General features: G+C 42.7%; 4 protein-coding genes and 1 pseudogene across 7 annotated transcripts; all 5 read right to left on the bottom strand.

The window, feature by feature from the left end:
* Positions 1 to 30,664: 30,664 nt before the first annotated feature.
* Positions 30,665 to 40,015, bottom strand: LOC106565822 (inter-alpha-trypsin inhibitor heavy chain H3). Its single transcript, XM_014133388.3, has 22 exons — positions 39,824 to 40,015; positions 39,489 to 39,518; positions 39,190 to 39,213; positions 38,620 to 38,774; positions 38,429 to 38,533; positions 38,123 to 38,285; positions 37,912 to 38,022; positions 37,652 to 37,780; positions 37,438 to 37,554; positions 37,120 to 37,288; positions 36,634 to 36,759; positions 36,295 to 36,476; positions 35,893 to 36,078; positions 35,544 to 35,683; positions 35,098 to 35,258; positions 34,917 to 34,943; positions 34,612 to 34,674; positions 34,041 to 34,154; positions 33,600 to 33,801; positions 32,357 to 32,529; positions 31,199 to 31,310; positions 30,665 to 31,070 (listed from the first exon to the last, which is right to left on the bottom strand). Exons 1-22 carry the CDS (start codon positions 39,923 to 39,925, stop codon positions 30,932 to 30,934), a joined length of 2,730 nt encoding a protein of 909 aa, XP_013988863.1. The 5' UTR covers positions 39,926 to 40,015; the 3' UTR covers positions 30,665 to 30,931.
* Positions 40,016 to 47,454: 7,439 nt separating this feature from the next.
* On the bottom strand, positions 47,455 to 49,724 carry LOC145859547 (musculoskeletal embryonic nuclear protein 1-like; annotated as a pseudogene).
* Positions 49,725 to 51,168: 1,444 nt separating this feature from the next.
* LOC106565824 (store-operated calcium entry regulator STIMATE) lies at positions 51,169 to 64,393 on the bottom strand. Its single transcript, XM_014133390.3, has 8 exons — positions 63,194 to 64,393; positions 60,595 to 60,643; positions 60,298 to 60,393; positions 59,364 to 59,485; positions 58,600 to 58,712; positions 58,358 to 58,435; positions 56,753 to 56,902; positions 51,169 to 53,196 (listed from the first exon to the last, which is right to left on the bottom strand). Exons 1-8 carry the CDS (start codon positions 63,507 to 63,509, stop codon positions 53,080 to 53,082), a joined length of 1,041 nt encoding a protein of 346 aa, XP_013988865.2. The 5' UTR covers positions 63,510 to 64,393; the 3' UTR covers positions 51,169 to 53,079.
* Positions 64,394 to 65,032: 639 nt separating this feature from the next.
* Positions 65,033 to 79,096, bottom strand: LOC106565826 (scm-like with four MBT domains protein 1). Of its 3 annotated transcripts, none has more exons than XM_014133392.3 (21): positions 79,010 to 79,096; positions 76,185 to 76,242; positions 75,973 to 76,067; positions 75,624 to 75,867; positions 75,346 to 75,434; positions 74,921 to 75,173; positions 74,685 to 74,782; positions 74,467 to 74,568; positions 73,824 to 73,983; positions 73,633 to 73,715; positions 73,387 to 73,513; positions 73,020 to 73,133; positions 72,806 to 72,848; positions 72,611 to 72,678; positions 72,373 to 72,512; positions 70,836 to 70,945; positions 70,484 to 70,659; positions 68,470 to 68,648; positions 68,174 to 68,395; positions 67,543 to 67,671; positions 65,033 to 66,144 (listed from the first exon to the last, which is right to left on the bottom strand). In XM_014133392.3, the coding sequence occupies exons 2-21, from the start codon at positions 76,207 to 76,209 to the stop codon at positions 66,004 to 66,006; spliced, it is 2,598 nt and encodes an 865-aa protein (XP_013988867.2). In that variant the 5' UTR covers positions 76,210 to 76,242; positions 79,010 to 79,096; the 3' UTR covers positions 65,033 to 66,003. The 3 variants fall into 3 exon arrangements, with proteins under 3 accessions (XP_013988867.2, XP_045547740.2, XP_045547739.2); XM_045691784.2 differs by having other exon boundaries at positions 68,470 to 68,600; XM_045691783.2 differs by lacking the exon at positions 79,010 to 79,096 and adding an exon at positions 76,406 to 76,460.
* Positions 79,097 to 82,218: 3,122 nt separating this feature from the next.
* LOC106565827 (protein kinase C delta type) lies at positions 82,219 to 126,952 on the bottom strand. Of its 2 annotated transcripts, XM_045691778.2 has the most exons (19): positions 126,703 to 126,952; positions 126,333 to 126,550; positions 94,026 to 94,158; positions 93,656 to 93,733; positions 92,956 to 93,225; positions 90,270 to 90,438; positions 89,578 to 89,609; positions 89,307 to 89,392; positions 88,229 to 88,358; positions 87,711 to 87,811; positions 87,505 to 87,598; positions 87,215 to 87,339; positions 85,346 to 85,519; positions 84,976 to 85,067; positions 84,746 to 84,808; positions 84,492 to 84,630; positions 84,141 to 84,329; positions 83,569 to 83,697; positions 82,219 to 83,401 (listed from the first exon to the last, which is right to left on the bottom strand). In XM_045691778.2, exons 3-19 carry the CDS (start codon positions 94,132 to 94,134, stop codon positions 83,243 to 83,245), a joined length of 2,139 nt encoding a protein of 712 aa, XP_045547734.1. In that variant the 5' UTR covers positions 94,135 to 94,158; positions 126,333 to 126,550; positions 126,703 to 126,952; the 3' UTR covers positions 82,219 to 83,242. The 2 variants fall into 2 exon arrangements, with proteins under 2 accessions (XP_045547734.1, XP_013988869.1); XM_014133394.3 differs by lacking the exon at positions 93,656 to 93,733 and having other exon boundaries at positions 126,703 to 126,947.
* Between the last annotated feature and the right edge of the window lie 10,993 nt (positions 126,953 to 137,945).

The raw sequence follows: 137,945 nt of genomic DNA, 5'->3' as shown, positions 1-137,945 counted from the left end.
TTTTGTACCTGTTTCCTCCAGCATCTTCACAAGGTGCTTTGCTGTTGTTCTGGGATTGATTTGCACTTTTTGCACCAAAATACGTTCATCTCTAGGAGACAGAACGCATCTCCTTCTTGAGCGGTATGACGGCTGCCTGGTCCCATGGTGTTTATACTTGCGTACTATTGTTTGTACAGATGAACGTGGTACCTTCAGGCATTTGGAAATTGCTCCTAAGGATGAACCAGACTTGTATAGGTCTACAAATGTTTTCCTTAGGTCTTGGCTGATTTATTTAGATTTTCCCATGATGTCAAGCAAAGAAGCACAGAGTTTGAAGGTAGGCCTTGAAATACATCAACAGGTACACCTCCAATTGACTCAAATTATGTCAATTAGCATAACAGAAGCTTCCAAAGCCATGACATCATTTTCTGGAATTTTCCAAGCTGTGTAAAGGCACAGTCAACTTAGTGCATGTAAACTTCTGACCCACTGGAATTGTGATACAGTGAATTATAAGTGAAAGTTTCTGTCTGTAAACAATGTTGGAAAAATGACTTATGTCATGCACAAAGTAGATGTCCTAACCGACTTGCCAAAACTATAGTTTGTTAATAAGAAATTTGTGGAGTGGTTGAAAAACAAGTTTTAATGACTCCAACCTAAGTGTATGTAAACTTCTGACTTCAACCGTACATATGAGGTGGGTAAAACATTATGTAAACAGTATGCAAACAGTATGCAAACAGTATGCATTCAACTGTAACTCAGCCACTCAGGAACTCTGTCTTCTTGGTAAGCAACTCCAGTGTAGATTTGGCCTTGTGATTTAGTTTTTTTTACTGCTGCAATGTGAATTCCTCTCCCAGTGTCTGGTGAAAAGCAGACTGAACCAGGTTTTCTCCAAGATTTGGCATGTGCTTAGCTCTATTCGGTTTATTTTTCATCCTGAAAAACTCACCAGTCCTTAACCATTAAAAGCAGACCCGTAACACGATGCAGTCATCACTATGCTTAAAAATATGAAGAGTGGTACTCAGTAATGATTTGTATTGGATTTGCCGCAAACATAACACTTTGTATTCAGGACAAAACATGAATTGCTTTCCTACTTTTTTGTAGTATTACTTTAGCGCCGTGATGCAAGCTGGATGCATGTTTTGGAATATTTTTATTCTCTTCAGTCTTTTCACTCCAATTAGGTTAGTCTTGTGGAGTATCTACAATGTTGTTGAGCCATCCTCAGTTTTCTGCTATCACAGCCATTAAACTCTGTAACTGTTTTAAAGTCACCATTGACCTCATGGTGAAATCCATGAGCGGTTTCTTTCCACTCCAGCAACTGAGTTAGGAAGAACACCTGCCTGTATCTTTGTAGTGACAGGATGTATTGATACACCATCCAAAGTGTAATTAATAACTTCACCATGCTCAAATGGGCATTGGAAAACCTCTCTGGTCTTTGTGGTTGAATCTTTGTTTGAAATGTATGTGGATACCTGCTCGTTGAACATCTCATTCCATAGTCAAGGGCATGAATATGGAGTTGGTCCCCCCTTTGCTGCTATAACAGCTTCCACTCTTCCGGGAAAGCTTTCCACTAGATCAGGGGTACTCAAGTACAATTTGAGAAGGTCTGGTCATAGATTTCCTAGGTGGCAAAGGTCCAGATGGATAATGTAATTTATCGGCGTAGTAACAAACCCCCACCTCGCAACCCATTCAACTCCAAACTGTTCACCCCCTCTTGTTGGCAGAGAGAAAATGTTGTAGTTTTAAAGCTAATTTCCTGCAATTCTACACATTTTGCATGGGGCAGAGATTTTTATTTGTTGGTTTGGAGCTAATTTCCTGGAATTCTATGCATTCTTCCATGTATTATGTGTGTTAATATTTTTTTAAATATTGTTTTAATAAAAATAAAAAGTTTAGACCTGTGGTCCGTATTGACCCCGTTCTGGGTCCGTGGTACGCCTGTTGAGCATTAGTGAGGTCAGGCACTGATGTTGGGGGATTAGGCCTGGCTCGCAGCCGGCATTCCAGTTCATCCCAAAGGTGTTCGATGGGGTTGAGGTCAGGGCTCTGTCAAGGCCATTCAAGTTCTTCCACATCGATCTCAACAAACTATTTCTGTATAGACCTCGCTTTGTGCACGGGACATTGTCATGCTGAAACAGGAAAGGGCCTTCCCCAAACGGTTGCCACAAAGTTGGAAGCACAGAATCATCTAGAATGTCATTGTATGCTGTAGAGTTAAGATTTCCCCTCACTGGAACAAAGAGTGCAATGGTGGCGAGCTTTACACCACTCCAGCCAATGCTTGGCATTGTGCATGGTGATCTTAGGCTTATGTGTAGCTGATCGGCCATGGAAACCCATTTCATGAAGCTCCCGACAAACAGTTCTTGTGCTGATGTTGCTTCCAGAGGCAGTTTGGAACTCGGTAGTGAGTACTGCAACCGAAGGCAGACGATTTTTACGTGCTACGCGCTTCAGCACTTGACGGTCTCATTCTGTGAGCTTGTGTGAGCTACCACTTCAGTGGCTGACACATTGTTGCTCCTAGACGTTTTCACTTCACAATAACAGCACTTACAGTAGACTGTGGCAGCTCCAACAGGGCAGACATTTAACCAACTGACTTGTTGGAAAGGTGGCATCCTATGAAAGTGCCACGTTGAAAGTCACTGAGCTCTTCAGTAAGTGTCACGTTCTGACCAGTAAGGGGTTATTTGTTATTGTAGTTTGGTCAGGACGTAGCAGGGGGGTATTTGTTTTATGTGGTTCGGGGTGTGTTAGTATATGTGTTTATGTAGAGGGGTGTTTGTTTAGAGAATTCCGGGGTTTTTGGTTATGTTCTATGTTTCGTATTCTAGGATCTATCTATGTTGTTGTACTGCTGTGTGTTAGCCTGCAACAATGTTCGTTCGATCGTTTTCTTGTTTTTTTTGTTACGTGTTCAAATAAAGTTAAGATGAGCACTCAACCCGCTGCGCCTTGGTCCATTACGTACAACGACCGATACAGTAAGGCCATTCTACTGCTAATGTTTGTCTATTTAGATTGTATAGCTGTGTGCTCAATTTTATACACCTGTCAGCAATGGGTGTGGCTAAAATAGCCGAACCCACTAATTTGAAGGGGTGTCCACATACTTTTGTATATATAGTGTAATTATATATGTGGGGTACAGAGATGAGGTAGTTGTTAATAAATCAAGTTTAACACCATTATTACAGACAGAGTGAGTGCATGCAACTTATTTTTACTCCTGAACAATTTAGGTTTGCCATGACAAAGGGGTTGAATACTTATTTACTCAAGACATTTTAGATTTTTATTTGTTATTAATTTGTAAACATTTCTAAAAACATACAGCACCAGTCAAAAGTTTGGACACACCTACTCATTCAAGGGTTTTTCTTTATTGTAGAATAATAGTGAAGACATCCAAACTACGAAATAACACATGCAGAATCATGTAGTAATCAAAAAAGTGTTAAACAAATCAAAATATATTTTATATTTGAGATTCTTCAAAGTAGCCATCCGTTGCATTGATGACAGCTCTTGGTATTCTCTTAACCAGCTTCATGAGAAATTCACCTGGAATGCATTTCAATTAACAGGTGTACCTTGTTAAAAGTGAATTTGTGGAAATGTATTCCTTCTTAATGCATTTGAGCCAATCAGTTGTGTTGTGACAAGGTAGGGTTGGTATACAGAAGATAGCCCTATTTGGTAAAAGAACAAGTCCATAATATGGCAAGAACAGCTCAAATAAGCAAAGAGAAACAACAGTCCATCATTACTTTAAGACATGAAGGTCAGTCAATGTAGGAAATTTCAAGAACTTTGAAAGTGTTCAGAGGAGACTGCATGAATCAGGCCTTCATGATCAAATTGCTGCAAAGAAACCACTACTAAAGGACACCAATAAGAAGAAGAGACTTGCTAGGGCCAAGAAACACAAGCAATGGACATTAGACCGGTGGAAATCTGTCCTTTGGTCTGATGAGTCCACATTTGAGACCGTTCCAACCGCCGTGTCTTTGTGAGACGCAGAGTAGGTGAACGGATGATCTCCTCATGTGTGGTTCCCACCGTGAAGCATGGAGGAGGAGGTGTGATGTTGTGGGGGTGCTTTGCTGGTGACACTGTCAGTGATTTATTTAGAATTCAAGGCACACTTAACCAGCATGGCTACCACAGCATTCTGCAGTGATACCCCATCCCTTCTGGTTTATGCTTAGTGGGACTATCATTGGTTTTTCAACAGGACAATGACCTGTCGGGCTCCCGAGTGGCACAGCAGTCTTAGTCACTGCATCTCAGTGCTAGACGTGTCACTACAGACACTCTGGTTCGAATCCAGGCTGTATCACAACCGGTCTTGATTGGGAGTCCCATAGGCCATCATTGTAAATAAGAATTTGTTCTTAACTGACTTGCCTAGTTAAATAAAGGTTCAATAAAATAAAACAAATAAATAAAAAATAACCCAACACACCTCCAGGCTGTGTAAGGGCTATTTAACCAAGAAGGAAAGTGATGGAGTGCTGCATCAGATGACCTGGCCTCCACAATCACCCAACTTCAACCCAATTGAGATGGTTTGGGATGAGTTGAACTGCAGAGTGAAGGAAAAGCAGCCAACAAGTGCTCAGCATTTGTGGGAACTCCTTCAAGACTGTTGGAAAAGCATTCCAGGTGAAGCTGGTTGAGAGAATGCCAAGAGTGTGCAAAGCTATCATCAAGGCGAAAGGTGGATACTTTGAAAATCTAAAATATATTTTCATTTGTTTAACACTTTTTTGGTTATTACATGATTCCATGTGTTATTTCATAGTTTTGATGTCTTCACAATTATTCTACAATGTAGAAAATAGTACAAATAAAGAGAAAGCCTTGAATGAGTAGGTGTGTCCAAACTTTTTAATTCCACTTTGACATCGTGGGTTATTGTGTGTAGGCCAGTGACAAAAAATATAATTTGAATCCATTTTAAATTCAGGCTGCAACACAACAAAATGTGGAAAAAGTCAAGGGGCGTTTATTCTTTCTGAAGACACTGTATAAACACACGCACATACAAAGACACAAAGACATACACACAAATGCTCTCACACAGCATCACATTGTAGTCCATACTCTACAAAGTATGAGAATGTACTTGGTCGTATAAATAAAAGTTAGTCAAGTCAACTGTGCAAATAAAGGATAATGATATGGTTCATTACTCTCTTTTTCCTTTAAATGCAACACCTTACTTGTCTGATTTTGACAATCCAGTTCTGTTAAACTTCAAAGGATATTTAGAAAGGCAGCTATTTCCAAGCAAAAAAATTAAAAAGATCATGTACCCTTCTCTCCCTTTCCCTGGCTCTCTTAACCTATATCCCTCCAATTCACTCCATCCTCCTATGCTCTCTCTCCTGTCCCCTCCTTCTCGACTTCCTTGGTCTCTCTATCCTTCCCTCCTTCATCTAGTTCTCTCTTCTGTCTTCCTAGAAGTAGATGAGTGATAATAGCTTGGCAGCAGCCTACACAAGCCATTAGTCTTTCCATCGGTCTCGCCTCATTTCCCTCAGTCCCACCACAGACTATTGTGCCCAGTTAAAATTCCGGCATTTGTTTTCCCTCAAAATTAGGTTACTTCTGCAAATTTACACTAATTTACTTAACTTACTCAAACCTCTGGTGCTCGCCATTCAAAAGCCCGTCTGTTTGTTTAACATGCAACCTGAACTCAGGAACTTTCACCCCCCAACCCCCTCAACACTGATCTCTAGTAGCTCATGTGGGGGATACCTATTCCTGATTGGCCAAGGATTGAAATCATAAGGGGTTGATATGGTGAGAAATGTTTTTGATTTGTCAGACAGCAAAAAGCTAAATATTAGGATGTTTTTTTCTCCATTACTCAATATTCTAGACAATGTCAATATGCAGTGGTATAAAGTACTTAATTAAAAATACTTTAAAGTACTACTGGAGGTATCTTTAGTTTACTTTACTATATATGTTTTTGCCAACTTTTGCTTTTACTCCATTACATTCTTAAAGTGAAGAGTGTACTTTTTACATTTTCCTTGACACCCAAAAGTACTTTTTGTGCTTAGCAGGACAGGAAAATGGTCCAATTCACACACTTTTTAAGAGAACATCCTTGATCATCCCTACTGCCTCTGATCTGGCGGACTCACTAAAGTGGAAAATGGTCCAATTCACACACTTTCAAGAGGACATCCTTGATCATCCCTACTGCCTCTGATCTGGCAGACTCACTAAACACAAATGTTTGGTTTGTAAATGAGTGTCTAAGTGTTGGAGTGTGCCCCTTGCTATCCGTAAATACATTATAAAAAACAAGAAAACCTGGTTTGCTTAATATAAGGAATGTGAAATGATTTATACTTTTAATTTTGATAGTTAAAAACATTTAAAACCAAATACATGCAGAGTTTTACTCAAGTAGTATTTTACTGGGTGACTTTCACTTTTACTTGATTCATTTTCTATTAAGGTATGTTTCTTTACTCAAGCATGACATTTCGATACTTTTTCCACCGTTGTCAATATGTATACCACACTGTAATGGAAAACTGTAAATTATAAGGTCATTTGGGGTATTATGAACAGTAAAATACTCTGAAACGTTTTACTGCAGCGTACTGTAAATTATAGGGCATTGTGGGAAAATGTTGTGGTCGGGGAAAGAATTGCTGTATTTCGAATGGTACTGTAATTCCACCCCACAGAATACAGTACTGTCGTACCGTATCTTTGGAGCGCCAAACACCTTTTGACCACTAGTGGGTGTATGGTATAGTTGTTTCTGGCTCCTTAACATGTTTTGAGGCGTGCCTTGTAAGAGGTTATATTTGTATTTCAAAATAACAAGAATTTCATTCCTTGATTACATTGAGACACAATAACCCATAATGTCAATTATGTTTTTTAAGACATTTTGTGAAATGAAAAGATAAAATGTCTTGAGTCAATAAGTATTCAAACCCATTCTGTGCGCAATAATAGTGTTTTACCTTATTTTTTTAATGACTACTTCATCTCTGTACCCCACACATACAGTTATCTGTAAGTTCCTTCAGTCAAGCAGTGCATTTCAAACACAGACTCAACCACAAAGACCAGATAGGTTTTCCAATGCCACGCAAAGAAGGGGAACTATTGGTAGATGGGTCAAAATTTTTTAAAGCAGGCATTGAGTATCCTTTTGAGCATGGTGAAGTTATTAATTACACCTTGGATGGTATATCAATACACCCAGTCACTACAAATATACAGTTGTTCTTCCTAATCCAGAGAGGAAGGAAACCACTCAGGGATTTCACCATGAGGCCAATTGTGACTTTAAAACAGTTACTGTCAAACCCTGATCTGTTTCACCCGTCTTGTGCTTTTCCCCATTATCCCCTGTGTATTTATACCTGCGTTTTCTGTTTGTCTGTTGCCAGTTTGTCCTGTTTTGTCTGTTTGGTCTTACCAGCGTGTTTCCCATTTCTCTAGTTCTTGTTTTCTAGCCTTCCCAGTTCCAACCTTTCTGCCTACCCTGAGCCTGCCTGCCGTTCTGTACCTTTTTGACTCTGCCTTGGATTACGAACCTCTGCCTGCCCTCAACCTGCCCCTTTGTTATAATAAATATTATGAACCATCCGCCTACTGTGTCTGCATCTGGGTCATATCCTGAGTCTTGATAGTTCGAACTGGCCCCAACCTATCTCCATAGTGCAGCGTCAATGCTTCCAGGGGTTTGCTAATTTCTACAGCAACTTCATCCAGGGCTACAGTAGCCTGGCATCCCCCCTCTCTGCACTCACCTCACCCAAGGCTCCGTTCACGTGGCCGGCTAACCGGTTGTTTGTTCCAGATTCCTCTAACCTCACCCGCCATCCCGGCTCCCACCGGTCCCTGGCTTTCCTCTTACAACGGTTTTGATGACCCACCATGGTTCATGACATCTCCACATTCATCGCCGTCTGCACTGTGTGTGCACAGAGTAAGACTCCGTGGCAAGCTACGGCAGGCCTCCTTCAACCACTCCCTGATCCCATATATCCCTGAACTTTGTCACTGGTCTCCCTCCGTCCGATGGCAACAGCACCATCCTTACAGTAGTGGATAGGTTTTCCAAAGCCACCCATTTCATTCCCCTTCCCAAGTTACCCTCAACCAAGGAGACGGCCCAGCTCATGGTACAGCACATCTTCTGGATCCATGGACTACCGGTCGACACGGTTTCCGAAGGTGGTCCTCAGTACTGGTCCCGATTCTGGAAGGTGTTCTGCACCCTCATTGGGTCATCGGCCAGCCTGTCCTCCGGGTTTCATCCCCAATCTATTGGCCAGTCGGAGCAAGCCAATCAGGACCTGGAGACGACTCTTCGTTGCCTCGTCTCTGCCAACCCAACCACCTGGAGCCAGAAACTCGTGTGTGTGGAGTACGCCCGCCACCCTTCCCTGCTCGGCCACTGGTCTCTCACCCTTCAAGTGTTCCTTGGATTACCAGCCTCCACTCTTCCCTGAGCAAGAGGAAGAAGTCAGCATACCCTCGACCCAGATGTTCGTCCGTCGCTGTCGGCTTACCTGGAAGAGAGCCCGGTCCGCTCCCCGGACCACCTCCAGGTATCGGCGACAGGCGGACAACCACAGGACCCCGGCTCCCGCTATCATTTCGGGCAGAGGGTATGGCTCTCCACTCAGGATCTGCCCCTCTGGGTGGAGTCCCGTAAACTGTCCCCCCGCTTTATTGGCCCATTCCCCATCTCTAAAATCCTGAGCCCCACTGCTGTTCGTCTTCTCTTGCCCCGCATCCTCCGTATACATCCCACTTTCCATGTGTCTAGGATTAAACCTTTGACTCACAGCCCTTTGTCTCCTGTTTCCAAGCCCACCCCTCCCGCCTGTCTCATCGACGGCCGTCCGGCATACACGGTGAGACGCCTCCTGAACTTTCAACCTTGGGGCAGGGGATTCCAGTACCTGGTTGACTGGGAGGGTTATGGCCCGGAGGAGAGGTGCTGAGTCCCCGCTAGGAACATCCTGGACCCAGCCCCCATCGGTGAGTTCTGCCGCCAACACCCCGGTCAACCAGGTATATTCCCGGGTGGGACGCCAGGTGGCACGCCTAGGGGGGTACTGTCACACCCTGATCTGTTTCACCTGTCTTCTGCTCGTCTCCACCCCCCACCAGGTGTCTCCTATTTTCCCCCATTATCCCCTGTGTATTTATACCTGCGTTTTCTGTTTGTCTGATGCCAGTTTGTCTTGTTTTGTCAGGTCTTATCAGCGTGTTTCCCATTTCTCCATTTTTCTAGTTCTTGTTTTCTAGTCTTCCCGGTTCCAACCTTTCTGCCTGCCCTGACCCTAAGCCTGCCTGCCGTTCTGTTCCTTTTTGACTCTGCCTGTCCTTGACCTGCCCTTTGCCTGCCACTTTGTTATAATAAATATTCTGAGAACCGAACCATCTGCATCTGGGTCATATTCTGAGTTGTGATAGTTACAGAGTTTAATGGCTGTGATAGCAGAGAACTGAGGATGGATGTAGTTACTCAACAATACTAACCTCCAATGACATATTTAAAAGAAGGAAGATGATACAGAATAAAAAGTAAAACATTAAAAAATATGGCAAAGAAATTAACTTTATGCCCTGAATACAAAGCGTTATGTTTGGGGCAAATCCAACACAACACATCAATGAGTACCACGGTCATCGACAAGGACTAGAGAGTTTTTTAGGATAAAAAGAAACGGAATTGAGCTAAGCACAGGCAAAATTCTAGAGGAAAACCAGGTTCAGTCTGCCTTCCAACAGACACTGGAAGACAAATGTACCTTTCAGCAGGAAATTAACCTGAAACACAAGGCCCCAAAAAATATAAATGTAATCAATTTTGAATTCAGGCTGTAACACAACAAAATGTGGAATAAGTCAAAGTGTCACGTCCTGACCAGTATAAGGGTTATTTGTTATTGTAGTTTGGTCAGGACGTGGCAGAGGGTATTTGTTTTATGTTTTATGTGTTTTTGTAGAAGGGTATTTGATTTATGTATTCCGGGGTTTTTGGGCACTGTTCCTTGTTAATGTATTTCTATGTTTAGTCTAGTTAGTTGTATTTCTATGTTTAGGTTAATGGGGGGTTGGACTCTCAATTGGAGGCAGGTGCTTTCTCGTTGCCTCTGATTGAGAGTCCTATATATGGGTATGTGTTTGGTTTAGTGTTTGTGGGAGATTGTCTCTTGTTTTGCGTGTGTGAGCCTTACAAGACTGTTTGGTTGTTCGTGAGTTCTTCGTCGTTTGTTATTTTGGTGTTTTCTTGGTTTCAATAAATATCAAGATGAGCATCCACATTCCTGCTGCGTTTTGGTCCTCCATTCCAGACGACAACCGTGACACAAAGAGTGTGAATACTTTCTGAAGGCACTGTACATGTTGTGCCTGTGTAGAGAAGGCTTAATGAGATTGGGTGTAGATTCCCAGTGGACCATGGGCCTAAGAGTGAGGTGTGTTGTATGCAGCTACGGGAGGAAGATGTCAACAGAGACAATCTTTTCACTCTGACCCTTGACATCAGTACTTCCGGGTCACATAGTAGTAGACATTACTAAGGTTATTTAGAGCTAAGGTTATTCACATGACTCCAGACAGATCTTATTCTACAAATCGCCATCGCCCACCCCCGTTCCCTGTCGGACCCTCCTCGTCATATTTAAACCTTACACCCCCACCAACTATCTCCAAACACCACCCACTCCAACCCCAGTGATGTCACATCCTGTCATGTCAGCTTAATGACACATACTGGGCCCATCCCTGCATGACTGTTTGATCTCAGTCAGAGTATTAGAGAGGGTCGTGTCTCTAGCTCATGGGGTCAGTGATGACTACAGCTGGTGCAGAAGTTTGGAAAACAGCACATCCCTTCTAAGGCCGCGCATGACTAAAACTCATTAGCACCACAACTTGCTGGGAGAAATCACCAACACTGACACCTTGGTTATTAGCTTACTGTGGTTTCATGACGGAAGCCATTTGCCATACTGTACCCATGAGAGGAGGTTTATATTCATTGATCACTGGAGCTAGAACAAGATATTATACCAAAACATGTACTAACTACGCAATTATAAACCAATTGATATGTCCCAGCACATTAGTACAGTGAAATGTTACAATGTTGTTACAGTGTAATTCCAAAGGTATAAGCACACATAAGCAATGTAAAGGCAGATATGTCGCTGAATTCACACAGAGACACAGTGTTTTGTCTGGGCTGTCTGCGCCCATTAGGCCAAACTCAGGGGTGAACAGAGGTCACGGTGAGGTCACCAGGGGGTTCCCACAGTTAGAGTATCCCAATCCCATCACTTCCCAAACTACAACAGGAAGGAACGAGAGTTCAGGGACAATCATTACATAGTGCTCTTCTGGTCTCTTCACTCTGATTTGTAGCAGTGTGAGAATCTATACCCTGTGGTCCCCTCACTGAGAGACGCTTTGATGTCACTGCTCCACTCATTACCTGCTACAGTGATATCCTTTTCCCATTTCTCTCCTTTTATTCTCTTTAATTCATCCTCTATTTCAGCCCCCTGGTCGCCCTCTGCTCTGCTCTGTATCTCCTCCATCCCTCTCTCAATGTCGTTGGAGTGGTGGAGCTCCCCTCCATTAGAAAGAATATTACAGTTTACACCGTTTCATTTGCATCACCCTGCCACACCTCTCACTGATCATCCCTCCTTCCCCTGCCTCACTATGTAGATAGAGTATATCCACACTCCACAGTTCAGTATTGCTGCAATCACGCCACACATTCCATCGTATCCACCTGTGAAGGAGAGCTCCCTGAAGCATACTGAATCAGTGCAGGAAAGCACAAATACGCATGTCAAGCCTCATTCAACACCGCAACACACTTTTCCTCTACTGTCAGAGCTGTGATTGGAGGCCCACTGAAACCTCCATAAGCTCTGCCTAACAGAACATGGGGATGCTCCATTCCAGAGAGAAAGCGAGAGAGAGGAGTAATAGAAAGCTGTGTGTACGCACATGCACGTGTGGCAAGGATGGAGTGGAAGTGACAGCTTGAATAAAGTGCATGAAAGTGTGCTTGTCTCCTTCCAGACAGATTTGTGAATGTTCCTTTCTCCCTTTTCCTCCTCCCAAAAGCCAGATAAGGCACAATACCAGTGGCCATAATGGCTGACGATTATTCTGGAGCTTTCATCACTTCTTCTGTGTCTTCCTGTCTCCATTGCTGTCCAGTCTGACTCAAGTGGAGCAGACTTAGCGGGAGAGGTGTGATGAGGTTGAGACCATTGTGAGAATGTGTGTGAGAGACAGACAGGACAAACAAACTGGGTCAAAGAGAGTAAATGTGTGTATGTGCACATATTTAGGGGGCAGTGAGGATGGGTGTGTTTCAACATAGATTTTATTTCAGGGTGCCAGTCTTCATTTGCGTAATTTTATTCCCGTTGAGCAACAAAGAGGAGTGAGGAAGGTGAGAGATATGGAAACAAAGTGATGAGGGAATAATGGTGGCCCTGAAGGTCCATTTGAGGAGCTACATTTTCATGAATCACTGTTTAATATGGGGCAATCCAAGTTCCAGAAATCATTTCGCACAGTTCTTAGGTGGTAAACCCCTCCGACAACTGCTTTGACAATCCAGATGTACTGTAGATAGCAACTATCATAAAAAACTATACCATTCACTATCTTAGTTGCCTCTCCAAATGCCAGTGGTAAGACACAGAAAATGGTAGACAGACTGGAATGATTAAACATAACACTCCACAACTAGGGCTGACGACTACTAGTGTACCTGTAAGGGCTTATGGGAAGGCAGGCGTACAGGCGGAGATGGGCAGGTATAGGGAGAGACTAGGGTCTGATGGGATGGCAGGTGTATAGATGGGCAGGTATAGGGAGAGAGTAGGGTCTGATGGGATGGCAGGTGTATAGATGGGCAGGTGTAGGGAGAGACTAGGGTCTGATGGGATGGCAGGTGTATAGATGGGCAGGTGTAGGGAGAGACTAGGGTCTGATGGGATGTCAGGTGAATAGATGGGCAGGTGTAGGGAGAGGTGTATAGATGGGCAGGTCTAGGGAGAGACTAGGGTCTGATGGGATGTCAGGTGTATAGATGGGCAGGTGTAGGGAGAGAGTAGGGTCTGATGGGATGGCAGGTGTATAGATGGGCAGGTGTAGGGAGAGACTAGGGTCTGATGGGATGGCAGGTGTATAGATGGGCAGGTGTAGGGAGAGAGTAGGGTCTGATGGGATGGCAGGTGTATAGATGGGCAGGTGTAGGGAGAGAGTAGGGTCTGATGGGATGGCAGGTGTATAGATGGGCAGGTGTAGGGAGAGACTAGGGTCTGATGGGACAGCGGGTGTATAGATGGGCAGGTGTAGGGAGAGAGTAGGGTCTGATGGGATGGCAGGTGTATAGATGGGCAGGTGTAGGGAGAGAGTAGGGTCTGATGGGATGGCAGGTGTATAGATGGGCAGGTGTAGGGAGAGAGTAGGGTCTGATGGGATGGCAGGTGTATAGATGGGCAGGTGTAGGGAGAGAGTAGGGTCTGATGGGACAGCGGGTGTATAGATGGGCAGGTCTAGGGAGAGACTAGGGTCTGATGGGATGGCAGGTGTATAGATGGGCAGGTGTAGGGAGAGACTAGGGTCTGATGGGATGTCAGGTGTATAGATGGGCAGGTGTAGGGAGAGACGAGGGTCTGATGGGATGGCAGGTGTATAGATGGGCAGGTGTAGGGAGAGACTAGGGTCTGATGGGATGGCAGGTGTATAGATGGGCAGGTGTACGGAGAGAGTAGGGTCTGATGGGATGGCAGGTGTATAGATGGGCAGGTGTAGGGAGAGACTAGGGTCTGATGGGATGGCAGGTGTATAGATGGGCAGGTGTAGGGAGAGAGTAGGGTCTGATGGGATGGCAGGTGTATAGATGGGCAGGTGTAGGGAGAGAGTAGGGTCTGATGGGATGGCAGGTGTATAGATGGGCAGGTGTAGGGAGAGAGTAGGGTCTGATGGGATGGCAGGTGTATAGATGGGCAGGTGTAGGGAGAGACTAGGGTCTGATGGGATGTCAGGTGTATAGATGGGCAGGTGTAGGGAGAGAGTAGGGTCTGATGGGATGGCAGGTGTATAGATGGGCAGGGGTAGGAGCGGATAGGGAGGTGGTTAGCTGGGACTGCGGGTGGATGATGGATGATGGATGGTGTTGATACAGGAGCGTGCGCCCTGCTTTATCTGGGCAGCAGAAGGCAGGTCTGTCTGTGTGATGGGTGATCTGTCAGCTCTTTGTTTATGGGGCACGGCCCATCTCACATCTCACAGCCCTCAGTCTGCTCCTGGATCTCTCAAATATGGCTACGTACTATCTCTCTACCTCAACGTCTCTAACACCCTGTCTCTCTACCACTGCCTCTCTACCTCGCTGTCTCTCTACCTCTCTGTCTCTCTACCACACTACCCCTCTGCCTCTCTACCTCTCTGTCACTCTACCTCTCTATCTCTCTTCCTCTACCTCTTTAATTCTCTGTCTGTCTCTCTACATCTCTATCTCTCTTCCTCTACCTCTCTGTCTCTGTCTCTACCTCCTCATTTACTGCTCATTCATTTTGTATTTTCCTCCTCAACCTCAATTCTAAAAAATTATATTTGATGGGTGTTTGAAAGGTAGTTCTTGAGTCGTTTGAACATCACAATCATCAGCACTTAGCTGTTCTAATAATATGCAGGTGTGTAGGCCATTTTGTGCATTTAAATGGCCAATTAGACCAACTGTTGTAAATGGAATTAGGATCTTAAGGATATTTCAGTCCATAGAGGGAGGAATAGAGAGAGAGAGATAGAGAGAGAGCGAAAGAGAGAAAGAGAGAGAGAGAGAGAGAGAGAGAGAGAAAGAAAGAAAGAGGAAGATGGAATAGGAGAGATTAATTTACGAGCATAACCCAACCATATCCCCATGCGTTGTTCACTTCTAATTAACGAGTCGTTGGTTTATCAGGCTCCGGCTGGTGATTGCTGTTTTTAATCATTTCTCAGCTTCTTCTATCACTTTTTCGCGCTCTTATCATCTAACCGCCCTCCTCCCATCCCTCCCTCTTTTCCAACCCCTCTTTGTTTTAACTTTGCTTGATTTCCTCATGTTCTGGTTGTAGTGTGATGTTCTCAAGCTGTGACAGTCTTGGTATTCAGTCTGTAAAGCCACTAACATGTCTGATCCTTCTCCGGGGTCTGTGTCAGTGCAGGGCGTTCATGTAATGTAGGGTCTTGTATGTAGTCTTACGATACTTAAAATATACATAATGATATCTGAACTGTTTATACTGTATGTACAGTAACAATTTTAAGCAACAGAAGTACCTATTATATGGGTCAGTAGAATGATGTGGGTCTAGCTGTACACTGTAACTGGGATCATTAACTAGGTTTATCCTTACACGCTACACTGTACCACAAACCAAATAAAGTCAGTTCTCTCATTGATGCAGGTCAACATAAGTTGCACACATTCAGGCCTTTTCTCCTGACTCATCCAGAATTAGACCTAATGTCCTCTATATAGCACCAGAATCTTTTGCCTTTGTTAGCGTGATTGATTTGGACCCCTGAAATGTGCCTGTCACATTGATCGATCTGCCTACCTGATGGAAGGTTTATCCCTGCGCCTGCTGCCATCGTGATGAATGGCGGTTGACGTGCTGACAGAGCTGCAGTTATGGCTTCTTTAATTTACCCTCCGCACCGCGCTGGCAGAGACTCATAACAAGGTGACATGTCACTGTAATGGTCACGCTCAGTCACCCCATGTTGGAGGGCTGGGGGTGAGGGAGGGTGGAGAGAGATGGGGTGGGGGGCACTGATTCAATGTTTCCTGTCCTCCATGTGGTCAAGGTGTTATTGAGAGGCTGGGTGTTATCTCTGTCTCTCTGGGCCTAGTGGGGAGCGTTAGCCCCCAGTCTCATGGAGCGGAGAGGCTGGCTGTTCTGTTCTGTAGGCCACGTCCTCCAGGTTGGGTTATAACTCATCTCCAGCGGCTGGGGAGAGAGTCTTATCTCATGCCTTCTCTCCCTCTACTCGCTCTGTCTCAGAGAGGGAAGACATTTCTTTGTGCCCGGGTGTGTGTGTGTGTGTGTATAGTTGGGTTTAAGGTGAGTGAATAAGGGTGTCTGTTTGGCGTGTCTCTGGGAATGTATGTGTGTGTAGGTGTATGTGGATTGCATTTGAGTAGAAATGCATCCTCCTTATATGTGCTTATATGTGTAAAGGTGTGTGCATCGTGTGTGTTGTTGACTGTATGTACACTACGTGTCAATTCGAGAGTGTGTGCACGTCTATTTACAGAGGTGTCATCTTCTAAGGCAGCGTTTCCCAAACTAGGGGTCGCGCTTAGTTCGTAGAACTGGGGTTACATCAGTAACCTCCGGTAGCAGCTAGATGAGGTTGTAGTAAACAGAGCGGTTTCTTTCCACAAATGTAGCTCTATGTTTTGAACAGTTTAAGCTACAAAATATTATGACACCATCACTGAAAGATTAGACTCTCAGGAACAAGTATGTGTCTTCTGCTTCCCTTTGCAATGTCCACAAGCCACGCAGGACTCATTAGAACAGATTGGACAAGACCAGGCACATACCATACTTCAAACCATACTTTCTTCATATTCAAATACTGTAAAAAAGTACTCTCAGACTGATTTGTAATAGATTTTGAGTCACGGGCCAAAGAAGTTTGGGAACCCCTGTTCTAAGGTCTTATGTAATTGTCTAGAGTCATTTGATCACATGAAGGATATTGTTACAGTCTCATCAGAGTCTCCATACCACCCGCCCTTATGCCCTCTCCCCTCATTCTGATCCCTGCATGTCACCTCTCTCTGTCATCTCAGCCTATCAATCAAAAATTGATTCATTCTGGAGTCGAGGCCGATCAAAGACAGAATTCCTAGGAGGAGAGCAGATAAGGCCTATCTCATTAATACGTGCTTTACCATTGGAGAGGTCCAAACAGCTCACCACACCCTGCCAGCCTCACTTTGATATCTAGCTATCCATCCATTTCATTCTGTCAAAGAGAGAGAGAGAGAGAGAGTAGAGGGCTACAGCAGATTGTCATACCATACACAAAAACACACATGGAGACTGGCACATACAAACAAATGCAAATGAAAATGGAGGTTCTGGTAAAAAAGCAGCATTACACCCCTCCTTTAAAAAATCTGTCACGCTGTAGACTGCGGGAAAAATGATATTGGAACAGTTTGGATGTTGTGCGTAAATTGCATAGATTTGGAGTCTGCATACATGCAACCTCTCCTACCCAGCTGTATAATCAATATGCTTACAGGCTGGGCTGAAGAACAAATGTCACTAAGGCGATTTGTGTTGATATACTGTAGATACTACTGTGCTGTAGTGCACTCTTGGAAAAAAGGATTCTAAGGGTTCTAAAAAGGGTATTTTTGTTTCCACCTAGAACCCTTTTGGGATCCATGTAGAACCCTCTGTGGAAAGGATCTGTGGTGTAAAGTACTTAAGTAAAAATACTTTAAATTACTACTTAAGCCGTTTTTTGGGGTATCTGTACTTTACTATTTATATTTTTGAGAACTTGTACTTCACTACATTCCTAAAGAAAACGTTGTACTTTCTACTCCATACATTTTCCCTAACAACCCAAAGTACTTGTTACATTTTGAATGCTTGGCAGGACAGGAAAATTGTAAAATTCACGCACTTATCAAGAGAACACGTGGTCATCCCTACTGCTATGGTCTGGTGGACTCACTAAACACAAATGCATCTTTTGTAAATTAATGTGTGAGAGTTGGAGTGTGCCCCTGGCTATCCGTGCATTTTTAAAACAAGAAAATGGTGTTGTCTGCTTTGCTTAATATAAGGAATTTGAAATGATTTATACTTTTACTTCTACTTTTGATACTTAAGTACATTTTAGCAATTACATTTACTTTCGATACTTAAGTATATTTAAAACCAAATACTTTTAGATTTTTACTCAAGTAGTATTTTACTGGGTGACTCACTTTTACTTGAGTAACTTTCTATGAAGGTATCTTTACTTTTACTAAAGTATGACAATTGGGTACTTTTTCCACCACTGGAAAGGGTCGTACATGAAACCCAAAATGGTTCTACCTGGAACCAAAAGAGTTCTGCCCCTGAGCAAGGCAGTTAACCCACTGTTCCCCGGGTGCCGATGACATGGATGTTGATTAAGACAGCCCCCCGCACCTCTCTGATTCAGAGGGGTTGGGATATTTCATTTATTTATTGAACCTTCATTTAACTAGGCAAGTCAGTTAAGAACAAATTCTTATTTACAATGACGGCCTATCCCGGACCAATTGTGTGCCGCCCTATGAGACTCGCAATCACAGTCGGTTTCTACCTGGAACCAAAAGGGTTATTCAAAGGGTTCTCCTATGGGGACAGCCAAAGAACCCTTTTATGTTCTATATAGCACTTTTTTCCCAAGAGTGTACAGTATACAAGATATTAAAACATGAAGGTGATATATTGAGAGGAGGATCAATAGGAGGAGAGTAAGGGTTAAGAGGGTTTAGCGGGTAGCTAGAAAAGAGTGATGGACAAAAGACAGAGAAGAAATGAATTAGGCTGATCGACAGGGAGACAGGAGAAATTAGAAAAAGGGAAATGGGAAGGAGAGAAAGAATGAGGCATTATTTTGTGTACTCTGCTTGGTTTTCTGTAAGAGTAGCTCAGAGAGATAAGGCTAAAAGGTCCTTCAGCCTGTTTCTGAACAATCCCTTCTGTGTGTTCTCTCTCTCTCTCTCTCTCTCTCTCTCTCTCTCTCTCTCTCTCTCTCTCTCTCTCTCTCTCTCTCTCTCTCTCTCCATGGCTGTGTATAGCCTCTCTCTCTCTCTGTCCCTCTCTCTCTCTCCCTGTGCCCCCCTCTCTCTCCCCCCCTGTCCCTGTCCCCCCCTGTTTCTCTCACACACACCAACCTACAGCAAACACACCAATACCCATTGAAATAACATGGAATTTATTGATATTCAGGAGAAATATTCTAACCTTCTCTACAGGGCTAAAATAACATATTCACTCGGCGGTTCAACCTCTATTCCCTAATCGTTAAAAGCAGAGCATTAAGACAAACACAAACCAAGCAGGATTTAGAAGAACAAAAACTAAAAAACACAAGCGAGAAACCTTCATCTCTCTGGCTCCTGTCATGAAAAGACTTCCTTTAAAAGGAGGAAAGGGGGAGCGTCAAAGGCTCAGGTCACAATGTTTACAAAGAACACTTTTAATCCAATCACAGCTTCTCCCTACTTTTATTTCTCTTTTCATGGGCTTAAAATGAAATGAAACGTAATAAAAAAACTAGTTAATTCATACTTAAATATTTTGCTCAGTTTTAAAGCAAAGGGATTGCTTGAAAGAAATAAGTAACTTTAGAAAAGAGAATTACTTTCCATGGGCTTTAAAAATGATTTATTTCATTTCATTATAATTTTCCTATGCAAATCCATCAAACAACAAAAAATGTATAAAAACATAAAACATCCAAGCACAATATTGCAATGTGGTTCCAAAAGCAATGACAAAAACTCTACCTACCCCAAGAAGATAGTGTGCTACTGAATTGAGACACAGCAGGCTACCAGCATGAAGAACACCGGCTCTTTCCATGTCATAGACTGACCAGGTGAATCCAGGTGAAAGCTATGATCCCTTATTGATGTCACTTGTTAAATCCACTTCAACCAGTGTAGATAAAGGGGAGGAGACAGGTTAAATAATTATTTTTAAGCCTTGAGATAGTTGAGACATGGATTGTGTATTTGTACAACTCAGAGAGTGAATGAGCAAGACAAAATATTTCAGTTCCTTTAAACAGGGTATGGTAGTAGGTTCCAGGCGCACCGGTTTGTGTTAAAAACTGCAACGCTGCTGGGTTTTTCACGCTCAACAGTTTCCTGTGTGTATCAAGAATGATCCACCACCCAAAGGACATCCAGCTAACTTGACACAACTGTGGGAAGCATTGGAGTCAACATGGGCCAGCATCCCTGTGGAACGCCTTCAACATCTTGTAAAGTACATGCCTTGACGAATTGAGGTGGTGGGGGGTGGTGTAACTCAATATTAGGAAGGTGTTCCTAATGTTTGGTATACTCAGTGTATATCTACAGTAATGAGTGACTGGATTTAACACAACTATAACTAAAGCATCTGCTGACAGTTCGTCATGCACTCAAAACTGAGAAAATGAACACAGATACAGTTCACTTCTCCCGCTTTCTCTCTCTCTCCCTCCTCTATCTCTGACCTGTGGTTGTGAGTTGTGCGCCTGAGGGTTTGAATAACTGTCTGGTGCCAGGCTGCTCAGCCCTGGGGGCTTGTGGGAGATGAAGCAGAGGTCAGTGAATGAGGTAGGGGCAGGGGAAGGAGGGAGAGAGGAGACGTGGGTGGTCATGCTGTCTGTGTGGCTGGAGGGATTGAGGGATGGAGGGATGGAGAGAGAGGGATAGAGGGATGGAGGGATGGCAAGATGAGGGGATAGAGGGATGGAGGGATAGAGGGATGGAGAAATGGAGGGATGGAGGGATGGAGGGATGGCAAGATGAGGGGACAGAGGGATGGAGGGATAGAAGGATGGAGAGAAGGAGGGATGGAGGGATGGCAAGATGAGGGGATAGAAGGATGGAGGGATAGAGGGATGAGAGATGGAGGGATGGAAGGATGAAGAGATGGAGGGATGGAGGGATGGAGAGATGGAGGGATGGAGAGATGGAGGGATGGAGAGATGGCACGATGAGGGGATAGAGGGATGGAGGGATAGAGGGATGGAGAGATGGAGGGATGGAGGGATGGCAAGATGAGGGGATAGAGGGATGGAGGGATAGAGGGATGGAGGGATGGAGGGAGGAGGTGGAGAGATATAAACTATTGAGCACAGTGGGTCCACTAGACCTCCACCTGACCTTGATCATGTGATCAGCATTTTCTTCACAAAAGAGCAAAAGACCCAAAAACAAAATGAATAGGCAAGATAGCATAGATAGCAAACTAATTGCAAAGAAAAACAAATAATTGCCTTGATAGCATCAAATTAAACATTATTATGTTCTCATGTTATTGAGCCTCTGTGCTTTAAAAATATCTAATAAAAGATTTCACTAAAATAAACTGAACTCTCATGTCACAATGTCAGTATGCCCTGAGCCATGTTCACTGTCTAGCTGTGAGACCTTGCCCTCCATACACTCACTGTAACTGTTGAGACCCACAGGCAGATGAAAGGGAAGTCACCCCACTGGGATGAACTCCTTGTGGGTTTGAGAGGGCTGGCGGCTGCCTCCCTGGGTGGCTCACCCTGAACCAAGGGTCTGGTTGTGATTTTGTGTTGTGGACTGTAAGCCATGGCAGTCTCCTTTTTCCCCCAGGATGCCTTGGGTAATGTGGCCAGGGTGAGGAGGGGGTCAGAGGGGCTCCAGTCGGCAGTGTCCTGAGGGGGAATCTGCTGTGGGATGGAGATGGGGTGGGGGGTGGAGGGGATCCCTCAGGACCAGTACCCCTCCCAAATCAAAACAAACAAACTCAGCAACCCTCTGATCTAATCTAGCCAGGCTAAACTCTATTCACAACACTCATCACCAGGCACACTGAAGCATCCCAACCAAACTCAGCAAAGGGACTGTCTTTTTGTTGTGGGTTAAAAAAGGGTCCTGACCACTGGGGTATACAGGATTGTATTATTGTCTTATAAACCCTTAGGTTAATTTCTCCCTGCTACATCTCTGCCACCTGGACAGGTAGGGCCATACCATACTCATCATCTAAGACAAGTAGACATCCCTTTGTTAGAGTGGGACAGATGCACTGGGGAGATCACATGTTACTGACAGACTGATAAACAGTGCACACACCCATATACATGTACAGTACATCTACATAGATGTGCACGTAAACAGTCAAGCTTACACAAAAAGGAAGGGGGGTGTCAAACTTACCGTAAGTTTGGTGGGATAATGTTAGCTTTAGTTTTGACCCAGCTTTTGAGATAAAAAGCTGGGTCATGTTGTTTTTGCAAAATAGAATGCAGATTATTCTGTGATGTCAGGATTAGACATTAAACACCTATTCTTTCCTTTCATATATATAGGATTGACTGAGTGAAACATCTACATCTGCATAGATGTGAATTTGAAGACTCAAGCTTACCCAAAAAGGGTGTCAAACTTACAGTACATTTGACACCCCCCTTCCCTTTTTGTGTAAGCTTGAGTGTTCACGTGCACGTCTATGCAGATGTAGATGTACTGTACATGTATATGGGTGAGTGCACCGTTCAGCATTCTTCACAACTTTGAACCACAACCCCAGGGTGAGTTGTATGAGGATTTTCTGTGAATTTCTGTCTTCAACATACTTTCAAGGTTTTATTTTGACATGGTTCAGACTTCAGACTAAGCCTTTAACAGGGTAACTGTTAACCCAACACAATGCTAAACATCTTCACTTCCTGTAGCTGAGTATTGTCCAATCACAGTGCAGTATGTCAGCTGACCTCAGAGTAGATGAGGTCAAGCTAAGGTTATTCAACCATTCCAAAACAAAAACAGATGGAGAGCCCTGAACTACTCAATATCTACTGTCAGTTTCATATCTTTAGGGCCATGTTGTCCATCTCATATGGGGTGGTGAGATAATGTTAACTTTAGTTTTAGATAAAAAGATGGGTCATGTTTTTGCAAAATAGAATGCGGATTATTCTGTGGTGTGATATGAGTCAGGATTAGACATTAAACACCTATTCTTTCCTTTTATATATATAGGATTGACTGAGTGAAACAAGTAAATAAACAATGAGACACACACACTAGCTCAGAGTCAGAGGTAGTGACCTATTCTGTACTGATAGGTCCCGTGGGTACAAATAAGCAGCTCATTGGTTCTCTAACTCCAAATGGGGACTAAAAGAGATCAAAATAAAATCAAATCAAACACCACACACTCATCCGTCTGTCTGCCTGCCTGGCCCCAACATCATCTATGCACCCATGTCGTCCGTCTGTCTGCCCTCCCTTTTACTTACGTTCTATCTATATTTGCTTTTTTGTTTGCTTATTTTCTGCCTTATCACTTATCACTCTCTCTCTCACTCTCTTTTTCTCTCCATCTTCATTATCTCCTATTATACCCAGATGAGATGTAATTGTGATTTAACAGAGGTGTGACAGTGAGGACACAAGACCTTCGTCATGAGGAAAAAAACGAATAAGATAAGCAATAGATGGAAATATGTACAGCACGTTATCAGCGATGTTAATTGTTTCCGCATGAGGATAATGGAGAGAGGGAGGAACCTGAGAATTTCCTCCATGTTCCCCTGGTCTGTTCATGACTCCAGAGGTCAACAGCAGGTTACACTTTTCACCTCCTCAGTCTGAATGGAGACACTTAATACCCCTCCACCTCCATGAAACCATTACTGTATCCCTTAAACCAAACAACACAGATCTACTCTGAACCACAACACTTCACGACACCAAACTACACAGATCTACTCTGAACCACAACACTTCATGACTCCAAACTACACAGATCTACTCTGAACTACAACACTTCACGACACCAAACTACACAGATCTACAACACTTCACGACTCCAAACTACACAGATCTACTCTGAACCACAACACTTCACGACTCCAAACTACACAGATCTACTCTGAACCACAACACTTCACGACACCAAACAACACAGATCTATTCTGAACCACAACACTTCACGACACCAAACTACACAGATCTACTCTGAACCACAACACTTCATGACACCAAACTACACAGATCTACTCTGAACCACAACACTTCACGACTCCTAACTACACAGATCTACTCTGAACAACAACACTTCATGACACCAAACTACACAGATCTACAACACTTCACGACTCCAAACTACACAGATCTACTCTGAACCACAACACTTCACGACTCCAAACTACACAGATCTACTCTGAACCACAACACTTCACGACACCAAACAACACAGATCTATTCTGAACCACAACACTTCACGACACCAAACTACACAGATCTACTCTGAACCACAACACTTCATGACACCAAACTACACAGATCTACTCTGAACCACAACACTTCACGACTCCTAACTACACAGATCTACTCTGAACAACAACACTTCATGACACCAAACTACACAGATCTACTCTGAACCACAACACTTCACGACTCCTAACTACACAGATCTACTCTGAACAACAACACTTCACAACACCAAACTACACAGATCTACAACACTTCATGACACCAAACTACACAGATCTACTCTGAACCACAACACTTCACGACACCAAACAACACAGATCTACTCTGAACCACAACACTTCATGACACCAGACTACACAGATCTACTCTGAACCACAACACTTCATGACACCAGACTACACAGATCTACTCTGAACCACAACACTTCACGACACCAAACAACACAGATCTACTCTGAACCACAACACTTCATGACACCAGACTACACAGATCTACTCTGAACCACAACACTTCACGACACCAAACAACACAGATCTACAACACTTCACGACACCAAACAACACAGATCTACAACACTTCACGACACCAAACTACACAGATCTACTTTGAACCACAACACTTCATGACACCAAACTACACAGATCTACAACATTTCACGACTCCAAACTACACAGATCTACTCTGAACCAGAACACTTCACGACACCAAACTACACAACACAATAGTACAAGGCAATGTTACAATGCTTCACCCCCACTGTGCCAGGGTCTGTGAGGAGACTAGTGAGGAGGCTGTAGTCTACTGCAGGGTGATAAGCAGTGGGCACCAGGCCCGCGTGGGGGCGATGTCAGCGCCGGTCAGGTGTGTCCAAACAGCGCAGACAGGCAGGCGGGCGGGCTGGCGTCAGCAGCCACATGCGTGTCTCGGCACACAACACGCCAAGGGCCCGCATACTGCAGTTCCCACACACGTGTGCACAAAGAGCACTCAGTCCCAGCATCACGCACCAGCGGCAACAGCAATGTGAAAAATTCAAACAGGGACAAAGGTACACCACGGGGGAAGGGGTGTGGGTGGGGGGGGTGAGTCCTGAGAGGTGAGGAAGGGTGAGGAAGTGGGTCAGGCAGGGCCCGGGGTTGAGCGAGGTAGAGGCCAGGGACAAGGGGAATGAGACATGAGTGACATGAACGAGCTTTTCTGTGAAAGTTAACACACTTTGGATTTTACTGTAACGTAGTTTCATTTACTGTAATATTGAATTCCTACTAGGTAAAACTAAGTCAAAGTCCAAATGTTGATGTTTAAAATTCAAACCACCAGAACAGCCGCCACGGCAAATTGTCACAACCTCTAGGATATTACCATAAACATGATCCATATACCCAAAAATATCCTTATGATATATTAATGAATGCGTTTAAACCCACAGTCATTTCCATGGAATAAGATCCTTGAATTCCCCTACTATTTTAAAGTCAAGTTTAACCATGGAAACAACATGGTAATTTTTCTCAATCTCATAAATCCAGTACTCATCAAACAGACTGCATGAATATTATTTTAAGTCTTGGAGAGTCAAATATTTTTTTTAATAGGTTTCATGTGTCCAGCATTGGAGTTTAGTAGTCCAAGGCCCGAGTTGCTGATACGTTTACACTGAAAGAGATTATAGTAACGGGATAATGACTGAAGACCTGACAGCCACAGCTCACAGACACAGTATTGTCACAGGTCTCTGCTGCCCTCCTGTGGCTAATAACGGCAAATACACTCTGCCTCAGGGCTGAGCTATCATGGCTACAAGGCTTGGAAAAGTCTTTAGGGACTTAATTATCAAGACTATAGGATGGAGTTGCTCCATTGATCTTTGATCGACCTAGGAAGATGGACAAAGAGACAGCTACGTTTCGATTGTTTTTAACTTTTTACCCCTTTTTCTCCCCAATTGGTAGTTATTGTCTTGTCCCATCGCTGCAACTCCCCTACAGACTTGGGAGAGGCGAAGGTCGAGAGCCATGCATCCTCCGAAACATGACCCTGCCAAGCTGCACTGCTTCTTGACACACTGGTCGCTTAATCCGGAAGCCAGCCGCACCAATGTGTTGGAGGAAACCGTCCAGATTGTGCCCGAAGTCAGCTTGCAGGTGCCCGAAGTCAGCCTGCAGACGCCCGAAGTCAGCCTGCAGGCGCCCGAAGTCAGCCTGCAGGCGCCCGAAGTCAGCCTGCAGGCGCCCGAAGTCAGCCTGCAGGCGCCCGAAGTCAGCATGCAGGCACATGAAGTCAGCTTGCAGGCGCCTGGTCCACCACAAGGAGTCGAAAGTGCGCAATGGGACAAGGAAATCCTGGTCGGCCAAACCCTCTCCTGACCCGGACGCCGCTGGACGAATTGTGCGCCGCCTCATGGGTCTCCCAGTCACGGCTGGCTGTGACATAGCCTAGCATCAAACCCGGGTCTGTAGTGACGTCTCAAGCACTGCAATGCAGTGCCTTAGGCCGCTGCGCCACTCTGGAGGACAGAGAGAGAGAGAGAGAGAGAGAAACATTCAGCTGAACCACGCTTAGACATGCGTGGAAGTTGAAGTTGCACACACATATACATTCTGGACTCAGCTCTCTGACTACAGTGGGCTGGAGCTGCCTCCCGAACAATCCCCAACACCCCCCACATCTGGTGTGAATTAATGCCTCCCCCTCCAAGACACACACATAACGCCAAAGACCCACTTATACCTCCAAGACACACACATAACCCCAAAGACCCACTTAAGAAAATCCCTCTCAACTCCTGAACTTCCGACATGACTTGGGTCAGCGCTCCTGCCCTGAACTCATTAGGAAACACACCACAGCTATGTTGTCAGAGTCGGGGAGACAAAGCACACAGTTACAGTAAAGTGAGTGCACACAGGCACACACGCATACACACTTACACACACACACGCATGCACACACACACCACACACACACACACACACACACACACACACACACAGGCAGACATACATTATGTTCCAGCCCTCCTCCCTCCAAGGGGTGGTTGCTCAGGCTGTATCTGTCACTATCCTTGTGTCAAAGGTGTGGTTTCTAAATGACTGTAGAGAACCTGCTGTATTTAAACAAAAACACTGTCTGGCTTATTAGCTCAGTCACTCTTCAAATTGCCTTTTAATAGAGACGCTTTATGTGATTCTGTTGGGAAGTGACCTCATATCTGGATGAAGTAACTGGCATGATCTGCGCCTTGTTAAACTGGGCAGAGCAAGGCTGAGGTCAGGTCTGGGCAAAGCCCCTACCTCAAGTAGCCTGACGACTCACACTAAATTCTTCTGCTGCTCTGTCATTCACTACATACTTTTGTCTGATGAGACTGCCATCATTTAAGTAGTTTATGGTGACGAGGGGTCATTGCTAGAAGGGATTCAGTTTTTGTCAGAATTGACTTCTTGAAACAGGCTTAGGAGAATGTTTCAAATCAAATCCAATTGTATTTGTCATATGCGCTGAATACAACAGGTGTAGACCTTACAGTGAAATGCTTACATACAAGCCCTTAACCAACAATGCAGTTTTAAGAAAAATAAGTGTTAAGTAAAAAATAAGTAAAAAATGTAAAATAAAAGTAACAAATAATTAAAGAGCAGCAATAAAATAACAATAGCGAGGCTTTATACATGGGGTACCGGTACAGAGTCAATGTCCGGGGGCACTGGTTAGTCAAGGTAATTGAGGTAATATGTACATGTAGGTAGAGTTAAAGTGATTTACGCAGCAGGTTTAAACTTATGCAGCAGGTCAGGAGAATAAACGTGGCAGATTTATATAATTAGGTTAGGAAAAGGGTTAGGGTTAGCTAAAATGCACAAAAACAAAACAAAAAAAATCGACTTTTGACATCAGCTAGATCACATCTAGACATGACCGTGACCACCGTGTCGAGGGGCTGTTGTACAAAAGTACAAAGTCATCAGTGATTGGATCTTCTCTAACCAATAAAAGGCTTTGACGAATTTTCAAACTGTCACTTTACCCACTTATGTTCTGACAACTGCAAAATTATCAGTTTCTCTGATTTTACTATTTATAGGTACGTGTTTGGGTAAAATTAAAATTGTTGTTTTATTCTATAAACTACTGACAACATTTCTCCCAACTTCCAAAGAAAAATATTGTCATTTGGAGCATTTATTTGCAGAAATTGACTGGTCAAAATAACAAAAAAGATCTAGTGTTGTCAGACCTTGAATAAACAACACAATACTTTTAACTTAGGAAGAGTTCAGGAATCAATATTTTATAGAATAACCCTGATTTTCAATCACAGCTTTCATGCGTCTTGGCATGCTCTCCACCAGCCTTTCACATTGATGTTGGGTGACTTTCAAGCAGCTCGGCTTTGTTTGATGGCTTGTGACCGTCCATCTTCCTCTTGATCACATTCCAGAGGTTTTCAATGGGGTTCAGGTCTGGAGATTGGGCTGGCCATGACAGGGTCTTGATCTGGTGGTCCTCCATCCACACAAGACGAGAAGTAGGCCAATGTCATAGGCCTATCTTTAACCAATCATATTTCTCAAATCATTTCGGGCTAAATTCCCAATAGTGTGCAACTGCAGCCCGCAATTCGGGGTGTTCGCGCATGTGCTGCAGGTACACCCCCCCCCCCCCCGAGCACCCCATTGGTTCCCGCATTCTTCATGAGCTGAGCTGGTTGCAGACAAGGATCAGTTAGGGGGAATCTGATTTTTCCATACGCACAAAAAGCTTATAACACTAAAATGTTGTGCACAAATTTGTTTACATCCCTGTTAGTAAGCATATCTCCTTTGCCAAGATAATCCATCCACCTGACAGGTGTGGCATATCAAGAAGCTGACGAAACCTCATGATCATTACATAGGTGCACCTTGTGCCTGGGACAATAAAAGGCTATGTCATGCAGTTTTGTCACAACACAATGCCACAGAGGTCTCAAGTTTTGAGGCAGTGTGCAATTACATGCTGACTGCAGGAATGTCGACCAGAGCTGTTGCCAGAGAATTAAATGTTAATTTCTCTAACATAAGCCGCCTCCAATATCATTTTACAGAATTCTGCAGTACGTCCAACCGGCCTCACAACCGCATGGCGTTGTGTCGGCGAATGGTTTGCTGATGTCAACGTTGTGAACGGAGTGACCCATGGTGGAGGTCGGGTTATGATATGGCCAGGCATAAGCTACGGACAACGAACACAATTACACTTTAGCGATGGCAATTTGAATGCACTGAGATACCGTGATGAGATCCTGAGGCCCATGTTTCAGCCTCATAATGCATGGCCCCATGTCGCAAGGATCTGTACACAATTCCTGGAAGCTAAAAATGTACCAGTTCTTCCATGGCCTGCATACTCACCAGACATGTCACGCATTGAGCATGTTTGGGATGCTCTGGATCGATGTGTACAACAGCGTGTTCCAGTTACCGCCAATATCCAGCAACATCGCATAGCCATTGAAAAGGAGTGGGACAACATTCCACAGGCCACAATCAACAGCCTGATTAACTATGTGAAGGAGATGTGTCACGCTGCATGAGGCAAATGGTGGTCACACCAGATACTGACTGGTTTTCTGATCCACGACCCTACCTTTTTTTAAGGTATCTGTGTCCAACAGAGCCATAGATTAGGGCCTAATTAATTTATTTCAATTGACTGATTTCCTTATCTGAACTGTAACTCGGTAAAATCGTTGAAATTGTTGCATTTATATTTTTGCTCAGTATACATAACATATATTTTCCAACTGTCCTGTTATCTGGTTTTAATCTCCATTCTAGATTTCCCTTCTAGCCAATCAGAAATGAGTATTCAACAATGCTGTGGTATGAAGTTTGTTAACACCATCTGTTCTAATTTGCTCACAAAATAGTAATTCAAGAAGATCTAAATGTATACTCCCAAGAAACTGATTGAGATCAAATGATTGGCATGTAAACACTGTTTGGACATTTCACTAGTCAAACGTGAAGAATTATCATTCAGGATTGACAGTGATGATGCCATAGCCTATTCTGAAATTAGGTGTGCCTAACTGGTTGTTTGAGGGTATAAAAAATGTGTGTGTGGGCATAGGCAGACGTTTCAATTGGAAGATGCATTTTATGTATATTCTATAATGATATTCAGTAGGCTACATCTGTCGATACAAACTTTGAGTGGGTGGAGGGTGCGGCAAAATGTTTTTATGTAGGCTACACTTTCCCGTAAAATCCTCCTGTTTCCCCCATTTGGGTATTTTAAATGTGGTCAGCCTAAACCCATTGGTTTCTGGACCAATCAGACGGCCCTGAATGTGTTCACATTTGGTGAAGGTTTGGGAGGTACTCAGATCCAGACTCTTGTGGAGAAGAAACTAACGTCTGTGGGCGTGGAGTAGCGTTTGGCCGGAGCAAGGAGGCTGGATAGCCAGGCAATACGTCAAGCACCACAAAGTGTTGATTTTTTATCTCTCTGTATATGTTTCTCTCTCCCTTCATCTTTCCCTCTCAGGGGCCATTCAAAATGGGATTAAATGCACACGTTAGGTGGAAGTGGGCCCATTTATTTCAACAGGTTTTTGTCATCACTATCCCATATCAATATGAAAACATTGAATGTATTTGACAGCAGTTCTCTATCCTGCCACTTATCTTTTAATCAAATGTACTTCGGTCTGATTTTATCTTACATTATCTATGAATTATTCTCATGTCATGATGGTATGTCTATAGCCCATACAGTGTGTTGAATCCATGTGAAACGTGTGACTGATGTATGTACTGTTTGAGGAGGTTGACTGCTAGTGTAACAGGCTCAGACGGTCTTGAAGAGTCCAGACATGATGTAATCTGTGTGGTTTCCATCGATGAGGCCGTTGCCGTTGCTATGGATGAACCAGCAAGGGACGTTCTCTCCATTCTTCACATCCCAGCGGAAGTCCCTTTGCCAGCCCCTGCAGAAAAAAAAGCAGGGAGGAGAGACAATGATGAGATAAGTGTGTGTGTGTGTGTGTGTGTGTGTGTGTGTGTGTGTGTGTGTGTGTGTGTGTGTATATGTGTGTGTGAGAAGATATCACAGTACCTTGTCACTGTAAGCTCCTGCCCCTTCACTAGCATGGTGGCATCTGGTTTCTCTGGGTCCTCCCCTGGGCGCATGTCTCTCACCTCAAACTGCACCCCATGGTAAAACTGACCTGTTTGGGGATAATACAATAATACATTTTTCCAAATATACTGCAGTAAAACTCCAGCCAGCAACGCAGATTTCATCTGGCCCTGCCAATGACAGGTTATCCTTTGGAGCCCCCTGGTGATACCTAGTAGGCCATGGACGCTGGGGGAGAGGAGGTGGCTGTCCTACCTAGTAGGCCATGGACGCTGGGGGAGAGGAGGTGGCTTTCCTACCTAGCAGACCATGGAGGCTGGGGGAGAGGAGGTGGCTTTCCTACCTAGTAGGCCATGGACGCTGGGGGAGAGGAGGTGGCTTTCCTACCTAGTAGGCCATGGACGCTGGGGGAGAGGAGGTGGCTTTCCTACCTAGCAGGCCATGGACGCTGGGGGAGAGGAGGTGGTTTTCCTACCTAGCAGGCCTTGGAGGCTGGGGGAGAGGAGGTGGCTTTCCTACCTAGCAGGCCATGGAGGCTGGGGAAGAGGAGGTGGCTTTCCTACCTAGCAGGCCGTGGACGCTGGGGGAGAGGAGGTGGCTTTCCTACCTAGCAGGCCATGGAGGCTGGGGGAGAGGAGGTGGCTTTCCTACCTAGCAGACCATGGAGGCTGGGGAGAGGAGGTGGCTTTCCTACCTAGCAGGCCTTGGACGCTGGGGGAGAGGAGGTGGCTTTCCTACCTAGCAGACCATGGAGGCTGGGGGAGAGGAGGTGGCTTTCCTACCTAGCAGGCCTTGGAGGCTGGGGGAGAGGAGGTGGCTTTCCTACCTAGTAGGCCATGGACGCTGGGGGAGAGGAGGTGGCTTTCCTACCTAGCAGGCCATGGAGGCTGGGGGAGAGGAGGTGGCTTTCCTACCTAGCAGGCCATGGAGGCTGGGGGAGAGGAGGTGGCTTTCCTACCTAGTAGGCCATGGACGCTGGGGGAGAGGAGGTGGCTTTCCTACCTAGCAGGCCATGGAGGCTGGGGGAGAGGAGGTGGCTTTCCTACCTAGTAGGCCATGGACGCTGGGGGAGAGGAGGTGGCTTTCCTACCTAGCAGGCCATGGACGCTGGGGAAGAGGAGGTGGCTTTCCTACCTAGCAGACCATGGACGCTGGGAGAGAGGAGGTGGCTGTCCAGGGTATAGAAGCCCAGATAGTCCTGGTGGTAGGGGTGCTGTTTCCACACCTTGTGTAGGATGACCACAAACCGGACCGAGTCCCTGAGGGTGACAGTCAAGCTGCGGTCTTTGGTCACCTGCAGGTCTAAACTGTAGGAGGGGAGAGAGATGGAGGTAGTTTAACCAGGAGGACAGTGAGATAGGATGAAACATCAGATTCCCTTACAACCTTCTGTGGTAGTAGGAGTAGCAAGGGAGGTTGCATTAAATCCAGAAACTCTGGTCTCTCTATATGCAGTGTATAAATAGGAGTTATATGGAAGCCTGAACAGTAAAATGGGAATAGGTGGGTCGTTCCAAAAATTCGGTGCCAAAGAAAACTTCAGATGTCACCTAATTTTTACATCCTGCCATAAAGAGCACATGTTCTACTTCATAAAACAACACTTTTTCCCATGTCAAGAGGGAATAAAAAATGACTATACAACCAAATAAAGTAACAGGGTTGACAAATTCTTAAATCAGCCATAAATCAACTTGTGAAGGGGGAATGGAAGCTTGTTGCATGCAACAGGGAGTGGCAATTGAATGCAAGCTTCACAATTTATTTTATTGTTAAAACATTTGTAGCCTGTCTATCTATGGGTAGCAGGGTTGATGGGTAATGCTCGACCCGCTCAGTTTTCAACCAGAAAATGGCCAAAAAGAGTAGAACCAGATCACCTGACTTTGCACTATGATTTGACTGTTAGATGTTCAATATTTATTTGGAAAAAAATATTTATAAAGGAATAGTTTCACCATATTAAACTGAGAGTTCAGTTCACATAACAGGGTTGACCTTAAAATGAGGGACAGATGTAAATGAATCACTAAACACATGAAATAAATTATCATATTCAGATGACTTTGTCAAAGCAACAAAATAACTAGGCCTTTGCAATGATGAAATGTTGGGGTTACGTGGGTTAAAATCTTCCCTAGAAGTAGTGGGGGCACGGAGGGACATGTCATAATGCAGACTTTTACCTCTTTAGCAAGTCTTTCTTCATATTAAAAACAGATTTATTGAATTCTCGATGTCGTCTATATTCAAGGCCAATTCATTTAATAATATAACAGGCTTTTCAAATTCAATATTGGTGCAGAATTTATACTTTCTACTCAAATGGACGCAAAAGGCACTCTTCTTGGAACGACCCAGGTAAGTGTGGACTTACTTGGCTCCCTTGAGAGAGGCGGTGTCGGACCAGAGGAGTTTGGCCTGCTTGCCATCCTGGGACACAGTGATGTCATGAGTGGTCACCTCTAGTCTCACCCCCAGCCCCTGGTGAACAATGCCAAAGCGACCAAAGTAGGTGTTCACTTTGCCATCAGGGGCCACCTTCTTGTCCCCAATGGTCTGGCCGTTGACCAAAATACCTGCAAGACAAATTGAGGCAAGCTGTTGGTGTTATGTTTGAATGGTTCATAGTGTAGTTTTGATATTTGTTATCTATTTTATGAAACAAGTGTCATGGTTTGGTTTCATGCCTTGTAACATTCAAAGACACATTACTGTCAAAGGTTGGTCAATTTCAAATAATGAATCATTTCTACAGCTATAACTATGTACTTTAATAAAGTATAATTTCTGTAGTCATTGAGTGGTTAATATTTACCTGCCAGCTGGTCTCTCACTAGGTTGAAGATGGTACCAGGCCTATCGTCTATGTTGAAGCACAGTGCATCCTCCTGCTCTGGCAACTCAATCATGAAATGAGGGTCTCCATCCACTGCAGAGTCAACAACAGATTGTTCCAGTTGTAAAATTTGATTTGGTTGAGGTGAAGCCCATTCAAACTTTTGGATCACTCTCTGTGGTCCTAATGTGGCATGACAGCATGGTGGACATTGCAAATACTAAATACGGATCAGTTAGTCTTGAAGACACTGTTGTTTTTTTCCTTTATTTTGGCAGTTAACTATATATCCATTTGTTTTAAATTGGATGTTTACTGTTTTGTTTTTTGTTATTTATTTTTTGGTTAAAAGAAGCACAGAAAAGAATACTAAATAGAAATATGCAAGAAGCCTGTGAAAGCAACCTATTTTTGAGACAGTCGCACCAGATAGAAAATCCCGAAGTAACCCATGTCTGACACAAGGTCACTCTGAATGAAGGGGGACTCACCAAAGTATGTGGGACTGCTCGGCACCCTATAGGATGTCTCTGAATGAAGGGGGACTCACCAAAGTATGTGGGACTGCTCGGCATCATATAGGAGTTGCCTACCATCTGGGGTACAACAGGACCTGAAAATCACACCAAAGATGTCAGATGGCAAGTAAAGTTCACATACAAAGTGGTCAAATGTATTTTGTAGATTTCCTCTGAACATAACAAGGTGTATATTACCATCCAATACTGTTAGTTTCTAACCACAAATCATTTGGTATCAGCTTGCCATGTCATAAATTCAGGTGATCCAGTATAATGACTTAGAAATCCATTCAGATGAAAAATCCAGTCCTGTCCATTCATGGCATATTCTTACCCAATCTCTGGGCTTTCTGCCTTTCATCTGTCAAACAGCAGGAGGAAAAAACTGTCAGAAACACACCTTTGACAATCCATACATGGATTTCTATAACCACTAAGATAAACATGTCAGATAAGACACGCTAGATGTACTGGTTGTCTCCCCCTCTCCCCTCCCATCCCACTGGGTCTCATACCCTCGGTCAGCTTGTCGGCAATGAGGGGTTCCTCTTGCTCCTCATCAGTCTCAGGTTTGGTGACCACCATGGAGGTAAGAGGGGTGACGAAGCTGTACTGCAGGGACATCTCCAGAGCCTGGGCAGTGGCATTCCCCTTCTCCTCCGCAGTTCCAGTCTCTCTGACAGAAAACCATAGGATGAATGTTGTTCTTGCATTAGGTTTGGGTTAGAGGTTAGGTTTGGTTTAACTTGGGTTAGGTTTGGTTTAACTTACACTGTTGGGCAGAAAATAATGGAATATTTACAAATGTAGTTACTTTAATATAACCATCGCCATTCATTAGATCCCAACTCTAAGATCTCAACCACCAATGTGTCTTAGGCATTTGGATTATTCTAAGCCACCATTTTGTTCAGGAGTTTTCACCAGACATCAGTAATAGCAGTTAACTGATCACACTGACTTCATGCTCAACAGTTGTTGGATGGTGAGGTAGGCCCAAAGACGCTCAGTGAAGTCCCCAAAGATGTACTCCTGCTCAGGGTACAGTATGTCCCACTCCTGGGCACTAGCCTGGCCTTTGACAATAAAGTCCTCCTCAGGCTAAAAAGAGTGTGAGGGAGTGAGAAAGAGAAAGATGGTATTAGATACATAGAGGAGTGAGAGACAAGCATTAGTTGGGTTAAGCATTGTACTGTACTGAACATCATAATGAGTGCACAATGCCCTTCAGGTGCAAAGACTGATGAAGATCTGTCTTTCTAAGCTCAGTATCAGGGTGGCATGTTGTGTTGTGCCTGTCTGTTCCTCACCCCCTTTGCAAACACCTCCACCAGGAAGTTATCCAAGCTATTATCAGTGAGCCGGCCAGCTACCACGATCTCTGAGCCGTTGAACAGCTGCTTGTAGTGGCTGGTGGTCAGAGAGTTCACCAGGTTGTCAGGGTAATGCAGGTCCACCTCGGAGAGAAGGGGGCTGGCTACTTCCTTATAGAAACCCTAGGACACAAAGATACACATTACCTAATCATTTATCTTAAATGATTTTCTACAGTGCATTATCACTAATGCCAATATGCAGTATCTATGTATGACCTACCAATGACCTGTATAGTTTCACCCATCCTGTGATGCTCCCTATCAGTGATATAGTCAAACCAGAAAACCACTGAAAAGTGACTATTGTGAGATTTGGGACACAGCCCTGGTCCAAACCTGAAGCTGGACAGTGGCGTCAGAGCCCTCGTAGATCCTCCGGGCCAGTCCCTGGTTCTGTCTAGACATCACATCCAGAAAGGAGTAGTCCACATCATTCCCAAAGCCCAGACAGAACAGAGACATGTTCCCACCCATAGCATCACGGACATTCTTCTGAATCTGTGGTGTAGAAGACACTCCTGTACACAAACACACATGGCTGGACCAGTAAACAAATGTACCATGACCTTACTGGCTTGATCTAATATAAAATAATACATCAGATGGCTACTTCAATGTTAAAATGGTAACCCAACCAAATAAGGGAGATCAGAAAGGAAGGAAACCTGATAGCACCTGAGTTTGGCATTCCATCTGTCAGTAAGATAATCATAGACACACTCCTCTCTGTGGACTTCTTGGCTTGTTTGTCTTTCATCATTATGTCCACAGCTTTCATCAGAGCACCATTTATATCAGTGTCTAAAGGAGAACAGGACAGAAAATCCATCCAGGTGTTTAAAAAATAAACATTAGATATAATAATTTTGTAAGTTCCCTCATAAATGCACCTCACTCAGTTTTAGCATACAGCTTGCCCAAGTGTTGTACTGCCATAGTTTCACTACTATACTCAGGGCGTCAAAGACGTGGATTTCGATAAAGGCAGCCCCCCGCACCTCTCTGATTCAGAGGGGTTGGGTTAAATGCGGAAGACACATTTCAGTTGAATGCATTCAGTTGTACAACTGACTGGCTGACAAAATGAATGATGACACAAACCTCATAAATGATTTCTCCCATTATGTGTCACTACATTCCCATTAAATACATATGACTCACATCCATTGTCCTGTATTGTTTGGACAAATCCTTTGGCTTCAGACACATTTTCCGTGGTGGCCTTGGTCAAAGATTCCTTCCATGTTGAGATAACGTGGTCAAATGTGACAATTCCAAAGTAGTCGTCCTCATGCAGGTCATTCAGGATAGTCAGCATAGCTTCCCTTGTCTATGAGAGATCACAGGCTCTCAGGTCAATCTGAACATCAACTACTATTACAGCTCTCTCTCTCTCAACCTCTTGCTCAACCTCTCGCTCTCATATTTTCTCTCTCCCCAGCTCTTTCTTTCAGACACACTATTTCCCTCCGTTCTTACCTGATGCATTTTGTTTCCAGACATTGACCCACTCCTGTCAATGACGAACACTACATTCTTTGGAACTCTGGGTAAGTCCGGAGGAGCAAAGAAGTGCACAAAGTACCCATTCACTATCTGAAAAAGACATGCTGAACATCATTAAGACATGAACACCGTGAATTGATGGAATTGACCCCAATACTGATCCTGTATCATATTCAACACAGCTGACCTGGATGTCACCAAGGGCCTCAGCTCGGTTCACGTCATATTTGATCAAGAAATCCCCGTCAATCAGGGTGCCGTCACAACCTGGGCACTTTCTCTGCTGGTCCATTGTTGGGCAGAATGAGATGTGTGCCTGAGGGAGGGAAACACAATTTAATACAATTAAACACAAAACAACACATTTCAACACAGCATAATTGTATTTATCTCTTTGGGAGATATGCTCCATATGCATTTGTTCCATAGAACAGAACTGCATTATACCTTTTTGTCAGTGACTGTTTTCTCCACCAGAGGGAGAAGCTCGTTGGAGATGAATGTTCCATAGGCATCCAGGAAGGCAATGCCCTGGGGTTCATAGATATCTGCCACAATCTGTCAGAGACATGGACTGGATTGATGAGACACAGGACTGAGGAGTCAAGATGATGACAAAAGTGCTGTTTTGGGGTATAGGGTGTAAACATCTATAGACCTCAAAGTGCTGGACCAGCTGCTTGGGTTTGACCCGGGTCATGATCTCATACTGGCCAAGTTTACGCTGAAGCAACTCCTCGTATGTCAGAATGAAGGTGACGTTACTATTGGCTGCGATGTTCACAGACACTGAAAACTTCTCCATCTTCCTTCCTGATGCCCTAGAGTACACAGAGAAACACAGGTACAGTATGAGGACAATCACATTTTAAACAAAACACAGGCTGTGGTAAAAGAGTATAGAAGTGCTTGGTGTAATGGAAACATCATGTTTGTTCCCTCCTCATTGCCCTGGTCCACTCACTTGACCAGTCCTGCAGTCTGCCCTGTGGAAACAGCTTTCTCATACTGCTTCTTGGCTTTCTCCTTCTCCTTCACCTCACCCGTGTACGTCTGACCCTGTATCTCCCTGAGATACAAAAACAGTTATTCAAACAAACACACATATGCATTCACACACACACACTTCTACATATGCCATGATTGCTGACTGACATGCTGAAGTTGGTGATGAAGGCAGTCTTGGGCAGATCCACCTCAAAGAACACTTCCTGAGAGGAGTTGGCCTTGTTCAGAGCACTGGAGGTTATGACCGTGTGAGCGAAACGAGACGCCACCTTACAGGCCACCTTTACACTGTACACCTCCACCTTAGAGAGGGAGAGATGGAGGAAAAGAGAGAGGAAGAGAGAGGCAGAGAGGAAGGAAGAGAAAGAGGGATAGAGATACATGTACATACATAGGAAAAAAGAGAGAGAAACAGCAACAGAAGTGTTTTGAAATGTGTGTTTGTGTGAGTAATGAGTATCCAATATACCTGCAAAAAGCTCACACATTTTCTCAAAACATATTTTCCGGATACAGCTCAATAGTGTGGAGTAGGCTGCATTGACTACAGGATTACTTCAAAAACAAATGATTACAGCTGTACTCTTGTGAAAGAGTGCATCTGGTTCAGTGGTTCCATTTAAAAAGTCCATGAAGGCATGGATTCCTAATGATGGAGATGGCGATAGCTTGTCATTATCCTCACAAAGATAATATAAATATAGTGTATTTCCTTACCTCCATATTATCTGTACTTCTTTTCTGTAAAAAAATGTATAGATTCAGACACAGTATTATTAATTACATTTTTTACAGAGTACGGTATTTAGTACTTGAACATGTTTTACTTTTCAAGTGGCGGAAATCAATACTGTTATCTATACTCAAAAGGTTAGAGTGTTTTTTCTCTGGGGAAAATGTAAATTCACCACAGGGAGGGTGTTCAAGAGAAGAAGTCTGACGGATTCTGTGACAGACTCCTGTTTTCATTTGTGTCTGACAGTACAGTTTGTATCAATGCTGAACTACCACAGTACCTTTAGTAGCCTTGTAGCACCATCAGAGCCCTGCGATACAAATCACAGGAGAAGTTTAATTTTAGGATCGGAATGTCATCCAAACTAATTTAAAATTCACAGTCAAATTCATTGTAATCCATATACATAGATATTAACATGACTATAAATCAATTAATGTACACACACACACACACACACACACACACACACACACACACACACCGGAGCAAAAGCAGAACAGAGACGATTCAAAGTAGATATATATAGGCAATCTAGAGTAACACTAGATTATAGCAGGAGCGGCCAGATGTGGTCACAGGAGAGTAGATACTATAGTAACCATGGAGAGTCACCTGTGGTGTGGAGTCTTCTCGTGAGATGACCAGAGCTCCATGCGACAGAGCCGGGACAAAGACAACGCCCCAGAGCAGCAGCACAGTCCACACTCCAGACATGACCAAGATGCAGCTAAACACTGACTTCACTGCTTAGAAAACGACAAGCCTTTCCTACCCTACTGCTCAACTCACAGGAGTGACAGACTATGTGTCTGCTTTATACTGGATTAACAACCAGCAGACCCAACCCATTTTTTACTTTTCAAGTGGCGGAAATCGATATTGTTGTCATTACTCAAACACAGAGTTGGGTAACAGTGGCAGAACAAATTTCTCAAATATTTACTCAATCATGTCCTCAAAGGTTAGATAGCTATTCTGGGAAAAAAGTTAATTTCAAAATATTCATCAGATATCAATCAGATTCACCACAGGGAGGGTGTTCAAGAGAAGAAGTCTGACAGATTCTGTCACAGATTCCTGTTATGATGTGTCTGACAACACAGTTTGGGTCAATGCTGAACTTCCACAGAACCTTTAGTAGCCTTGGAGCACCATCAGAGCACTGCGATATGAAGCACAGGAGATAAGTTACATTTTAGGATCAGAAAGTCATCTAAACTAATTTAAAATTCCCAGTCAAATTCATTGTAATGCATATACAGTTGAAGTCAGAAGTTTACATACACCTTAGCCAAATACATTTAAACTCAGTTTTTCACAATTCCTGACATTTAATCTGAGTAAATATTTCCTGTTTTAGGTCAGTTAGGATCACCACTTTATTTTAAGAATGTGAAATATCAGAATAATAGTAGAGACAATTATTTATTTCAGCGTTTATTTCTTTCATCACATTCCCAGTGGGTCAGAAGTTTACATACACTCAATTAGTATTTCGTAGCATTGCCTTTAAATTGTTTAACTTGGGTCAGACGTTTCAGGTAGCCTTCCACAAGCTTCCCACAATAAGTTAGGTGAATTTTGGCCCATTCCTCCTGACAGAGCAGGTGTAACTGAGTCAGGTTTGTAGGCCTCCTTGCTCGCACATGCTTTTTCAGTTCTGCCCACAAATGTTCTATAGGATTGAAGTCAGGGCTTTGTGATGGCCACTCCAATGCCTTGAGCCATTTTGCCACAACTTTGAAAGTATGCTTGGGGTCATTGTCCACTTGGAAGACCCATTTGCAACCAAGCTTTAACTACCTGACTGATGTCTTGAGATGTTGCTTCAATATATCCACATCATTTTCCTACCTCATGATGCCATCTATTTTGTGAAGTGCACCAGTCCCTCCTGCAGCAAAGCACCCCCACAAAATGATGCTGCCACCCCTGTGCTTCACAGTTGGGATGGTGTTCTTCGGCTTGCAAGCCTCCCCCTTTTTCCTCCAAACATAACGATGGTCATTACGGCCAAACAGTTCTATTTTTGTTTCATCAGACCAGAGGACATTTCTCCAAAAAGTACGATATTTGTCCCCATGTGCAGTTGCAAACTGTAGTCTGGCTTTTTTATGGCTGTTTTGGAGAAGTGGCATCTTCCTTGCTGAGCGGTCTTTCAGGTTATGTCGATATAGGACTCGTTTTACTGTGGATATAGATACTTGTGTACCTGTTTCCTCCAGCATCTTCACAAGGTCCTTTGCTGTTGTTCTGGGATTGATTTGCACTTTTCGGACCAAAGTACGTTCATCTCTAAGAGACAGAACACGTCTCCGACCTGAGCGGTATGACGGCTACGTGGTCCCATGGTGTTTATACCTGCGTAGTATTGTTTATACAGATGAATTTGGTACCTTCATGCGTTTGGAAATTGCTCCCAAGGATGAACCAGACTTGTGGAGGTCTACAATTGTTTTTCTGAGGTCTTGGCTGATTTCTTTAGATTTTCCCATGATGTCAAGCAAAGAGGCACTGAGTTTGAAGGTAAGCCTTGAAATACATCCACAGGCACACCTCCAATTGACTCAAATGATGTCAATTAACCCATCAGAAGCTTCTAAAGCCATGACATAATTTTTGGGAATTTTCCAAGCTGTTTAAACGCACAGTCAACTTAGTGTAAACTTCTGACCCACTGGAATTGTGATACAGTGAGTTACAAGTGAAATAATCTGTCTAAACAGTTGTTGGAAAAATGACATGTCATGCACAAAGTAGATGTCCTAATTGACTTGCCAAAACTATAGTTTGTTAACAAGAAATTTGTGGAGTGGTTGAAAAACTAGTTTTAATGACTCCAACCTAAGTGTATGTAAACTTCTGACTTCAACTGTAAGTAAATATCAGAGTTAGATATATTACCTCAAATAACTGGTGCCCCCGCACCAGTACCCCCCTGTATATAGTCTCACTATTGTTATTTTCCTGCTGCTCTTAAATTACATACATACATACATACATACATACATACATACATACATACATACATACATACATACATACATACATACATACATACATACATACATACATACATACATACATACATACACACACACACACACACATATACATATATTTTTTTAAATATACATTAGAGTGTCTGGTTTGAGTAACAGACGCCTCACAAGTCCTCAACTGGCAGCTTCATTAAAATGTCCCTGCAAAACACCAGTCTCAACGTCAACAGTGAAGAGGCAACTCCGGGATTTTTCGATTTTAGATCTCCCCAACATGACGTCTAGTCTGTATCGCAACGCGTATTTTTCTGGGCGCAGTGCTCAGATTATTGCAAAGTGTGATTTCCCAGTAAGGTTATTTTTAAATCTGGCAAGTTGATTGCGTTCAAGAGATGTAAATCTATAATTCTTTAAATGACAATATAATATTTTACCAATGTTTTCTAATTTTAATTATTTAATTTGTGGTGTTGACTTGACTGCCGGTTATTGGAGGGAAACGATTTCCTCAACATCAATGCCATAGTAAAACGCTGTTTTTGGATATAAATATGAACTTGATAGAACTAAAAATGCATGCATTGTCTAACATTATGTCCTAGGAGTGTCATCTGATGGAGATTGTAAAAGGTTAGTGCATCATTTTAGCTGGTTTTATGGTTTTGGTGACCCTGTCTTTGAATTGACAAAACATTACACACAACTCTTGTAAATGTACTGTCCTAACATACTCTAAATGTATGCTTTCGCCGTAAAACCTTTTTGAAATCGTAAAACGTGGTTAGATTAAGGAGATGTTTATCTTTCAAAGGGTGTAAAATAGTTGTATGTTTGAAAAATTTGAATTTTGACATTTATTTGGATTCAAATTTGCCGCTCTTGAAATGCACCTGCTGTTGATGGAGTGCACCACGGGTGGGACGCTAGCGTCCCACCTAGCCCATAGAGGATAAAGGTTAAAAAAAATCATAGTTTTGATGTCTTCGCTATTGTTCTACAATGTAGAAAATAGTAAAAATAAAGAAGAACCCTTGAATGAGTAGGTGTCCAAACTTGACAGGTACTGTATATAATGTATTTATAAAAAAAATTGCCTGTTATTTTGGCATTTATGTGTCATGTATCAGTTTGCAAACAATAAAGCTGCATACAAACTTGGTCTCTTTTTTGCTTTAAGTAAAGCAGCTCCAAAATGCAGGTGTTTCAGCCTATCTCAGTGCTTTCTGTGGTGGTGGGGTAGCCAGCGGAAAATACAGAGCGTAGGGGTTGATAATGTTCTCCAGTTGCGCTGTGATTGGCTCAGTGTTCTTTCACTCATGGGGACACTACGTCACCACAAAATCTACGGGTAAAGCTAGAAAATTCAAGCCCCTTTAGTGCTGCCATAGAGTTACATTAGAAGTGCCCATCCAAGAAGGCTCAAGGTCATTTGCCACAGAGAAAACAACGTCAAATCACATATCTACAGTAGCTTTTATTGGACTGATCATGTCAACATACTTTAAAAATCAGCTAGCAGTCGTCATCATGAATGAAGTTGACAATCTACTGGCAAATCCATTTCATATGAAGAGAAATAATGAAGAGAAATTATAGATAAACGTATCGGTGCTCATCGGAAATTGGATATAAACATTACACAAGTTGGAAATCCCAAATTCAACAATGAGGGGTTTGGAAGAAATCAGTGGCATTGCAAAGCAATCACTAGCCTGCTATTCAGTGGAGTGGGTGTGTTGTCCACATCTGGGTTCAAGGGTCTCTTTTCCAAGCTTAAAAGGATAAACATTTAACATTGGCCATGCTGTCAATCCAGCATGACTTCTGCCGCATTCAAAACAACTGGAAACTCGGAACTGGGAAATCTCAGACTTCAGTGAGTTCAAGACATGGAACTTAAAGAAAAAAAACGAGCTCCGACTGGGAAAATAAGTTTTGAACGGTCATCCAACTCAGATTTGCAAGTCGGGAACTCGGGCCTCTTTGTAGAGCTGCGACCTGAAGATCACTGACGCCATCATGATTCAACCTTGTTTTTTCCCCCCCCGAGTTCCCAGTTGTCTTGAAAGCACCAGAAATCTAGAGAATGCCAGACTTGAATGAGAAAGTTTGATGACAAAATTTGGCCACGAATGACCACTGCGCCACCTTCCTGTTCGAGTGAGCACAGCACAACAAGATGAGTCCAAAAATGTCTTGTATCCTGCTGCATAAATGATGTAATATGCCAGGGAGATATGTACACTGTAGCTAAGAATGTAACATTAAGTGTATGTTGTGTAGTAAGCTGTTAGTAGCCCATGTGCCTCACCCTAATAATTTGGTCCCTTTTCCCCTTATGCCATAGTTTGTACATCTCAATTGTCAGTAGAAACCACATTTGTTTAAGCAAGTCAGCCATATCTGCTATGTTTTTTTAATTTGTAGTAAATGAGGCTGAATTTACTGTTTTGCTGCCAGACAAGGCTCCGCTGATAGCCAGGTGTAGCAGTGGTAAGGTGTTGGGACTCTGCTGTTAGGACAGATTTATGTAGACCCTCACAGTTTGTGGACATCATGTGTCACTGTTATAGTGCAATTCATTTATTGTTTAGTGTTATGGCTTTGCTGGCATGCATCAAATCCCACCAAGATTTACATGCTAAAATTGCCACTGAGTACAGAGGCAGGGTAAATTCAAAACGAAATAGCTTTTATTGCCTATAAGGTTCCAACCTAAATGATCTCTTCAAGAACAAAACTTAAATGTTCAGCAAATAAAACTTGAAACCAGACCTAACGGCTCTCTCAGTCCTCTCCTCCCGTGAAGGGAAACCAGCAGCTGATAAGTGTGGTGCCTGAGTGAGTAGCCAGCAACACCCTTAACAAGCCTATTTAAGTCAGCCGTGCCTGTTCATCTTCAAGCATTGGGCGCTTTCCCAGCTGACTACATGGCTTGCGAGGGTGTGGACATTAAGTGGCCGCCCCTCACGGCGCCACATTCCATTCTCACGAGGGAAGCCGTCAGGTGACCAACGGTGGCCCACCCATCCCAAGGCTTCAAGCTGATGGCCGCGTTCCATGCTGACCCCCTCGCTTGTAGTGCTGGTCGTGGTAGGAGGACTGGCCCCTGACATCCCAACACAGGCATAAAATTTAGTTAGCATTATGCTAACTCAACAGGGTCCAGTTTTAAATCAAAATCAAATAAAATCTTATGTCACATACGCCAAATACAACAGGTGTAGACATTACAGTGAAATGCTTACAAGCCCTTACCCAACAATGAAGTTAAGAATCAATTCAACAAAAAAAGTATGAAATAAAAGTAACAAATAATTAAAGAGCAGCAGTAAAATAACAATAGTAGCGAGGCTATATACAGGGGGTACTGGTACAGAGTAGATGTGCGGGGGCACCGGTTAGTCAAGGTAATATTTACATGTAGGTAGAGTTATTAAAGTGACTATGCATAGATAATAGAGAGTAGCGTAAAGGAGGGGGGGGCAATGCAAATAGTCTGGGTAGCCATTTGATTAGATGTTCAGGAGTCTTATGGCTTGGGGGTAGAAGCTGTTTAGAAGCCTCTTGGACCTAGACTTGGCGCTCCGGTACCGCTTGCCATGCGGTAGCAGAGAGAACAGTCTATGACTAGGGTGGCTAGAGTCTTGGACAATTTTTAGGGCCTTCCTCTGACACTGCCTGGTATAGAGGTCCTGGATGGCAGGAAGCTTGGCCCCGGTCATGTACTGGGCCGTACGCACGACCCTCTGTAGTGCCTTGCGGTCGGAGGCCGAGCAGTTGCCATACCAGGCAGTGATGCAACCCGTCAGGATGCTCTCGATGGTGCAGCTGTAGAACCTTTTGAGGATCTGAGGACCCATGCCAAATCTTTTCAGTCTCCTTAGTGGGAATAGGTTTTGTTGTGCCCTCTTCACAACTGTCTTGGTGTGCTTGGACCATGTTAGTTTGTTGGTGATGTGGTCACCAAGGAACTTGAAGCTCTCAACCTGCTCCACTACAGCCCCATCGATGAGAATGGGGGTGTGCTCGGTCCGCATTTTCCTGTAGTCCACAATCATCTCCTTTGTCTTGATCACGTTGAGGGAGAGGTTGTTGTCCTGGCACCACATGGTCAGGTGTCGGTGATTGGGCCTACCATTGTTGTGTCATCGGCAAACTTAATGATGGTGTTGGAGTCGTGCCTGGCCGTGAGGTCATGAGTGAACAGGGAGTACAGGAGGGGACTGTGCACGCACCACAGAGGGGCCCCCGTGTTGAGAATCAGCGTGGCGGATGTGTTGTTACCTACCCTTACCACCTGGGGGCGGCCAGTCAGGACATCCAGGAACCAGTTGCAGAGGGAGGTGTTTAGTCCCAGGGTCATTAGCTTAGTGATGTGTTGAGGGCACTATGGTGTTGAACGCTGAGCTATAGTCTATGAATAGCATTCTCACATAGGTGTTCCTTTTGTCCAGGTGTGAAAGGGTAGAGTGGATTGCATCATCTGTGGATCTGTTGGGGCGGTATGCCCGGTTTCCTAAAGGCATCTTAAGGTTAAATTCATGGTTAGAACCATAGGACTCTATGGCTCCAACGATGAACTTAGCCTTAAGATGCTTTTGGGAAACAGGGCCCAGGATTCTCTCTTCATAAACATCAAAGGAAAAAACATCTCAGTTCCCATCTGGTTCAGCTCACTGATTATCTAAACACTTGATTCTTCTTCAGTAGTAAAAATATACTCCACAACATTGTTTCCAATAAGTTAAACGTTCAATGTTTCTATGATTCTTCTAGGTTTCTTTCTGTGTCACAGTTCACAGTTCGTGGAAGCTTTCTCCAAAGGCAAGAGGGTAAGAAAGCGAGAGCCGAGCCACAGCAAAAGATGTTCAGACTCTAGTGGTCGCCAACAAACTCCCAACCCATAGAATTAGTGTAAAGAAGTTAGGAGCTGTCTTGTTTTGTGAAAATGGTAGGGAATGTCTAAAATAGCATTGTCTACATACGCATTATACTTCAGTGTGCTGCTGTCCCAATTTCAAAATGTCCTATTTCCATGCTAAAATAAAAACTAAGAAAATGCCATGTTTTGTATAAGGGTAAATTGAGGCACACACACACACATTCACACAACAGATATCAGACCATTCAATAACAGTAAGGTTTGGCTTCTTTGGTGCCATTTGTCCAGGCTACCATCTGTCCTGTCATGGCTCCAGTGCAGCGATGATAGCCACTACTCCTCCACCCTGGCTGGCTCTACTTGCCAAAGATGCTGGCTCCTGGGGCTTTAGGCTTCTCCAGTACAGTCTCTCCTCAAGACTTCACCCCACTGAACACAGAGGGAGCCACCTTCCCCATACGCTTCGAGATTGGACAGAGACAAGGCCATGAGCGAAGATAGTGGGGCGTGCCAAGCACTACTACACACAAACACAAAGATGAGCAATATTCACACTGTAGACAAACTGAAGAGTATATAATCTTTAGAAGAAGTGCTGCCGTTGTGTCGTCTTTTTCCTTCTTCCTAGTTCTCTAATCGAACATTCTTCCTCTACCCTGGGGACAAAAAAAAAAAAAAAAAAATGTAAAATGACAGGGACAGTAACGCTAGGCTAGTTTCTGACAACTTAGCCTCCTGCCTGACTGCACAAGATTCAGTCTCTGTAGGAGTGGAAACTATTTGTAACTCACTCAGTATGCACTCTCCCGAGCTGGGCTTGGGTCGAATACACACCAGAGTTCAGCGATAACATTGTAGAAAGTGAACCGAGCTCACGTCACTTGACTGTGTGACTTTACTTTCCCTGATATGCTCCCTGCACTAATGCCTACAACTGACTAATATCAAAAGGGTATATGCGGTCAACAATTAATATGGCAGTGATAATTACTTGTATGACACACTCCCACAAAAAAAGTTAGGCAAGTGACATTAGGCTACTATAGATTCTGAGTCTGAATGCTGCTACTCACCACACTCTATCATGACCTCATAGGTCTTACTCTTGGGCTCGCCCTTCAGCCCGTTTACTGCGGGCTCCTTTCAGGTCCTCCTCCATCACAGGACACTTCTTTACCTCACCGGGCTATGGAGGGCTGGAGAAAGAATGGGGGTTAAAGACAGGGTAATCTAGAAAAAAGAAACGCACACCTATAAAGGCGAGGTGCTGGCTAGCGGAGTAGAACACTAGAAAATAAAGGAAAGCCGCACACTCTAAGATCTCAGATGCAAAAAATTTAATAACCAACGTTTCGACAGCGGAGCTGTCTTCATCAGGGTATCATCACAAACACTGCGAGATGAGTCATTTATATAGTGTCAAGAGACACACAGGTGTTTGTAATCATGGCCAAGTATGGCCTAATATCATTGGTTAACTCAAATATATATAAAAAAAATGACATACAAAGAACATACAAAAAGACAAACAAATGGATAGCATACGATCATAGCATTTGTAGTCTAAAATGTATCTAACAAACAATTACAATGGCAAAATCACAATTATCACAAGAATGGCTTCAGATCAAAGTCTATGTTGAGACCGAAGGGAGCAAGGGTCTTTAAATTAAAGATCCAGGCAGCCTCTCGTTTTAACAATAAATTATCAAGGTCACCCCCTCTCCTCGGGAGGGTGACATGTTCGATGCCAATATAACACAGAGACGAAATCGGATGGTTTGCTTCCAAAAAGTGGGCCGCAACTGGGTAAGTTAAGTTTTTGCACCTAATGGTGCTACGGTGCTCTGAGATACGTACTTTTAATTCACGCTTTGTTTTACCCACATAATTTTTACCACAAGGACAAGTTATAAGATAAATAACTGCCTTAGTGGAACACGTAATAACACCTTTAATTGGGATAGATTTCCCTGTTTGGGGGTGTTTGAAGGATCTACATTTATAAGTGCCATTGCATTGAGCACAGCCATTACACTTGTAATTTCCATCCAGTATGGGTGCAAATAGACGTTGTTCAGGAATATCTTGGGGTGGTAAATCAGAGTGTACCAATAGGTCTCTGAGATTTCTGCCCCGCGAGAATACGATCAGGGGAAGATCAGAAAACACATTAACGAGACTATCATCATATTTCAGAATGTGCCAATGTTTGTGAACGATTCCTTTAATTTGTTCAGAGCACTTTGAATAGCGGGTAGTGAGAACGCAAGAATGCGTCTTTTTGCGAGACTGACCTTGAAAAAGGTCATGTCTCGTTTTGTTTTGAATTTTCTCAATGGCAATGTTAATCTGATCATTGTTGTACCCCCTCTCCTTGAACTTATCCTGAGTCTCAGCCATATTTTAAAGACAAGGTAAAATCTCACATCTTTCTGGATTTCCCTCATCATAACTCTCCCTCTGATTTGTCTCTCAATCTTCCTATTTTAAAGTAAATATAGCGCAATCCTTTACATAGGAAATAATATATGTAGATTTACCTGTCACATCAAGAACTGGACAACAAATAGTTGATTATAGGTCAGGACAGTCGGATACAAGGACGTTTGCTTACCTGAGACATTGTATTTGGGTTTTCGTGTCTTAACCCCAGAGTTCTGGTCAGTGGAGCTGTGTCTGGATTGCTCCACTCGGTCCAGTCCATTATATTTATACCCTCAGATCCTCAGGGAGATAATCTCTGTTATAGACCCTGGGATTGAGTCAGTGGACCCCCACCCTCTCTCTCTGTCCATTGTCAATGTGTATTATTAGACTGACATGAGGGATTGTGCCGCTGGAACAGGTCTTCCCTCATTTAGGATGTGGTTGCAACGAACTGCTGAGTGAGAGACAACTCAGAGCCCTTACAACATCCCACAAGCAGTGATTTAAAAGTACACTGGAAGCTACACCGCTCCCCGGCAGTCTAGTGGTTAAGATTAACTGCTTTCACCCCAGCAGCCCGGGTTTGATTCCTGGTCAGGGAATGTCCTTTTAGGCCTCTGAATGCATGTCAACTTGCAGAACACGTCAGCTGATGAACACCTTCCCCATGTTACTACTAACCCCAAAATAGCTCTACTCCCTACTGCCCAATCAAGAGTTCACCTCTCCCATCAAATTAAACCTGAGGTCAAAATATTTTCCTGAAGGGATTACCTAAATGTTTAGGGATTTTGCAAACATAACACTTGCAGTCATATAACTTTGACATAATGGTTCAGAATAAGACTTGACTCAGAGGGGCCAGACCATACAAACTGTATCACAGGGAGACTAGTGAATCAGCCTTTCTGTTTGAGGCCATTGCTTGCCTGCCAGCATGTCTGTGTGTGTAGTTAATAAGTGAGTAAGGAGTCAAAAGATGTTTGAGAGCCAGGCTTATCCATCAATAACAATTGTCCTCGAGTCAGTGTGTATGCTTCAAAAGATAGACTTGTGTGTATAATTACGGGATCTATTTGCAGCAGTGGAGGCTGGTGGGAGGAGTTATAGGAGCACAGGCTCATTGTAATGGCTGGAATGGAGTAAACATTGTTTCCATGTTTGATATCGTTCCATTTATTCCAGCAATTACAATGAGCCTGTCCTCCTATAGCGCTTCCTAACAGCCTCCTCTGATTTACAGGTACTGCGCCATTATTCTCAGTCAGTGAACTCTATGGGGAGAAATGGGTCCTCACTTCCCTAAAAGCCTCACTGCACCTGTTACTTAACTGTTTACTGACAGCCCACTCCATCAATGTGGAAATGGCACCCTGGTGGCAGTCTAGAGTATAACAGAGACCTGTGATCTCAAACTCTCCCCCTACATTCCAGGAGCCTTCTTAACACTAGCATTTTTACCCTGACAGCTCCCTGGGGGTCTAGTGGTTAAGATTTGGTGCGCTCTGGGTTTGATTCCTGGCCAGGGAATTCACTTTTTAAACCCTCCCACAATGCAGTACAACCCTAGTAAAAGGACAATCCAGAAAGCTCTGTCTATTCAGACATGGTCTTAAAAAAAACACCAAAAAAACCTGCTATTTCAGTGTTTTACTAACTTTATTGCAAAAGCAAAAATAATGGTAATGTAAGTCCTTAATTTGTCAGTCATTTTAATGATCTAGTTATTTTTTCAAAGTACTAAAAGCCCTCTCTTTTGAGCAGAGGGCAACCAGAAGTGTTTTATGATGCTGTATCACCCATTTACCAAACCCTACTGTCATGTATTCCTAAGTATCAGCCAACAACACAATCATTGTCAAACCGTTCAACATCTTCAGCACTATGGTCATCACATTTACTTTATCCCCACTTCTTACTTTGAACAGGAGCATTAAGACAAACACACTCATACAAACATACCTGCACTGTACTGCAGGCTGACCTAGAGTCACTCAAACATACCTTCACTGTACTGCAGGCTGACTCAAACTAGGTCTGTGCTTCTGTCAAACCAACTGAATGCTACTGCAAGTCTTAAGCTCTGGGGCACAAAATGAACACTCACAAACACGGTAAGTTCACATAGGCACATTGTCGAAAACAAAGAATGAACACAAAGAACATCCATAGACCAGTGATAACTGGGAATTGTGCAAGAGCGGAGAGTTTTTTCCCATTGGTTGTGAGGACACACCCTCAGGTCCCATATCTACTCCGTCTCTGAATGAAAAACACTTAGTAGGCTGGGGATCATCATGGTTCTGGCCCAAAATAACTTACTGTAAAAAACAAACAGGACACACCAAAGACAATAAATAAGTAATGAAAGAGATCCCAGTTAACTGTCATACGCAGAGACAGGGAGAGAAGGAGACAGGGAGAGAAGGCTCCAAGCCAGGCCTATAGACCTAAACGGTCACTGGGTGGGCTTGAAATGAGGGTTTCGGTCCCTTGGGTCCGGGTTGGGTGGTGCATGGTGGAGACACACATGCCCAAGCTGCACCGTCCTGACCCGTCCTCCCTCTGCAGTCATGTAGAAGTGGAAACAGTTAGAAACGTGACTGCTGTGGTTATTATAAAACACTGCATCTTCACAGAGCAAAGCCTTCATTGGGGCATCAAGCCACACCTCCCACATTCCCTTAGCCATGCATGAATGGAAAAGTCCACACAGACAGACACACACTCCTCCACCAACTCCTATAACAGGCCATAGCAGTCAGCCTAGCTGAGGAGACAGACAGACATTTCTTATATGGAATCTAGATGAGGAATACAATCACTTTTTGATTCGGAAGAGTATCAGATGTATTAAAATGACAAAGGTTTACTTAAAGGCAGGGGGGGGGACGCTGAGTTCAATACCAGGTGCCTGTTCTCTCTGTCTACATCCAACCAAGGTCACCGGCTAAACCACAGAAAAAGTAACACCCATTCACAGTTTAACCTGATGCAGTAATATCATTCTGGACTTCTGAAGAGTCAGTGTGGAACAGAATTAGGAATTAGAATAGTCATTTAATAGGATCTTTAGGGTGCTAGCAATTACACTGCATCACCAACTCAAACACACCCAAACCCTCCTATTACAGACTAGTGTTAAACGTTTTCCCAACACCCATATCAAGATTCATTTCCCCAACGAGTGTCACTGAAACACCAGTGACAGATCTATGGTGAAATCTCCTTTAGACATGGTATGTAGTTAGCTGCAGTAAAATCCTTTCCATGGGTTTCTATCCCAGTGCAGAGGCTGCAGGAGTCCCATGTGGATGTGTAGTAATGGCAGTCCAATAGGCTCCATGGTCTGCAGTCTTCCATGATCCCACCTCCCTACATAGGCCCCCTACTCACTCCACAAAGAGACCAATGCCAGCCTGCTGTTAGAGGAATCAAGTACAGGTTGCCAGCAGCCTCCAGTCAGGGCAGCAGGCCCTGGAGGAGGAGAGAGTGGGGATGTGAGTAGACACAGGAGTGGGTCAGACCAGGTCAGACTGGGTAGGCCCAGGTCAAACAGGGATCCCCATACGGTGCTTCTTCTTCTTCTTGACCGTCTTGAGGCCAGTGAGTCTGCGCACATCCTCCTCCTCTGAGTCATCCATCTCATCGTCAGCCGAGAACAGGATCTGAGAGAGAGAAAGAGTTTGGAAATGAGACCAAAGGAAGCCACACACCTGGATGGATGACACTCAAAGCAACCCTGAGTTATGGGTTAAATTAGTTGAATCCCAGAGCTTAAATGCTCACGGACACCAGCAAATTTCCTGTGTCAGCAGAAACATATAATTCGCCCTCCATCTGCCTCTGTGGGGTGGAAGGATGGCGATGGGTCTGGTTGCTTAAAAACTGTTGGGGATAGGGGGCAGTATTTGCACGGCCATATAAAAAACATACCCGATTTAATCTGGTTACTACTCCTGCCCAGTAACTAGAATATGCATATAATTAGTAGATTTGGATAGAAAACACTCTAAAGTTTCTAAAACTGTTTGAATGGTGTCTGTGAGTATAACAGAACTCATATGGCAGGCCAAAACCTGAGAAGATTCCATGCAGGAAGTGGAAATCTGATTTGTGGAATCACCTTCAACACTTTGCCTATGAAACACACCGTGAGTTAGGATTCATTTAGCACTTCCTAAGGCTTCCACTAGATGTCAACAGTCTTTACAAAGTGGTTTGAGTCTTCTCCGGTAGAAACTGACCGAAAGAGAGTCTTGGAAAGTTGGTCATAGAGGGAGGGCCATTACTACTATGACGCGGGCGCCCATGGGTACCCTTTCATTCCGAAACGTTTAGTAAGACAATGCAATCGTCCGCCTTGAATATTATTGAAGCACTGGTTGAAAAAGGCCCTAAAGATTTATGTTATACAACGTTTGACATGTTTGAACGAACGTAAATATATATTTTTTGCACATTCGTGACGACAAGTCCAACGCGCCTCGTACATTATGAGTAGCCTTCGTAACGCGCTAACAAGAAGGAACTATTGGGACATAAATTATTAACTTTTTCGAACAAAACTACATTTGTTGTGGACCTGGGATTCCTGGAAGTGCCTTCTGATGAAGATAATCAAAGGTAAGGGAATATTTACAAAAGTATATTTGATTTTAGATGGTTCCAAGATGGCGCTAACCTGTATCGCCTAGCCTATTTTTCTGAGCATACCACCTCGTTTATTGCAAAGTGTGATTTCCCAGTAAAGTTCTTTTTAGATCTGGCAATGCGGTTGCATTCACGAGATGTTAATCTATAATTCTTTGAATGACAATATTACATTTTAACAATGTTTTCGCATAGTAATTTTGTAAATTGTAGCGCTGATTCACCGGAAGCATTTGAGGGAAAATATTTTCTGAATGTCACGCTCCGATTTAAAATGCTGTTTTTATATATAAATATGAACTTTATCGAACAAAAAATGCATGTATTGTGTAACATGATGTCCTAGGAGTGTCATCTGATGAAGATTGTCAAAGGTTAGTGCTGCATTTAGCTGTGTTTTGGGTATTTGTGATGCATGCTAGTTGCTTTGAAAATGGCAGTGTGATTTTTTTGGCAGGGTACTCTCCTAACATAATCTAATGTTTTGCTTTTGCTGTAAAGCCTATTTGAAATCGGACAACGTGGTTCGATTCAGGAGAGGTGTATCTATAAAATGGTGTAAAATAGTCATATGTTTGAGAAATTGAAGTTATAGCATTTATGAGGTATTTGTATTTCGCACGACGCGATTCCACTGGCTGTCAGGTTCCCAGACAGGTTACGATAAGAAAGTGCTCACCCTGGTGGCAGTCTGTTATACTACATCTCTCAGAAAGGCTCCTCTCTTTTTTCACACCTTCCATGTAATTGGGTCATCTTTTGATCAGTGACTGTACAGTCTAGTGTGTATAAAAAGTGTGTTCCCTGACCGGGAATCGAACCTGGGATGGGGTGGTGAGAGCAGCGAATCCTAATCACTAGACCACCAGGGAGATGTGGTGGCAGGAATACATATGCCCCGGACTATTTGATAGAGGGGAGGAGTCTTTTAGAGTGGTATTTGGGTGTAGTATTGAAGCTTGCCATCAAGGTTTTTTTTACATTGTAAGCCTCTTTTACTGAAGCAAAAACTAGCTCCAACTCATCAAAATAAAACAAGCCTGTGATGACATAGCTATATGCCCCCTTTTATAATGAGAGAGCGATAAGATCACGGCTCTGAATATTTATTTCAGCTTGAGGCAGATTACTAAAGCCATACATGCTCCATGTTAACCTGTACAGCAGTGTTTCTTTAGTAGTGGGTTTGGAGATAGTTCCTGTGACTGGAGGAAGTGCTCACAGTCTGGTACACTACACCCAGATGTCTATGAGAAACTACTCCCCTGTCACATGCCACAAATTCCATATAATGGTAATTCCATAGGACATGCATTCCTGATATTAGACATGATGGTCTAGTGGTTAGGATTTGGTGCTCTCACCGCCATGCCTGGGTTTGATTCCCGGTCAGGGAACACACTTTCAATAACTCCTAGAATCCACTGTCACAAAACATGGTGCTTTGGGTGATCCATGAGTAACTGTGGAAACCAATTACTTAGCTATCACAATCAGCTCAACATTTGATTCTAAAGCAACTCACTACTTCCATTTATGATGAGAAATGTGGTGCTTTGGAATCAGAAGGAAAAAAAAAAACACTCCTTATAAATGATGTTTGTTTTTAGAGTTTCTGGTGAATAAGAAATCCCCCTGCTCAAGGCAGACTTAAATGACTTCATGCATGATATTTGAGTGAGGTGGTTGTCTCTGGTCTTTGGAGCAGATCACAGGGCCAGGTCCATCTGGTTTACAGGTCTGTAAAGTGACTGGCCTTGGGCACAGGGTGGAGTGATTCACAGCCCAGAGACAGGCTTCTGTTGGTGCTGGGCAAGTTTGTCTACACAGCCAGGGGAGGATGTAAGTTAGCCTAGTGGCTACGTCAGCCTGAGGCAATGGGAGGAGAGAGAGGCCACACAGGGCTTGGACGAGGTGGACGAGGCTCAGAATCAAATCTTAGGACTTAGTGTATTCCTCCTAAGGATTTTTCAGAGCTTTCCCAAAAAACAGCTTTTCCAGTGATTTAGGTGTGTAATGTACACCGAGTGTACAAAACATTAAGAACACCTGCTTTTTCCATGAGACACTGACCACGTGAAAGCTATGATCTCTTATTGATCCACTTCAATCACTGTAGGTGAAGTGGAGGAGACAGGTTAATGAAGGATTTTTAATAAACCAATTAGGCACATTTGGGCAGACTTGATACAACATTTTTTACAGAAATGCAACGGTTCATTGGATCAGTCTAACACTACGCAAATACACTGCTGTCATCTAGTGGCTAAAATCTACATTTTGCCTAAACTGGAATAATACATTGTGGCCTTTCTCTTGCATTTTAAAGATAGAAATAAAAAAACCGCATGTTTTTGTCTTTGAATTATCTTTTACCAGATCTAGTGTGTTATATTCTTTTACATTAATTTCACATTTCCACAAACTTCAAAGTGTTTCCTTTCAAATGGTATCAAGAATATGCATATCGTTGCTTCAAGTCCTGAGCTACAGGCAGTTAGATTTGTTAAGCATTCTTTTATTAAGCATTCTGTGTCTATGACTTTATAAATGGCCGTGTCCATGTCTTACCTCAGACTCTGAGTCGTCGTGGGAGAGTGCCCGCCTGTAGCGCACCTTACTGTTGCCCCTCACGTCCTCCCCCACCTCCCGCTCCTCCAGCTTGGCTTTTGTCCGCCCCTTCTTCATCAGGAAGTTATCTACCACCCAAAACATCAGGGCCTGAGGAAAACATACAGTACACAGCTCAGTGAGCAAGTACAACAGACACACATGACAGTTTGAAGATCACACACAAGCCTAAATGGCTGAAATCTGCAGACATAAACATCACATCAAATGCACTTAGTTGAAGCAATTACATTTCAAAAGGGATGCAAATATCGGTCAATTTTGCTGCCGATTAACTGACCGTCATTAACCGGTCAACAAACGGTAAAAAAAATGTCCAAACAGTAAAATGATGTGACCAACAGAAAATACTATTAGAGATCTGTATATAATGACCAGATGCTTATGTTTCTGTCCTAACAATGGGAGTTGAACCAAGGCGGGAAAGCAGGCGACAAGCTTAGGCCCAAAATAAGACCATGGAAACCTATTGGGTTTATTTTGGACAGATTTTGGCGAGAGTGAAACCTCTCGCTTTGCCATATCCTCTCTGGTACCTTGCATTCATACAAGGACCAGACATTTTTCATTAAGAGCTGAATGGAAACATGCAACAATAGCAAGCCTATCATATTATAGTTCAAAAGGCTATAGACTACTTTGAACATACAAGTCCTGTATTGAAGCATCTAATCAAACGTCCTTTTCAAACATTTGCCAAAATGCAATATGCGGAAAACACCATTCTAAACCTAATTTGAGCAGTTGTGACAGATTAAAATCTCAGAAATTTAGAAAGAGGGGGAATGTAATAGCAACAACTATGATGGGTTGCTAATATGGATTGTGCCTATGGCTTCTGAACAACGAAATAAAGTTGATATGAATTAGAACAGGAGAGAAATGCTGGTTAATGGCATGAGGGAAAAAAATTGCCTCCATGTTTCTACAGATCAATTTTCGTAAGGCTACTTTGAAGCAAGGTAAGACATGCCTCATTATTTGAAGTAAAAGTATCAGGTTTGAAACAATTATACTGCCTCGAGCTCACATTGCAAAGTGGTGGGTGACAAACTATCAGTCAACGGTAGGCAGGCTATAGTATAGAGTATACACCTGAACGGCGTACGGGAGGAGCGCTTTAATTACAAGTTGATGTTGAGAAATAAAAATAGCTCCTTTTAAATCGTGGCCACCAAAATGTTGAACACACGATTGCACTTGTTGCAATTGTTAAATTGTTGCGCAATGACTGGGCTTCCAAAAGCAGGCTTCACTCTAGTAGCCTACAGACTTTTTAAGGGGCTACTCTCACGCTGTCTGACAGGTGGAAGGCTATTCCACTCCTCAAACTAGGCTCTGTATGCTGTACGTGTATGATAAATAATATACATGACGAAAATACAAACGTGCCAATTTAATTCCAAAATTAAGAAAATGACCTTAAAGACTGATAAGCATGACCAGGCAGATGTATTTTCAGCAGCTAACCGATTAACGGTTAAGATCACTAAATGTATTTTCAATTGAGCCCTGCCTCACGGAGGTACTGCACACTTAACTTACGTTAACGAAGAACGGGACGATGAGCATGACGATGGCCAGCTCCAACTGAGGGTTGTTTATGGGGTTCAGGAGAGCCAGCTGTGACACACGGTAAGTAAACAGTACACAAACACACCAGAGTTAAAACGATAGAAACAGTTTACAGTACTGTTAGTACTCATACACTTTCCACAGTCATAATATAACTGAACTGACACAACGGTCACGTGGTCAGGAACCTACCCATTATGCCCCCTACTCACCTTCTTCCACTGGGGGATGAGTAGGACCAGGATGATGAGGACCTTCTCAAACATCATGATGAGGATGTAGAGCGCGCACTGGCCTGCCCATGCAGTACACTGCACTGGTTCTCCTGTGCACACACACACACAAAGCAAAGATGAACTCGTGACCTATGGACTAGACACACAATCCAATAGACAGAAACAAACGAGCAAAACAGACAAATCCCAACCCACAGAAATACCCAGACAGACGGCAGTTAACTGGAACTCTATATTCCACGTTAAGTTGCAATCTGCAGTTGCTACATCCATTTTTTGGACTTCTAAATGATAAATCCAGTGAATCTTCAAAAACAAATTCTAAATGCCTCATAAGCTTGGTTTAATGGTCATCATACCCCATCAGAACCCAATATATAAGCTTGTTTTACTCCAATGTCTGTAAACAATATAAGTGTGAACAAACATGCATGCCTCGAAACATGGTTAAAACCATAATGTTTGCTATGGTCAGTCCTTGCATCCAAAGCTATGTCTATGAATTTGAGAGAGGTTACATTTCTCCAGGTCCACTGCGTATTACCCCTTTAAATCAAAGCACCGGGGAAATGTTTCCATAAACTCTGCCTTTGGGTAAACAATTTAACAGTGATCGACTATGTTTGATGTGGATGACATTGCAGTAGTGCCCTAGGCAGCCACTCCCCTCTTCTGGACACCATGCGTACTACAGGGTGAAATGATCCCTCATCCACACTGACAAACACACACACTCGCACCATATTCTCCGAAGCGTAGAGCGTCCCACTGCCTCCACTCTACGATAGCACTGATGGCCCTCACCCCGGCATAGATCAGCAGCATTCCAAGAGACGCATCCAGGAGGAAGTTAATGAGGTAACTGAGGAAGAGAGGAGACATCATGCACTTCAAGGTTGAAGTGGACACAATTTTATAGAGACTATACTGAACAGAAATATAAATGCAACATGCAACAATTTCAACAATTTTACTGAGTTAAATTTCATAGAAGGAAATCAGTCAATTCAATAGGCCCTAATCTATGGATTTCACATGAATGGGCAGGGGCGCAGACATGGATGGGCCTATGCCCACCCAACCAATCAGAATTAGTTTTAAAGGGCTTTATTACAGACAGAAATACTCCTCAGCCCCCCTCCCCTCAGAAGATCCCGCGCGCAGGTGAAGAAGCCAGATGTGGAAGTCCTGGGCTGGTGTGGTTACATGTGGTCTGCGATTGTGAGGCCGGTTGGATGTACTGCCAAATTCTCTAAAACAATGTTGGAGGTGGCTTATGGTAGAGAAATGAACATTAAATTCTCTGGAACAGCTATACAGCTCTGTTGGACATTCCTGCAGTCAGCATGCCAATTGCATGCTCCCTTAAAATCTGTGGCATTGTGTTGTGTGACAAAACTCATGCTGTTAAATCAGCTTGTTGATATGCCACTACTATCAGGTGGGTGGATTATCTTGGCAAAGGAGAAATACTCACTAACAGGGATGTAAGCAAATTTGTGCACGCAATTTGTGCGTATGGAACATTTCTGGGATGTTTTATTTCAGCTCATGAAACATGGGACCAACACTTTACATATTGCATTTATATTTACTACATACACAAAAATACAGAGGCACAAAGACAGACAGACATAATGTCTGACAGACACACTCATACAGAGACACACTCACAGTGAGCAGGGGTCCTCCTCTGTGAGGTCAGACAGGTAGACGTTGGCAAAGTGAATGAATAGCATACCAATGGCCTGTTTGGAGGTGTCCAGGAACCTGGTAGAGTTGCCGGGCACAGGAGGGCCTTTTAAGAACTCTTGAGAATTCAAGTTCTTTCAATAGCTCAACATAACATTAGAAAAATTCACAATTTGTCTTGTGTTTATCTTAGTTGCGTTTCTTGGTTAATTGCAATATTGAAGAGGATAAGCTTGACTACTGTGGTTGGAAGTGGGAGTGAGACGGCTGCCATCTTACCAGATCCTCCAGGGCCTTCTCTCATGCTTGGGCTCCCTGAAGCGCTTCACTGTAGACAGGACACAGAGAGTCACATATAGGACTGCCGCTCTCACACACCCACAACAGCAGTGGGATGAATTTGTATCTCTCTCTGGGGCAAATCCAATCATTCTATTAATGTAAATTAATTAAGGACAGCTCCAGTCTGAACTGAAATCGGCTTTACACTTCCACCATCAAGTTTAGTATGTAGGGCAACATCTCAGCACGAAGTATAACGGGGCTATTTCTATGAATATGGCCAGTGTGATGGAAACGCAATTCAGTTTCCCCTTTAGCACCATAGCCTAACACCTAACTAATGGACTTCAGCAAACAATGTTTTATAGGCTATATTCCCTTAACAAGTCAGCTATTGAGATGCCATGTTTACACAAGGTGAGACCATAGAGGAAGGGTGGATGGTAAGAGGAAGTGGCAGATTTTAGGATGTACATTACATACTAAAATGTCACTGCTTGTTACTAATGTGCCGATCATGATATTATCCACTAAATCTCCCTTGTTCTGTGAGCAGAAGAAATACTTTGGTTGTATCTTATGAGCTGAAAAAAATGTGGTGCATTTGGCACTGTAATCAACCCATTGATAGATCAGAGGACCTGCTAACAGTACGCGACACCAGGCAGGCATTGTCATATTACATGTCACACTGTCTTGGTCACATTTGAACATTATCACCGAGCGTACCAACCTGGGGATGAGAATGATAATAAGGTAGGTGCTTATAGTTGTCCTATTCCACAGTATATTAAGAGTGCATTGATTGGAAATTTGATTTTTGCCTATCTGAACTCTCCCTGAGACATCCTCGGAGAGTGGGGTCACGGCCTGGGTCTGCTAACAGCTACCCTTGAGCAATAAGGGTTCAATGCCTTACTCAAGGGCATTGACAGATTTTTCACATTCTTGGCTCTGTGATTCGAACCAGCAACCTTTCGGTTACTGGCCCAATGCTCTAACCGCTAGGCTACCTGACCCCTGCACTGTAGATTGGTGTGTGTTCAAACACAATAGCCTACATGAAAGACAAACTGCCCGTCTCAGTGACTCCTACTCTGGAGGTTAGGCCCCTGCGGACAAGGCGCAAGCCCTTTCTACTAAAGTCTAGGTCTACACTATTATTATTCCTCACTGTGAGTGATGCAAGAGTGTGTATTCTCTGAACACAATGTAATGGCTGACAAATAATGTTTTGGCTGTTCCAGACAATAGTCAGCTTGTTTCCATGCCTGCCCTCTTCTAACCTCCATGACACATGATTGATTGTTGGGAGAGAAAAAAAGTGGTTTAATGATTTATGACTCCACTAATCTACTGGACATACCCTAATCCTCAATTTGGGTTTAAGATATGACACCTCTAGACTCTTGTTACATCTGGAGTATTTCTCTTGTCTTATCCGGTGTCCTGTGTGAATTTAAATATGCTCTCTCTAATTCTCTCTTTCTTTCTCTCGGAGGACCTGAGCCCTAGGACCATGCCTCAGGACTACCTGGCATGATGACTCCTTGCTGTCCCCAGTCCACCTGGCCGTGCTGCTGCTCCAGTTTCAACTGTTCTGCCTGCGGCTATGGAACCCTGACCTGTTCACCGGACGTGCTTGTTGCACCCTCGACAACTACTATGATTATTATTATTTGACCATGCTGGTCATTTATGAACATTTTAACATCTTGACCATGTTCTGTTATAATATCCACCCGGCACAGCCAGAAGAGGACTGGCCACTCCTCATAGCCTGGTTCCTCTCTAGGTTTCTTCCTAGGTTTTTGGCCTTTCTAGGGAGTTTTTCCTGGGGAGTTTTTCCTAGCCACCGTGCTACTTTCACATGCATTGCTTGCTGTTTGGGGTTTTAGGCTGGGTTTCTGTACAGCACTTTGAGATATCAGCTGATGTACGAAGGGCTATATAAATACATTTGATTTGATTTAGACAACAATACCCTAATGTGTGTTAAATACTTTGTGTGCGTGGATGCATGTGCATGTGCATGTGTCGGTGTAAAGTATGTGTATCTATGTCACCTGTCAAAAGGGGAGCTAGTTTTCCTAGTGTATTGCCCAAGCAAATGTTTACAGGGGAATTCGCATATGGATATGCTGTGACTTCAGACTTCCTCAGACTTGTTGTGTTGTGTTGAGTGTGTAACTACTGACACACCCTGCATGTAGGCTGTGGGCTGGGCTGTGTGAATGTGATGATTCAGGCCCAGTCAATTCCCACTGAGAAAGCTGCCTCAGGCGTCATCACTGCTCTGAGAGCTGAAAATGCCTCACCTCTTGCTGTTGTTGCTGTGAGACTCCTCTCTACCAGGGCAACACTGCTGACTCAGTGGTCAAAGAGGTACTCAATGAGGTCAAATTACATGGCCAAAAATGAACACTATGGGGATGGGACAACACATTTCACACTGTATAATCCAGTATTTTGAGACCGTGTATAAACACTACACAGTGAAATTCAATTTTACAGTAGGCCTAACTGCACAGAACAAACGACCATAAATTAGCACATTTTCCACAGTCAGAGTGGGCATCTGGTTGGCTGTACTCACACATCAGCGTACTGAAGGCCACCATCGCTAGAAGGCCTTGCAGGAAGATGCCGAAAGAGTCCATCAAGTCACCATTCTCGCAGCCACGGGTGTCCGCATTTGGTGTGGAGCGAGCAGACACTGGCGTGTTGGAAGAAGGCATAGCTGACAGAACCACTCCCGGGACAGCCACGTCCCCGGGTTGGGAAAGAAGACTCATCCCACTAACCGCCATAGTAGACCAGTTTAAAGGTTTATTGGCGGATGGCATATACCGTAAATAAGCAATAAAGTCAATGTAAATGTCTCCTCCCCACAGAACGGGCTTCTTCGTCATCCAGTTGTTGTTAAATGGCAATCGATTAGTTATGCAGGAGTTATTGGCAAAAAAGAGGTTATCTTCCTTTTAACTACGGAGCCATATCTTCACGTTTCATGTGGCCAGCTTTAGCAAATATATCCCCGTTTTTGATAATCCATTGTATCACCAAATAGCCACAAAAGAACGACATACCATGCATGTCATACTCATTTAACTAACATATTCTTGGTTTACTAAGAAATTAAAATCCAAGCTGTAGCTAGCTTAAATCAGCTATCGATAGCTAACGAACATAACTAGCTACACAGCAGGCAATCATGGACAACGCATATAACAAGTAAATGCATGTGACGACGCAATGTTTACTAACGGAAACATTAGCAACAAAGTTGCAAAATGAGTCATCCCAAGGCATGTTCTGACTTCATGTCATTTTAGCAGAGCTCCTAAACATTTTAGCGGTGCGCGAGAGGGTTAGCAAATTAAGCTAGCTTCACCTAGTTATGTACCACTTAAATATATATATATTTTTTAAGTGTAAGCAAGCTACTTGAGTAAACACCACTGTTTTACCCTGTGACCAATTAAATTATATAAAAACATCGCGTCAGGGACAAACCACCAGCCAACAAGAACAAGTGATGCTAACGGTACCGGTAGCTTAGCTAGTTAATCTGGTTCAAGTACTTGCAATGGATCCCTTGTGCATGTATGAAAGGCATGATATTGCTATTCTCACGATTTCGGATTTGCTACTTTTTCATTTGAAAAATCTGTTTTGCACAAAACATGGGAACGACCAATAATGTTCTCAATGATCAGAGTACATAGCTACCACTGGAATTTCCAGCTGCATCCTTTCTGTGCAAAACGTTTCCTAAACGAAAGAAAATAGAACAAAACGGGGCGGGACTTACCTTAATTTGTCCAATAGAAACTCTCGTTTTCGTTGCAAAACGCAACTGTTTGGACTAATGAATACGCACAGACTGCCCACTCATGTTGACATTACGTAAAGGTTAATGTGGTCGACGTGACACAACGGTATCATGGGAAGTGTAGCTTGGAAAGATTTTGAACCGTGTTGAACTCATAGAGCTCGCCAGCTTCAAGTCCAAAAGCCCGGAAATGATTTACCTCTGGTTCGTTCAGCCATTCGCATGGGGAAAATGAAATGAATGGGGAAAGAATAGGGTTTTGGGATAAACGCCGACACTTTTGTCTGAGGTTTAACACAGACTTAGGAAGTCTTATATGTTTTGTTCTATATGAGATAATATCAGTCAGTTAACATGACCTTTATGAATTATGAAGTCTTTGTGTTTTTTAATTATTACGCACATGCCTCAAAATACACAGAAAGTGACGTTAGCTGATTATCTCGTAGAACAAAACCTATAAGACCTAAGTCTGTGTTTTCCACACACCTTATTTTCGACATTTATCCAAAAACCCTACAAAAACGACATTTTCCCATAGGTTTTGTCCAATGAACCATGGCAGAGTTAGTGCCTACAAAAAGAGGCCATTACTATTGCTCTCTATTGGGATGAGATTCAGGCTTTAATTCCACATTCTCTTAAAATAGCAATCATATTCAACAAACATATAGACAAAATCAAATGAATAAATTCCACAGTTTTATCTCCTGTAAGAGTAATAGATCTCAATGGCAGAGACAGGTAAATTAGGGGAAATAAAACACAAACACAGCAAAGACAGCTAGAATGGCTCCCGGAAATAAAGCACACAAAGTAGTCCACCAATGGTTGTAGTTAAAAGGGAAAACTATACAAATATATAAAGGGTCACAAAGGGTCCCAATATTTGGTTTATACTTATTTGAATTTTGCTCCAAAAACACCTACACCTTAATGCTTTACTACAGGCCCTAGATAATGTCTTCAATATGATTAGATGTTAAAATCCCTCTCTGAGAAGACGAAAAGGCTGTCAAACAGTGGGGATTGCTCTTTCTGTGGGGTTTCCAATCTCAAATGTATGTCTACATTTTGAAATAAGACCTTTGCACAGATACTTTCAAAGCAAATATGTTTAGTAGAAAATCAGGCTATAACCACCCTATTGCACTAGAATAACTTTTAAATATGTACACTATATACAAAGTCACCCTGCTATGTACACTTTACATACCGTGATATAGTACATGGTTTATTTGTCTTTGTGCTTAAATCCTTGCATTGTCAACGCTTGTCAAGTTGATTAAATGAAACCAGGAGTCATTTTGATATTGTGGGTGAGATAAACCTGAACATGAATATCCATGTTAAGGTGTCTTTACCTAGAATACAATGAGGCAGAACCCTTTCTGACCATTACACAGTAAAAAACTGGAAAAAATGAAAGTCTTGGTCCATCTGATGTCCATGCATGACTGCTGCTGTTGTACTGGGTGCAGGGTCCAAAGGATGTCCAGCTGGAAATCAGTTATTTGAGTCATTTAATGTTACTGACTGTATGTAATGTTTATTTCATTCAGAACCCTCAGCTATGTGGCAAATTTCTGGTAGAATTCCAGTTTGACTCTTTCGATATGGTGACACAGCTTTATGGCTGGTCCCAGTTTCAGGTCCATACACTCCTGCAGTGTGGGCAGGTTGAGCAGAAGCAGAGCCTGTCCATCAATCTCCTGAAAACACAAGCACGGCCATGGGGTTAGACAACAATAGTCATGGATTTAGGCCACACTGTACACCAGTGCTTGACTTGGGATGGAAGAAGTGCAGGAGCTGTCTTTTTCCAAGTCGGTCCATTAGACTACGTTCACCGAAATTCACAAATTACATTATACTATAGAGACCTCTGATTATTCACCGTTAATGGTTTATACACATTTTCCATGACTTCTCCATGACTTTTAACCACATGTGTATTACTATTATTAAAGCCTACATGAAAAATTAAGCATTATTGACACTGGAAAGCTGCTGTGTCTGATCCCATGTAGATCTACCACCTCCTGCCGTTGTGCCCTTGATCAAGGCACTTAGACCCCACATAGAACTGCACTGTTAGTCACATGTGGTCAACCCTCCATCTGGAGAGCTCCTGGGTGTGCAGGCTTGGCTTTTTCAACATTACAACCAAATACTTTTGTCTTTATAAAATTATTCCCTCATTCAATAAATCAGGGATCAAATGGATAAGGTAGGCTACTTCAAAACAAGGTATCTAACTAGACATGTTTATATATAAGGCTCAAATATTCATGTTTTGGAGGAGATCTATGCACAGCAAGTTATTTGTCAATTAGGCTTTTATTAAAATATTTTTTAAGTTGTCGCAATTACATGGCTACTATTTAATAGAGGAGAATCACAGCTTTCCAACTACGCAGATTTATTTAGGCTCTACAGTGCCGGTGGAAAGGAAACAACAACATGAATGCTTAGTTAGCTATAGTTAACTAGCGAGATAACTGCTACAAGTTATGTTTTGAATTCTAATTAGTCTGTCTGTCATTATTTTCTACCTGCTGCTGAAATGTCACGCTCTCTCCTCGGGCAACGGCCCACTTGCACTGGCACACACAAAGCACCACAGACATGCACTGAAGGGTCATTCCGATAATGGCTGATGTGTCGTTTTTTAATTGATTGATCATATTTTAAAAAGTGTGCTTTCATGAATTACATAAACAACAATTATGAAACTAATTTCCATGACTTTACAAACCTTTTTTTTCAATCTGCGTAATCTTGAACAGCCTACTGTCACTCACAGATTCACAGACTAGCGACAAATAAACTTGAACAAAGAGTGATCAAGAAATGAATGCTCACTCTCCATTGCTATTCAATGAAGATTAAGCCTTCATTCCGCTTTGATCAACCTTTTTGCCTTGGTGTGTGAATCTGGGCCAGCGATAGGCTACTTTGTTTTTCTAACGGTGCCGGTACGCAATTCCCCCAAAATTAGAAGTGCCGGTACGGCATTCCAGACAGATCCGGCCCAAGACAAGCACTGCTTGTTAAACAGTCAAGATAATGATTCTGTGTGTGTGTGTATGTGTGTGTGTGATTATTACCTGATCCAGGAAGATGCGTGCCAGGGGAGCACAGTCGGTGGTCCTGATGAAACACACCACATCAGTCACACTCCACTCCAGGGGACTGGTGTCCAAACACAGTTTCTGGGGAGCCTCACCTCTCGAGCTCTGTAGAACACAGAGATGCAGTTAATTAATTCATCATACTATATATAGAGACGGGTTGGCTGACAAAGTCACATAAAGCAATGCGCACACTTCAATGGGGCAGAAGGTTGTGTGATGTGATTCTGGGTGGCCAGCAATAATGACAAGAAGCTGCCATGTGGGGAATCGTAGGTGGCTCGTTTCAGCTAGTTTGATCTTGTTTTTGATACCATGCCTTGTTTTGAGGTGTTTTGACTGATGTCTATGCTAATATGGCTAAAACTTGCTAGCTAGCTAACCAACAACTGTAAGAATGTATTTGAGGGACAACAAGTGCTCTCATTGTGCAAATGTATTTATGTTTTCAATAAACATTGGAAACAAAATATAGTTAGCATGTTATCAACAATCTAAGCCAAACGGTCAGTTTTGCCCCATAGTTGCGCACGCATCGGTTTTGTTGCTAAACACCTAACCGTCTATTCACAGTGAACAAACAAAAAGTCAAGGCACAGTAGTCTACCTTTGGTGAAGGTGGGTGGTTCTCATCATCAGAGTAAGATGGGGAGCGAGGTTTCCTGCGTTTTCGGGTTGGTCTGGGCGTTGCAGGAGGAGAGGGGGATGGGGTGGGTGGTTGAGACTTCCCAATGGAATATTCTGAATCGTCCTGATCATCCTGGAGCTCAGAGCCAGTATCGTCACTCAGAGAGTTCTCATCATCCAGATCCTCCTCATCTCCACTGCCCTGTGTTAGAGAAAGGGATGGTTCAGTTGAAAGATATCTGGATGTGAGTGTGTGTGTGCGAGTGTGTCTGTTACCTGTGGTGAACCGGCAGGTGTGTTGTCTAGTGAGGCTGAGGAGCGTCTCTTCTTATGGACAAATAGTTGCTTTCTCCTCTTCCTCCTTCTACCTCTTCTCTTCACCCCTCCTTCTAGGTTAGAATGCCCCCCTGGTGGGCGGCCCACTCGTTTACATTTCTTCTTACCATAGTAATAAGCTGCAGAGAACACATCAATACTCCAATCTCAGTCCTCCTGAGCATTATGCATCCAATGCTTTATCATCGACATACACAGCGCATTTGGAAAGTATTCAGACCCATTGACTTTTTACACATTTTGTTGCGTTACTGCCTTATTCTAAAACATAATAAATCGTTTTTTCCCCCACATAAATCTACACACAATACCCTATAATGACAAAGCAAAAACAGTTTAGACATTTTTGCAAATTTATTTAAAAAAAAAAAAACGGAAATATCACATTTACATAAATATTCAGAACCTCTACTCAGTGCTTTGTTGAAGCACCTTTTGCAGCGATTACATCCTCGATTCTTCTTGGGTATGACGCGACAAGCTTGGCACACCTGTATTTGGGGAGTTTTTCCCATTCTTCTCTGCAGATCCTCTCAAGCTCCGTCAGGTTGGATGGGGAGCGTCGCTGCACAGCTATTTTCAGGTCTCTCCAGAGTTGTTCAAGTCCGGGCTCTGGCTGGGCCACTCAAGGACATTTAGAGACTTGTCCCGAAGCCATTCCGGCGTGGTCTTGGCTGTGTGCTTAGGGCTGTTGTCCTGTTGGAAGGTGAACCTTCACCCAAGTCTGAAGTCCTGAGTGCTCTGGCAGAGTTTTTCATCAAGGATCTCTCTGTACTTTGCTCTGTTCATCTTTCCCTCGATTCTGACTAGTCTCCCAGTCCTTGCCGCTGAAAAACATCCCCACAGCATGATGCTGCCACCACCATGCTTCACCGTAGGGATGGTGCCAGGTTTCCTCCAGACGTGACGCTTGGCATTCAGGCCAAAGCGTTCAATCTTGGTTTCATCAGACCAGAGAATCTTGTTTCTCATAGTCTGAGTGTCCTTTAGGTGCCTCTTGGCAAACTACAAGTGGGCTGTCATGGGTCTTTTACTGAGGAGTGTCTTCTGTCTGGCCACTAAAGGCCTGATTGGTGGAGTGCTGCAGAGATGGTTGTCCTTCTGGAAGGTTCTCCTATCTCCACAGAGGAACGCTGGCACTCTGTCAGAGTGACCATCGGGTTCTTGGTTACCTCCCTGACCATGGCCCTTCTCCTCTGATTGTTCAGTTGGCCGGGTGGCCTGAGTCTTGGTGGTTCCAAACTTCTTCCATTTAAGAATGATGGAGGCCACTGTCTTGTTGGGGATGTTCAATGCTGCAGCAGGTTTTTGGTACCCTTCCCCATATCTGTGCCTCGACACAATCCTGTCTCAGAGCTTTACAGACAATTCCTTCAACCTCATGGCTTGGTTTTTTCTCTGACATGCACTGTCAACTGTGGGACTAAATATAGACAGGTGTGTGCCTTTCCAAATCATGTCCAATCAATTGAATTTACAACAGGTGGACTCCAATCAAGTTGTAGAAACATCTCAAGGATGATCAATGGAAACAGGATGCACCAGAGCTCAATTTAGAGTCTCATAGCAAAGGGTCAGAATATTTATGTAAATAAGGTATGTCTGTTTTTTATTTGTAATACTTTTTTTTTTTACTGTTAAAAACCTGTTTTCACTTTGTCATTACGGAGTATTGTGTGTAGACTGATACATTTTAATCAATTTTAGAATAAGGCTGTAACGTAACAAAATTTGGAAAAAGTCAAGGGGTCTGAACACTTTCCAAATGCACTGTAGGTGCATAACGAAATACACATAAAACAGACACTGTGTCCCCTATTTGTTGATCCCCCCCCCCCCCCCCCACTTACATATCAGCATTGAGTGCCTCTTTATCTCCATAACACCTGATTTCTGAACACCAGGTTTTACTCATATGTATTTGATTTGGAGCAATTGAGTAGGTCACACATACTGTATTTGGTCTTGGTGAGCACAGAGCAGTTCTCTGAGCAGCGCTCCAGAACCATGCGAGGTCCAAACAGGTTTGGGCAACACTCCAGCTTGATGCAGGTCTTCCTACAGAATTCCGCCACACAATCTGCTGTACGCACTATCTCCACCGTAGCCCGGTAACTCTTTCCCTTGTACCTGCCGGTCAAGAACAGATCCTCAGGTTAGCAATGCTAGAACAGCTTAGCCAATCCCAATACACACTTCAATCATCAACTCAACCACAAACATGAGCAGAAAAGTTTAGATTGAATCTATGTAGAATGTGCATTTGGTGATTTTAATGACGTTATGATAGAGCATGCGTTCCTCACTTGGCTTTGAGCGTCTCTCCATGGCCGTGCCAGCGGTCCTCCTGGTCCAGCTGCAGCTCCCTGAGCACCCGGCTGGGCTTGTAGGCTGAGTTGATCAGCAGAGTCAACACCTGGACAGGACACAGGGAGATGGAGAGAGACATAAAGGGCTTAGCATGGATTCTGTTCCCAGTCTATGTGGGAAGTCAGGAGTGATCTCTGGGATAGCAACATTTCGCCCTATTACCAACTGGAGATTTGAGTAGTTTAGTTGACTTTTTAGTACAGTGTAATACAGTTATTACATCATAGTGACCGTATTACCACCACACAGGGGGTGACGAGTCATGACCACAGTCAAATTACCTGTGACCGTTGGTCGCTTATGGGTAGCCTACCCAACTTGCTAACGGCCCTCACTAATGGCCTGGTACTCAGCGCTCTATAGTCCCTCTAATTAGTTTCTAAACACTTTATAATTGAATTTGAATAATCTGAATGATGAGGACAAATGGTGATGGGAGTTAGAGGTCCTGTTCTGAAATGGACACGGTGAAGCCCTGGACCCAATATGCATCATTACATTTTTAAAACACATTCCGAACTGACCTAAAGACAACGATCAGAAAAGCCAATTATTTTGCTACTTTATTAACCGGCGCTGGGGAGAAAGGGAGAGAGAGAGGCACAGAGCAAGCAGCTCTAACTACTATGGAGCAAGGGAGGGGCTGTGCGGTGTGTGAGGGGAGCTGGTACAGAGGGAGAAAGAGACAGCAACCACACGTGCTAGCAGACTAACTTTTTGCTAGTTATTTATCACCCATCCGATTGCATAGTAGCCTATCTGCCTTGACTGCATCAAACGGAGAGAAGCAAGCTAACTAGGCTAATTGAGGCTAGCCATAACGCTACTGCGCTTCTCACCGTCCTACAGTTAGCCTACAAATAACAACAACTCCATTCAGATTAGAAATAGCAGCCTACTTGTTGGCTTTTGGTCGTTGTAGCCTTTCCTTCTCATTTCACTTTTAATTCTGTCATTTTAATTCCATCTTCCACTGATTAGATATCTCCCAACTTGCTTGATACACAAGCAGAGCAGCAATACAATTCTCTCTCTCTCTCTCTGCGGGAAGCGCAGGGATTAGAGCGCATGCCTTTTTTGCCAACTTTTTCCAAATCATCAATATAGAGTCGTTTCATGCCCATATGTTTTTATATGTATGGTTTATATACCTATCACAGCTAAAGTTACCAATTAACTCTAAATTAAGTGTAGTCTATAGGACCTGTTTCAAATGATCACTTTTACGCTCAACACAACAGCCACTCCTTTTGACTTTTTAAAATGTAGGCCTAGATGTTCCAAATGCCCGCATCAGCAGCTTGTAAGTGTGGAATCCGGGAGATGCTTAAGGTGTTTATGTTAATTAACGGTCAATTAACGTAAGAACAACAGGCATTTGCATGACAGTTACCGGCAGACAAAATGTCATGACTACCACAGCCCTAACATAATGTAGTATGTTTGTTCCAATCCCACCCAGGTGCTCCTCACCTCTTTGAGAACCAGGACACAGTTGCCAGGGCCAACACACTGGGGCAGCTCAGCGATGCGGCCCTTGTTCAGGTAGGGGCCAGAGAAGCAGCGGTGGTTGAAGAAAATCTTGGGACAGCAGTACTTTCCGTTCCCCTGTCCTGTACACAAACACATCACACACAACGTAAGAGCTGTGCCTCACGTCAGAAACCCTAATAATGTATTTCTCCGGAATGTCTACATGAGAAACACTCACCAGTCTCTGATTGGCTGGCCATCTGCAGCCTGAGTGTGTCAGGTGTTGTGGATTTGGGTGGTGCTCGGCTATAGGGACAAAGATACAGGTTAGGGGTCAAAGTGCATGGGACTGGAGTGTTAACCAATCAAAAGTGGACAAACAACCCATTACCAGCCAATGATAGATTCCTTCCTTTCCCATAGGCCTACTTACTGTTTCTCAGGCTGCACCACAGCAATCCTCCTCTGCTTTTCAACTGTAAGACAATGTATACTCACCATTAATAAAACTCTACTGAAACTATACAGAGTACTATCAAATACGGTGACTGCAATGGTTAAAACTTCCATGCATATTGTGGCATGCTAGTGGCTCCCCTTCAAATTAGAGAGAGGGACATAAAGTTATCTTATTTTGGGACAACCACCTTTGGGTTTGATGGGGTACAGCAGGGGGTAACCGTTGGTCTCACACCAGCTGACAGGGAAGATATCCAACGAGTCCACATGAGCTATCAGCTCTGGTATAGCCTGTTTCAGCCCTAGACACAAAGAGACTTATTTAGGCCTACAGAACTAATTCATTATCTAATATTAATACCATCAGTGTGCACAAACCCACACTCAAATGGTCCCAGGCTAAGATTGAAAAACGCAGGGCCCAGATAGGATTATTTCATTTTATTTATTGAACCTTTATTTAACTAGGCAAGTCAGTTAAAAACAAATTCTTATTTACAATGACGGCCTAACCCGGACAACGCTGGGCCAAGATGCGTAGCTACAGGTTCTCACCTTCCAGGCCAAGCCAAATATGTTGCCCTTTGACCTTGGTTACCGTTGCCACGTGAATGTGCTCAGGTGAGAGTGGGTTGACCGCCTCCAACTTCATGGCCTCTTTAAAGCTGTGATCAGACTGTTCCTGAGAGGTAGACAGGGATACATCAGGAGAGACGGATTATTCATGTTCCCTGTTCACCCATGTTATACACTCATGTTATATAACATGCATTGCTCTATGTAAGACAGAGCTTGACTCACTGTGGGGAAGCAGTGTTGTGGTGCTGCCTCGGCCTCACACTGTTTCAGGTAGTCTGCCCAGTCAAAGTCCTGCCCCTGGTACCCTACACAACCGGAGAGAGAGACGACAATACAATTAGATAAATCCTAAAAAAGAATAACTGAGCACATTTTTAAAAGCAGCTCTGTAAATGTTACTAGTGTTTCATCACCTGGAGGGGGGCTGAGCGGGAGGCCGTTCTTAAGGCTCCACTGGGCAGGAAAGATCCCAGGACTGTCCCTGTGACACAGGAAGGACCCACCGACCTCTGCCCCCGAATCATCACCACGGAGACTGTCCATCTTTACTAGGAAGCACTCGTCACTGAACACCTGAAGAGGAGAGGTAAGGTATCACATCACACTCCCCTCTGGGCACAGACATCAAATCAACTTCTATTCCACGTTAGTTTAACCAGTGTGTGCCCAGTGGGTCATGTCTGCTCTATGCAGTATTTACCCTACCCTTGTTCCATAAGCATATCACACCCAAAGCTAGCCTCACATACACTACCATACTGTATCTTAATGACTTCAATTTCTACTTGGTGGGTAGGCTCCCAGAGTTTACATGGGTACTATGTCAGGATTTATCTTAGCAAATCTCTACTCTCCTAGCCCTGAGGTGACCACTGATCTGACTGGACTGAATATGCAACAACAATATAGCTGAAACTGTTGGGTGGGCTGGAGTGCCTTCACTACTGTACTGCCATCATCCAACCCAGTCATATTAATCATGTCTGGTCCGAGAAGAACGTATACCGACAATTCTAGGAGCCGGAGGTGAGACTGGGCCAGTAAAGAGGTTGTCACCTTGGTAACGGTGGCAGGACTGATGCAGAAAGGGGAAGCAGGGTCAACAGCCTCCAGTTTCATCCCCTCAGTGAAGCAGTGGGCAGCAATGGCAGGCCGGTCCTGAAGCAGACACACACACACACACACACACACACACACACAGTGATGGCTCATTCGATCAATATTGCACTGGTATTCCACAGATGCTAGTACATACTGCTTGGTAGTGCCTTTACCTTATAGAAGTCTTCAGAGAGGGCCTTATCATGAGGCTGATTACTGATCCTCTGTCTGACCTCCTCCCACTCCTCCTCCGTGTGCAGGTGGACCAGGGCTGAAACAAGCAACCACACACACAAATGATCATATTAAACAGTAAAAAAACAACCTCAGATTTATTCATGAATCATATTTAGCTTTTTGCATCTTGAAACTGAATTCACCCAGGATCTTTCTGAAAAGAGCAGTTTACCTGAAGGAGGCCTGAGGGTGCAGCCGTGCTCTTTGGCCCAGCCAGGTGGGTGGAGGTGGGGGTGCAGGTAGTAGAGCCAGAGGGTGGACTGTGTATCAGGGAGTCTCTCTGTGCCTGCTAGGCGTAGTCTCAGCCTGCCACCCATGTTCTCCTCCACCTCAGCGCTCCACGCCACCCCAGGGTCAACACTGTCCTGCAGCTCCACACTGCAGCCTGGAGACAGCAGGTCCACCGGGTCCTTACCACGCTGGGGCTATAGACACACACACATGAGCACATACGCGTAAGCGCATGGGCACACACACAAGTAAGGACATGCTGGATTACACTCAGCAATACCCTTACTGATACAAAGTGAGTTCAAAAACCTTGCTTATCTGGCATACATTCCCAGTTGTTCCAGTTTATAACTGAGCCCCTCTCACCCCTTCCAGCAGGTTGGCAGGTGCACTGCACTTCTCAGCTAGGGCTTTCTCCAGGACGCCCTCCCAGTCTGGTTGCTTCTCTCTCACACCTGAGGGGGGCGATGGAGAGACATGGTTACGGAATATAAAAACAAGCTTGGGAAATGTCTTTGAAAAACTCAGGTCTAGATTTCATTGTAATAACCCCGTAATAACCCTCATACAACTAGTTGGGCGTGGAAGAGATAATTCACAACAGCCATCCCAGTGAGTTCCCTCCCCAGCCCTAGCTCCCTCACCCTCGGGGGGTCTCATGGGTTTGCCCTGCTCCAGGCTCCAGCCCAGGGGGTGGAGGTCAGCCGTCATGATGTCACACCAGAAGTCGGCGCGGCGGTCGTCGTGGTAACCTTCGTATCGCAGGAGGAGCAGCTGGCCACAGGTGGTGATGATGGTGGCCACCCAGTAGGGTTGGTCGGTCTCTGAACGGACACACACCTCCAGCTTCATACCTGGAGTCAGACCCGTCTGCAAGCCCTGGTCCACCTGGAGAGAATGATATATGAAAAGCTCTTATAATGTGAACTATTGGTCAACATTGTATGAGTATTGTGTGTGGTTATTAGGAGTGTAAATAGTCTCAGTACTTACGTGTTTGAAGGCATGGTGGGGCACAGACACTGCCCCGTTCTCCTCCAAATAGTCATCCCAGTTAAAGTCAGACACATCCTGACTAGAGTCTCCATCTGCAACACACACACACAAATACGCACACGCATACACACACGCAGGTTAATTCTGTTATTTGTGTCAAAAAGGCCTCTCCACCAGTAACAAAGCTGCAGGTCCATGTTGTTACTCACCGGACTCCAGAAACTCATGACTCATGTTGGCTCCTACTACCGACCAAGTCTAGAAGCTCTGGGGAAGAAAGGAGAGACAGATTATTATCTAGAAAAGATGGACATCATTCTTTAAATCTGTTTGACAGCCAAAACCAGGAGAGCAAGAAAGCATAGTAGGGTGTTGGTAAAAGTGGCATAGGTGGTCTTAGGGACGTCATTTGAATGTGTCCAGTGCTTACATTTTGTTTTTGGGATGGGGAGGGCGGCTTAGCAAATGGAAGCATAAACAAAGTTTAGTTAGTCTGCGTGAGAGAAGAGTGAAACAGAGAATATTTAGGTACGTGTTTTGAAAATACAAAATGACCTTGCTAATACAAAATGACCTTGCTAATACAAAATGACCTTGCTAATACAAAATGACCTTGCTAAGTTGCTAAAAGTATGAGAGAGGATTTAATCATTTTTTAAATGCTAAATGAGGCCAAAGATATCTCAAACAGACCACAACTTTGAAACAAAGTTGAGCTGTAGGCCGATAGCCACTCTGTGAGAACAAAGCGGATGAACTAACTAAACACAACAAGAGAAATAGCATTTATATACTGGGCATGAGAGAGCATTAGAGATGACAATAGCTGAGAGGTTTGTGTAAAGGATGCGAAGGATAGCTGCTCTGACACTGCTGCTCCATTCAGCAGGGCTGTCAGGCCTGTCTTTGTCATGTCTGATGTCTCTATTAAAGAGGAGACAGCCATCAGACAGGGTCTCCCTGACCACGGCCCGGACACCACGACCCACGTAACCCAGGATGAGCCCTTCACCCACGACCCTGCTACACACACACACACACACACACACACACACACACACACACACACACACACACACACACACACACCACACACACACACACACACACACACACACACACACACACACAGCTATCCAGCTGAGGGCCTCATTGTGCTTGAGGTCACACACGTCTCAAACACTAGAGAGGATGAAAAGAGCAGCAGAGCCATTTAGCTATTGACAAAGAGCCAGCCCTCAGTGTTTGGCTGCCTTATAATAACTGATTATCTCCCCAAGAATATTCTCAAAGTTGTTGATTGAAAGAAAAAGAATGCTTGAAAATGTCAGCAAGTTTTTTTCTCATTATTTCAATATGACATATACACAAGTCTGAATGAAGCTGAGAAGAAGAGAGGAGAGGAGGATGAGAAATAATTTCTTGATGCTGAAATTTCAGGGAATTCACAGGTCATTCTGTTAAACAAACTGTTACTTAATCACCAAAGTGAACAGGAAAACTAACAACTTCCCCATCGTTTAATAGAGGCCTACCCAGTACTCACACACACCACCAGCAGACTGACTGCCTGACTCTCTCTACCAGAATGTACACTGACTCACCCTGAAAGAGAAACTAGAATGCATACACTAACACACGCTGATCTTTACAACCGCCTCCTAGCAGTTATTGGATCATATGATCAGTGCTTAACATGCCATTGACTGAATTAAGTCCTCTGAGTCACACTGAGTGGTCGCTGGGCAGGAAATGCAAGTTAAAGAAATGCATTGATTGGACACACAAGGGTTTGAGAAATGTACTGTAAACGAAAGTGAAGTCTGTTGATGACATGGGTTTATGTCAAGAATAACCTTAGACTAATGGGAGTATTTTCATCAAGTATAACAAGTTTACAACAATATTAGCCTACACGATGTGTTTATGAATCCTTATTGTCAGCAATTAGCTTACACATAGGCTTCTTGTTATTTGAGAGATTGTATTTCAGTGTTGTATGTTGCCATTGTCAAATAGTGGCCAAATGTAACTGGGGTGCCCGAGTGCCCCTCGCACGTCAGAAGACAGTTGTTGCCCCCATAAAGCGCAGTATTGAAACTGTCATTTTGAACTGGATTTTTCGTGTTAATGCCCATAGAAGAGCTTGGCCGGCAGAAGTGGAAATCAAATTTCTATGCAAAAAACACTTCATATTGATATTTCATCGGCAAGTCAAATAAAACAATGTTGCATTTTAGGCTATATGGCACATCAATTGAAACAATGTTGCAGTTTATAGCAAAAGGTCAATTGAAACAATGTTGCTGCGATCACTCAAGTTGCATAACTGGGAAGTTGGAGTTATAGTTGTGAGAAATAGGCAGTTTAGTGCTTAGATTAGCCTACGTGTAAATGGCAATGTTTATAGCATCATTTATCTGTTAGGCATACAACAACAATGAAATAAAATTAAAATGAAATCTAAAGGATTCCTAGGCCTATTTGATTTAAAGTCAAATACACCAGAGTCATCTATTATAAATCTTGCAACCTTTATTATATAAGAGCGATAAATGGATTAAGTTCAGTAACAACATTCTCGGGGAATTCTCGATAGACGCTTTCAATCATTTTCAAGCTATTAACGCAATAGCTTTGCACAGGCACGAGCGCCGATGATCCAACTTTCACACTGGAACGTGCAATAAAGAGAAGAACACAGAATGCAAGAAAGAACATATATTTCATAGCCTCTGTGTTTATTCCATATAGGTCAGTTCTGATGCCAAATGCACCAAGTCGATTGCGGCTGATTCGGCACATGCTAAAAACGTCTGTGACCAAGTCAAGTTACTGGAACGTCATGGCTTGAGCAATAGGCTAGCTACACTGTAGCGAGCAATAAGGGCGCTTGCACTCGACCGAGCCCGAGTCATCTTTTTTAGAGACGGGAAAAAAGACGCAGACAGCATCAAAATGCATTATATCATATTAAGCTCGTAATAAACAAAATATAGTATGTGAGTATTTGGTTACATAATCTGATTCTTACCAGTAAATAGTTTTTCAAGTCGGTTTTAGATGCCGTCTCTTTCCGCCTAGTCGTTCACGACCTCATTCCAATATGGCACAAACTGCCACTGCGCATGTTCTGCCGCCTATATCCACATTCTAAACCCGGGTACATAATATTGTCGGCTTTGACAATGAAAAAATGACTAACATCTTCAAACAATACAAATTGACATCTCCCAAACCAGTATTAACAGACGCCAAGAAAAAGAAAAACATGTTTAATTTTTTATTCAGAAATAGCCTATTTCAGAGGAGGCAAATAATATTAATATTCTTTAACGTTGATTGAGACAGAAGCTTTAGCCTACGTTTGGCTAATTTCCCTATGGATTCAACACTTTGTTTAATCGTTGAACTAGAATATGGATCGCATGTATAACCGACTCACTTTTGTTGAATGGCATTTTTTTAATAGAAAAAAAACTGTGAAGGTGATATTGACTTTTGCCTGGAAAAAGAAACGCATCGAGTTGTTTACATTTGCATCATTGTTCCGCACATAAATACATATACAGATGAAGAAACTGAAGGATATAATGGAAGAACATAGCAGGCTTTTTTTTCCAAAATCAGAAAATCTAAGATTTGATGGGGGGTGTCGGGGACTGTGTGATAAGGTGTTTGTGAAATGTTTGGGTGTGGAGCTTTTAGAAATATGCTTTCATAGCAATATGCTTCCAATTTCACGACGGACCAAATGTGTTTCTCGTTTTGACTAGGCTATATTAAAAGGAGCCCCGTTTGATAAAGGCATGTTCTCACGACGACGATGTAGACTAGGCTAAAGCTTAATTCATCCTCACAAAAGACCAATCCATTTGGTAGATGAATAGAAAACATTTCTGAGATGTCCGTCACACAGTCGTTGCGAAAGGAAATGGTACAACTACAATTCAATAAATGTGGCATAAGGAGAATTCATTCAATATGCTTGAATGAATGGCACGAATGGCTTGAAGATTAAAACTATTTCTAGCCTAACTTCTTTCCAATTTTACAAAGTCGATTTGATCCTTCTTTTAAAAAATTTGTAGTCTAACTACAGACATGATAATAACCTATGAAACAAAGGGGATATAGTGTAATTTTTAAACATAACATGGGCCTTTGTGACTTTATGTTGTAGAAAAAAACGAGTTCATGATAAAGTCTCAGATTTCACTGGTGTCCGAGATGCATAGGATAGAATAACATGCAGTCCTATGCTTACAAAATGCCTTATGGGCTAGTCTTAATTCATGCAAACTTCATGAGCAAGTCCGCCTCAGAAGGCTTGTAATGTTGTCCGACGTCGTAGTTGCATAATAGTGCAGTGAGCCTATATTGTGATGCCAGAGAGAAAGAGAGCGTACTCGGAGTGCGGTGCGCACTGCATGAATGTGGTCGGCCTTGGAGGCTCGGACACAATGAAGAGATGAATAGTAATTGTAGCACCTGGCCGCTAGATGGCAGGGTAGCCAAAGTCCTATTGTAGCCAGTTAATAGGCCAGCCGCCTGTGAAAGTGCCTCTGAGGAGTGAAATTGTGAAAACAAATGATCAAAAAGTGCCTACATGTTTGCAAAATGGGAAAACATCATGCCAGGAAATAAAAACTAAACTAACCCCTGACTAAGCATACAAGGAGAATAGAAGGAAAAACAATTATCAGTAGCCTACAATATTGATATTTTCTGGACAACAATTTAGAGTTAAATATCTGTTTATTTATAATTAGATGTAAAATATGAAGACAGTAAAAAAAAAAAAAAAAAGTATATCCTTGTCACCAAATATTGTAACTATTTAGGGAAATATACAGTGCCTTCAGAAAGTATTTATACCCCTTGACTTATTCCACATGTTGTTGTCTTACAGCCTGAATTGAACATTTATTACATCTTTTTTCTCATCCATCTCCACACAACATAAAATGACAAAGTGAAAATATGTTTTTAGAAATGTTTTCAAATGGATTGAAAATTAAGTACAAAAATGTTCATAAGTATTCACACCCCAGAGTCAATACTTTGTAGAAGAACCTTTGGCAGCGATAACGGCTGTGAGTCTATTTCTGGGTAAGTCTCTATGAACATGCCACACCTGGATTGTACAACATTTCCCCAATATTCCTATTCAGAATTCTTCAAGCTCTGTCAAATTGGTTGTGGATCATTGCTAGACAACCATTTTCAGGTTTTGCAATAGATTTTGCCATAGATTTAAGTCAAAACTGTAACTTGACCACTCCGGAACATTCACTGTCTTCTTGGTAAGCAACCAGTGTCAATGTTGCCTTGTGTTTTAGGTTATTGTCCTGCTGAAAGGTGAATTTATCTTCCAGAGTCTGGTGGAAAGCAGACTGATCCAGGTTTTCCTCTAGGATTTTGCCTGTGCTTAGCTCAATTCCATTTCTATTTTATCCTGAAAAACTCCCCAGTGCTTAACGATTACACATATACCCATAAGATGACGCAGCCACCACAATGCTTGAAAATATGGAGAGTGGTACTCAGAAATGTGTTGTATTGGATTTGCCCCAAACAAGCACTTTGTATTCAGGACAAGAAGTTAATTGCTTTGCCATGTTTTTTGCAGTATTATTTTAGTGCCTGGTTGGAATATTTTTATTCTGTACAGTCTTCCTTCTTTTCCCTTTGTGTATTAGGTAAGTATTGTGGAGTAACTATAATGTTGTTGATCCATCCTCAGTTTTCTCCTATCACAGCCATTAAACTCCGTAACTGTTTTAAAGTCACCATTGGCCTCATGGTGAAATCCCTGAGCGGTTTCCTTTCTGTCTGGCAACTGAGTTAGGAAGGATGCCTGTATCTTTGTAGTGACTGGGTGTATTGATACACCATCCAAAGTGTCATAACTTTACCATGCTCAAAGGAATATTCAGTGTGTGTTTTTGTTTTTTTACCCATCTATGAATAGGTACCCTTCTTTACAAGGTATTGGAAAACCACCCTGGTCTTTGAGGTTGAATCTGTGTTTGAAATTCACTGCTCGACTGAAGGACCTTACAGATAACTGTATGTGTGGGGTACAGAGATGAGGTAATTTCTTTTATGTCTGTGTTAAAAACACTATTATTGCACACAAAGTGAGTCCATGCAACTTGGGACTTGAAAAGCACATGTTTACTCCTGAATTAATTTAAGCTTGCCCTAAGAAAGGGGTTGAATACTTATTGACTCAAGACATAAGCTTTTCATTTTTAATTAATCTGTAAAATGTAAAACAAACAATTCCACTTTGACATAATGGGTTATTGTTTTTGTAGGCCAGTGACCAAAAATCTAAATGTAATCAATTTTAAATTCAGGCTGTAACACCAATATGTGGAAAAAGTCGAGGGGTGTGAATACTTTCTGAAGGCAATGCACATACCATTTTAATATAATGTACAGCATATTATTATTATTTGCTTTTTAAAATACCTACATTCAAGTAAGACCAGACCCAATTTATCCATTCTTTTGCTAAAGGAATCCCCACCAACACACACCCATAACCTTCAAGACAAATGACTGCAGAGTACCATTACATTGACTACCTCCAGTATGATGTCCCACTCCATTTGACACTACCGTAACGCAGATCTGAATCAGAGTAGCTCTGGTTTGTTCCAGAGAGTGGGGAAGCTGCAGTACCATTTACAAATCCTTAGTTTTATATCATGTGGATGGGCAGACAACGGTGAGAGACTATCCATGCCTGTATAAATCTGGGCATCCTCTACTGGTCCTTTAACTTGGGTGTTCTATAATTAGTTTTTTTAATCACCCTTTCAATTGAATTAATTTTACCTTCCATAGGGTACTGAATTCGCACCTGAAAAAGTATAAACGTTCTTTTCATTATAAAACATTTAAAATATACTCGAGATTCATGCTGTCACTCAGACATATTCATTCATGCATGCATTTAGTAGGCAGAGCACACGGGTGTGAGAGAGCCACATTTGACCCCTGACATCTCAGCATGGACAATATTAAACAACTGTCTGAGCTATGGGGGGTGTGTGAATGAGTGTGTTGATGTATGTTGGGGGATAAAGTACAGTACATGGATTGATTCAAGGTTTGATCCCAAGGAAAAGAAAGACACCATTATTGAAGGAACCACCACTGAGATAAATGCAACACTGGTTTCCTCCTCCTCCCTTTCCTATGTGTTTATAATGGTGCGGTTGGAACGAAGAGATGGGGGAATCTTGTTGTGCCTTCATTTGTCCATAATGCGTTCCATCTTGGGGTTGATAAAAGAGAAGCCTGCAAAGGCTGTCTGGTCCATAGAGTCGATTAGGTTCTTGTCCGTGTGGGAGAGGCGGGGCTTCTCACTCAGGAACTCCCGGTCAAAGTTGTTGCAGTCATTGGGGCCTTTCTGTGATTGGCAGAGAAGGGCTGTCAGTTCAACAAGAGACCAATAACACCATTCACAACACAACTCCAAATAAACAATTAATATGGTGTAAACAAATCTGAAAAGAACATTAGTGTGTGAGTTTCACTAGCCACAGTTCCATTAAAAGCCAGAGAACCAGATCGTACCACTTTAGGTTTGAAGGGGGGGTCCACCTGTCTCTTCTCCAGGGCAGGCCAGTTGAGGGTCTTGAAGAAGGAGTGGCTGCGGATGTTGTCCACCACACCTAGCCTGCGACTGGGGTCTCTTTCAAACAGCTAGGGATGGGGAACAGAGACACGCAACAGCTTTGGGACAAGCATCCAGCTTGGGTTTAAGGTGTGTGTTTTTGCGCCTGCATGTGTGCAAGCTTGTGAGTGTTTAGACGGGCAGGGTTGAGAGGGATATAATAGCAAGGTAACAAGGGTGTGGGAACATTGCTTGCATATTTAAGGGAAAATAACCTTTTAATCACAGGCAACATTGTGTCATTCCAATGCCTGTCTTTCTCTGTAAGTCTAGGTGCGGCTGTGTGTGAATGTCTGTGTGCATGGCTAGTGTTGATGAAAGTCAGGTGAAATTGCAAGATTGATTACATTGTTTACTAGTGGACACCAATCTGCCACCCACTGTCACAGACTTACAGGCACACAATGTTGTGAAAATGAGGTCAAGGCTGTGTGGGGAGTTAGTGAGAGAAGAGAATGAGCAGCAGCTGCACCTTCTCCAACAGGTCCTTAGCTTCCTTGGTGATCCAGCGAGGGTAGTGAGGCACGTCCATCCTGATGGACTCAAACAGCTCATCCTCGTCATCACCCTGGAACGGAGACTGGCCAATCAGCATCTCATACACCAGTACCCCAAACGACCACCAGTCCACGGAGAAGGTGTACTTCTGTCCCAGCAGGATCTGAGGATGGACAGACATACACATGGACAATGTTAAGAGTCATCTTCGACAGTCAGGGTCAAAACACAGACTTACAAATACAGGACAGAGTGTGTAAATTGCTTTACAAACAGAATCCTACAATACCCTATCCTGCACAGACACAGTCACACACACACACACCTCTGGTGCGATGTAGTCCGGCGTCCCACAGAAAGTGGTGGCCCGATTATCTCCAAACACGTTCTCCTTGCACATCCCAAAGTCAGCGATCTTAATGTGGCCGTCTCTGTCCAGCATCACATTGTCCAGCTTCAGGTCCCTGTAGCAGGGAAGGGTTGGGAGGGGAGGGTCCATCTACTAAGCGCTAGTACAGGGATGAATAAGGGAAATCAAGTGCAAGGCCAGACGAGACCATTAAAGTTCATTGATCTCACCTGTAAATTATTCCTTTGGAGTGGAGGAACTGCAGTCCAATTATGATCTCTGCTGAGTAGAACCTGGAGGAGAAGAGTGGTAGAGGGCAAATTACTTCTGGGTGCATCATCCCTACGAAAGGCCTACAGTCTGCCCTTAACCTGCTATGAAACTGTCGTGGGTGAGTTCTAAGTAAATAACTACTTCGTTTCTGGTGGATAGTGAGTTAACACTGTAGTCTGTCACTCACGTGGCTCTGTAGAGGTCAAAGCGACCCTTATCCTGTATGTGGAACATCAGGTCTCCTCCATTTAGGTACTCCATCACGAAAAACAGGTGTTCCTGGTAACACACACACACACACACACACACACACACACACACACACACACACACACACACACACACACACACACACACACACACACACACACACACACACACACACACACACACACACACACACACACACACACACACTCCTATCAGTTAAACTACTGTCTAAACACCCAAGTCGAGTGACACATATCAGTCTGATGAACAATTGTTCCAGGAGTGCTGTGTGTGTGGAGGTAGTGATGGATGAAAGATAAAGCTATGGAGAGGGGTAGGGGTCTCACCCTGGTCTGGAAGGTGGAGTAGAGGTGTGTGAGGAAGGGGTTGTCCCAGGCCAGGGCCAGGACTCTCTTCTCCACCATGGTACACTCCACATCATCATCCATCAGAACCACATCTTTCTTTAGGGCCTTCACAGCAAAGTACTGCCCTCGCCCCCTCAGCTCAGCCAGCAGGACCTGGAGCACCACACAGGAGAGGTGATACAGCAGGGCTGCATACTCATGTTGAACATACTAAACTATCAGACCAGAGCTGGCCATTTTGTTAGGTTACAGCCTTATTCTAAAATGTATTCAATTGTTTTCCCCCCCTCATCAATCTACACACATTCCATAATGAATTTAGACATTTTTGCTATTTAATAAGACATAAAAAACGGAAATATCACATTTATATAAGTATTCAGACCCTTTACTCAGTACCTTGTTGATGCACCTTCAGCAGCGATTACAGCCTCGAGTGTTCTTGGGTATGACACTACAAGCTTGATATGGGAGTTTCTCCCATTCTTCTCTGCAGATCCTCTCAAGCTCTGTCAGGATGGATGGGGAGTGTTGACGCACAGCTATTTTCATGTTTCTCCAGAGACGTTCGATGGGGTTCAAGTCCAGGCTGTGGCTGGGCCACTCAAGGACATTCAGAGACTTGTTCCGAAGCCACTCGTGCGTTGTCTTGGCTGTGTGCTTAGGGTCGTTGTCCTGTTGGAAGGTGAACCTTCGCCCCAGTCTGAGGTTCTGCGCGCTCTGGAGCAGATTTTCATCAAAGATCTCTCTGTACTTTGCCCCGTTCATCTTTCCCTCGATCCTGACTAGTCTCCCAGTAACTGCAGCTGAAATAAATTCCCACAAAATGATGCTGCCACACTATGCTTCACCGTAGGGATGGTGCCAGGTTTCCTCCAGACGTGATGCTTGACATTCAGGGCAAATAGTTCAATCTTGGTTTCATCAGACCAGAGAATCTTGTGTCTTTTACTGAGGAGTGGCTTCCGCCTGGCCACTCTACCATAAAGGCCTGATTGGTAGAGTGCTGCAGAGATGGTTGTCCTTCTGGAAGTTTCTCCCATCTCTACAGAGGATCTCTGTAGCTTTTTCAGAGTGAGCATCGGGTTCTTGGTCTTCTCCCTGACCGAGGCCCTTCTCCCCAGATTACTCAGTTTGGCCAGGCGGCCAGCTCTAAGAAGAGTCTCGGTGGTTCCAAACTTCTTCCATTTAAGAAAGAATGAAACCACTGTTTGTGGGGACCTTCAAATGCTGCAGAAACGTTTTGGTACCCTTCCCCAGATCTGTGCCTAGACACAATCCTGTCTCGGAGCTCTACAGACAATTCCTTCGACCTCATGGCTTGGTTTTTGCTCTGACATTCACTGTCAACCGTGTGACCTTACATAGACAGGTGTGTTCCTTCCCAATTCATGTACAATCAATTACATTTACCACAGGTGGACACCAATCAAGTTGTAGAAACATATCAAGGATGATCAATGAAAACAGGATACACCTGAGCTCAATTTTGAGGCTCATAGCAAAGCATCTGAATACTTATGTAAATAAGGTTATGGGGTATTTTGTAAAGATTGATGAGAAAATGTTCTTATGGAATCCATTTTAGAATAAGGCTGTAATGTAACAAAACGTGGAAAAAGTCAAGGGGTCTGAATACTTTCCGGATGCACTGTAGCTATTCCAACAACAGATAACACGGGTCACATACTAACTAAACCACTAAGTTGGCTCTCAGCAGTTGAAGAGTGCCCTGGAACCTGTCAGACAAAGCAGTGTTAGCAAGTGATGTGTTTGAAGGCCATTGAGTCTGTGTGCATGGGAGTCAGGGGCATGAGCATGAGGAACGTAGCAGTGGTTGTACTGTACCTTGCCAAAGCTGCCCTTGCCCAGCACCTTGTGGAACACAAAGCTGTCAATGGTGAGGCGGGTCTTGGGGGTGATGCTGGCTGGGGCAGGGCCCTTACCTCCCTCCCACAGCTTCTCATAGCCTTCTGTTGAACACACACAAAGAGACGGGCATAATGTCAATAGATGCATACACACATAAAGACCCACAAAAAACAATAGAGAACTAAAGACCTACATTGTTAAGGACCAAAATATTGTTTACTGCAGAATAGCATGTGCTCTCAACTGCAGCAGTGACAGCTTCTTACCACTAGGGTCCGCTCCTGGGCTTTTGTTGAAGTCCTGGTAGATTCCAATGTCCGTTGACTCAGAGTTGCTGGATTCAGACCGTCTTGTGGATTTCTGAAGAGGTATAATGCTATTACAATATGGTTATGAATGTGCATTCATGACTCCATAAAATACATGAGTATGTTTGAATGTGGGTATGACCAGGTGTCCCTGGCTTTCTCACTTGGCTAACTTGGTTGAGGGCCTCAGCCAGGAGTTTCTGGTTGATTCCACAGAGATTTCCCACTTTCTTCTCACATTTGTGATGGGAGTTCATGCCACAGTCTGACAGGAGAGAGGAGAGAAGAGTAAGACAGTAGCTGGGAGAAAATGGAGGGAAATAAATAAGAGAGGCAGAGTTCAAATATTGGGTGGATTGAAGATTGTTCTCTCTATCAAACACTATTGTAAATAAATACAACCCATATTTATATATTTTCCCATTTGTACTTTAACTATTTGCTCATCGTAACAACACTGTATATAGACATAATATGACATTTGAAATGTCTTTATTCTTTTGGAACTTTTGTGAGTGTAATGTTAACTGTAAATGTGTTATTGTTTATTTTACTTCTGTTTATTATCTATTTCACTTGCTTTGGCAATGTAAACATATGTTTCCCATGCCAGAATGCACCTTAAATTTAATTGAATTGAGAGAGAGACACACAGAGACAGAGTTGGGGGCCACACACCTACCTTCACACTTGAGGCCCTGCTTGACCATTCCCCAGAGCATACTGCCACAGTGGTCACAGAAGGTAGGGCTCATGTAGTTGTGGATCTTGAAGCGATGTGGCATGTCGATCTTAAAGCGCTCCTTCTGGAACTGTGGATATACAGAGCTCCCGTCATCAATAAGCTAGTCCATAGTACCCATGGGCACTGTCTGTGGGGCCTCACAGCCCTTCTGAACCTCCTCATGGTGCCCCACAGGGAGAAAGAGAGAGGGGACAGGGGCACACACCTACACCGTTAACTTGTGGACTGACTCCACCCTCTCTTCCCTCACAGCACTGACTTGCCAACCACTCCACCTGTACTGTTCCCATACAGGCTGCAGACAGGGAACAAGTTCACCTCTAACCCCTGAAGAGAAGGCCTCTCTATCCTAACTGCCACAGGTGCTATAGAGCTGATCCCACTGCTGCAAATACGATCAGTCTTTCTAGTACTCCCTGGCTGCAACACTGCAACACTAGTCAAAAGTGCTCCACTACTGGTAATAACTGTCCTATGCTGAATCCACAGGCACCATACTGGCTACTTTGGTCCCGTGCTAGCTAAATTACAGCTGAATAAAATGAGAAAAAAGAAGGAACCCGCACACTGCTCCTGATAGTATCACTGCTCTTTAATAAGCTTTACGTATCGGCCTCACAGCCTTCGACAGAGCTCAGATGTGCGAGCGCCTTTTGAATTTTGAGCTAAATTACAGCTGGAATGAAGCACCACTGTTCAGTTTTAAACACAAGCCTATTGATTTGCCTGACACAGTTCTCCTGGTCTCTGATAGCTGTTGATTTGACCTCCCTGAAAGTGTCTCGTCTTGCCTATTGAGGGATGTAGAATAACGTGGTACAGTTCGCACAGCTGCATGACTCCGATGCGATCAGAGAAAACATGGAAAAATGACGACCCTAGTGAACGTATAAATCACTCCATAGAAAACTGATCTTCAAACACCATCTACAGTAGGTTACATGGTGCCAGTTGGCCACACAGTATTATATCCAGGTTTTTTATATGTTTTGGGAGGTGAGGTCATGTTGCTCACCATAGTGTCTCTGCTGTTGGCAGCTGTTCCTGTGCACCTCCCGATGATTTTGTCAATACATTTCTTGTGGATGGCGGCGTTGCATTCTGAGACAGAGATAAAGCCACATTAGGGAAAGCTGCTAGTTAAGATATTCACTTATTGATATGAGAAATGCGTGTATATTTTTGGGAGTAAATTATTGCAGAGTGAACGCTTTGGATGTTTCACTCCAAGCACCAAAACAACTTCCATATAGTGAAACATTTTAACGGCAAGGTCAGAGACTCACGTCTGCACTTGTAGCCTTGCTTGTTGAATCCCCTGTTTAGATAGAAAAACAGGGTGAAGATTCATACAATAAATTACTAATCTTTGTGCACTTTTCCCAAAAGGCATACTGACAGATAGTAAGAATATCTCAATATAAAGTATTGACAGTGACAATAAACAATGGTAGTTTAATAGAATGAGAGGAGAGACACTCATTCATCTTTTGCACAAACTATACCATCCACACACACTAGGGACATTGGTCATTCTTCAACCTGTCACCATAAGGCACCAATAGCAACGTTCTTCTCTGGCAGGAAGGGGGCAGCCCTGCACTAGTAATTGTACTGACATTGTTGGAACATTGCAGCAACACCCTGTGGGTTTTCCCCAGACAGCGACTCACACAGCGACTCACACAGCTCACAGAACAGGCACTGTCAGACAGTTTTACTGTTATTGTTGGACAGACCGCTCCAGTTATGGATCAATTAGAGCTGTTAATTGGTCTACTTAGAGACCCCATGGGAGGCTGGTTTTGGGGTAATCAGTCGACTGTCTCTGTACTGTGGTTAACTGCTAAGCCCAGGCATAATACCGTTGTGTAGCAAAACGACACGCTTGTAAAACAGGTTGAAAGCTCAACGGTCTTTGTCATGGTCAGTGTGGTGGTCACGGTGGTGTTTGGATGGGGTGGTCTGCGTCTCTCACCAGACAAACTCCCGGCAGACAGAGCAGAAGGTGGGCTGTCCGAAGAAGGTGGCTGTGAACTCATGGTTCTTGATGAAGTGGACCTTGGCCTGTTTAATGGCTCCTCTCCTTCGGGTCAGTGTCATCGCTCCGTCCTCCTCTTCACGCCCCTTCACGTTCGACTTAAACGCTGCTCGGGACACATAACAATATTACAATTCATTATTCTATGTACTCAATCATATACCATTGTGTCTGTTATGGGTGATATTTTTAGATATTGTGTTACATTGTGAGTTAAAAATGGTACCTTGGTGGAAATTAAAAGAGTTTGTAACAATAGAAAATGACAAGTAAAACTGAGTCACCCAGTAAAATACTAGTTGAGTAAAAGTCTAAAAGTATTTGGTTTTAAACATACTTAAATGTAATTGCTAAAATATACTTAATATAATTGTACTTTTCTTATATTAAGCAAACCGCACAACTTGTGTTTTTTAAATTTACAGATAGTCAGGGGCACACTCCAACATAATTTACAAACGAAGCATGTGTATTTAGTGAGTGCCAGATCAGAGGCAGTAGGGATGACCAGGGATGTTCTCTTGATAAGTGTGTGAATTGGAGCATTTTCCTGTCCTGCTAAACAGGGAAAATGTATGGAGTAAAAAGTACATTTTTACAGGAATGTAGAAGTAAAAGTAAAAGTTCTCAAAAATATAAAACCGTAAAATACAAATACACAAAAAAAACTAGTTAAGTAATACATAAGTACTTTACACTACTGCAAAACATAATAATGTGCCCTGTATCTACATTGTTATATTCTAAACCCACATAAATGATTGCCCGTCTACACATATCTCAGCATTAGAGATTATACATTTGCTTATTAAAGACATGCTCTGGAACTTTGGCGACTACTAAGTACTTGTTATCCTCCTGCTTTGGGCAGGATGTGTCAATGTGTAGTTCATAAAGTGCATTCGAAAAGTATTATAGCATGTTCTAAAATGTATTAAATTGTTTCCCCCCCCCATCAATCTACACACAATACCCCATAACGATGAAGTAAAAACAGGTTTTTAGAAATGTTTACAAATGTATAAAAAAAGGAGTAAATATTACATTTACATAATTATTCAGACCATTTACTCAGTACTTTATTGAAGCACAAGTCTTCTTGGGTATGACACTACAAACTTGGGACACCTGTAATTCGGGAGTTTTTTCCATTCTTCCTTGCAGATCCTCTCAAGCTCTGTCTGGGATGGGGAGCGTTGCTGCACAGTTATTTTCAGGTCTCTCCCCCTAGCAATTAGAGTTCTAGCCAATGAACTTCAGCCCCTCACCATTTGAGTGACAGCTAGCAAGATGCACACACAGCAGAGTGAGAGAGAGCGCAATGACTTTTGGTGCACATTTGTGACATAAAATATGACATTTTCAGGAGACACTTTTGGCTCGTGAGAGCTACTTTCAGAACTACTGGCTAACAATTATGCAAAAGTACTGGAGAATCTCTTTAAACATCAAATTGGGGAAGATTAAGGAAAAGTCATCTAAAGAATGAGGTCAGGTCACAATTCTTTGACTTTCAGAGTAAACAGTGAGAATGGCCTTCTGCAAAATGTGGCTGCAGCTGATGCAAACCAGAGACAGAAGAGAAAAGCGAGATACTCTGCTCCCAAATGTTTTGCTAACTAATCTTTCAGGGTGGGGCGAGGACACTAAGTACACCAGAGCCAGCTGTTCCCCTTTCAAGTGAGCATGCCAGATATTATGGAGAAACCGTCAGTTCACGCGGGAAAGTTTAGATGGAGTTTAAGGGAGGTGATACGTGAAAGGCGTTTGTTTTGAATAATCTTGTTGTATGTATTGTATTGATATTATGTATTGTATGTTCATGTTCACGGGGCTCCCTTGCAAATGAGACCCTGGTTTCACAAAAGAGAGGGAAAGCCCACTTACACAGACAGGAACCATGACAATTTTTGTCAATAGTGAATGGCCTGAGTAAACAATCTTATTTATTCACCATATTTGACACAAGCCAAGGGGACTCGGTCAAAGGTCATGGAAAGAAAACAAAGAGAGAGGCGTGAGAGAGGTAAACAAAGAAAATAAAACTGAAATGAGGACTGTGAGAAGACACAAAAGAGGGTGAGGGAGGAGGACACAGATGGGAAGATGGAGTAAAAGACAGGAGACTAATGAGAAAATGGGAGACTAACACATTTCCTCCTTGCCATCTCATTCCTTTGACTGGTGTGTATGTTTTGAGAGGAGATGCTCCCACCTGCCAACTCTGGACACATGCTGGTGACAGTCGGGGAGAGAGGGCTAATCAGACACATAGGCCTAAAAATACCAGTCTGAGCTGCTTTTCAGGAAACCTGCAGAGAGAGGGGGGTATGATGGATGCTGCTCCAGCCTACCCCCTCTCCTACCCTGGGCCGACCCAGAGCAGGTACAGCCTGACTGGGACACTAACACACAGATTCCCCCTGGGTCTGGGTCCTATGCCAGCTCCTAGATACACACAATCCCCCTTCCAGGGCTGAGCGCCATGTGACAAGCTGGCCTGGCAGCCTGGAGGCCACTGTTTACTCTCTGTAGCCAGTGTGTTTGAGTGCTGGAGAGTACAGAGAGCGACAGAGACATACAGTAAATGCTAGATTGAGAGCCTGTTTGTTTGGCTTACTACCTGCTGTGTCTGTGTCCTCCACAAAGAACTGGACGACCATCTGAATCTTCCCAGAAGGCTGCAGGTCTACCCAGAATTCAGCACAGCCGTTGCCCTTCTTACAGCGCTCAGCCAGCACAGACACACCCACCGTGGCCTCGGCCAATGGCTCCTCCGCGGTCTTCATCAGAACCACTTGGAGGACACGGCCCTCGTAGATGTGGGCATCGAAAGTGGACTTCCAGGCAGGGTACATAGTGGGTTTCCTCTGGACTAGGGTCTTCCCCCGCTCTGGAGAGAGAGAGAGAGAGAGACAGGTTACACCACCATCACAACAGCTTACACATGTGCATGACAAAGTGTGTTTGTGTACGTGTGAAAGGGAGGGAGAGAGAAAAGAGTGTATGTACATACATACACACACACACACCCACACACACACACACACACACACACACACACACACACACACACACACACACCCCCCCCGTTTGGTAGTACCAGTGGTGTAAAGTAGTTGTGTTTTTGGGGTATCTGTACTAAACTACTTATCTTTTTGACAACTTTTACTTCACTACATTCCCAAAGAAAATAATGTAATGTACTTTTACCTCCTTACATTTTCCCTGACACCCAAAAGTATTTTTTATGCTTAGCAGGACAGGAAAATGGTCCAATTCACACACTTATCAAGAGAACATCCCTGGTCATCGCTACTCACTCTGATCTGGCGGACTCACTAAATACACATGCTTCGTTTGTAAATGATGTCTGAGTGTTGGTGTGTGCCCCTGGCTATCTGTAAATTAAAAAAACAAGAAAATGGTACCTTTTGGTTTGCTTAATATAAGGAATTTGAAATCATTTATACTTTTATTTCTTATACTTAAGTATCTTTTAGCAATAACATTTACTTTTGATACTTGAGTATATTTAAAACCAAATACTTTAACTCAAGTAGTACTTTAGTGGGTGGCTTTCACTTTTACTTGAGTCATTTTCTATTAAGGCATCTCTACTTTCACTCAAGTATTACAATTGGGTACTTTTTCCCCACCACTGAGTAGTACCCCATGGGTAATGCTACTGACCAGTGCTGAGGGACTCCTTCATCTTAATTGCACAGAAGGGAGCGTCAGTCAGGGGTGGCAAGACGCCCACATCAAACGCATTAAAGGCTATGCGTAAGAAGGGAGACATGGTGACCACTCATCCAGCAGTCTCCTGTAAAACATAGACAGACACAGTCAGGATTATAATTATGAAATACAGACATAAATTCACACAGCACACTCTTACACAACACACATCCTAAAACAAGAAGTAGACACAGCTGTGGGCAGCGATTGCCAAAGAGACAGGAAATACAGAGGAAGTGGAAGCTACCCACTGTCACACGCCATGCTAATGCTGAAATAAAGCCCTTCATCAAGACATCACAGAGGGAAGAGAGACTGTTGTGAAAGACTCCGAAGAAAATCCCTCTCCCGTTCCGCAAACTGTGTGAGAGAATGAGAACAATACAAGCCAGCGAAAAAAAAGGAGAATCAGACAGAAAAATCAATGGGATCAGATTCACATGACATATTAATTCCCTGAGAGGGAGTGTTCTAAATCTGGTGCGCTGCTATTTCCTTCCCCTCCGCTAATAGTGTCCATCCACCCTGCTCCTTTAGATGTGTTTTTCTGGCTGATATAGACAGACACGGATCAGACCATTGAGATGTAGTCCTAGGGGTCCTTCCCTGGGTAATGAGGCCAACCAGATCCCTACTCCTGCAAGAGCCTTCCATATTTGACCCAAAAAGGTTGAGGTCGGTTTTGCCGATATAGTGATATAGAACCCCTACCGGAGCAGAGCCCAGGAGCATCATAGAGGAGAGGAAACAACACCGTGATGAGGTCTGTGAGCTCTCAGAACTGAGTGTTAGCACAGCTGACTGGATATGCAACAGAGGACCATGGCCAGCACGCTTTTTGTGACCTTGACGTTCTTACGAACCACAAAAGGTCTGACAACGTTGCTCATATGCCCCGAAAGCTACACTAACTACTAATTGTGCCCCGCGATAAAAATCAGGGAGGGGACTGTGGCTCTGTTTCCAACCATTAGTAGGTTAGTCACATGCAATATCTCAGACAGCACTGGCCCGATTTTAGAATTATAATAATTTGGGGGGGGGGGGGTGCTTATATTTGTCCTGTTACACACAAGTGTGTAATGGAAACGTGTTTTTTGTTGCATATCCCAACTCGCCCTGAGACAACCGCAGGGACTGGGGTCACGGTCAGGGGTCACCATTGTACAGCGCCCCTGGAGCACTTTGCCTTGGCCAAGGGCACAGCAAAGGATTATTTTCACTTTGTCAGCTCTAGTATTCAAACCAGCAACTTTTCAGTTACTGGCCCAACGCTCTAACCGAGGCTACCTGCTGGCCAGAATTTGATAAAACTTGGGTGAACGATGAGTCTTGCCATAGAGATCCGGCATTTGCAACATTACAATGATTGGCCCAAGGCGGGAGCTATAGTAATCTCGATTGGCCCAACGGGGGGGCGACATGCCTTGTTTTCATATGACAGGCTGCACACCTTGAAAGGATCCATAACGTTGGCTGAATAAATGTGAACTGGTAAGTCCAGTAAGACTGCTCACTCAGCTTACTGCTCACTCAGCTTACTGCTCCCAGCAATTTCAAAAAGGTGACAGCCGTCCTCTTCAGTTGCTTATTAAAGAATTTCATGTCGTTTCTGGGATTATGACACCTCTTGTTCTTCCACTAGATTTTGTGGAATCCATGTCTTGCATAACGCAACAGGACCAATGGACAGTGAGTGGTGAGCTACCTTCTTATATCAGAAAGGCTACTTCAGAACGGAAAAGTATAGAGGAGCAGAGCTACAAATCGTATGAGTTAGCATGCCAAAGAGGCAGAATTAGCCTACATCATAATCCCCCAAGCAGCCATGAAATCCCACAGAATTCCTTCAAGAATTTCCACAGTGGTTTTCTTATGAGCTTTGTGTCATAACTACCCTACTTTCCTCTTTTGAGTCTTTGTGAGCATAATCATGTGGATTAACGAAGAGTATTTTCAGAGAAGTACTACTCCCTTGTAACCCAACTACGGATACATCTCATGACTCAAGCCACTTGGCTGTCCTGTGGCTGTTCATATCAAAGCTCTATAGTGTTACAACAGTGTAGTACTCTGTGTACATGTTGTATTAGCAAAGGATATGATATGGTCTTATCCTGTAACGTCTCAGCAAGCAGTGTATGTATGCACTGCCAATGTACTGCCATAGTGGTACAGAGTGCCCTTGGGTGTAAAAAGTTAAAAAAAAAAAAAATCAGGACACTGCTTTGTTTTCATGCTCATTTTCACATTATTTCATGTCATTACCTGGGTTAGCTAGGTAGTCTAGAACACCTTGTGGCTTTCAGCTCACGGCGACTGGTAGATGTGACTGAAGTCAGAACTTGTTCTGGTTTCATTAGGTTAGAATAAAATGAGCTGGTCCATGTTTGTAGACTGGTTTTCCTCCAATACCATTCTATGTAGGGTTACTGTCTGAGCTGGTTTAGTTCTAAATCGATGAACATGTCCACACTGTCTGGCTTGGATCTGGTTTCTCTGTGTCTGAAGGACAGTAGTTCGGAGCAGCCTGAAGTCAATAGGGGTAAAACAGTTGAGTGAAACTCTCCCAGTCTTCCTTCGCACACACGCACACAGCTTCAGGAAGTAGACTTTGGAATTAACCTGGCAACCAGTCGAAAAGCAACTATAGACTCAGTGCCAGCGGTCAAACAGCTCACAGTAGTACATTGCAAAACACTGTAAAATACCAGCATACACATAGCAATTTAATTTGCGCTCTATTGTAGACAGGCAGCCATATACACATACAGTGCTGTAAAAGAGAGCTGTTGTCTCCCCAGAGAGAGTGGAAAACATTTGCAAAGGCATCTGGGGAGAGAGTGGGCAGAGAAAATAGGAGAAGAGAGGGGAAAGAGGGAGATGGAGGGGAACAGTGGAGAGGGGCAGCATACTGGAAGGCAGGCTAGTTGTCATTTGTAAAAATGAAACATGACCAACATGCAGACTATGGAACTCGAGTGGGGAGTCAGAGACATCCATTTGGACAGACCACTGATGGAATAGGTTTCTGTGTGTTGAAGTCCTCAATTGTGCTATTTAGATTAGGCTGTTATGTAAATATTACGCTTGTGTGCTGGAATTAAAAGGGCCAGAGAAAGCATAAATATACAACTGGAATGTCACATGTTAGGTCTGTGTTTATAATATAGTAGCTACATGTGGTATGTCTTTATGGATGACACACAGTAACATGCAGACACAAGGAACGCTGAAAGTACACCAATGAGAAGTTAAGGAGTAGTTACTGAAACAAGACAGGGGAAAAAATTAGGGCTGGGTGACACATTTCCAGTTAAATGTCACCATATACACATCACCAAGGAATATGCAAATGACACAGTTGTGACCTTCAAGGAAGTAATACTTATTGAAATGAATACTTAGGTGGGATTTTTACTGGAATGTCTAGTCATGGTCTAGTTATATGTAACTATATACAGTAAATCCCTATGTAGGGTATATTAACTCTTCAGAGGACATGTTTGAAGGAGGAACATTTCTTGGAACAAGACTAGTGTGAGATAAAGCACGATTAGTCATACAGTACATCTCAATATTCTCCACCAAGTATACAGTACTCCAGAAGACAAGTGAAACTTCCAGTGAATAGAACTGACTGAAAGAAGTGATTAGTTCCCATGTGACCACTTCTTGGTCTCTTTCATAACAATCTCATTCTACTGCTCCTTTAGTTGATTCTAAAAACAAATGATAGAAACAGCAGCATGAGCAGAGACATAGCCACGATTATGTCTGGCTTTGGCGCTATACCGTTTATGCAGTATACTGGGGTATTTTGAAATACTCAATAATTATAATTTTTATTAGGATCCCCATTAGCCAACGCCATAACGTTAGCTGATCTTCCCGGGGTCCAACCCCAATTCGTTTTTGACAATTGCTTACACATGATTTCTGAAACTATGGCTCCTTTTCTCTAGACTCTACCCACAAAACCCACACACCTCTTGCAAAACCAAACACTTAATTGAAAACTATTTTAACTCTTCTCAAAATTGTGCTTTTGCATCAAAACTAAATACAAACCGTCAAATGATTAGCTCCTATACGCGCCAACTACACACGGATGTGACAAATGGAAAACACTACTATCTTGTCTTTTACATGTTCAGTGGAGTCCACAGCAGTTTGTCTCAGCACTCACATGTACATGTATGTGCACAAATATATACAATATGTATGCATATTCAGTATATATTTACACTATAAACAGAAATGCAAGGGGGGAAAAATGTAATGTATTTCTTTCTCAAAACATTGTATTTTCATCCAGATTTCAGGATGAACAGTAACAGACAAAACAAATACGGTAGAAGATAAACAAATAGGATTGCTTCTATAAAGAAAAAATAACAATTAGGGTGCATCCTGTCTCCTATTTGGGTCTGGCCACAGCACCTCATCAACATCACAAGCGATGTTCTCTCTGGCTAAACAGCGGGGGAAGTAGCGTCTGGAGTGGCGTATCCAGCCCTGGCATGGCCCCTCGTCTATGTCACCACAGGTCTCCTCCTTGTCCTCGTCCCCCTCTTACCCTCACTCCTCCTCCTCTAAATCACTCTCCAAAATTGGCCTCCATTGTTGTCCAAAACAAGAAAACCAACCTGAAGCCTATTTATAGTGCTCAAGCTCTGATTTCTATGGGTTTAGGTAATCGTTAAATGAGTGTGGCATTTTGAATGCCAGTGTTTTCCAAACCAAACACAAGACCTGTTAGTTTGAATGATGTGTCTAATGTAGAGAACTGTGTTTAGTGTTTTGCACAAACTGTGTTTTATAATTACAAACTGAGTGTAAAGCAGATAATGTGCTTGCAGTTTTGCAGACTTGGTCTGAAGATTAGGTACACGAGTTAATGGTTTTACTGAGTGTACCACTTTTAGTGTGTAAGCGATTGTAAAAAAAACACCCCAAAAACTAGTAAGACATTACAATTACAAATGAAGACTTTACAAACATTTAACAAGTAGACAATACAGACAATTAAAATACCTGACAGGAAACACATTTAACATTCAGTTGATACTTTCTATTTGCTCTCCAGTCATATGGTCTTTCACATTAGATGTTCTTTTATTTTTTTCTTTAAGGTGGATTTACTTTTTTCCTTAGAAAAATGGATTGGTAAAGAGTTCCAGTCAGCTATGGCTCTATATAAAACTGTAGATTTAAGGCGATTTGTCCTTGCCTTGGGTTGTGTTATATGCCCTGAATTTACCTGTCTGTTTGATGGTTATGCGTGTTGCTAGTATGTACCAACTGGCCTGAAAATGAATATCAATACCGTCATGTTTGGGGGGAGGTGCGCAACACCAGGGGCTCCCAAACTTTTGGGGGCTGGCTCAGGAACCCTTTTTGTGATAATTTATAGTTTATAGCAGTTTTACCATCTAAGATGTGCCAAATATGCATTTGGTTTGTTCATTTGCTAGCTACATGTAAGTAGCTAGCTTGCAAGAGCAAGCTTCTTGGTTACAGCGGAGACAAACAATCCCCTCCTGGTTCAGGATCCCTGCTGCCTAAATGTGTTTTGTGCGTGCAGCAAGCTATGAGTAGCCTTTTAAAATAGTAGTATAACATTATGAGCTGGGTTGTCTGCCCTTGCAATTAGCTAGGGTCTGCTATGACCCTTCGTTAGTAATTTGTTAGCATTTTTCTTTCACTACAGCAACAAAAACAGTTTGGAATTAAATGGCACCCCTTGTGTGCACTTCCAGTAAGACTGTATACTCCGGTATGGTACAGCAACGACATGGAAATCTGGATACCACCAAAGCCCTTTGGTTACATCTTCATGAAGATATCTTTAGGTAAGGGATATACATGCGTAGAGAGGTAGGCATGCAGCAGAGAGACGTCATTAGAGGGGGAGGGAGTGGCTTTAGCATTAACCACAGGGCCCTGCCCAAACAGGGCAGGCAGGTTTAGGCCGAGAGCTTCGTTTTGGCTACATTATCACTATTATGAGTTGCCCTGCCCTGCTTTCTATGGGAAAGGGACAATAACAGTGTGTTTGCGTCATGTCATCATGGGGAGGTTCACTGTAATTCAGCATCGTTACAGACTCTTGGTTGCTCCCTACATAGTATTCATTCCAAAAGGTTAGTAAAGTAACCTTTCCCTGCTCACAAATCGGTTAAAATCACATGATGCACACCAGATTGTGGCATCAGTGTCTCTGGATTATGTCATCGGAAACATCTTTTGGATTACAAAACATATGTTGATGTTGGGTTGGTGGCTGGAGATGAATTTGATGTTGAAAAAGAGTGACATTTCCCTTTAAGAGTGGAGGAGATTGAGACAAAAGGAGGTCCATGAGAATACAGATGATCTTTAACGGGTTGATAAGGTGAACAGCCGAGGGCATTTAACAATCGGTTCTGATGATAGGGACCAGAGGGCAGATAGACAAGAGAAGATATCCTCACCGATACCACAAAGTGCTTTGGCCATAAAGCCTTATATAATGTTACTGTATAGAATACTCTCACGAGAGGTATAGGCTGTTCCAAAACCCCTGGAGCTTCTTTAAAAACGCACTAGACCAGAAACTACATTTCTGTTTTTATTACATGGATTCAAGTGAAAAGTGAGGTGGGCGGAAAGACTACTTTATAATTACTCCAACCAAATATTTACCCTTGTTTTTCGAATGTTATTATACATATTCTAATTGGATGCTATGGGAGATGGTTGTCGGGATGATGGGTTTGGACAGGTGTGACAGGTGTTCCTGGTTTTCTAGTCATGCCCTGTGGATGCCGTGCTGGGATTGGTCAGGAAAACCGGGAAGCATCTCTGAAAATGCCCCATTCCCACAACACATACAGCAAGCTGTTTTTGGACAAATGGGTGGAACCAAACTGCTTTCACCGTATGGTCTTTGTTACTGTAGACAGAGATATAGAGATATAAAAAAGATGAGAATGACTACCAAACACCGTCCCTCTCACACTGTACATTGTCTGCCGCTGGGATGGCTCAGGGTCTGTGTCTGTCTGCCCATTAATCAAAGTGCCTTGGTGTGATCTCTCTGTTCAACAGGGGAGGCTCCCAAGAGGAAAGGGAGGACCATCCTCCTCAATAAATTTCATAAAAACTCTCATTGTAAAACACTTAAAAAAGGTATCCTTTTTAGATAAAACTATACAACATATAATCATGTCACCAAATACAGTGGGGGGGGAAAGTATTTGATCCCCTGCCGATTTTGTACGTTTGCCCACTGATAAAGAAAGGATCAGCCTATCATTTTAATGGTAGGTTTATTTGAACAGTGAGAGACAGAATAACAAAAATATCCAGAAAAAACGCATGTCAAAAATGTTATGAATTGACTTGCATTTTAATGAGGGAAATAAGTATTTGACCCCCTCTCAAGCAGAAAGATTTCTGGCTCCCAGGTGTCTTTTATACAGGTAACGAGCTGAGATTAGGAGCACACTCTTAAAGGGAGTGCTCCTAACCGCAGCTTGTTACCTGTAAAAAAGACCTGTCCACAGAAGCAATCAATCAATCAGATTCCAAACTCTCCACCATGGCCAAGACCAAAGAGCTCTCCAAGGATGTCAGGGACAAGATTGTAGACCTACACAAGGCTGGAATGGGCTACAAGACCATCGCCAAGCAGCTTGGTGAGAAGGTGACAACATTTGGTGCGATTATTCGCAAATGGAAGAAACACAAAAGAACTGTCAATATCCCTCGGCCTGGGGCTCCATGAGGAATCAGCCCAGAACTACACGGGAGGATCTTGTCAATGATCTCATGGCAGCTGGGACCATAGTCACCAAGAAAACAATTGGTAACACACTATGCCGTGAACGACTGAAATCCTGCAGTGCCCGCAAGGTCCCCCTGCACAAGAATACATATACATGCCCGTCTGACGTTTGCCAATGAACATCTGAATGATTCAGAGGACAACTGGTGAAAGTGTTGTGGTCAGATGAGACCAAAATGGAGCTCTTTGGCATCAACTCAACTCGCCGTGTTTGGAGGAGGAGGAATGCTGCCTAAAGAACACCATCTCTACCGTCAAACATGGAGGTGGAAACATTATGCTTTGGGGGTGTTTTTCTGCTAAGGGGACAGGACAACTTCACCACATCAAAGGGACGATGGACGGGGCCATGTACCGTCTAATCTTGGATGAGAACATCCTTCCCTCAGCCAGGGCATTGAAAATGGGTCGTGGATGGGTATTCCAGCATGACAATGACCCACAACACATGGCCAAGGCAACAAAGGAGTGGCTCAAGAAGAAGCACATTAAGGTCCTGGAGTGGCCTAGCCAGTCTCCAGACCTTAATCCCATAGAAAATCTGTGGAGGGAGCTGAAGGTTCGAGTTGCCAAACGTCAACCTCGAAACCTTAATGACTTGGAGAAGATCTGCAAAGAGGAGTGGGACAAAATCCCTCCTGAGATGTGTGCAAACCTGGTGGCCAACTACAAGAAACGTCTGACCTCTGTGATTGCCAACAAGGGTTTTGCCACCAAGAACTAAGTCATGTTTTGCAGAGGGGTCAAATACTTATTTCCCTCATTAAAATGCAAATCATTTTATAACATGTTTGACATGCGTTTTTCTGGATTTTTTGTTGTTGTTATTCTGTCTCTCACTGTTCAAATAAACCTACCATTAAAATTATAGACTGATCATTTCTTTGTAAGTGGGCAAATGTACAAAATCAGCAGGGGATCAAATACTTTTTTCCCACACTAACTGGTTAACACACACTATTTTGCAAAGAAAGTCCACATTAGCCTCAACACCACTCTGAAGGGTAGCACCATGGTATAGTTGGAGGACAGCTAGCGTCAGTCCTCCTCTGGGTACATTGACCTCAATAAAAAAAAAAATCTAGGAGGCTCATGATTCTCACTCCCTTCCATAGACGTACACAGTAATTATGTAAACTTCCGGAGGACGTCCTCCAGCCTATCAGAGCTCTTGCAGCATGAACTGACATGTTGTACACCCAATCAAAGGATCAGAAAATGAATTTTCGCCTGGTAACATACAGCTGATGTGTTGTGCATTGAAGTCCACAAGCGAAGGGAAGAGAAGGAATACAACATGGCTGTTATGAGAGGGAACTCTGTTTACGCGTGATCAGGGACGTATTCATTCCGCTGATTCTGTTGAATTTTTTTTCTCAAAACGGAACAAAACTGGGATAAACATACCTGAATTTGTCCAATAGAAACTCTCGTTTGCAACTGTTGGACTAATGATTACACCCTATATCAGCTAGTTGCAGGCAAGAGTGTGCAAGGCGTTATTGAATGTCACTGTCACCTCAAATTTGTCTCTTGACCTGTGTGCACCTGTTGTAAACTTTCATTCATAGGCTAGGTTGTAGCAACCTCATGATGTGTATAAGACATTTTTTAGAATCATGCAGTAGCCTAAACCTATCGCTGGTACATTGAACTGGGTGAATGGAATATGAATGAGAGTCATTCAATATACTAATAGAAATAAGGCCATGGTCATTTATAAAAAATAAAAATAAAGGTCCTCCCTCATCTTAAAACGCCACTGCTGTTCAACCAGAGAATATAGATCCGTCTGAATCGGTCTGGGTTCACAGTGAGTGTGTACAGTATGTGCACAGGTTCCATCGCAAACAAATGCACACTCAACACGGAAATATTACGTAAACCCGGCTGGTGCACAATATTGAGAATCAATCTTACACAAACCATTTTCCAGGCAGTGGGATTCCTCTAGCACGATGAATATGTGATTAAAACCCAAGCCAAGCTCAGTTCAGTCCAAACAGCATTTTGTCACTGAGTGTAAAAGGCTCTGTGCTTTTGAACAAGTTCGCCTTTCCTAAACCTAGAGGGCCAGAGTGACTGTAACTTGAGATGTGAAAGACAGAAGAGAGCGAGAGAAACGTATCCAACCAGAGAACAAGGAGGGTCTATAAAAGCAGGGCCAGGCTCAGCCCTAGCAATTAGAGCTAAGCAAACAACCTCCACAGGACAATAATGAACCTGAACAAGCGTCGCCTGTGGCAGCCTGGACTAGATTACAGATACAGCTAATAACATGGTGGTGTGTGTGTGTGTTAGTCAACTCAAAAAAGAGGGTTTCTACTGAAGTTCTTGCTCATTGTGAGGACTGAAATGGCAATTTGGAACATGGAAAAAAATGGCGTCACAGAGTGTAATTTACTACTGTTTGTCTGTTAATGCGTCATCTCTTTATTTGTTAATGTGGTTAAACTGTATGGCAGCTGCTTGTACAAGATAACCCTACCTCCTTACACACAAGTAGAGCTGGCATAAATATACCTGTACATTTTCTGTGAATGAATCTGACCATCCACAAAAGCTTTCCAATTGTACCTAAGCTTTGACTACTTCTGACCGATTAACTGAACATTTTTATTTTTTTAAACAACTAAATTGACCGATGTCAGTTTAATTATTTGAATTCCGTTTAATTCGTTTTTTTCTGAGCTCAATGCAGAGTTTCTCTAAAGATTGATCTGATCAGGCCCGAACTGTGCAATGTAGTGCGGCGTTGTAGTTTCCAAATGGCCAATATTCGACACAGTTTACCACAGAAAACATGGTAATTAACTACAATGACCATAATCCACCTACTTGGTGTATGGGCACGGAGACAGAGAAGAGTGCACAATCAAGAGGGATAGAGAGCAGTTGCATATATATATATATATATATATATATATATATATATATATATATATATATATATATATATATATATATATATATATATATATATATATATATATATATATATAAATAAATAACTGAACGGAATATATATATATATATATACCCCAAAAAATATATGGGGGATTGTAAATGCAGACAATTACATTGATGGAAGCAACAATCTTTACGCAATATTAAGCTGATCCACCCCTTAAAAAAAATAATAAAATAATATATATAAATAATATATATATATATTTTTTTTTTTGTGTAAAGTTCTTCCACACCGATCCACAAACCATTTCTGTATGGAGCTCGCCTTGTGCACGGGGGAATTGTCATGCTGAAACAGGAAAGGGCCTTCCCCAAACTGTTGCCACAAAGTTGGAAGCACAGAATTGTCTAGAATGTAATTTTATGCTGTAGTGTTAAGATTTCCCTTCACTGGAACTAAGGGGCCTAGCCCAAACCATGAAAAAAAAAAAAAAAACACTCCCTGACCATTATTCCTCCTCCGCCAAACTTTACAGTTGGCACTATGCATTGGGGCAGGTAGCGTTCTCCTGGCATCTGCCAAAACCAGATTTGTCCGTCGGACTGCCAGATGGATAAGCATGATTCTTCACTCCAAAAGAACACGTTTCCACTGAGTCCAATGGCAGCGAGCTTTACACCACTCCAGCTGACGCTTGGCATTGCGCATGGTGATCTTAGGCTTGTGTGCGGCTGCTTGGCCATGGAAACCCATTTCATGAAGCTTGAGCGGACGTTGCTTCCAGATGCAGATTGGAACTCGGTAGTGAGTGTTGCAACCGAGTAGACAATTTTGACGCGCTATGTGCTTCAGCAGTCCCGTTCTGTGAGCTTGTGTGGCCTACCACTTTGCGGCTGAGCCGTTGTTGCTCCTAGATGTTTTCACTTCACAATAACAGCACTTACAGTTTACACAGTGCATAAAATGTGATGAATAGTTGACAAACAGAGCAAAAGACAGTTTTCAACAAATTAGTTTCTTCAAAAATGAAGAAGAAGCAAGAGGGAGAGAGTAGAGGTTGACCGATTAATCGGAATGGCCAATTAGGACCAATTTCAAGTTTTCATAACAAATCGGTAATCGGCATTTTTGGACACCGATCATGGCCGATTACATTGCCTCCACGAGGAGACTGCGTGGCAGGCTGACTACCTGTTATGCGAGTGCAGCAAGAAGCCAAGGTAAGGTGCTAGCTAGCATTAAACGTATCTTGTAAAAAAAAACATCAATCTTAACATAATCACTAGTTAACTACACATGGTTGATGATATTACTAGTTTATCTAGCTTGTCCTGCGTTGCATATAATCGATGCAGTGCCTGTTAATTTATCATTGAATCACAGCCTACTTTGCCAAACGGGTGATTTAACAAGCGCATTCACAAAAAAAGCACTGCCGTTGCACCGAACCTAACCATAAACATCAACGCCTTTCTTAAAATCAATTCCCAACTATATATTTTTAAACCTGCATATTTAGTTAATATTGCCTGTTAACATGAATTTCTTTTAACTATGGAAATTGTGTCACTTCTCTTGCGTTCTGTGCAACAGTGTCAGGGTATATGCAGAAGTTTGGGCCGCCTGGCTTGTTGCAAACTGTGTGAAGACTATTTCTTCCTAACAAAGACAGCCGACTTCGCCAAACGGGGATGATTTAACAAAAGCGCATTTGCGAAAAAAGCACAATCATTGCACGAATGTACCTAACCATAAACATCAATGCCTTTAAAATCAATACACAGAAGTATATTTTTTTAAACCTGCATATTTAGTTAAAATAAATCCAGGTTAGCAGGCAATATTACACTAGGGAAATTGTGTCACTTCTCTTGCGTTCATTGCTCGCAGAGTAAGGGTATATGCAACATTTTGGGCTGCCTGGCTCGTTGCGAACTAATTTGCCAGAATTTTACGTAATTATGACTTAACATTGAAGGTTGTGCAATGTAACAGGAATATTTAGACTTTTGGATGCCACCCGTTAGATAAAATATGGAACGGTTCCGTATTTCACTGAAAGAATAAACGTTTTGTTTTTGAAATGATAGTTTCCGGATTTTACCATATTAATGACCTAAGGCTCGTATTTCTGTGTGTTATGTTATAATTAAGTCTATGATTTGATATTTGATAGAGCAGTCTGACTGAGCGGTGGTAGGCAGCAGCAGGCTCGTAAGCATTCATTCAAACAGAATTTTCGTGCATTTTCCAGCAGCTTTTCACTGTGCTTCAAGCATTGAGCTGTTTATGACTTCAAGCCTATCAACTCCTGAGATTAGGCTGGTGTAACCGATGTGAAATGGCTAGCTAGTTAGCGTTTCAATCGGTGACGTCACTCGCTCTGAGACCTTGAAGTAGTTGTTCCCCTTGCTCTGCAAGGGCCGCAGCTTTTTTGGAGCGATGGGTAACGATGCGTCGAGGGTGGCTGTTGTCAATGTGTTCCTGGTTCGAGCCCAGGTAGGGGTGAGGAGCGGGACGGAAGCTATACTGTTACACTGGCAACACTAAAGTGCCTGTAAGAACATCCAATAGTCAAAGCTATATGAAATACAAATGGTTTTGAGAAATAGTCCTATAATTCCTACAACCTAAAACTTCTTACCTGGGAATATTGAAGACTCATGTTAAAAGGAACCACCAGCTTTCATATGTTCTCATGTTCTGAGCAAGGAACTTAAAACGTACATGGCACATATTGAACTTTTCCTTTTTTCTCCAACACTTTGTTTTTGCATTATTTAAACCAAATTGAACATGTTTCATTATTTATTTGAGGCTAAATTGATTTTATTGATGTATTATATTATGTTAAAATAAGTGTTCATTCAGTATTGTTGTAATTGTCATTATTACAAATAAATAAATTACATTTGTTTTGTAAAAAAAAAGAGGCATTTTTTGGTCCTCCAATAATCGGTATCGGCGTTGAAAAATCATAATCGGTCGACCTCTAGGAGAGAGAGTCATTTTTTCCCCACTTTCACTTACTTAGCAAATACAGCTGGCTATGACTATCCAACACAACACTGGAACTCTTCCAAGTCAAGATAAGCTTTTGGTTTTATTAAATAATTGCCACCGGGGCCCGACGGTGTAAATGCTTACTGACTATGCACTGTAACGTTACTGATTGTATCGGGTTTACTAGCGCATTAGTTATATTAGCTATGTTGACTAGGACATTACTTTAGCTAATATGTGGAAAAAGATGTAGGCTGTGTGTAGTGGTTATGACATTGTTTGGCTTGGAACGTTTTTTTCGCCTGGTCATAAACAGCTGATGTTTAGTTCATTGTAGTCCACAAACGAAGGGAAAAGGTGAGAGGAGGAGAGTGCACAGAGGCTAGAATGAATACAGTGTGGCTGCTATGATCAGGGGTGTATTCATTCTGCCGATTCTGTTGAAAATGAAACGGGGATAAAAAAATACCTGAATTTGTCCAATAGAAACTCGTTTGAAACTGTTGGATTAAATGATTACACCCTAGACAAACTAGATGCAGGCAAGAGCGTGCAAGGCGGAATTGAATGCGTCACTGTCTCATCTCAAATTTCTCTCTCAACCTTTGTGCACCTACGTTGTAAACATTCATTCATAGGCTAAATTCATGATGGGTATAGGAAAAATTGGAATATCAGGTAGTAGCCTAAAGCTATCAATGTTAACTAGGTGAATGGAATATGAATGACAGTCATCCAACGTGCTGTAGTAGAAATAAGGCCATGTTCATGGTAAAAAATATTTTTGCCTCCCTCATCATAAACGGCACTGACCGCCACATATAACCACGGCAAGGTGATTGGGAACATGGACGTGTACAAACAGACCAACTATTCCCTCTAAGGTAATCAAAGTAGCAAACAAGCCACGTTGCGGATAGCGATGCCTCGCTCACGGACAAGCTAAACACCTTCATGCTGGGGCGACCGTTAGAGATATTTGGAACTCGCGTGAGAAGGGTAAACTCTGTTTTAAAGTCACAATTGGCCTCATGGTGAAATCCATGAGCAGTTTACATCCTCTCCAGCATCTGAGTTAGGAAGGATGCATGTATCTTTGTTGTGATGGGGTGTATTGATACACCCTCCAGTGTAATTAATAACTTCACAATGCTCAAAGGGATATTCAATGTCTGCTTTAAAAAAAAAAAATTACTCATCTACCAATAGGTGCCCTTTTTTTGCGAGGCATTGGAAAACCTCCCTGGTCTTTGTGGTTGAATCTGTGTTTGAAATTCATTTCTTGACTGAGGGACCTTACAGTTAATTGTATGTGTGGGGTACAGAGATGAAGTAGTCATTCAGAAGTCATGTTAAACACAGAGTGAGTCCATGCAACTTATTATGTTAATTACATTTTTAATCCTGAAATCATTTTGGCATGCCATAACAAAGGGATTACTTATTGACTCAATATATTTTAGCTTTTAATTTTTTATATATTGTAAGAATCTCAACAAAAAAATAACTCCACTTTGACATTATGGGGTATTGTGTGCAGGAAAGTGACACAAAATCTAAATTTGAAAAATTCAGGCTGTAACACAAAATATGGGAAAAAAGTCAAAGGGTGTGAACGATTTATACATTTATATTCCGGACTCTCACATTGCTCGTTATGATATTTCTTCATTTACATTTTTTGGGATTTGTGTGTATTGTTAGGTATACTGCACTGTTGGAGCTAGAAACATAAGCATTTTGCTGCACCTGCGATAACATCTGCAAAATATTATAAAATTAGATTTGAGGTATACACCTTATCAATTAAGGGTGATGGAACAGATCAGAATGTTTAGCTTAAAATGTTGATAAACTATTATTTCTTTACATTTTCAGCTCAGTAATGTGCACACAGCGATAGGCCTAGAATGGTGCGAATGTTCCAAAATGCAATTTGCGGGGATTTTCTTTTCTTTTTTAAATGCACACTGTACATGCATGCAGTTTCATGGAAAGAGATGAAAATATCCATTAGACATTTTTAGGGGAGATCTAAAGATGCAACAATTATCACGTGTGGCCAATATGACTAGGATAATGCCAATGGCTGCTAGACAATGAAAGCAAGTTGAAAGAAAACCAATTGAACACGAGAATACATATGAGGAAGTCTTCATAAAATAAAACGTTTCTATGGTGTGATTTTTGTTATAGGCTACTTTGAAGCAAGGTAAGACATGCCTCATAATATGTGGTAAAACATCCAGCTTTTAAACAATTAAGGAACAGGAAAAATAGAGCAATGCTAATGATAAAGTCTTTCCATCTACCAGAAGATGGTTAGGCCTTCCCCAAAATCCTCTCAATTAAACGTTAACAAGCCTGATTATTTGCATCAATCCAGTGGTCATTTGTTTCGCAAACTCCATCTCATGTGCTAGAAAAACACCACTAACCAAACAGTTGTCATGACGTGGCCCTTTTTGGGTATAGCTAGTGGTTTCCCCCTCTCTCCTACACCCAGGTTCTGTTATCTCAGGACATAAATATATATTGATTGCAATTATTCCCGAATGAGTGAGCGTTCATGTGCAAAGGATTAGCATTTCAATTAATATAATTATCAACTGTGTAGTGACTCGTCTTTCCAGTCCTTCTCAGTGCACATCCACTTCCCTTTGTCCACCAAGCCGTCATATCGGCTTAGCCCACTAGGGAACCTCTCCTATAATTTCCTTGTAACCATATCTACTGTTTGTTTATGCCTTTCTGTGATTATTTAGTTAATCATTTATTTACTAAGACAATTGATGTATGGATGATTCATAGTAAAGGCTGAGTTCGTGCAGATAACCAACAATTTACGACGTTTGGAATGAGACTAACATGAGGTAAAGAATAATTCACAAAGTAGAAGACTAATTGAGCCGATATTAAAATATCTGAAGAGTTATATTAGGAAAATTATAACTTTGTAATCTGAAGATTTTTCTTGGTGCCCTGACTTCCAGTTAATTACATTTACATGATTAGTTTAAATCACAGAGAATTGATTTGATAAAATAAGTCGTCACTTTAATGATGCCAAAGACACGACACAGTGCTAGGTGCCTGCACATTTGGAATTAAAGGGTAACTACACAAAAAAAAGTGTATTGGAAAGTTTCTTAGTAGCTAGCTAACTTTTTAATTTGGATCCCGCGACACAGTTGGAATCAATTGCTGGGACTGCTACCCTGTCCAGTGATCCTGCCAACCATGGCTGGGTCTGAGGAGCTATTTGGCGTAGCAGCTAGCCTAGCTGCTAGCTACCATGACAAAGACCAAAGCGGGCGGAGTACCGCTGAGGACAGTGATGTCTCTCGATCACATGTAAAGGATATTTTAAATGAACAAAAAGAGTTCTACAAACAGTTGTTACAACAAGAAAATAGCTTCAAGTTTTTGTCCAAATACTGGTGGATTAAACTAATAAAATATAGAATGGACGACCTGACCAGAGAGGTCCAGGACCCAAAGAACAGCTTGCAGTTCTCCCAGGGTCAGCTCGATGAGTTTGAAACAGGAGAATGGCAAAATGACAGCAATCTAAGTTATTGAGAGGACATCAGTTCTGTGTGTGAATGCATGATAAACAATCAAACTCAAGGGACAATCAAGGTGGAATAGAGAGCCAAGCCTATGGGTTAGTAGCCTCAACCCTGCAGCACACACACCAATTGATTCATGGACTGCTGAATGTATATTTTTTTCTCTTGCTTTGTTGGCGCTTTACCATATTATGTCTATCTGACAAGCTACCCAGGAAAGGGCTGAAAATAGCCCATATTAATATAGGTAGCCTTAGAAATAAGGTTCATGAAATCATTAACTTGCTAACATCAGATAACATTCATATATTAGCCATTTCTGAGACTCACTTAGATAATTCATTTGATGATACAGCAGTAGCAATACAAGGATATACATCTATAGAAGAGACAGAAATGCTTATGGGGGAGGTGTTACTGTTTATATTCAGAGCCATATCCCTGTCATGCTTAGAGAAGATCTTTTGTCAAGTGTTATTGAAGTGTTGTGGTTGTGCAGGTTCACTTGGCACATCTAAAGCCTTTTCTTTTGGGTGTTGCTATAAAAGCTACCAAATGCTAACAGTCAATATCTAAATGTGCGTGAAATGCTTGAACGTGTATGTGATGTAAACAGAGGTCTACTTTCTTGGGGACCTGAATATTGACTGGTTTTCATCAAGCTGTCTGCTCAAGAGGAAGCTTCTCACTGTAACCAGCGCCTGTAATCTGGTTCAGGTTATTAATCAACCTACCAGGGTGTTTACAAACACTACAGGAACAAGATCATCCACATGATGAAAACCAGTCAATATTCAGGTCCCCAAGAAAGTAGACCTCTGTTTACATCACACACACTATTAAGCATTTCACACATATTATTTAGATGCCGACTGTGTACTACAGGAAAAGGGGGACCGAGCACGCCCCCATTCTCATCGACGGGGCTGTAGTGTTACAGGTTGAGAGCTTCAAGTTCCTTGGTGTCCAAAAAGCTTCTTAACAGCTTCTACCCCCAAGCCATAAGACTCCTGAACAGCTAATCAAAGGGCAACCCATACCCCTCCAGCATTTCACAGTAAGGTCTACACCTGTTGTATTCGGTGCATGTGACAAATAAAATTTGATTCATTCACATTTTTCCTAATACTGTTGAACTTTGTTCTAAAGCTGTATCCATACCCATTGGCTGGGCCTAAAATAGTGTATACAAGATCAGCAAAATATTTTGAATGTGACTCTTATGTGGATGATGTTAAAAATATTTGTTGGTCTGATGTGATTAATAAGGAGCATCCAGACCCTGCACTTGATAAACATGCACCTGTTAAGAAACTGACTGTTAGAACTGTTAAGGCTCCATGGATTGATGAGGAATTGAAAAACTGTATGGTTGAAAGAGATGGGGATAAAGAAGTGGCTAATAAGTCTGGCTGGACATCTGAATGGCTGACTTACTGCAAATTGAGAAGTTGTGACTAAACTCAACAAAAAGAAGGGTATTATGAAGCCAAGATCAATTATATAAAGAATGATGGAAAAGTACTTTTAAATGAAATTATGGGCAGAAAGACAAATTCAACTCCATCTTTCATTGAATCAGATGGCGTATTTATCACAAAACCATGGACATACATGTTGCCAATTCTTTTAATGATTACTTCATTGGCAAAGTACAAAAACTTAGGCAGGAAATGACAACAACGAAAAGTGAGCCATCATATTCATGCATAAAAATAAGAAATAATGAAAGAAAAGCATTGCAAGTTTGAATTTTGTAAAGTCAGTGTGGCAGAGGTGGAACAATTATTGTAATCGATCAATGACGACAAACCTCCTGGCATTGACAACTTAGTTGGAAATCTATTGAGGATGGTAGCTGGCTCAATAGCCAATCCGATCTGTCATATCTTTAAGCTGGGCCTAGAGGAAAGTCTTTGGCTTCCCTCCAGGCCTGAGGACAAAGTAATTCCGCTACCCAGGAGTGGTAAAGTGGCCTATAAATGGTTCTAACAGCTGACCTATAAGCTTGCTGCCAGCTCTTAGGAAACTGTTGTAAAAAATGATTTTGACCAAATACAATGCTTCTAGAGAAGGGCACTCAACATGTACTGAACTGAATGACTGATGATTGGTTGAAAGAAATTGATAATATGATTTTGGGAGCTGTACTGTTAGATTATTGACCATAAACTATTAAAAAAAACTTGTGGCTTTTCAACCTCAGCTCTGAATCCACGATATGGCAATCTAATATAACTCAAAAGGGTTTTATTTAATGGAAGCTTCTCTAATGTCAAACATGTAAAGTGTGGTGTACTGCAGGGCAGCTCTCTAGGCCCTCCACTCTTTTCTATTTTTACCAATGACCTGCCACTGTAATTAAACAAAGCATGTATGTCCATGTATGCTGATGATGCAATCATATAGTCACAGCTAATGAAGTAACTGAAACGCTTAACAAAGAGTTGCGTCTGTTTTGGCATGTGTGGCCAGTAACAAACTGGTCCTGAACATCTCTAAAACTAAGAGCATTGTATTTGGTACAAATCATTCCCTAAGTTCTAGACCTCAGCTGAATCTGGTAATGAATGGCTATTGAACAAGTTGAGACTAAATTACTTGGCGTCAACTTAGATTGTAAAATGTCATGGTCAAAACATATAGATACAATGGTTGTAAAGATGGGGAGAGGTCTGTCCGTAATAAAGAGATGCTCTGATTTTTTGACACCACACTCAAAACAGTAAGTCGTGCAGGCTATAGTTTAGTCTTATCTTGATTATTGTCCAGTCGTGTGGTCGAGTGCTGCAAGGAAAGACCTAGATAAGCTGCAGCTAGCCCAGAACAGAGCGGCATGTCCTGCTCTTCATTGTGATCAATATAAATACGCTGCATGCCATTGTCTCTTGGTTAAGAGTTCAGGAGAGACTGACTGCATCACTTCTTTTTATAAGAAACATTGTGTTCACAAACCCAAATTGTTTGCATAATCAACTTACACGCCACCAGGGTGCTTTTAAGTTGCCAGATCCATAACAAATTCAAGAAAGCGTACAGTATTATGGAACATAACATGGCACCGACAGACAGTGCTGCCTCGCTTCTTGTCCTTATGAAACTTTGCAGTATATAGTTATGTATCATTTCTTACATTGTTAGCCCAGAAAACCTTAAGTGTTTTTACATTGTGAAGCAGAATTCACCAAGCGTTGGATTGTTCACCCACTAATAGGGAACGTGAGCTGGGTTTAGACCGTCGTGAGACAAGCTAGTAATCTTTGCATCATATAGATGGACCTGTGGATAGACAGTACAAGTCAAAAGTTTGGACACCAGCAAGTGGAAATGTCTGATAAGCTATAAGAAGTTTAATGGATATTTATTTTTTGTTTTAAGTTATTTCAGTTTTACTTGGTGTTATCACTGTTACACACTACAATGTCCACAGCCTTTAAATGTTCTTCTATTTTTCTGTCTTATTGGATCATGTTGTCAGGCATGGTTTGTCTGACAGATGTTATTTTTATGTAAAATATTCTGTAACAAGTGTTGTTTTTGTGCTCAACGGTGGATCTATTCATAATTATTTAAGAGGTTTCTTCTTAAAAAATCCTCTTTACACTCTCTTTGGATAATTCATTCCAATCATTTTAAAGTTAACAGCAGGTATTTTGCATGTTTGTCAATAACGCTTTCACAAAATGTGTTTATATATTAAAAAATAATGTGGGGATATGTTTTGTGATGAGTTTGCCAATGTTTGAGCGGCTTTGCATGTCTAAAAGCCTAACTAAATGTTTTAGACTGACATTTTACAATAGCAATGGGATTTAATGTTTCCTTAAGCAGAATTAACAAGTGTGGACAAGCTAATTTTCATGAATATTCTGAAACAAAAAAAACCTGTGTGTTAATTACATTGTTTCTTATTCAGGAGTGGTGTTTAAAAAAAAAAGTGGAAAACCCCTAAATTATCACATGATGAAAATCATGAAATCACAACCAATAACACTTTCACGTGTTGGAAGAACTATTGGATATCAGAGCGGCGTCAACTTACCAGCACTACAACCAGGAATACGACTTCCATGCACTCAATTAGTATTTGGTAGCATTGCCTTTAAATTGTTTAACTTGGCTCAAACATTTCAGGTAGCCTTCCACAAGCTTCCCACAATAAGTTGGGTGAATTTTGGCCCATTCCTCCTGACAGAGCAAGTGTAACCGAGTCAGTTTTGTAGGCCTCCTTGCTCGCACACACTTTTTCAGTTCTGCCCATACATTATCTACAGGATTTAGGTCAGGGCTTTGTGATGGCCACTCCAATACCTTGACTTTGTTGTCCTTAAGCCATTTTGACACAACTTTGAAAGTATGCTTGGGGTCATTGTCCATTTGGAAGAAACATTTGCGACCAAGCTTTAACTTCCTAACTGATGTCTTGAGATGTTGCTTCAATATATCCACATTATTTTCCTCCCTCATGATGCCATCTATTTTGTGAAGCGCACCAATTCCTCTTGCAGCAAAGCACCCCCACAACATGATGCTGCCACCCCCGTGCCAAAAAGTACGATCTTTGTCCCCATGTACAGTTGAAAACTGTAGTCTGGCTTTTTTATGGTGGTTTTGGAGCAGTGGCCTCTTCCTTGCTGAGCGGCCTTTCAGGTTATGTCGATATAATATAGGACTTGTTTTACTGTGGATATAGATACTTTTGTACCCGTTTCCTCCAGCATCTTCACAAGGTCCTTTGCTGTTGTTCTGGGATTGATTTGCAATTTTCGCATCAAAGTACGTTCATCTCTAGGATACGGAACGCATCTCCTTCCTGAGCGGTATGACGGATGTGTGGTCCCATGGTGTTTATACTTGCGTACTATTGTTTGTACAGATGAACGTGGTACCTTCAGGTGTTTGGAAATTGCTCCCAAGGATGAACCAGACTTGTGGAGGTCTACAATTTATTTTCTGAGGTCTTGGTTGATTTCTTTTGATTTTCCCATGATGTCAAGCAAAGAGGCACTGAGTTTGAAGGTAGGCCTTGAAATACATCCACAGGTCCCATACTCCAATAGACTCAAATGATGTCAGTTAGCCTATCAGAAGCTTGTAAAGCTATGACATAATTTCCTGGAATTTTCCAAGCTGTTTAAAAGGCACAGTCAACTTAGTGTATGTAAACTTCTGACCTACTGGAATTGTGATACAGTGAATTATAAGTGAAATAATCTGTCCGTAAACAATTGTTGTTAAAATGACTTGTGTCATGCACAAAGTAGATGTCCTATCCGACTTGACAAAAACTATAGTTTGTTAACAAGAAATTTGTGGAGTGGTTGAAAAATGAGTTTTAATGACTGCAACCTAAGTGTATGTAAACATACGCTTTGAGGACAATACAGTGCCACCGATGCAGCCCGCTACCAAGGACTATGGGCTCTCCTTCTCCGTTGCCGACGCGGGTAAGACATTTAAAACATGTTAACCCTCATAATGCTGCCGGCACAGATGGCATCCCTAGCCGTGTCCTCAGAGCATGCGCAGACCAGCTGGCTGGTGTGTTTACGGACATATTCACTCCGCTACCATCCAGAAGGCGAGGTCAGTACAGGTGCATCAAAGCTGGGACCGAGAGACTGAAAAACAGCTTCAAATCGCAAGGCCATCAGACTGTTAAATAGCCATCACTAACACATTAGAGGCTGCTGCTTACATAGAGACTTTGGCCACTTTAATAATGTTTACTAATCTCATATGTATATACTGTATTCTATATGATCTTTTGCATCTTAGCCTATGCCACTGACATTGCTCATCCATATATGTATATATTTTTATTCCTTTACTAAGATTTGTGTGCATTAGGTATTTGTTGTGGAATTGTTAGATATTACTGCACTGTCGGAACTACAAGCACAAGCATTTCACTACACTCACAATAAACATCTGCTAACCATGTGTATGTGATCAATAAAATTTGATATAGAGACATTATTGCATGGAACTCCATTCCATCATTTTTTTTTTCCTTCTACTGCATCATTGATTGTATGTTGTTTTAATCCATGTGTAACTCTGTGTTTTTGTATGTTGTCGAACTGCTTTGCTTTATCTTGGCCAGGTCGCAATTGTAAATGAGAACTTGTTCTCAACTTGCCTACCTGGTTAAATAAAGGTGAAATAAAAAAATAAATAAATCAAATCTCATATTGCTCAAGCGAACAGCAAACCTTGTAAAAAAACTACAAAAAAACAGATAAAGCAACACCTCACGGCACAACGCCTCTCCTTTATTTGACCTAGATATTTTATGTAGGCTACATGTGCGTTTTGTAATTTTTGTTTAATTTATGTAGTTCTGTCCTTGAGCGGTTGTCTATTAATGTTCTGTATTCTGTAATGTTTCATGTTTTGTGTGGACCCCAGGAATAGTAGCTGCTGTTTTTACAACAGGTAATGGGGATCCTAATAAAATACCAAAGAAATAGCCATGAATCTAAATTTCTCAGATTTTTCCCAGACCTCAAATGTGGCAAGAAAGTATCAAGTATGATTTGACTATATTTGTTAGACTCAAAAGCCCAACATGCTACAACACACTGTGAAATGAATAAACATGTTTCTACAAATGTACACAAAAGAGAGCATGTCAAACTTTTGCATATCCCTTTAACATCCCCTATAACTTTGGGTATGAAGGAGGTTGTTTCCTGAACTATAGCACAGTAGGGACTGGACAGAGCCAATAAAAGCCTTCCTTTTCCTCCATATCTGGGGATAATGTCTCACCCTCTACACCACACTGACAGAGGTTATGACAGTAGACACAGCCTAGAGTGCACATGAGCAAACACCAACACACACAGGTCAATGAGACATTCCAATTAATGGTCCTAACTACAGGTCCTAACAGGAGAGACAGACAAAGTCAGAGGAGAAAGTCAGAGAGAGAGAGGAAAGGAGTAAGGTGGGGTTATTAGTTCAAGGTCAGAGCAGCGTATCTGCGGTCACAGTGTTATATTTATTTCAGAGTGCCATTGATCCCTGACTTCACTCTGCCCACTGTACTCGCCCTACTATCAAATCAATAAACAGTTACACAATGTCTTTGTAATAAACATACACATATTGTGCCATTATCATTTTTTTGGCGATGCCTTAAGCTTTTTGCATGTGGCTACGGGCTCAGATTTGTCTGTGTGTTTACGTTTGCTTCATGCAAACTGCTTCATGCTATTGCTACTTCATTCATGCATGCCTTAATGTAACTGTCCAATGTTAAGATTTCTATGAAATATGATTTAGAATTAATTATACAATCCTGTACGCTGATTGGTTAAAACCACATTCCAGCCTGTGTCTATTCCACAAGTTACCCCCGGCTAAAGCTATGACGTCAAAATGCCTATTTACGCTGTTCCATGTCACTCTGCAATCCACTGTCTCATCAGCCCAGTCAGACAATTTATAAAAACTTGATCTCCACTGTAAAAAGCATTTAGACATTATCTCCCATGTCTTTTAGACTAGCAATTGGTGATCAATAGCAGAGATTTATAGTAATGAAAGTGTAGGGGTTGGGAGTCGGGATGAGACAGACACTCAGGTCAAGACCCTGGTGAAGACGAGCACGCAGATGAGCTTCCCTGAAACGTTTTCTGACAGTTTGTGCAGAAATTATTTGGTTGTGCAAACCCAAAGTTTAATCTGCTGTCTGGGCGGCTGGTCTCAGACATTTCCCCAGGTGAAGAAGCCGGATGTGGAAGTCCTGGGCTGGCGTGGTTAAAACACGGTCTGCGGTTGTGAGGCCGGTTGGACATACTGACAAATTCTCTAAAATGATGTTGAGGCGGCTTATGGTAGAGAAATGAATGTTCAATTCTCTAGCAACAGCTCTGGTGGCCATTTCTGCAGTCAGAATGCCAATTGCATGCACCCTCAACTTGAGACATCTGTGGCAATGTGTTGTGTGACAAAACTGCACATAATAGATGGGCCTTTTGTCACCAGCACAAGGTGCAGCTGTGTAATGATCATGCTGTTTAGTCAGCTACTTGATATATGTCACACCTGTCAGGTGGATGGATTATCTTGACAAAGGATAAAATGCTCACTAACAGGGATGTAAACAAATTTGTGCACAACATTTGAAAGAAATAATATTTTAGTGCATATGGAACATTTCTGGGATATTTTATTTCAGCTCATGAAACATGGGACCAACACTTTACATGTTGCATTTATATTTTTGTTCAGTGTATGTTTGTAGTCATAGGTAACCAGATCGTGACTACAACTAAGTATTTTACCACTGTGTTGTTAAAAACTCATGCTTCCTACCCTTTAATGTTTTAACCCTTTCCAAAAACTAAACTCTTAACCTTCTAAATTCGACATTTGGAGCAATGGAAAGATACTGAGCATGAGTCAACCCAGGGTGTCAGAAACACTTCGAAATGTGCTGTTTGGAGAAACATGGATAATTCATAGAAACATCTAATTCTGCAGTGAGACAGAGCTTGTTGCTTGATTATCACAAGCTGCACTCAGTGCAGTGGCCAGACTAGCAGGCAGATAGAGGTGTCTGAGGGTGACTGACTCCACAGTACAGGGTGGGTAGGATAGAGAGAGAGAGAGAGAGAGAGAGAGAGAGAGAGAGAGAGAGAGAGGGCTAAATGATGCAAGACAACATTGGTTGCTGCTAAACTGCTGTCATCCTGGGTGTGTGTGACAGAGAAAACGTGTTTAGAGTGTCACTAAGTAGCAGAATGTGTGAAAAAGCAAACTCATCACCTATATAACTGCTAGGATAAATAATGGAGTATGGGAGAGTGTTGTAGATTCGGCCCAAATACCCGTTTCCCTCCCACCCACTCTCGCTGTGTGTGTGTGTGTGTGTGTGTGTGTGTGTGTGTGTGTGTGTGCGTGTGCGTGTGATGCGCTGAGAGCCACGCCTGGCAGCAGGTGTGCTCAAAATGAATAAATAATACAAGCCTGCCATGTAGCTTACACCACAACAGAGCAGACAACAAAGCATTAGTATCTAAACAAGGTCTGTGTGTGTTTTGTAATCGTGTCGGCACAGCAACTTCCCACTATTGCAATAGTACATCATGGCTTACAAATTTAGCTTTTTGGTCAGACAAGCACAGAAATGGCAAAAGGAAGAGTATATTCTGACCCACCTCAACCATCTTTCTCCCTCCAGAGCAGAGAGACATCAGTCAGTTGCTCTACCAAAAGATGTCTCACACTCTAAAAAGAGTTTGCCATATTAGCTATGCTATGGAGTGTTAGTCTTTAGCCTCAGCTAAATCATGTTATAGAGAGAGAATCAAAGCAGAGTTGATTAAGCCAATCTCTACTTATACATCACATGCACAAGCTGTACTCACACACATACCCATATCAAGCTACAGTGGCCTGTTTTCCTCCAGCAGATCCATAGAGAGTGGATGTTTGTTGTGCTTCCCTGTGGATTAGTGCTGCATGGGGAAATCTTCACTGAGCAACTGTCATAACTGTCTCCTCACACCCGGATACAAAACAGAACAGCCACCAGACCAGACCACAGCCAATATTGACACACCTCTCAGCTTCCTTAGGCATCTAATGCATGTGTAGAGTTACCTTTCCGGTCCTATTGTGTCCCATTTCATTTTTTTTTATTTCACCAGGTATACCAGTTGAGAAAAAGTTCTCATTTACAACTGCGACCTGGCCAAAATATAGCAAAGCAGTGCGACAAAACACAGAGTTACACATGGGATAAACAAACACAGTCAATAAAACAATAGAAAAATCTGTATACAGTGGGTGCAAATGAAGTAAGGAGGTAAGGCAATAAATAGGACAGTGGCGAAGCAATTACAATTCAGCAATTAACACTGGAGTGATAGATGTGCAGATGAGGATGTGCAAGTAGAAATACTGGTGTGCAAAAGAGCAGAAAAACAAATATGGGATGAGGTAGGTAGTTGGTAAGTAGTTGGTAAGTAGTTGGTTGGATGGGCTATTTACAGCTGCAGCGATCGGTAAGCTGCTCTGATAGCTGACGCTTAAAGTTAGTGAGGGAGATAAGTCTCCAACTTCAGTGATTCTTGCAATTCGTTCTATTCATTGGCAGCAGAGAACTGGAAGGAAAGGCGGCCAAAGTAGGTGTTGGCTTTGGGGATGACCAGTGAAATATACCTGCTGGAGTGCGTGCTATGGGTGGGTGTTGCTATGGTGACCAGTGAGCTGAGGTAAGGCGGCGCTTTACCTAGCAAAGACTTATGGTAAGAGGTGGTAAGAGTAGGCAACAACACGTCTGCCACGCTAATCCTTAACACTGGGGCCCCTCAGGGGTGTGTACTTAGTCCCCTCCTGTATTCCCTGTTCCCCCACGACTGCGTGGCCAAACACGACTCCAACACCATCATTAAGTTTACTGACGAAACAGAGGTAGGCCTGATTACCGACGAGACAGCCTATAGGGAGGAACTCAGAGAACTGGCAGTGTGATGCCAGGAAAACAACCTCTCCCTCAATGGGAGCAAGACAAAGGAGCTGGTCGTGGACTACAGGAAAAGGCGAGCCGAACAGGCCCCCATTAACATCTACGGGCTGTAATGGAGCGGGTCGAGAGTTAAGTTCCTTGGTGTCCACAGCACCAAGACCATCGTGAAGAGGGCACGACAAAACCTTTTCCCCCCCTCAGGAGACTGAAAAGATTTTGCATGGGTCCCCAGATCCTCAAAAGGTTCTACAGATGCACCATCGAGAGTATCCTGACCGGTTACATCACAGCCTGGTACGGCAACTGCTCGGCATCTGACCGTAAGGCGCTACAGAGGGTAGTGCGAACAGCCCAGTACATCACTGGGGCCAAGCTTCCTGCCATCCAGGACCTATATAATAGGCGGTGTCAGAGGAAAGCCAATAAAATTGTCAGAGACTCCAGTTATAGACTGTTTTCTCTGCTACCGCACAGCAAGCGGTGTATGGTGTGCCAAGTGTAGGACCAAAAGGCTCCTCAACAGCTTCTACCCCCCAAGCCATTAGACTGCTGAACAATTCATAAAAATCGCCACCGGACAATTTACATTGACACCGCCCCGCCCTTGTACACTGCTGCTACTCGCTGTTTGTTTGTTACCTATGCATTGTCACTTCACCCCCACCTACATGTACAGATTACATCAACTAGCCTGTACCCATGCACACTGACTCGGTACCGGTGCACCCTGTATATAGCCTCGTTATTGTTATTCTGTTACTTTTTATTTTTCCCTACTTTGTAAATATTTTCTTCTTCTTGAACTGCACTGTTGGTTAAGGGTCTGTAAGTAAGCATTTCACGGTAAGGTCTACACTTGTTGTATTCGGCGCATGTGGCAAATAAGGTTTGATTTGATGACAAAGCAAAAACAGGTTTTTAGAAATGTTTGATATTTTTTATAATTACAAAACTGAAATATTACATTTACATACGTTTTCGGGCCCTTTACTCAGTACTGTTGAAGCATCTTTGGCAGGGATTACAGCATAGATTATTCTTGGGTATGATGCTACAAGCTTGGCACACCTGTATTTGGAGAGTTTCTCCCATTATTCTCAGCAGATCCTCTCAAGCTCTGTCATGTTGGATGGGGACAGCTATTTTCAGGTCTCTCCAGAGATGTTCGACTGGGTTCAAGTCCGGGCTCCGGCTGGGCCACTCAACGACATTCAGAGATTTGTCCCGAAGCCACTCCTGCATTGTCTTGGCTGTGTGCTTAGGGTCACTGTCCTGTTGGAAGGTGAACCGTCGCCCCAGTCTGAGGTCCTGTGCGCTCTGGAGCAGATTTTCATCAAGGATCTCTCTGTACTTTGCTCCGTTCATCTTTGCATTGATCCTGACTAGTCTCCCAGTCCCTGAAAAACATCCCCACAGAATAATGGTGCGCCTACCATGCTTCATCGTAGGGATGGTGCCAGGTTTCCTCCAGACATGACGCTTGGCATTCAGGCCAAAGAGTTCAATCTTGGTTTCATCAGACCAGAGAATGTTGTTTCTCATGGTCTGAGTGTCCTTTAGGTGCCTTTTGGCAAAACTCCAAGTGGGCTGTCATGGGCCTTTTACTAAAGAGTGGCATCCATCTGGCCACTCGACCTCTAATGTCCATTGCTAATTTTTCTTGGACCAAGCAAGTCTCTTCTTCTTATTGATGTCCTTTAATAGTGGTTTCTTTGCAGCAATTCAACCATGAAGGCCTAATTCACACAGTCTCTTCTGAACAGTTGATGTTAAGATGTGTCTGTTACATGTGTAACCGATGTGAAATGGCTAGTTAGTTTGCGGTGGTGCACGCTAATAGCATTTCAATCAGTGACGTCACTCGCTCTGAGACTTGAAGTAGGGTTTCCCCTTGCGTCGTAAGGGCCGCGGCTTTTGTGGCGCGATGGGTAACGATGCTTTGTGGGTGTCAGTTGTTGATGTGTGCAAGAGTCCCTGGTTCGAGCCCAGGTTGGGGCGAAGAGAGGGACGGAACCTACACTGTTACACATGAACTTTGTGAAAAATGTATGTGGGCTGCAATTTCTGAGGCTGGTAACTCTAAAGAACTTATCTTCTGCAGCAGAGGTGACTCTGGGTCTTCCTTTCCTGTGGTGGTCCTCATGAGAGCCAGTTTCATCATAGTGCTAGTTTTTTCGATTGCACTTGAAGAAACTTTCAAAGTTCTTAAAATGTTCCGTATTACCTGACCTTCATGTCTTAAAGTAATGATGGACTGTCGTTTCACTTTGCTTATTTGAGCTGTTCTTGCTATAATATGGACTTGGTCTTTTACCAAACAGGGCTATCTTCTGTATACCAACCCTACATTGTCACAACACAACTGATTGGCTCAAATGCATTAAGAAGGAAAGAAATCCCACAAGTTAACTTAACGAGGCACATCTGTTAATTGAAATACATTCCAGGTGACTTCCTCATAAAAGCTGGTTGAGAGAATGCCAAGAGTGTGCAAAGCTGTCATCAAGGCAAAGGGTGGAAACTTTGAAGAATCTAAAATATAAATATAAATATTTGATTTGTTTTACACTTTTTTGCTTACTACATGATTCCATATGTGTTATTTCATAGTTTTAATGTCTTCACTATTATTCTACAATGTAGAAAATAGTAACAAAAAAAAGAAAAAAAAAGAACAGGAAATCCCTTGAATGAGTGTCCAAACTTACCTGGTACTGCACATACCTACTACATTGACACACCCAAACACATTCACCATTTGCTGCAGCTACTCTTTTCTTTTTTAACTCTCACTATTATCTATCCTGATGCCTAGACACTTTATTCTGCCTTCATACACATATCTACCTCAAATACCTCATACCTCTAAACAATGATCTGGTACTCCCTGAAGCTCCATTCTTGTGCATTTTATTTAATTCTTCGTTAATACAATTTTATTTTTAAACTTTGCATCATTGGAAAGGGCTCGTAAGCAAGCATTTCACAGTAAAGTCTACACTAGTTGTATTCAGCGCATGTGACAAATAAAATGAGATAAATACAGTTGGTAAAATGTATTATCATCTTTCTATACATTTCCTCTCAGTAGGCAGCACAGACAAATGTTGAAAAAAGTCAGTGGTCACAAATGTTTAATGTCTAGGTTGCATAGACCCACTGTATTGTGTGGTGATTGACACCAATGACTGTAAATGACAACTTGTGGTTGTGTGCTTGTTGTACAGAATTCCTAGATTACAAGGGGCACTAGCAAACACTAGTGACTCATGAGTATGTGGTAACCACAGCAACATTGTGGCATAAAGTCTAGAGAAAAATGATAGTGTACATCATGTACTTTGGTGGCAGCTGAAATGGGCCAGATCCTTCCGCACTAATAACAATTCGTCCGGAATACCTTGGACCATATTACAGCTCAAGGTCCATGGAAACAAAATAGACTACAGGTCTTCACGTGTCCAAAAACTTGGACCGGAACGACAATCAGACCCGACTATATTTACTTATTGTAAAAAAAAAAAATGGAGACCCGAAGCCAAATGGAGCCGAGGACAACTCAACCTAACGGGTCTGGGTCTAGACCAGACCCAACTGGACTAGAGTGACAATTCATTTTTTTCCCTTATCAGCCAAGTTGCTCTACTGGTTAAGGAATAGGTTTTATATGTTGGCTAGGTCTTTTATAAGTGAAGAAAATCAACTTATTAGCGTAAAATAAAAAATGCTACAGGACCCGACCCAGACCTGAGGGACATGTTAGTATTCTTCAGCCCCAAATCCAATCGTGCCCGGGTCAGGTCTCGGGTATATCGGGTCCACCCGGACCCACGAAGACATCTAAACTAGACGAGGATGACTAAAAGTTGATTGATGATTCACTTTTAGCAACTTAATTCTCACAAAAACTGAGGGTCCGTAATACGCATTGAATTAGCCTACTAACAACCAAAAGTACATTTGACAGACCGTAAAATGAGGCTACCAAAAGCTGGCGAGGAAAGTATATTAATAAGGATTCCCACAGAACATGGCTTACGTAACATGAACAAAGAGGAAATCATTATCTGAGAGCACAATGTTTGTTACCCACCAACCGCTTCGTTTTGACCCGGTTCGATGTATCGGTTTTTGTTCTTTGAAGCGCACATAGGGTATCTAAAACTTTCCCGCGGTGATTTTGTAGCAAACAAACTTGTCCGATTGCTCATTTTCAGCAATCAGCAGATGTGATAGGTACTAAGTAGTGCCCCAAAGTATCAACACAAAAAACGTTAAACCACTATAAGATTTGATTGTAAAAAAAACAATGCGCTTCAGCACTTTCATCGAAAGTAACTCGTCCCGATCGTGACGTCAGTGAGCAGTTCGACCGTGTCCTTTTACTGTCATTTTGTCAAATATTTAAGATTTCCCCCAATTGAGTTGCAATTATTTAAATGTTAGGGAGTCGACTTACCTTTATAAAGCGTTTAAAAGGGTCCCGATCAAGTTTCGCTTTGACTTATTATGCTCTGCCCTTCTGGTAGGCTACACTGGGAATCTTCTGCGTGTTTGAGGAAGCATTCGCACGCAGCTCTCTTGCAGCCTGTCAGTTGTGGAGTGCAGTGGTGGTGACGTCGTCCAGGTGCAATCCCAAGTACAGAGAGAGGTTATGTTTAGCAGGGCGTTTGATTTCTGTGAAAGTCGAAAGTCAGAAATAGAGTGTACAGTACACAGCAAGGGATAATGTGTCCACCAATAGAACATTACTTCAAATTTGAGACATAATCTATTTTGAGAGAGAGAGAGAGAGAGAGAGAGAGGTGTAAAGGTTTTTGTAGTTTTACCACATTTTTCCTTTTCACTGGTAGGAGACTTGCCTCAAAGAAGATATTCTGTTTTTTGTTGTTGTTGTAACAAACAGTATCAACAATGGTGCCTAAAATGCAGTCCTCTGAAAGCTGTAATATGTTTTTAGCCAATCTTTATATGTTGAAAATAAAACCCAGTAAAGCTCATGAATAGGCTACAGAATTCAAGGCTGCCTCTGTTACTTTCTTTCCATGAAAATATGTATTTGGCAGAGGGTCATATAACCAGGAAACTGACCGAGGGCAGTGTACACACACACAAACAGAAAGCCCCTTACACCACAGGTTAGAGCAGCCAGAAACACCCTTTGGAGGCTTGGCTAAACCATTGTGGCCCCACCTACATGCTCCCAGTCCTGTGGCCCAGACATTTCTTCCTCCTTATCCACGCAGAGTAGAGTCATGTGCTGCTGAGTCATCATACCCCACACACCCCGCCCACCCACCTCTCTGGCTATAAGAGACAAAGAGCTGGTAAATTTAGCCAATCTGTCCCAGCTCCTATACGGCTATTTTTAGTCCCATTCAAAGTATACGGATGACACACACACACACTTGTACTTCTAATTGGAAGTGAATGCTGACACAGATTTGGTATGTTAGACTAGAGGTGGTTACTCATCAATCGCATCCATAAACAGCAGGGTGCTCTGTTGTGCTCCCCAGTATAAATAAAAGACAGTGGTTTCTAATGAGGGGCCAGAGAAGGGTAATGACACAAAAATAACCCAATGGATGCTTTTGTGTCATACCTATGACCGTGACATTGTTGTGAGAGAAGAAAGGAAAAAGTGTGTTATTAACTTGTTTGTGTACTGTATAGAGGTAGCACATTTTTTAAATATATTTTTTATTTTAATTCACCTTTATTTAACCAGGTAGGCCAGTTGAGTTCTCATTTACAACTGCGACCTGGCCAAGATAATGCAAGGCAGTGTGACAAAAAACAACAACACAGAGTTACACATGGGATAAACAAAAGTACATTCAACAACAATAGAAAAATCTACACACAGTGTGTGCAAATGGAGTAAGGAGGTAAGGCAATAAATAGGCCATAGTAGCGAAGAAATTACAATTTAGCAAATTAACACTGGAGTGATAGATGTGCAGATGATGATGTGCAAGTAGAAAGACTGGTGTGCAAAAGAACAAAAAAGTAAATAAAAACAATATGGGGATGAGGTAGGTAGTTGGATGGGCTATTTACAGATGTGCTGTGTACAGCTGCAGCGATCGGTGAGCAGCTCAGATAGCTGATGCTTAAAGTTAGTGAGGGAGATATAAGTCTCCAACTTCAGCGGATTTTGCAATTCGTTCCAGTCATTGCAGAAGAGAACTGGAAGGAAAGGCGGGCCAAAGTAGGTGTTGGCTTTGGGGATGACCAGTGAGAATACCTGCTGGAGCGAGTGCTACGGGTGGGTGTTGTTATCGTGACCAGTGAGCTGAGATAAGGCAGATCTTTACCTAGCAAAGACTTATAGATTATCTGGAGCCAGTGGGTCTGGCAACGAATATGTAGCGAGGGCCAGCCAACGAGAGCATACAGGTCGCAGTGGTGGGTGGTATATGGGGCTTTGGTGACAAAACGGATGTCACTGTGATAGACTGCATCCAGTTTGCTGAGTAGAGTATTGGAGGCTATTTTGTAAATGACATCGCCGAAGTCGAGGATCGGTAGGATGGTCAGTTTTACGAGGGTATGTTGTGCAGTGTGAGTGAAGGAGGCTTTGTTGCGAAATAGGAAGCCGATTCTAGATTCGATTTTGGATTAGAGATGCTTAGTATGAATCTGGAAGGAGAGTTTACAGTCTAGGTATTTGTAGTTGTCCACATATTCTAAGTCAGAACCGTCCAGAGTAGTGATGATAGTCGGGCGGGCGGGTGCGGGCAGCGATCGGTTGAAGAGCATGCATTTAGTATTACTAGCGTTTAAGATCAGTTGGAGGCCATGGAAGGAGTGTTGTATGGCATTGAAGCTTGTTTGGAGGTTTGTTAACACAGTGTCCAAAGAAAGGCCAGAGGTATACAGAATGGCGTCGTCTGCGTAGAGGTGGATCAAGGAATTGCCCGCAGCAAGAGCGACATCATTGATATATACAGAGAAAATAGTCGGCCCGAGAATTTAACCCTGTGGTACCCCCATAGAGACTGCCAGAGGTCCGGACAACAGGCCCTTCGATTTGACACACTGAACTCTATCTGAGAAGTAGTTGGTGAACCAGGCGAGGTAGTCATTTGAGAAACCAAGTCTGTTGAGTCTGCCGATAAGAATACGGTGATTGACAGAGTCAAAAGCCTTGGCCAGGTCGATGAAGACGGCTGCACAGTACTGTTTTTTATCGATTGCGGTTATGATATCGTTTAGTACCTTGAGCGTGGCTGAGGTGTACCTGTGACCAGCTCGGAAACCGGATTGCACATCGGAGAAGGTACGGTGGGATTTGAAATGGTCAGTGATTTGTTTGTTAACTTGGCTTTCGAAGACTTTGGAAAGGCAGGGCAGGATGGATATAGGTCTGTAACAGTTTGGGTCTAGAGTGTCACCCCCTTTGAAGAGGGGGATGATTGCTGCAGCTTTCCAATCTTTAGGAATCTTGGACGATTCGAAAGAGAGGTTGAACAGACTAGTAATAGGGGTTGCAACAATGGCAGCAGATCATTTTAGAAAGAGAGGGTCCAGATTGTCTAGCCCAGCTGATTTGTACGGGTCCAGGTTTTGCAACTCTTTCAGAACATCTGATATCTGGATTTGAGTGAAGGAGAAGCTGCGGAGGTTTGGGCAAGTAGCTGCGGGGGGTGCAGAGCTGTTGCCGGGGGTTGGGGTAGCCAGGAGGAAGCATGGCCAGCCATAGAGCAATGCTTATTGAAATTCTCGACAAAGTTCCATTCCCTGGAAGGCAATGTAAATGTTATTGTACATGGTTCCAAGGCTGTACTATTTCACACACGCAATATGTTTCAGTTTGGTTATTGGTTATTATTTGACATGTATAGTGTAATCAACCTAGTGTAAAAGAGATGACTCTGGCTTTTGTAAATGCTTTGTTTTAGTCCAATTTGTCTCCAGTGCTGTCATTAAATTCAAGTGTTGAAACAGTGATACGACTGAATTTGGTTGTGTTCTGTACCCTTCATTTAGCTCTCATGCTGTGTGGTATATCACTCCTGTATCTCCTGCCTGCCCTGGATATTGTGCAACTGTATATTCATATTGGCACTGGTCGTTAGGGCAGGGTGCACAGACGTTTCCCACGGCGATGCCCGCTGCTGTCCCTGCCCCCTGCTGTCGTCCCTGTCAGGGCAAACATCAGGGTGAGTAACGAGAGGAAGGGATGAATGAAGGGGAACTCTACAACACATAAAACAGGAAATAAATGATCCTTTCATCATGACCTCTGCTATGGACGGAGCAAGCCTTTCTCTACACGTTCTTCCCCTGTTTCTATAGCATCCACTCTCACTTCTTCTTTGTTTCCTGTCATTTGTCTCTTCCTCTTCAAGTCTTCATTCACATGTCCTTGTTAATTTGAGCTTCATGAAAACACAGCACTGCTCTTAAACTGACACAGTGGTTTTCTGTATGAATAGGCTACTGTTTGTTTGTGTGCGTGTGTCTGTGTGTGTATTAAATTGGCTTACACACAAGCATGAGGTAAACACACTGTTCTCTGGCCAACACAGTTGTTTTACCCATACATGGAGACAGTGTGTGAGTGTCAAACAGTGAAGCACTTCATAGAACACACTCTCTCAAAGCAGCAAAACCTCACTTTCCTTTTTTAGCCACTGACTAACAGATGTTTTAATCTAGAACAAAACAAAACATATCAAATGGCTTGTCCATCTGTTTCATATGCTTTACATGCCATGCTAATCTATACTGTATATAACATAAATGGCCTGATTATCAAATGGACACTGGTACATTCTGTTTTAATGCACAACATACAGTTGAAGTTGTAAGTTTACATACACTTAGGTTGGAGTCATTAAAACTTGTTTTTCAACTACTCCACAAATGTCTTGATAACAAACTATAGTTTTGGCAAGTCGTTTAGGACATCTACTTTGTGCATGGCACAAGTCATTTTTCCAACAATTGTTTACAGACAGATTATTTCACTTATAATTCACTGTATCACAATTCCAGTGGGTCAGAAGTTTACATACACTAAGTTGACCGTGCCTTTTAACAGCTTGGAAAATTCCCGAAAATTATGTCATGGCTTTAGAAGCTTCTGATAGGCTAATTGACATCATTTGAGTCAATTGGAGGTGTATCTGTGGATGTATTTCAAGGCCTACCTTCAAACTCAGTGCCTCTTTGCTTGACATCATGGGAAAATCAAAAGAAATCAGACAAGACCTCAGAAAAGAAATTGTAGACCTCCACAAGTCTGGTTCATCCTTGGGAGCAATTTCCAAATGCCTGAAGGTACCACGTTCATCTGTACAAGCAATAGTATGCAAGTATAAACACCATGGGACCACCCAGTCGTCATACTGCTCAGAAAGGAGACGCATTCTGTCTCCTAGAGATGAGCGTGCTTTGGTGCGAAAAGTGCAAATCAATCCCAGAACAACAGCAAAGGATCTTGTGAAGATGCTGGAGGAAACATGTACAAAAGTATCTATATCCACAGTAAAACGAGTCCTATATCGACATAACTTGAAAGGCCATTCAGCAAGGAAGAGGTCACTGCTCCAAACCGCCATAAAAAAGCCAGACTACGGTTTGCAATTGCACATGGGGACAAAGATCATACTTTTTGGAGAAATGTCCTCTGGTCTGATGAAACAAAAATAGAACTGTTTGGCCATAATGACCTACGTTATGTTTGGAGGAAAAAGGGGGAGGCTTGCAAGCCGAAGAACACCATCCCAACCGTGAAGCACGGGGGTGGCAGCATCATGTTGTGGGGGTGCTTTGCTGCAAGAGGAACTGGTGCGCTTCAAAAAATAGACGGCATCATGAGGGAGGAAAATAACGTGGATATATTGAAGCAACATCTCAAGACGTCAGTCAGGAAGTTAAAGCTTGGTCGCAAATGGGTCTTCCAAATGGACAATGACCCCAAGCATGCTTCCAAATTTCTTGCAAAATGGCCGAAGGACAACAAAGTCAAGGTATTGGAGTGGCCATCACAAAGCCCTGACCTCAATCCCATAGAAAATTTGTGGGCAGAACTGAAAAAGTGTTTGCGAGCAAGGAGGCCTTCATCCTGACTCAGCTACACCAGCTCTGTCAGGAGGAATGGGCCAAAATTCACAAAGCTTGTGGAAGGCTACCCGAGTCGTTTGACCCAAGTTAAACAATATAAAGGCAATGCTACCAAATACTAATTGAGTGTATGTAAACTTCTGAAATCATTCTCTCTACTATTATTCTGAAATTGAACATTCTTAAAATGAAGTGGTGATCCTAACTGACCTAAGACAGGGAATTTTTACTAGATTTAAAAGTCAGGAATTGTGAAAAACTGAGTTTAAATGTATTTGGCTAAGGTGTATGTAAACTTCCGACTTCAATTGTATGTTCTGTCCCAAATCTGAATGAGTTATGTCCTAATGGTGAACACATTAACCCTTCGTTTGTACTCTACTCTCCATTTCTATTGGTAGCCCTTTAGCCCTTTCCTGCAGTCAAATGACCTTGTGGCTTCATGGGTGGAATGCTAATATTTTTCATAATTTCGTCATTCATAAACATTATAATTCAGTCTCCTGTGATGTATATAATGTGTAATATTGGGATGCAAACTCAAAATGGAATACATTTCAACTATATATCTGACATGCTAAACATCATTTCCCTCCCTCTCTTTTTTCTACATCTGTCTACAATCCCTCTGATTGTGCAGCACTCAGTCAATGACACACTGTAACTTCTGAATGCGCATCTGAAACTTTCCGAGGAGGTACAGACAGGAAGTGTCATTGTATATCTTTAGAGTTCCTTTCTCACCTTTAGGACTCTACAGAACACAGAGACACAAAGACAGAGCAAGAGAGAGGGAGAGGTCTACAGCCTGAGAACGAGGAGGGGCACGCTTGAGGAGAAGGAGAGCACAAAGGACATGGATGGATTCGTGAAAAGTAGAGCAAGCCCACTGGGCACACACTGGTTAAATCAACTTTGTTTCCACGTAATTTTAATGGAATTATGTTGAACTAATGTGGAATAGACGTTGAATTGACGTTTGTGCCCAGTGGGAGGTGTATTTCATGTTCAGGTTCTTTAGAAAAGGGACATTGTTCCTGTTGTCAACCCCATTTATTTCTCCATCTTTCCTTCACTGTTCTCTCTGATCTCAGTAACTCAATCTTTCTATCTTTAGCCAACATATCCAAACATACTGTACCTCTACTTCAGTCTTGAACCCTGCTACTTCATAATTTCCCCTCAATCCCTGCTACCTACTTCTTCCAGTTTTGTCCTCTCTCACTCTGTCAAGTATCCCCTCATTCCTTCACTCCTCACTGACCTGAAAAACGTTCTGTTAGTTTGTATACTCTGAGACAAACCCAGGCTTTGAGGTGGTTTCAGAGGACCTGGATGGATCAGCCATGGAAGTGAAAACAAGGTACGTATGTTTAGCGTTGAAAAGAAATAGGCCAAAATGGTTTGTGCTGTTTCTTTAACTTGAATTATTCATACCAACTGCTGCGTTACTTTCCTTGGTGTGCTGGACGGTTGGGGCTCTGTGAAACTCTTTGATATAGCTAATTATCGTACCTCAGTTGTGTCGTATTACCATCAGTTCAGTCCTAGCAGGGTAGGCACAAAGACACTAAGGGATAAATGAATCTATACAGATAGAATCTGGAGCTACAGAAGACTTCAGGTAGAGTTCACAAGTGGTATGTATCATAAACCCCTCACAATGGAAATGAGCTCATGTCTACTTTACTATCAGATTTTGAGAGTACAATCATGTGAATAATGAGGGCCATTCGGTGCATAGAAATGTCTGCATAGGACTACAGCTGGTCTGATAGAGAAGAGTTTAATATTTCTGGAATCACCTGAACATAACAATCATATAAGCTGTGCAGAAGCACACCCAATGACTGTGTTATAGTTTTAAGATACATTCATCATGGGTGATAACAGAAACAACACAATTTAAGCACAGCAAATGTGCAGGCTTGTTTATTGAACACCAGCCAAAACTCCACAATCCCAGTTGTGTTCCTTCACTGGGAGTAAACTCATTACACTGTGACGCACTCCAGAGTAGGCTGATATTTTTGCTTCACAATGTGAGTCTCTCTCTCTCTATTTCTCTCTCTCTGTCTCTCTCTCTCTCTCTCTCTCAAATTTGTATTGGCGGATCGCAACACCGCCACCTACTGAACTGGAGTGTGAGGCCATTCACATGTGTGTCTGCATGCGTGCACACGTGTTCAATTAGGGGAAGACTCCAGGTGCGTTGGGAAAACAGGCTGCTTCCCTATTTCGCCACTAGAGGGAGCCTATGTACAGCCCCATCCTGATGCTCCAGAATACTGGTGATCTTGATGCTCCACAGACATAATAAATCATTATGTTTGGGTAGTGTATTTTTTTTCCCCAAACGAGGTTAGCTGAAATCACGCCCCGTATTCTAGCATACATACGTCTGCTTCATTGGTCAACAACATAAGAGTGGTGATTGGATAGATTCGGAGAGCCTCAACCAGGCAGGTGCCTTCAAAAGACAGGAGAAAAGCATTCTCGTTCCTGCAGCCCGCAATTTGGTGCGTTCCTGAATGTGGCCATTCCTGCATCTGCAGGAACGCCCCCCGGGGGGAAGGAGACTTTCTATCGGTGTACGGCTAGCTAGCTACCACAGAAGTATAAAGAGGGGTTCCTGCAGATGCAAGAATGCCCACATGCAGAAAAGCCTCGAATTGCGGGCCGCAATTGCACCCTCCTCGAAAAGTACAATCAAAATACAGGAGAAAATGTGATCGAACTCATTGAAGTACCAAATTACCTTGTTAACGAGATGGTTAAGCTTTTAATTTGCCGTATTATTGTTGGAAAAAGTACAAACATCATTCATGCGTGGTAACTGTTCATTACTGGCTTAAAAAATGTCCTTGCAAATGTCCTGTATTTAGCACTATCTTACCTGTTCGATGTCAGATGGGTTGATGTTGCTCTCCTGGGACAGAAAACATGAGCGCTGGAACATTTCCCAGTGGCCAAGGGCAACATCTGTCATTGGTGCCTTATAGTAGGCCTCTAGGTGCAATGTCAGCAATGAACCTGCATTTATGCCTCCACAAAGTGATTTGTGTTGTTCCCTACCGATAGCTGAGTGATCAACACTCTCGACGACTAAACAGTCGATCAAAGTAGGCTGTGAATTTCTTGTACCTGTAATTAGGGTAAAATATGTAATTGAACAATGTCTTGTACTATTGCATATTGCTGACAAAATAAGGGAAAATGTTTCCCCAAATAACAACATATCCCAAACAAGGACTGGGTAAATGTATATGACAAGACTAAAACTGACCAGCAAGTTTTGGTTTTATCATTAAACAATGACTGAGAATAAAGCACAAGCTAATAGATAGCACCTCATTATACTGTTATACTACACTAACCCGGCAACAACTGGGTTGTGTTTTGGCTGCTGATACAGGGGCTCAACCATCTCTTCCCTTGCATAAATGATGTCTTCGAAGACAGTCTACTCCACTCTCCTTGCTCCATAGTCACCTCCACACTGCCTGGAGTAGGTGGAAGGTGTAGAGGAGCAGTCTGGCCCCTGGAAATGCCTTTCCTAATGCTCCCCTCTCTGCAATGCAGTCATCTGTAATGATGAGGTGAGGACCAGCCTGACCTCTTCCTCAGGACTTCCTTCAACAGTTGAAGGCCCTCAAGTTGAAGACCCTCAAGAAAAACTTTGCAGTTCTCTGTCCATGTTCCCAGAAGAATCAGTGAAGCAGAGCTCACCACTGTGTTTGGTACTGATGGACACGCTCAACAGTGGGGAGCAGATAGCCACATGAGGGGTTCCTCCGTAAGATTTCTCAATATTGGCGCAGACCTCATCGCACATAAGATTATACTCCTCAACCTGCCTCGAGGGCTGAGAGCATCTAAAAGTAACACAACATTGTGTCCACAATTTCCTACACCTTTTCACTACTAATACTGTAACACTTACCACGATACAAAAGGAAATTATTATAATCATCATAACACAAGACTATCCTGAATTTAAAAAGATAACACCCAGTGGCTTTGGCCGAATATCCAAAGACTACTACATGGGGCCTCCTGAGTGGTGCAGCAGTCTAAGGCACTGCATTGCAGTGCTTGAGGCATCACTACAGACCCGGATTCAATCCTAGGCTGTGTCACAACCGGCCGTGACTATCCAATCACAGCTCATTGCGCTATAGCGACTCCTTGTGGTGGGCCAGGTGCCTGCAGGCTGACTTCGGTTATCAGTTGAACAGTTGTTCCACCAACACATTGGTGCAGCTAGCTTCCGGGAGTTTGCAGCGATGAGACAAGATCGCAATTGGATTTCACGAAATTGGGGAGAAAAGGGGTAAAAAATACAAATATTTGAATCTACTAACTCCTCGATCACTCCTCAATCCAATTTCCAATGGAACGTTGCGTTTACCTTGCAGCACACTGTATGCGTCAAGCTGTATGCTTAGATGGCTTGACAGAAATGGTAGCAGAAGGTGAATGTTGAACTTTTGTTGCATACATATCCAGATGATGCTGCATACTATTTTGTGCAATAACACTATCAGTGTGGTCAAGGCGACAGCCAACTCCGTATGTTTTGCCCCATAGTTGCACAACCGTCGGTTTTGTTGCTTATCAACCATGAGTTTGGACCCCAGCTTTTTGATAGCACACTTTTTGATGGCATGCGGAGGCTCTCTGAATCTATCCAATCACTGCTCTCATGCAGTTGACCAATGATGCAGACTTTTGAGGCTGGAATACGCCCCTAGGATAAACAGGGTGTGGTTTCGGCTAACTTAATTTGTGAGGGAAAAGAGACGCGTTTGGGTCAGCAGTAGACCATCTGTGGGTTAGAGTGGTATATGTGATGTGAAGGGTTACAGTGGGGTATAAGTGGGGTATGAGCAGCTCGTCCTTGATTGTAAGGACGAGGATGAGGAGCATAGCCAGCCCACGACAAAGAACCAACTGCCTGACTGACGCACACCCACTGAACTGACCACTGCCCCACCCTGCCCTGTGCTCAGCCCCTCAGATCTTTCTCCCCCTCTAAAGATCTAAGGTCTTTCCCTCCCCATATCGCAGGTCTTGTCTGAGGCTATTTCGGTCTACTGCTATTTCTAGCAGTAGACAGGGCTCAAGCTCTATGGGTCGAGAAACAGTCTATGGGTCGAGAAACACCTGCACAGGTATCAGTTTGTTTATGATGACTGTCCCACTGACTTTGTTATTTATATAGTCCCAGTATCTCTGTCATATCAATTGCAACACTTGTTTCTGATCAAATATACATTCTTTCTCTGTTTGTCTTAAGTACAGAGGAAATAATTTTCTGATGAGTTTATTTACTGTATTTTTTAACTACATACTGTACATCAACATTTACATTTACAATGCCGAATTATATGCATTTTAGAGGTACAATCCCATAACAGTATTGATATAACCCATAAACACAGGTATGAAGAACAAACATGTATTGGCTAAGTGTAGATATACAGTACATACCCATGATATGTATGACAAGCTGCATTTTGAACAGACTACTGTAAAATGTAGTCTAACAAGTCTGACAGGATAGTCAGTTAACGTATGATTTCAAAGAAGCAGAATTAGAAAAGAGTGATGTCATCAGCCTCTAAAAATAACAGCAATGCAAATAATGTTTCTCTTGAAAATCGACTGTTGGTGCTAAAACTGATATAGTGTAACGCCCTGGCCACAGAGAGGGTTTTTTTGTTCTTTATTTTGGTTAGGCCAGGGTGTTACATTGGGTGGGCGTTCTATGTTCCTTTTTCTATGTTTTTGTATTTCTTTGTTTTGGGCCGAGTAGGGTTCCTAATCAGAGGCAGCTGTCTATCGTTGTCTCTGATTAGGAATCATACTTAGGCAGCCTGTTTTCATTTGGGTAGTTTTGTGGGTAGTTGTTTCTGTTGTGTGGTTTGCACCGACAGAACTGTTGGCGTTCGTTTGTGTCTTATATTCAAATGTTTTGTATTATTAAAATTCA

This window comes from Salmo salar, chromosome 12 (assembly GCF_965601325.2).
Source record: "Salmo salar chromosome 12, fSalSal1, whole genome shotgun sequence".
Classification (NCBI taxonomy): domain Eukaryota; kingdom Metazoa; phylum Chordata; class Actinopteri; order Salmoniformes; family Salmonidae; genus Salmo; species Salmo salar.
Note: the sequence above shows the minus strand (reverse complement) of the source record. Positions and strands in the feature narration are given on the sequence as shown.

Excerpts from the sequence above, each read along its gene's own strand:
- LOC106565824 (XM_014133390.3), bottom strand. The coding sequence starts at position 63,509 with ATGACGAAGAAGCCCGTTCTGTGGGGAGGAGACATTTACATTGACTTT. Across the intron at positions 60,394-60,594 it reads AGAAGGCCCTGGAGGATCTG|GTTCCTGGACACCTCCAAAC; the intron begins GTAAGATGGCAG and ends CAACTCTACCAG. Across the intron at positions 56,903-58,357 it reads TCGTCCCGTTCTTCGTTAAC|GCCCTGATGTTTTGGGTGGT; the intron begins GTAAGTTAAGTG and ends TGTTTTCCTCAG.
- LOC106565822 (XM_014133388.3), bottom strand. The coding sequence starts at position 39,925 with ATGTCTGGAGTGTGGACTGTGCTGCTGCTCTGGGGCGTTGTCTTTGTC. Across the intron at positions 39,214-39,488 it reads GTGCTACAAGGCTACTAAAG|AAAAGAAGTACAGATAATAT; the intron begins GTACTGTGGTAG and ends ATTTTTTTACAG. Across the intron at positions 37,555-37,651 it reads AGGCCCTTGGTGACATCCAG|ATAGTGAATGGGTACTTTGT; the intron begins GTCAGCTGTGTT and ends TGTCTTTTTCAG.
- LOC106565827 (XM_045691778.2), bottom strand. The coding sequence starts at position 94,134 with ATGTCTCCCTTCTTACGCATAGCCTTTAATGCGTTTGATGTGGGCGTC. Across the intron at positions 88,359-89,306 it reads CCAACAGCAGAGACACTATG|TTCCAGAAGGAGCGCTTTAA; the intron begins GTGAGCAACATG and ends GTATATCCACAG. Across the intron at positions 83,402-83,568 it reads CCCCCTTCAAACCTAAAGTG|AAAGGCCCCAATGACTGCAA; the intron begins GTACGATCTGGT and ends TGCCAATCACAG.
- LOC106565826 (XM_014133392.3), bottom strand. The coding sequence starts at position 76,209 with ATGAGTCATGAGTTTCTGGAGTCCG. Across the intron at positions 74,783-74,920 it reads CACCCTCAGGCCTCCTTCAG|CCCTGGTCCACCTGCACACG; the intron begins GTAAACTGCTCT and ends TGCTTGTTTCAG. Across the intron at positions 72,849-73,019 it reads GTACCCCATCAAACCCAAAG|TTGAAAAGCAGAGGAGGATT; the intron begins GTGGTTGTCCCA and ends ATTGTCTTACAG.